Below are 144,179 nucleotides of genomic sequence, written 5' to 3'. Positions count from 1 at the left end.
TGCCAAGGCCGATGCCCAATGTCATAGTAGAGGGCACATACAATCCCAAATGACAAAGTTCAGGAAAATGACCTTGAAAAAAACATTTAAATCATCTGAAGAGAAACGTAAACTTGCCAATATGCCATTTACGACACGGAGTGGCAAGGAATGGCTAAGGTCTTTCCCTATGTTCATGACTAGTGGTTCAGCTTCACATGACGATGGAAGCCCTCCTCCCACTAAAAAAATCAAATGTGTTAAGCTGGCAAAAGCACAGCGAAGAACTGTGCGTTCTAAGAAGATATCACAAATCCCCAAGGAGAGTCCAAGTGTGGTGGTGGTTGCGATGCCTGACCTTCCCAGCACTGGACGGGAAGAGGTAGCTCTTTCCACCATTTGCACGCCCCCTGCAAGTGCTGAAAGGAGCACACACAGTCCACTTGTTGATATGCAAATTGAAGATGTCACTGTTGAAGTACAACAGGATGAGGATACTGGTGTAGCTGGCGCTGAGGAGGAAGTTGGCGAGGAGGATTCTGATGGTGATGTGGTTTGATTAAATCAGGCTCCGGGGGCAGACAGTTGTTGTCCGTAGGATGAAAAAGCCCATCACGGTCATGCCTGGGCAGAAGACCAAACATTCCACCTCTTTGGTCTGGCAATATTTCTATCCAAATCCGGACAACAACTGTCTTGCCATATGTACCATATGTAAAGGTGAAATAAGTAGGGGTAGGGACGTTAACCACCTAGGAACATTCTCCCTTATACGGCACCTGCAGCGCGTTCATAAAAAGTTACTGTCAAGTTCAGAAACTTTGGCTAAGACCGTAAGCAGTCCAGTGACACCTAAATCCCGTTGTCCTGTTGTATCCAAGCGCCTGCAAACCACACCGTCAACTCACTCCTCGTCAATTTCCTCCTTAGTCAGGATCGGAAGTAGTCCTGCAGGCCATGTCACTGGCATGACTGACTCTCCTATCCGGGATTCCTCCGGAGGATCCTGCATTGCTAAGCCTCCTGCTGCCGCTGCTGCTGCTGCTGCTGGGAGTCGTTCATCATCCCAGAGAGGAAGTAGGAACACCACTACTTTTACTAAACAATTGACCCTCCAACAGTCCTTAGCGAGGAGGATGAAGTACGACAGCAGTCATCCTGAAGCAAAACGTATAACTGAGGCCTTGACTGCTATGTTGGTGTTAGACGTGCGTCCGGTATCCGCCATTAGTGCAGTGGGATTTAGACAATTGATGGAGGTAGTGTGTACCCGGTTCCAAATCCCATCTAGATTCCACTTCACTAGGCAGGCGATACCGAGACTGTACAGAAACGTCAGAAAAAGTGTCCTCAGTGTCCTGAAAAATGCCGTTGTACCCAATGTCCACTTAACCACGGACATGTGGACAAGTGGAACAGGGCAGACTAAGGACTATATGACTGTGACAGCCCACTGGGTAGATGTATCACCTTACGCAGCAACAGCAGCAGCGTTACCAGTAGCAGCATCTCAGAAATGCCAGCTCGTTCCAAGGCAGGCTACGATGTGTATCGCCGGTTTCAGTAAGAGGCACACCGCCGACAACCTCTTAGAGGGAAATCATCGCCCAGTGGCTTACCCCACTTAGACTCTCCTGGGGAATTGTGATATCTGACAACACCACCAATATTGTGCGGGCATTACATCTGGGCAAATTCCAGTACGTCCCATGTTTTGCTCACACAATAAACTTGGTGGTGCAGAATTTTCTGAAAAGCGACAGGGGCTTGCAGGAGACGCTTTGGGTGGCCCGAAAAATTTCTGGCCACTTTCGCCATTCAGTGACTGCGTGCCGAAGACTGGAGCACCAGCAAACACTTTTGAACCTGCCCCGCCATCACCTGAAGCAAGAGGTTGTGACGCGGTGGAACTCAACCCTCTATATGCTTCAGAGGATGGAGGAGCAGCAAAAGGCCATTCAAGCCTATACATCTACCTATGACATAGGCAAAGTAGGGGGTATGCACCTGACTCAAGTGCAGTGGAGAATGATTTCCGTGTTGTGCAAGGTTCTCCAGCCCTTCGAACTTGCCACACGTGAAGTCAGTTCAGACACTGCCAGCTTGAGTCAGGTCATTCCCCTCATCAGGCTTTTGCAGAAGCAGCTGGAAAAAGTGAAGGAGGAGCTAAGACGGAGCGATTCCGCTCGGCATGTGGGACTTGTGGATGAAGCCCTTCATTCGCTTTGCCAGGATTCCAGGGTGGTCAATCTGTTGAAATCAGACCACTACATTTTGGCCACCGTGCTCGATCCTAGGTTTAAAGCCTATGTGGTGTCTCTCTTTCCGGCCGACACAAGCCTGCAGAGGTACAAAGACCTGCTGGTGAAAACACTGTCAGCTGAAGCGGAACGTGACACGTCAACAGCTCCTTCCTCATTTTCTCCCGCAACTGGGGCTGCCAGGAAAAAACTTAGGTATCCTAAGCAACCCGCTGGCGGTGATGCAGGGCAGGCAGGACCAAGTTTGGACATCTGGTCCGGACTGAAGGACCTGGCAACAATTTCTGACATGTCTACTGTCACTGCATATGATACTGTCACCATTGACAGAATGGTGGAGGATTACATCGGTGACAGCATCCAAGTAGGCATGTGAGACAGTCCTTACCTGTACTGGCAGGAAAAAGAGGCAATTTGGAGGCCCCTGTACAAACTGGCTCTATTTTACCTGAGTTGCCCCCCCTCCAGTGTGTACTCCGAAAGAGTGTTTAGTGCAGCCGGGAACCTTGTCAGCGAAAGGCGTAGGAGGTTGCTTCCACAAAATGTGGAGAAGATGGTGTTCATAAAAATGAATTATCAACTCTTCCATGGAGACCAGCCTCCAGAACGCACAGAGAGACCTGTGGTGGTGGATTCCAGCGGGGACGAGTTAATACTCTGTGAGGATGAGGATGTACACAACACTGAAGAGGATGAGGAATCGGATGAGGAGGATGAGGACGACATCTTGCCTCCGTAGAGCCAGTTTGTGCAGGGACAGATTAATTGCCAGCTTGTTTTGTGGGGGCCCAAACGAACCAATCATTTCAGCCACAGTCGTGTGGCAGACCCTGGCGCTGAAATGATTGGTTTGTTAAAGTGTGTATGTCCTGTTTATACAACATAAGGGTGGGTGGGAGGGCCCAAGGACAATTCCATCTTGCACCTCTTTTTTATCTTTGCATTTGCATTATGTACAGTTTGGGGCCTAGTTTTTCAAACTGCCATCCTGTCTGCCACTGCAGTGAAACTCCTAGATGGGCCACGTGTTTGTGCCGCCCACTCGTATCGCTTAGCATAGTCATCCAGCTACCTCGGTGCAACCTTTTGGACATAAAAAGACTATTGTGAGGTGTTCAGAATAGACTGGAAATGAGTGGAAATTAAGGTTATTGAGGTTAATAATAGCATAGGAGCAGAAAAACCCACAAATTCTGTGATTTTAGCTGTTTTTATGCTTTTAAAAAAAAAAAAAACAGATCCAAAACACAAAACCCAGAACCCAGAACCCAAAACACGGAAGGGTGGTTTTGGCACAACCAATCCAGATCCAAAACACGAAAAAAGATCCAGATCCAAAACCAAAACACAAAACACGTAAAGTGGCCGGTGCACACCCCTAATCGCAAAGGACAGCTCTTGCGATAAGAGCTGCCCTTTGCGAAGCAGCCAATGCCGGGTGATGGGGTCTCTGTGGGACCCCGCCCCCTCCGAGCCCCAGGAGCTTCCTGCTGGTCACATGTGCAGGAAGCCCCGGGCTCCTCCCTGCACCCGGAAGAAGATTAGGAGGAGGAGGAGCCCGAGGACCCAGGAGGAGCGCGGGTCGGCGACCATGGACAGCAGGTGAGTGGGGGCCAGCGCTGGGCGACGGCGGGGCTGCGAAGTGTCGGGTGCGAGGTCCGGTAAGAAGCCCATAGCCAGAAAAACCTGTCGTTACCCTTCGCGCTGAAAAAAGGGTGGGCGGGGCTTAGTACATATGGAAATGCAGTAAAAACACAGAAAAGTTGGTTTTTACTGCATTTTGCCTTTAGTACATCCCGCCTAGGGATTTCTATTGCTTCACCATATACACAAAATAAAAGGATACCGCCAGCACTTATCCTGTTGGCAGGACAGTTTGCCAGCTTTCCAATGCTTGACAAGCATCAGACAGGTATACTGTATGTATTGTCAATTTTTTTTCAAGCTTTCGGTTATTTCCCCATTAGGAGACCCTAGGGCTGTTACTGAAATGAAAATGGAAAAACTAATAAAAATTTATTGTGACAAAACAATATTCTTTAATACTCACAAAGATGCTGCCTATCAATTCACTAAGTACCAGTGACTCCACTGAGCCAGAAATTGGGATAGTACAGATGCCTACAATGTTGACAATTTTTGTGCCGACCATTTGCATATTGACCGTTTGAACCTGTTGACCTTTTAACCCTGTTGACCTTCTGCACTTCCGACTTTTGTCAGTCAACCTTTTGTACCAGTCGCCCTTTTGACCCGCACAACCTATTGCATGTCGCAAATTTGGTGTCGACCTATTGACTGTCGACCTTTTCTATTGTCGATCTTTTATACCACACCCAGTGCTATCATCTGCTAATGCAGGAAGAGGTGTCTGAGGTGAAAAGACGCCCCCTGACAGTATTGCAGATTCGAGCGCTGTGTCCTAAGTAGGGGTGAGCGGGTTCGGATTTCTGAAATCCGAACCCCCCCGAGCCCCCCCGATCCGAGGCCGATCCGAGTCAGGCTCGACTTTTCCCGCCTGACTCGGATCTGAAATCGAGGCAAAATGTCATCATCCCGCCTTCCGGGTCTCGCGGGTTTTGGATCCTATATAAGGTACCCGTGTCGGCGCCATTTTCTCACTCGGCTGTGGACAGTGAAGAGGGAGGGTGGGAGTTAGAGCTGGCTGGGCTGTGTAGTGTAGTGCAGTGTAGTGTTGTGCTGTGCTGCTGTTGTCCATAGGGGCTGTGTCCACTACTTCAAAGTCCATAGGGGCTGGCTGGACTGTGTTGTGCAGTCAGTTGTCCATAGGGGCTGTGTCCACTCCAAAGTCCTGTGCAGTGTCCCAGTCCTAAAGGGGCACTGTAGTGTTGTCCAGGGGGTGCTCTGTCCGTCAGGGGTGCTCCCCCCAAATGCAAAAAAAAATAAATATTTTTTCTGTGTTTGTGAATTGTTTGCACTGTGGCTGCACGTGCATCAACAAAGGAGCAGCGCCAAGCGTGCGCCTGTGTCCCATAAGTAAAAGGCCGGCTGGCTTGTCCGTTAAAGGGTGCTGTAACCCCCAAAGGGCACTCCACACAAAATAAAAAAAAATATTTTTATGTGTTTGTGAATTGTGTGTGCAGTAGCCGCATGTGCATCAACAAAGTAGTGCCAAGCGTGCGCCTGTGTCCCATAAATAAAGGGCCGACTGGATTGACCGCTAAAGGGTGCTGTAACCCCCAAAGGGCACTCCAAACAAAATAAAAAAATATATTTTTTTGTGTTTGTGAATTGTGTGCGCAGTAGCCGCACGTGCATCCACAAAGTAGTGCCAAGCGTGCGCCTGTGTCCCATAAATAAAGGGCCGACTGGATTGACCGCTAAAGGGTGCTGTAACCCCCAAAGGGCACTCCAAACAAAATAAAAAAATATATTTTTTTGTGTTTGTGAATTGTGTGCGCAGTAGCCGCACGTGCATCAACAAAGTAGTGCGAAGCGTGCGCCTGTGTCATAAGTAAAGGGCCGGCTGGCTTGACCGTTAAAGGGTGCTGTAACCCCCGAAAGTACACTCCAGTCCAAACCAAAATAAAAATTATTTTCTGTGTTTGTGAATTGTGTGCGCAGTAGCCGCACGTGCATCAACAAAGTAGTGCCAAGCGTGCGCCTGTGTCATAAGTAAAGGGCCAGCTGGCTTGACCGTTAAAGGGTGCTGTAACCCCCAAAGTACACTCCAGTCCAAACCAAAAAAAAAATTATTTTCTGTGTTTGTGAATTGTGTGCGCAGTAGCCGCACGTGCATCAACAAAGTAGTGCCAAGCGTGCGCCTGTGTCATAAGTAAAGGGCCGGCTGGCTTGACCCTTAAAGGGTGCTGTAACCCCCAAAGTACACTCCAGTCCAAACCAAAAAAAAAATTATTTTCTGTGTTTGTGAATTGTGTGCGCAGTAGCCGCACGTGCATCAACAAAGTAGTGCCAAGCGTGCGCCTGTGTCATAAGTAAAGGGCCGGCTGGCTTGACCGTTAAAGGGTGCTGTAACCCCCGAAAGTACACTCCAGTCCAAACCAAAAAAAAAATTATTTTCTGTGTTTGTGAATTGTGTGCGCAGTAGCCGCACGTGCATCAACAAAGTAGTGCCAAGCGTGCGCCTGTGTCATAAGTAAAGGGCCGGCTGGCTTGACCGTTAAAGGGTTCTGTAACCCCCGAAAGTACACTCCAAACCAAAAAAATATATATTTTCTGTGTTTGTGACTTGTGTGCACTGTGGCTGCACGTGCATCAACAAAGGAGCAGCGCCAAGCGTGCGCCTGTGTCCCATAAGTAAAGAGCCGGCTGGCTCATTTCTTAAAGGGTGGTGTAACCCACAAAGTGCACTACTCTCCAGCAAAAATAAAAAAATATTTTCTGTGTTTGTGTGCGCTTTAGCCGCACGTATATATCAATATAACATAAATGGAGGACCAAACTTTCTCCGATAAAAATAAAATAGGGAAAGATCAAGAACCACTTCCTCCTAGTGCTGTTGCTGCTGCTGGGAGTTGCTCATCATCCCAGAGAGGAAGTAGGAACATCACTACTTTTACTAAACAATTGACCCTCCAACAGTCCCTAGCGATGAGGATGAAGTACGACAGCAGTCATCCTGAAGCAAAACGTATAACTGAGGCCTTGACTGCTATGTTGGTGTTAGACGTGCGTCCGGTATCCGCCATTAGTGCAGTGGGATTTAGACAATTGATGGAGGTAGTGTGTCCTCGGTTCCAAATCCCGTCTAGATTCCACCTGCATCCTCAAAGCAGCAGCGACAAGCGTGCGTCTGTCTGTTAAAGGGTGGTGACACCCTCAAAGTGTGCTACACAAACAATCAAAATATTCTTCTTCTTTTTTCTGTCTTTGTGAATTGTGTGGGCTGTAGCCGCACTTGCATCCTCAAAGCAGCAGCGACAAGCGTGCGTCTGTCTGTTAAAGGGTGGTGTAACCCTCAAAGTGCGCTCCACAAACAATAAAAATATTCTTTTTTTTTCTGTCTTTGTGAATTGTGTGGGCTGTAGCCGCACTTGCATCCTCAAAGCAGCAGCGACAAGCGTGCATCTGTCTGTTTAAGGATTACATCGGTGACAGCATCCAAGTAGGCATGTCAGACAGTCCGTACCTGTACTGGCAGGAAAAAGAAGCAATTTGGAGGTCCCTGTACAAACTGGCTCTATTTTACCTGAGTTGCCCAACCTCCAGTGTGTACTCCGAAAGAGTGTTTAGTGCAGCCGGGAACCTTGTCAGCGAAAGGCGTAGGAGGTTGCTTCCACAAAATGTGGAGAAGATGATGTTCATAAAATGAATTATCAACTCTTCCAGGGAGACCAGCCTCCAGAACATACAGAGGGACCTGTGGTTCCAGCAGGGACGAATTAATACTCTGTGAGGATGAGGATGTACACACTGAAGAGGGTGAGGAATCGGTGGATGAGGAGGATGAGGATGACATCTTGCCTCCGTAGAGCCAGTTTGTGCAGGGACAGATTAATTGCCAGCTTGTTTTGTGGGGGCCCAAACGAACCAATCATTTCAGCCACAGTTGTGTGGCAGACCCTGGCGCTGAAATGATTGGTTTGTTAAAGTGTGCATGTCCTGTTTATACAACATAAGGGTGGGTGGGAGGGCCCATGGAGAATTCCATCTTGCACCTCTTTTTTTTCTTTGCATTATGTACAGTTTGGGGCCTAGTTTTTCAAACTGCCATCCTGTCTGCCACTGCAGTTTCACGCCTAGATGGGTCACGTGTTTGTGCCGCCCACTCGTGTCGCTTAGCATAGTCATCCAGCTACCTCGGTGCAACCTTTTGGACATAAAAACACTATTGTGAGGTGTGAGGTGTTCAGAATAGACTGGAAATGAGTGGAAATTAAGGTTATTGAGGTTAATAATAGCATAGGAGCAGAAAAACCTACAAATTATGTGATTTTAGCTGTTTTTATGCTTTTTTTCAAAAAAATACAGATCCAAAACACACCGGTCAGATGGAGGTGGATTATGCGAAGCTCTCCGTGATTCTATGAATTACGTTCACTATACAAAAGTATGGTGATGCGATTCATCCACGGAGCGGGGGTGCCGCTGGAGAAGTAATAAACTTCTCCACGGTAACCCGCTCTGTGAATAGCACCAAACAGAGAAAAGCCCGGCAATTGGGATGCCGGCGTTTAGAATACTGGCACCAGAATCCCGATGCCTATCAGAATCCTGGTGCCGGCATCCCGAAGGTAAGTAGCAGGGTTAGGGGGAGGGTTAGGCACTAGGGTTGGGAGAGTTATGTTTAGGGTGCGGTGTGGTTAGGTTTAGGCACAAAGGGGAGGGTTAGGTTTTGGCAGCGGGGAGAGAGGGTTAACTACTGACAGGTGTCGGTATCCTAACCCTGTCGGGCTTTTCACAGCCCCAATAAACAGACCCCAAAGTACTAACCAATCAGCTTCAAGTGGGCGTGTACTGCTACATCTGGGAGGCGTGTCATAATACTGACTTCCATCCAAATGTAAATGAGCCTCAAATCAGTTAGTAAGATCTACTTGTTGATGAATACTTTTCTGAAAATGCAGGTAGCCATAGAGACCATAGAGATCATTGTGCCTTATAACCAATGCTGGTAAATGATACTAATAAACCCATTTGAATGTATATACTGCATCTCTGTTTTTATTTATAAATAACAGCTACATAATGGGGGTACTGTATGGTGCAATCAGGGAGATTGGCAGACTCTTCAGGGAGTCAGGGAGATTGCTACTACTTCAGGGAGTCTCCCTGACAATCAAGGAGAGTTTGCAAGTATGTTCTAAAGTGACAGTCAGTTAGGAGCTGATTGGTTGGTACTTTATCACTCTCCACTTTATCTCTCTCCAAGGCTTTTTACATAGATCAGAATCAGCCTCTCAATGTGCAATGTGGCCATAAAACGACATTAACCCTAACAGTACTTAATAGGCGAGCAGAGTGACCAGTTTTAAATTACATCAAATTTGACCTTTACCTAATTAAACCTATTGTATTTATAAGTTATAGCTCGGCTGTCACTAGCACTGTGTTGAAAGGGGAAGTATTGAATATTATTTCTTTGTTAATTTGGTTACAATAGAGAGCTTGGGGAGTGTTTATTTCCTTCTTGTCCCAGGTGCATGTCTTTATGTCGTTACGGCTCTGCGCTACAGGTAATTACAGTGCACGTGTTAGAGAACAAAGGTAATCTGCCCGAAGGGAAACAACTTTTTTTTTTTCTTTTTAGATGCCAAATTCTGCAATGTCACATGGCCAGAATTTCGAGTTTCTCTGGCGAAAGAATAGTTTTGTGTATTAGACAGCCATGCAGCTGAAAGGTGGGACTGGAGATAGAGACCACAGTATGTCACCTGTCTATTTTCTTCTTGTAATTTCAGCTTATTGTGTACTAAGGGTCAGATTCATCAAGGAACGCAGTTGCCAATATGCACGCCATCGGCTGATTGTTGCGTACTGCGCATGTGTATGCATTGCAGTGCGCGTGTGCCAACTGGCTATTGCGATCAGGAGTGCGGTCACAGAAGCTACGCAGACCAATAGCAGTGTGATTGACAGGAAGTGCCGTTTGTGGGTGGTGACGGGGGCTGGGGGGGGTCGGGGGAACGTAGATGTGCCAGTGCGTTTCAATGGCGTTGCAGGGGCGTGCATATATTATCCACTGCGTGGCCATACGCAGCCATAGCACTGATACCGTGCATGGCTGGTAGCAATTCCTCAGTAAGGTCTGGGCTTGTGCAAGTGTGCGTATGGGTCCGATGTTACTCGATGTTACTGATTGTTTTGCTATTCTGCTAAGTATTACGGATGTGAGACAAGGGAAAGTGGGCGTCCTTAGGTGAGGCTGTGATAGCAATGCTATACTGCGATCACAATGCATTTGCATATCACCGCTGATATTAGCAACTGCGCTGCATGCGCTTTAGCAGAATTGTGATCCGTAGTGAATCAGGCCCTAAGATCTGTATATCACATCTTATTTTCTCATCATTCAGGGCCTGATTCAGCAAGGAACGCATATGCAGAGGCTACGCAGACAGACGACAGAGTGATTGACAGGAAGTGCCGTTTGTGGGTGGTGACGGGGGGTGGCCGTGCGCACACAAGCGTGCCAGTGCATTTCAACGCCGTTGCATGGGCGTGCATAAATTATCCACTGCGCTACCAGACGCCTCCTGCGTCTGATAGCGTGCGCAGAAGTTAGCAATTACTGAGTGAGGTCTGGGCTTCTTTCACTGTGAGTGTGGGTCCGATGTTGCCGATTGTTTTGCTATGTTGCCCAAGTATACGGATGTGAGTAAGGGGAAGTGGGCGTCCTTATATCAGGCTGCGTCCGCAATGTGAATGCAATAATTTAAATAGCACTGCTGGTATTAGTAATGCAGTTGCGTGTGTTTAAGCAGAATAGCGATCCTTGCCCTGATGCCCCAAATAAACAGGATAATTGGGAAAGGGTTGTTATATATATATATATATATATATATATATTAGGGGTGAGCGGGTTCGGATTTCTGAAATCCGAACCCCCCCGAGCCCCCCCGATCCGAGTCCGATCCGAGTCAGGCTCGACTTTTCCCACCTGACTCGGATCTGAAATCGAGGCAAAACGTCATCATCCCGCCTTCCGAGTCTCGCGGGTTTTGGATCCTATATAAGGTACCCGCGTCGGCGCCATTTTCTCACTCGGCTGTGGACAGTGAAGAGGGAGGGTGGGAGTTAGGGCTGTGTAGTGTAGTGCAGTGTAGTGCTGCTGTTGTCCACTACTTCAAAGTCCATAGGGGCTGGCTGTGTTGTGCTGTGCTGCTGTTGTTAATAGGGGCTGTGTCCACTACTTCAAAGTCCATAGGGGCTGGCTGGACTGTGTTGTGCAGTCAGTTCTCCATAAGGGCTGTGTCCACTCCAAAGTCCTGTGCAGTGTCCCAGTCCTAAAGGGGTGCTGTAGTGTTGTCCAGGGGGTCCTCTGTCCATCAGGGGTGCTCCCCCCAAGTGCTAAAAAAATAATATATTTTCTGTGTTTGTGAATTGTGTGCGCAGTAGCCACACGTGCATCAACAAAGTAGTGCCAAGCATGCGCCTGTGTCATAAGTAAAGGGCCGGCTGGCTTGACCGTTAAAGGGTGCTGTAACCCCCGAAAGTACACTCCAGTCCAAACCAAAAAAAAAAATATTTTCTGTGGTTGTGAATTGTGTGCGCAGTAGCCGCACGTGCATCAACAAAGTAGTGCCAAGCGTGCGCCTGTGTCATAAGTAAAGGGCCAGCTGGCTTGACCATTAAAGGGTGCTGTAACCCCCGAAAGTACACTCCAGTCCAAACCAATAAAAAAATGATTTTCTGTGTTTGTGAATTGTGTGCGCAGTAGCCGCACGTGCATCAACAAAGTAGTGCCAAGCGTGCGCCTGTGTCATAAGTAAAGGGCCGGCTGGCTTGACCGTTAAAGGGTGCTGTAACCCCCGAAAGTACACTCCAGTCCAAACCAAAAAAAAATTATTTTCTGTGTTTGTGAATTGTGTGTGCAGTAGCCGCACGTGCATCAACAAAGTAGTACCAAGCGTGCGCCTGTGTCATAAGTAAAGGGCCGGCTGGCTTGACCGTTAAAGGGTGCTGTAACCCCCGAAAGTACACTCCAGTCCAAACCAAAAAAAAAATTATTTTCTGTGTTTGTGAATTGTGTGCGCAGTAGCCGCACGTGCATCAACAAAGTAGTGCCAAGCGTGCGCCTGTGTCATAAGTAAAGGGCCGCCTGGCTTGACCGTTAAAGGGTGCTGTAACCCCCAAAGTACACTCCAGTCCAAACCAAAAAAAAAATTATTTTCTGTGTTTGTGAATTGTGTGCGCAGTAGCCGCACGTGCATCAACAAAGTAGTGCCAAGCGTGCACCTGTGTCATAAGTAAAGGGCTGGCTGGCTTGACCGTTAAAGGGTGCTGTAACCCCCGAAAGTACACTCCAGTCCAAACCAAAAAAAAAATTATTTTCTGTGTTTGTGAATTGTGTGCGCAGTAGCCGCACGTGCATCAACAAAGTAGTGCCAAGCGTGCGCCTGTGTCATAAGTAAAGGGCCGGCTGGCTTGACCGTTAAAGGGTGCTGTAACCCCCGAAAGTACACTCCAGTCCAAACCAAAAAAAAAAATTATTTTCTGTGTTTGTGAATTGTGTGCGCAGTAGCCGCACGTGCATCAACAAAGTAGTGCCAAGTGTGCGCCTGTGTCATAAGTAAAGGGCCGGCTGGCTTGACCGTTAAAGGGTTCTGTAACCCCCGAAAGTACACTCCAAACCAAAAAAATATATATTTTCTGTGTTTGTGACTTGTGTGCACTGTGGCTGCACGTGCATCAACAAAGGAGCAGCGCCAAGCGTGCGCCTGTGTCCCATAAGTAAAGAGCCAGCTGGCTCATTTCTTAAAGGGTGGTGTAACCCACAAAGTGCACTACTCTCCAGCAAAAATAAAAAAATATTTTCTGTGTTTGTGTGCGCTTTAGCCGCACGTATATATCAATATAACATAAATGGAGGACCAAACTTTCTCCGATAAAAATAAAATAGGGAAAGATCAAGAACCACTTCCTCCTAGTGCTGTTGCTGCTGCTGGGAGTTGCTCATCATCCCAGAGAGGAAGTAGGAACATCACTACTTTTACTAAACAATTGACCCTCCAACAGTCCCTAGCGATGAGAATGAAGTACGACAGCAGTCATCCTGAAGCAAAACATATAACTGAGGCCTTGACTGCTATGTTGGTGTTAGACGTGCGTCTGGTATCCGCCATTAGTGCAGTGGGATTTAGACAATTGATGGAGGTAGTGTGTCCTCGGTTCCAAATCCCGTCTAGATTCCACCTGCATCCTCAAAGCAGCAGCGACAAGCGTGCGTCTGTCTGTTAAAGGGTGGTGACACCCTCAAAGTATGCTACACAAACAATCAAAATATTCTTCTTCTTTTTTCTGTCTTTGTGAATTGTGTGGGCTGTAGCCGCACTTGCATCCTCAAAGCAGCAGCGACAAGCGTGCGTCTGTCTGTTAAAGGGTGGTGTAACCCTCAAAGTGCGCTCCACAAACAATAAAAATATTCTTTTTTTTTTTCTGTCTTTGTGAATTGTGTGGGCTGTAGCCGCACTTGCATCCTCAAAGCAGCAGCGACAAGCGTGCGTCTGTCTGTTTAAGGATTACATCGGTGACAGCATCCAAGTAGGCATGTCAGACAGTCCGTACCTGTACTGGCAGGAAAAAGAAGCAATTTGGAGGTCCCTGTACAAACTGGCTCTATTTTACCTGAGTTGCCCCCCCTCCAGTGTGTACTCCGAAAGAGTGTTTAGTGCAGCCGGGAACCTTGTCAGCGAAAGGCGTAGGAGGTTGCTTCCACAAAATGTGGAGAAGATGATGTTCATAAAATGAATTATCAACTCTTCCAGGGAGACCAGCCTCCAGAACGTACAGAGGGACCTGTGGTTCCAGCAGGGACGAATTAATACTCTGTGAGGATGAGGATGTACACACTGAAGAGGGTGAGGAATCGGTGGATGAGGAGGATGAGGATGACATCTTGCCTCCGTAGAGCCAGTTTGTGCAGGGACAGATTAATTGCCAGCTTGTTTTGTGTGGGCCCAAACGTACCAATCATTTCAGCCACAGTTGTGTGGCAGACCCTGGCGCTGAAATGATTGGTTTGTTAAAGTGTGCATGTCCTGTTTATACAATATAAGGGTGGGTGGGAGGGCCCAAGGACAATTCCATCTTGCACCTCTTTTTTTTCTTTGCATTATGTACAGTTTGGGGCCTAGTTTTTCAAACTGCCATCCTGTCTGCCACTGCAGTTTCACGCCTAGATGGGTCACGTGTTTGTGCCGCCCACTCGTGTCGCTTAGCATAGTCATCCAGCTACTTCGGTGCAACCTTTTGGACATAAAAACACTATTGTGAGGTGTGAGGTGTTCAGAATAGACTGGAAATGAGTGGAAATTAAGGTTATTGAGGTTAATAATAGCATAGGAGCAGAAAAACCTACAAATTATGTGATTTTAGCTGTTTTTATGCTTTTTTTCAAAAAAATACAGATCCAAAACACAAAACCCAGAACCCAAAACACGGAAGGGTGGTTTTGGCAAAACCAATCCAGATCCAAAACCCGAAGAAAGATCCAGATCCAAAACCAAAACACAAAAAGTGGCCTGTGCACACCCCTAATATATATATATATATATATATACAAATACCACACACAAAAAAGAACGTGGAATGAGGGCACTCACCAAAAAATAGAAGATCAGCTGATTTTTAATCAGAGCATCAAATTAGTAGTTCATAGGTGCTACAAACTACCGACGTTTCGGTCCAGACAAGGGCCATTCTCAAGGTGCAGCAATCCAAAAATCACCAATACATCCCCGGTCTACTGAAGTCACAGACTAACTAAGCACATCGGATAGTACATAGGCCCTCATTCAGAGCCGTTCGTTAACAGCAGTACGCTCGTTGCGTTCCGATGTTGTGACACCGCGCATGCGTCGGTGTTACACTGCGCATGTGCGTATGGCAGATTGCGAGTTTTTTTTGTCTCGTTCGTCAAATAGCGTACAGGAAGTGACATGTCAAATGTGATTGACAGAACAGGGCGTTTTTGGGTGTTGATGGGGGAGGAGATGGAAAAACGCAGGCGTGGCGAGGCGTTTTTGGGGCGTACATACATTAACAAATGCGAACGTCAAATGTGTTCGTACCGACTCATACGTCACTGGATGATCCTCTTTCCCTTCAAAATGCTCGCACAGCTTAGGGATTGGATTACTCTACCACATTGGCGATGGCCTTCTCCTCCGTCCCGGGACTCCACGATGCAGCATCGATTAATCACGGCTTGTCAGAAAATCAATTAGTGTTGGATTGAAAACCGGCTTGGTATGTGTTTGGAAATCAGTTTTTTGGGTTAGCACAAAACCGAACGCAGGTGGAAATCATAGCTGCTAATGTCAGGATTACACAATCAATTTGCGTACATTTGTGGGGGTTTATTTGGGGCTAATTTTTTGGTTTTTGGACTATTGTAACAATAATGTCATCATGTTTAGGTTTTTTGGGCCATTTTGTTTTTGCCAGGTGAATTTTCATCCTTAGGTAAATTTTTAAACGTTCCTTAAAGAGCCCTTTTTTTTCCCCATGTAAAATGTTGTTGTTGAACGTTGTTGACTTGTGGGCCCGGATTAAATGTAATCCATTTTGACAATAATGTCAGAATACAAAGTCGTACATTTTATGTAAATTTATTGCTATCCAAAAAAAAAAACATGCACATATTTTACACAAACATTTTTTGCAGTGTTCATTCCACAATATTTAATAATTGTGCAAACATAACATTTTTGGTAAACGTAAAGCAAAAAATTAAAAACAATTCACAAGAAAGGAGAGGGAAGTTTTGGCCAGAAAGGAATATGAGGCAAGCACAGAAGGAGTGTGGGAAAAGTAGCCAATGCTGTCAACGTTTTTTCCCCCGTTTGGCTGGGGGAGGGAGGGTGCCAGACCGGGTCCGGGATGTCATCGGGCTGGCCTGTCCAGAAGCAGATGTTGTGGCCTCTGGACTAGGCACAGGGCTAGGCACATTTGGAGGATTGGCTGATGTTGTGCCAGAGGTGGAGGATCCTGATATTCCGGCAGGAAGGGAGGTCGGCTCCACCATGTGCTGGCGAACGAGCTGCTCCAGGGCATTGGCGATGCGGATGTTGGCCCTGGTATTTTCCGCCAGGGCCTGACCAATGGTCACGTTGGCCGCAGCATTTTGCTCCAGGGCCTCAGCCACCCGTACCAGACTGGCGTCCATCCTCTGCAGAATCTCCGTATGGAAATCCGATTTAAAATTGAGTTCTGTGAGGAGGGGCACTGCCTGCGAGGGGGATTGCCCTGGACTGGCTTCTGCAGGGTCCTCAGCCGGATGTACTGGTTCCTCCCCTGCAGAGCCAGCAGAAATTCTGCGGCCAAGGCTCCCCTCTGGAGCAGACTCATCCGCCTGTGTCTCTGTTGGAAAAATGAGAAAAGAGTCACATTAGAATCTACATATTGGCACAATAACATTTCAGAGTTGGTTACATCACAATATTTACCTGGGACAACATGAGGAGCCGCAAAGTCTGGCATGTCCGTATCCATGTTGGACACGCCAAACACCTCCACAGCCTGCACACACCACTGTGCCAGCTCTTCTAAATCATTCAACTCCAATGACACAGGGGTGGGACCCCCACCTGTCCCCCTTGCATGCCTAGCCCTGTCCGCCATTTTTTGTTTCAGGCGATATTTGAAGTCTTGCCATCTGTGGGTGAAAAAGGAACCATTATTCTTTTTTTTATTTTGGTTTTGGTTTTAGGGGGGTCAAGTTTTTACTTACCACCGTTTGACATCCCGGGCTAGACGGACATAATCACCCACCCTATTGACAGCAACGGCTACCTCCTCCCACATTCTCCACTTCTGGCTTGCACTCATATTCCTGTCTGCCTGTGGCAGGATGTCCACACACTTCTGAATCAAAACCTCCATCTCCTTTCTTGTGAATTGTGGCTGCCATTTCTTTTTGCCAGTTTTGCCCGGAATACTGGGCCCGGCAGCCTCTTCCATGTCATCCTCCTCACCTATTTGTTTAAATTTTGAGATTTGTCAACTTCGCAACTTGCACAATATTATGTTTCTAATTAATCATTGATTCAAAATGCCTGAAATACTTACTGCCAGACTGTTGTCCATTGTTTCCCTGGTCTGTAGCCATGTCTGAGCTCTAAACAAGAAATACACCAGAATGTTTGGTTTGGCTCGTGACGTATTTATACATGCGTCCTTATTTTTCGGCCGCATCATTGATTGTGCGTTCCTATGATCCCTCCTTAATTTGTGTGGGAAATTAAACGCTATTTATGGCTTGGGGCGTCTCGAGTCGAGGTGGCGTTTTTGGATTGTTGGAGGTTACATTGGTCGGAGTTGATTGTTGGCGGGTTTTGGAGTTTGCGTTGGTGGAAGTATTTTTTTGTTGATATATTTGCATTTTTTTTTTACGTTCGCATTTTTTCTGTTGGATTTCTTTTTGGCGTTTCTTGTTTTGGTAAGTTTTTGAAAGTCTAACTTTGGTTCAATTTGTGTCTCCTTCTGTTTCTGAATTTTCTAACGTTTTTTTGGCGTCATTTCATCTCTCTTAGGTTTTTTTTGGGCTCTGCCCCAAAGACCTTTTGATCCGGAATCTTATATATTATCTCTTGGTAAGTTCATTTTTTTAATTGTTTTGTAAATGTTCATGTTTGTCTTTACGCAACTTTGTGTGGCCTTACACTTGTAACCTTTGTTTTTCTTACTCTGAAATGTGTATAAAATTTTATTTTTTTGGCGCTGCGTATTTTTTAACTTGTATTTGCGAACTAATTAGCGCATTTTTATCAATTTCTATTGTGACTTGTATTTGCGAACTAATTAGCGCATTTTTAACAGTTTCTATTGTGACTTGTATTTGCGAACTAATTAGCGCATTTTTATCAGTTTATATTGTGACTTGTATTTGCAAACTAATTAGTGCATTTTTATCAGTTTCTATTGTGACTTGTATTTGCAAACTAATTAGCGCATTTTTATCAGTTTCTATTGTGACTTGTATTTGCGAACTAATTAGCGCATTTTTATCAGTTTCTATTGTGACTTGTATTTGCGAACTAATTAGCGCATTTTGAAATGCTTATTCATCCCGTTAAATTGTTTGTGTTTTGCCTTTAGCATTTGTTGCTTACATTTGGCCCCAATTTGACGTAGTGTGCGCAATGTCGTTTTGCTCTTTGGGCAAATGTGTGTTTCTCCCCTTTTATGATGTGTCTTGCACAAAATTTTAAAACATAAATGCCCAGCATAAAATGATGTATTTTTATTTTGTGATTATTTCCAGTTTGCACGTATCATGACTATACCCCGGCATGTAAGCATCAATGGATGGTATCATCAAGGTAAGTTATTTTGTTTTTTTTGGGGGGGGTTAAAAAGCCTTACATTCAAATCTTGCCATTTCAGGTTGATCTGGGTCGGATTGTTCTGGCCATGCTCCCGGAAGCCGACCAACCTCAATCTCGTCCCAGGTGTAGGCATCGTAGGCGTGCAAGGCCCCAGATATTTCGAACATGTGTCACCCTTTTTGGAATGCCCGATGATGAGGTTTTAAGACGCTACCGTCTACCTCCCAAAATCATCATAGACACTCTCTCATTAATAGAGAGTGATCTTGAGCGGCAAATTGACAGTCCTACAGCAATACCACCACTTACTCAATTTATGGTGGTGTTACATTTCTGTGCCTCAGGATTGTTTCAAACAATGGTGGGAATAGTGGCGGGCATCTCACAATCCTCCTTTTCCCGGATCCTGAGGGCAGTGATGGAGGCACTTTTCAAGCACCTCCATCATTTTATTCAAATGCCTTTGGATATGGGTGCCCTTAGTGTGGCCAAGGCCAATTGTTACCAAATAGCTGGCTTCCCACACATCATAGGGGTTGTGGATGGTACTCACATACCACTTCAGCCTCCAGCACGGCTGGAGGCCATATTTCGAAACCAGAAACACTATCACTCCCTGAATGTAATGGTGGTATGTGATGCCTCCCTCCAGATCCTGTCCCTGAATGCAAAATTACCAGGAAGTGCACATGACTCCTTCGTCATCCGGCAATCAGGGATATGGCACAAATTAAACAACCTACAAGCTGGTGATGCGTGGCTTCTGGGTAAGTGTAGACCTTTAGTACATAACAATGTTAAGCTTCATACAGAGTGATCCTGATGTTGTCTATTCTTTTTCACAGGAGACAGTTGCAACCCTTGCACGCCCTGGCTGCTCACTCCTTATTTGGCTCCCACACCAGGGCCACAAAGTGAGTTTAATGCCGCACTTACAGCCACCAGGCAAGTGGTGGAGTGCTGTATCGGCCTTTTAAAAGGCCGATTCAGATGCCTCCACCGCTCTGGTGGCGAGCTCATGTATTTGCCGGATATGGTTTCGAAAATTGTGGTCCTGTGTGGGATATTTCACAACATCGCCATAAGGAGTGGTGTCCCAATGCAGCCAGAGGATGCCTTACCTGAGGATGGCCCCCCCGAGGTTGGTCGGAGGTCAGTATGTGGGGGGGCCATACACGATGATGTGGTGGCCAGATATTTTAGGTAATTATTGTCAAAACAACAGTGTTTATACCCAATGTGGTACGGTTGGTTTGAGAACATCTAATTAATTGTTTTTATTTTCTCCATCTTCTGTTTTTTTACATAATCTTTGGCACTCCAACGATGACTACTTCCTGCTACCCTTACAAAACCTTTATGTGGAAATTTTGGGAATATATTATGGAACCCATATTGCAACGCCATATTTGTGGAATCATGTTGGCATGGTCCTTCGTCAACCAGTTCTTGATTTGTTGTGTGTTTTTTTTCAGGTTTTGGTATGTGTTGTATTTATGATTATCACTGTGTGTTTTGTTTGTGAGTAACCACTTTGATTTTGGAGTTATGTTGTGAATAAATGTCTTGAGAGTGTAATTTTGTACCTTTTTTGGAACGTTACAAGCAAGTATAACCAGGATAACACACGTTACATTTGCCTAAGGGGTAATCCAGTAATGATGCAAGTTGAGCTAAAATGTAATATGTTTTCTGGGTCCAAACCAACACCCAAAGGAATCCTGTACAATCAGTTGGCTTCGTAATATCGGCCTAAGCAGCTTGCACCCCAAATAGGAACCTGTAAAATGTTGTAATATCTAATTTTGACTACACTAAAAAAGGGAAAAGAAATTGTTACTGTTAGGTGTTTCTTGTGCCTGTTTTCCTTAAAAAAACAACACACAATCTTAGTGAAAAAAATTGCAAATCCTTGCTGGAAGAGTCTACTTATGTCAGTGTAAACAATCTCTGATTTTGAAACAACGAATGAGACAGAACGTTAATTGAAAATAATAATTTATTTACATTTATCAAAAAAACAAAAAAAAACTAGTCCCTAAGGAGGACCGACATATGGTCAAGGACCACCAGCAGACCGATTATATTTTCCCGCATACGGGCCACACAGCCGGCTAATTCAGCCCTACGCCTCTGTTCCTCTGTGGGTTAGAAAAGTGTGGGGATTAATACATCAATAATGAAACCACATTAAAAAACAAGCCAAAACAAACAAACCAAAAATGAAAATATTTTGAAACAAAACATAATTACACCATTAAAACCCAGCCCCCCAAAATGGTGTAGCCCAAAAATCCAAGTCCAAAAAACAGATTCCGACAGGTGTGATATGTGTATGGTCAGGGCCGCAACTAGGGGGGGGGGCTGGAGGTGCACGTGCACCGGGTGAGCCGCTGTACCTGATGCCAGTGACCTCCAGCCCGGCGCTGCAGAGAGGCTCCAAGCCGGACGTCCGCTGGTAATATTTATTACCAGCGGGCACCCGGCTCCTTCTCTGCAGCGATGTGGTGTAGCCGGAGCCGGAGGCTGGAGTTCTCTCCCGAACTCCAGCTTCCGGCTCTCCCCATGGGCACTATGGGGGAGACATCATGACATCTCCCCCATAGTTCCAAGGAGCAGCCAGCGGACCGGACGCTGGATGCAGGAGCGGGGTTCAAGGTAAGTATTTTTTTTTTTTAATAAGCTGCACTACAGGGGCATTATTATGGGGGCAGGGGCATTACCACAGGGGCATTACTATGGGGGCATAGGCAATAAGGGGCATTACTAATGGGGCATGAGCACCACAGGGGCATTACTGTGGGGGCATGAGCACTACAGGGGCATTACTGTAAGGGCACTACAGGGATATTACTATGGGGGCATGGGCAATACAGGGGCATTACTCTGAAAGCATGGGCACTACAGGGGCATTACTATGAAAGCATGGGCACTACAGGGGCATTAATATGGGAGCATGGGCACTACAGGGGCATTACTGTATGGTGGGCACTACAGGGGCATTACTATGGGGGTATTAACATATGGGCATTACTATGGGGGCATTACAATATGGGCACTACTGCAGGGGGAATTACATGGGGGGCGCCAAATTACTGTCTTGCCCCTGGTGACAAAAATCCTAGTTTCGGCCCTGGTATGGTGAAATCAACAGTAACAGGTAAAGGCAACCCGAAAAAAACCCAAAAGTCTACCAAAAAACACACAAAAAGGGAACGACACATGATTACATACAAACAGTTTGTGGCGAAAAAAAAACAAAATCAAAAACATACCGTTTGAAAAAACGGCAGCTCCAGATGGCACTCCCTCGTCCTCCTCCCCAACGATCTGGGCGGGGTGATTTTCGGAAACCGGGGAGGGGGTAGTTCGAAGAGGGGTGGTTGGAGGAGAGGGGGAATTGGGATGGAGGGGAAGGAGCCCCGAAATATCCGCCACAGGGTCTTGGCAGGCTGGGGAGGAGTGGGAAATAGGGGAATTTGGGGTTGTGGAGGGTTGGCTGGGGGTTGGGAAGAGTGGGTGTGAGCGCCGTCTTGGATGACGATGACGCCGTAGTCTTCGCTGTGCCCCTAAAAGATGTGAAACAAATTGTGGTTAGTTTCAACCAAAATCCGAGAAAAACACTATTTTATGACACAAAAAAATGAAAAACATGGCCATGTAGATATGAGTCCAATGAATAAATATGACATACATGAAAACATGGCCATGCAGATATGAGTCCAATGAATAAATATGGCATACATGAAAACATGGCCATGCAGATATGAGTACAATGAATAAATATGACATACATGAAAACATGCCCATGCAGATATGAGTCCAATGAATAAATATGACATACATGAAAACATGCACATGCAGATATGAGTACAATGAATAAATATGACATACATGAAAACATGCCCATGCAGATATGAGTACAATGAAGCGCAGGCGGCCCCGTACCTCCGCATATGCGGAACGCTTTTCGCGATTGGTGATGGGTGGAGGCTGGCTGGTGATCCGCCTATCCATCACCTCCGTTAGCACCAGCAGCTCGCGCCTGGTGAATGCCGAGGCTCTCATGATGGCAATGGTGTATTTGTTAAAAATCATTTTTAATAAAGAGCCAAAAATAATTTTGATTGGCTAATGTATTTGGGTAATTAACAGGACCAATTCTATTGGTTAGTGTATGAGTCATGTGTTCGACAGGGCCAGAAATCTCTTGAGAGTTATGATAGGCTTGATGCAGTGACATGCGTAAGCAAATTTAAATACAGAAATGAACCCCGGGAAATATGCTGGGAGAAAAACAAATAGAACAATTCTTTAATTGGGGCTAACATGTATTTTGACAAATAAAAGCGAATGTTTAAGCCGTACGTATTCTGCGGGTAAACACAAACACGGACAAGATTAAAGTTTATTGCATTGTGTTAAAAAAAAACAAAAAAAAAACAATTAAGCTAATTGATATATTGATTGCCATGATACGATTGAGGGAGGTAGGCAGAATAAACGAGCAGTTAATCGAAATCTGACAGTCCCACTTCCGGGTTGTACTTGTGTGTGCGTTCCCTTCAAGCCATTTCGGGGATGTACGCTCGCTATTTGGCACGCTCGTTAGTTAGAGGTGGTGTCTTTCGAGTTTGGGGAGGATGTTTGGCTGCGTTCGAAAATACGAGCGAGTGCTTGAATTTACATTTTTTTTACGTACGCCGAACGTACGAACGGCCACTTGCGTCCGGGTCTGATTGAGGGCCATAGTGCAGTCTCCCAGGGCCCTGTTATATAGCCAACACACTCATACCTGGTAGGCAATCAGTAATAAAGCAAATAAGTAACCAGCCACTTACCAGCATGTTAATTATCAAAACAACAGCCAAGACCATGAAGTACGGAGGGCGTAAGGAACCAATCAGGTTATCCACCGTCCATCCCGCACAGTGTCAACCCTCCGGCGCAACACACTGACGCACCATCGCTGGCGCTCTCAGCGTGACATGCTCTAAACGTCCAGCAGTGATGCGCGCTAAACCATGTGGTTCGCACACGGCTGCGCACACACTCCGGACGCATAACCAAGGCAACAGGGCTTCAAGGTGATAGGCTGGTAAGTGCTAGGGCTGATGAATCATAAATAAACACAAAATATAGCGCATATAAGGTGCGTGTTGTACAAACAGGGACCCTGAGATATACTGCATGGAAGAATAATGTACATTAGTGTATAAACAATATGTAGTGACTAAGGGTGAGCGGGTTCGGATTTCTGAAATCCGAACCCGCCCGAGCCCCCCCGATCCGAGGCAGATCCGAGTCAGGCTCGACTTTTCCCGCCTGACTCGGATCTGAAATCGAGGCAAAACGTCATCATCCCGCCTTCCGAGTCTCGCGGGTTTTGGAACCTATATAAGGTACCCGCGTCGGCGCCATTTTCTCACTCGGCTGTGGACAGTGAAGAGGGAGGGTGGGAGTTAGGGCTGGCTGGGCTGTGTAGTGTAGTGTAGTGTAGTGCAGAGTAGTGTTGTGCTGTGCTGTGCTGCGCTGTGCTGCTGTTGTCCACTACTTCAAAGTCCATAGGGGCTGGCTGTGTTGTGCGGTGCTGCTGTTGTTAATAGGGGCTGTGTCCAGTACTTCAAAGTCCATAGGGGCTGGCTGGACTGTGTTGTGCAGTCAGTTCTCCATAGGGGCTGTGTCCACTCCAAAGTCATGTGCAGTGTCCCAGTCCTAATGGGGTGCTGTAGTGTTGTCCAGGGGGTCCTCTGTCCATCAGGGGTGCTCCCCCCAAGTGCTAAAAAAATAATATATTTTCTGTGTTTGTGAATTGTGTGCGCAGTAGCCACACGTGCATCAACAAAGTAGTGCCAAGCATGCGCCTGTGTCATAAGTAAAGGGCCGGCTGGCTTGACCGTTAAAGGGTGCTGTAACCCCCGAAAGTACACTCCAGTCCAAACCAAAAAAAAAATATTTTCTGTGTTTGTGAATTGTGTGCGCAGTAGCCGCACGTGCATCAACAAAGTAGTGCCAAGCGTGCGCCTGTGTCATAAGTAAAGGGCCGGCTGGCTTGACCGTTAAAGGGTGCTGTAACCCCCAAAGTACACTCCAGTCCAAACCAAAAAAATATATATTTTCTGTGTTTGTGAATTGTGTGCGCAGTACCGCACGTGCATCAACAAAGTAGTGCCAAGCGTGCGCCTGTGTCATAAGTAAAGGGCCGGCTGGCTTGACCGTTAAAGGGTGCTGTAACCCCCAAAGTACACTCCAGTCCAAACCAAAAAAATATATATTTTCTGTGTTTGTGAATTGTGTGCGCAGTAGCCGCACATGCATCAACAAAGTAGTGCCAAGCGTGCGCCTGTGTCATAAGTAAAGGGCCGGCTGGCTTGACCGTTAAAGGGTGCTGTAACCCCCAAAGTACACTCCAGTCCAAACCAAAAAAAAAATTATTTTCTGTGTTTGTGAATTGTGTGCGCAGTAGCCGCACGTGCATCAACAAAGTAGTGCCAAGCGTGCGCCTGTGTCATAAGTAAAGGGCCGGCTGGCTTGACCGTTAAAGGGTGCTGTAACCCCCAAAGTACACTCCAGTCCAAACCAAAAAAAAAATTATTTTCTGTGTTTGTGAATTGTGTGCGCAGTAGCCGCACGTGCATCAACAAAGTAGTGCCAAGCGTGCGCCTGTGTCATAAGTAAAGGGCCGGCTGGCTTGACCGTTAAAGGGTGCTGTAACCCCCGAAAGTACACTCCAGTCCAAACCAAAAAAAAAATTATTTTCTGTGTTTGTGAATTGTGTGCGCAGTAGCTGCACGTGCATCAACAAAGTAGTGCCAAGCGTGCGCCTGTGTCATAAGTAAAGGGCCGGCTGGCTTGACCGTTAAAGGGTGCTGTAACCCCCAAAGTACACTCCAGTCCAAACCAAAAAAAATATATTTTCTGTGTTTGTGAATTGTGTGCGCAGTAGCCGCACGTGCATCAACAAAGGAGCAGCGCCAAGCGTGCGCCTGTGTCCCATAAGTAAAGAGCCGGCTGGCTCATTTCTTAAAGGCTGGTGTAACCCACAAAGTGCACTACTCTCCAGCAAAAATAAAGAAATATTTTCTTTGTTTAGCTGCACGTATATATCAAATCGATATAACATAAATGGAGGACCAAACTTTCTCCGATAAAAATAAAATAGAGAAAGATCAAGAGCCACTTCCTCCTAGTGCTGAAGCTGCTGCCACTAGTCATGACATAGACGATAACATGCCATCAACGTCGTCTGCCAAGGCCGATGCCCAATGTCATAATAGAGGGCACATACAATCCCAAATGACAAAGTTCAGGAAAATGACCTTGAAAAAAACATTTAAATCAGCTGAAGAGAAACGTAAACTTGCCAATATGCCATTTACGACACGGAGTGGCAAGGAACGGCTAAGGTCGATCCCTAGTATGTTCATGACTAGTGGTTCAGCTTCACATGACGATGGAAGCCCTCCTCCCACTAAAAAAATCAAAAGAGTTAAGCTGGCAAAAGCACAGCGAAGAACTGTGCTTTCTAAGAAGCTATCACAAATCCCCAAGGAGAGTCCAAGTGTGGTGGTGGTTGCGATGCCTGACCTTCCCAGCACTGGACGGGAAGAGGTGGCTCTTTCCACCATTTGCACGCCCCCTGCAAGTGCTGAAAGGAGCACCCACAGTCCACTTGCTGATATGCAAATTGAAGATGTCACTGTTGAAGTACAACAGGATGAGGATACTGGTGTAGCTGGCGCTGAGGAAGTTGGCGAGGAGGATTCTGATGGTGATGTGGTTTGTTTAAATCAGGCTCCGGGGGAGACAGTTGTTGTCCGTGGGATGAAAAAGCCCATCACGGTCATGCCTGGGCAGAAGACCAAACATTCCACCTCTTTGGTCTGGCAATATTTCTATCCAAATCCGGACAACAACTGTCTTGCCATATGTACCTTATGTAAAGGTGGAATAAGTAGGGGTAGGGACGTTAACCACCTAGGAACATCCTCCCTTATACGGCACCTGCAGCGCGTTCATAATAAGTTACTGTAAAGTTCAGAAACTTTGGCTAAGACCGTAAGCAGTCCAGGGACACCTAAATCCCGTTGTCCTGTTGTATCCAAGCGCCTGCAAACCACACCGTCAACTCCCTCCTCGTCAATTTCCTCCTTAGTCAGGATCGGAAGTAGTCCTGCAGGCCATGTCACTGGCATGACTGACTCTCCTATCCCGGATCCGGAGGATCCTGCATTGTTATGCCTCCTGCTGCCGCTGCTGCTGTTGCTGCTGCTGGGAGTCGTTCATCATCCCAGAGAGGAAGTAGGAACACCACTACTTTTACTAAACAATTGACCGTCCAACAGTCCTTAGCGAGGAGGATGAAGTACGACAGCAGTCATCCTGAAGCAAAACGTATAACTGAGGCCTTGACTGCTATGTTGGTGTTAGACGTGCGTCCCTTTATCCGCCATTAGTGCAGTGGGATTTAGACAATTGCTGGAGGTAGTGTGTTCCAAATCCCGTCTAGATTCCACTTCACTAGGCAGGCGATACCGAGACTGTACAGAAACGTCAGAAAAAGTGTCCTCAGTGTCCTGAAAAATGCCGTTGTACCCAATGTCCACTTAACCACGGACATGTGGACAAGTGGAACAGGGCAGACTAAGGACTATATGACTGTGACAGCCCACTGGGTAGATGTATCACCTTACGCAGCAACAGCAGCAGCGTCACCAGTCGCAGCATCTCAGAAACGCCAGCTCGTTCCAAGGCAGGCTACGCTGTGTATCACCGGTTTCAGTAAGAGGCACACCGCCGACAACCTCTTAGAGAAACTGAGGGAAATCATCGCCCAGTGGCTTACCCCACTTAGACTCTCCTGGGGATTTGTGATATCTGACAACGCCACCAATATTGTGCGGGCATTACATCTGGGCAAATTCCAGCACGTCCCATGTTTTGCTCACACAATAAACTTGGTGGTGCAGAATTTTCTGAAAAGTGACAGGGGCGTGCAGGAGACGCTTTGGGTGGCCGAAAAATTTCAGGCCACTTTCGCCATTCAGTGACTGCGTGCCGAAGCCTGGAGCGCCAGCAAACACTCTTGAACCTGCCCCGCCATCACCTGAAGCAAGAGGTTGTGACGCGGTGGAACTCAACCCTCTATATGCTTCAGAGGATGGAGGAGCAGCAAAAGGCCATTCAAGCCTATACATTCACCTATGACATAGGCAAAGGAGGGGGTATGCACCTGACTCAAGCGCAGTGGAGAATGATTTCCGTGTTGTGCAAGGTTCTCCAGCCCTTCGAACTTGCCACACGTGAAGTCAGTTCAGACACTGCCAGCTTGAGTCAGGTCATTCCCCTCATCAGGCTTTTGCAGAAGCAGCTGGAGAAAGTGAAGGAGGAGCTAAGACGGAGCGATTCCGCTCGGCATGTGGGACTTGTGGATGAAGCCCTTCATTCGCTTTGCCAGGATTCCAGGGTGGTCAATCTGTTGAAATCAGACCACTACATTTTGGCCACCGTGCTCGATCCTAGGTTTAAAGCCTATGTGGTGTCTCTCTTTCCGGCCGACACAAGCCTGCAGAGGTGCAAAGACCTGCTGGTGAACACACTGTCAGCTGAAGCGGAACGTGACACGTCAACAGCTCCTTCTTCATTTTCTCCCGCAACTGGGGCTGCCAGGAAAAAACTTAGGTATCCTAAGCAACCCGCTGGCGGTGATGCAGGGCAGGCAGGACCAAGTTTGGACATCTGGTCCGGACTGAAGGACCTGGCAACAATTTCTGACATGTCTACTGTCACTGCATATGATACTGTCACCATTGACAGAATGGTGGAGGATTACATCGGTGACAGCATCCAAGTAGGCATGTCAGACAGTCCATACCTGTACTGGCAGGAAAAAGAGGAAATTTGGAGGCCCCTGTACAAACTGGCTCTATTTTACCTGAGTTGCCCCCCCTCCAGTGTGTACTCCGAAAGAGTGTTTAGTGCAGCCGGGAACCTTGTCAGCGAAAGGCGTAGGAGGTTGCTTCCACAGAATGTGGAGAAGATGATGTTCATCAAAATGAATTATCAGCTCTTCCAGGGAGACCAGCCTCCAGAAGGTACAGAGGGACCTGTGGTGGTGGATTCAAGTGGGGACGAGTTAATACTTTGTGAGGATGAGGATGTACACACTGAAGAGGGTGAGGAATCGGTGGATGAGGAAGATGAGGATGACATCTTGCCTCCGTAGAGCCAGTTTGTGCAGGGACAGATTAATTGCCAGCTTGTTTTGTGGGGGCCCAAACGAACCAATCATTTCAGCCACAGTTGTGTGGCAGACCCTGGCGCTGAAATGATTGGTTTGTTAAAGTGTGCATGTCCTGTTTATACAACATAAGGGTGGGTGGGAGGGCCCAAGGACAATTCCATCTTGCACCTCTTTTTTTTCTTTGCATTATGTACAGTTTGGGGCCTAGTTTTTCAAACTGCCATCCTGTCTGCCACTGCAGTATCACGCCTAGATGGGTCACGTGTTTGTGCCGCCCACTCGTGTCGCTTAGCATAGTCATCCAGCTACCTCGGTGCAACCTTTTGGACATAAAATCACTATTGTGAGGTGTGAGGTGTTCAGAATAGACTGGAAATGAGTGGAAATTAAGGTTATTGAGGTTAATAATAGCATAGGAGCAGAAAAACCTACAAATTATGTGATTTTAGCTGTTTTTATGCTTTTTTTCAAAAAAATACAGATCCAAAACACAAAACCCAGAACCCAAAACATGGAAGGGTGGTTTTGGCAAAACCAATCCAGATCCAAAACACGAAGAAAGATCCAGATCCAAAACCAAAACACAAAACACGAAAAGTGGCCGGTGCACACCCCTAGTAGTGACCAAAGTCGCTAGGCAGCCAATCATAAAAATAACGCTACGCAAGAATAGTAGCAGAAATATAAACATATCACAATGGAAAATATAATAAAAAAAGAAGAAAGAAAGAGAAAACTAAACGATAAATGTGTACGATAATGCAGAATAAACAAACCAATATGCAGAATATGGGAAACATCAGAGAAAACAATGTTAAGGTAAAAACACAGACACTTGGTTGATCTCATTTAAACCCCTTGGTGCCACAGTATCGAGCTTACTAATCCAAAAACTTTCCCTTTGGTGAAGCCGTTTAATACGGTCACCACCCCTAACCAATGGTGGAACCCAATCAATGAGGCGACACCGTAACATCGATATCTGGTGATCAAAAAGAAGAAAATGTCGGGCTACAGTTTTATCAGTGCTGCGTGTTTGTAATGTAGCCCTGATAGAAGATCGATGATTGGCCATTCGTTCCCTGAATGGTCTAGTGGTCAGGCCTACATAATAGAGACTACAGGGGCATGTTACAACATAAATAACAAACTCCATTTTGCAATGTAACCTATAGTTGATCCTAAGTTGTTTCCCGGTGTGCGGATGTGGGAAAGTAGGACCCACAAGTAAACTCCTGCAGGTGATACAACTCCCACAGCTCACACACCCAGGTTTTTGTTTCAACAGCCAATCCGTCCCCCGAGATTTCATAGGGGATAGCGTTGGTCTCATAAGTAACTGGTTCAAATTGGCATTCCTCCTATAGGCAAGCATCGGAGGTGGTACATTCTTCATCTTAAGGTCGGGATCTGATGTTAATAACGGCCATCGATGATGTAATGCTTTACGAACGATTTGTGATCTGCTACTAAATCTATCTCCACGAATCCAAGTATAAAGACTTTCCTTAGAATGACCTCCTGTGATGTGTCCTCATGCTCCACTAGGAAGAAAGTTGATAATTTGTCTAAACTAGAGAGGGTCGCACTCAAGAAAGGAGTTTACTTGTGGGTCCTACTTTCCCACATCCGCACACCGGGAAACAACTTAGGATCAACTATAGGTTACATTGCCAAATGGAGTTTGTTATTTATGTTGTAACATGCCCCTGTAGTCTCTATTATGTAGGCCTGACCACTAGACCATTCAGGGAACGAATGGCCAATCATCGATCTTCTATCAGGGCTGCATTACAAACACGCAGCACTGATAAAACTGTAGCCCGACATTTTCTTCTTTTTGATCACCAGATATCGATGTTACGGTGTCGCCTCATTGATTGGGTTCCACCATTGGTTAGGGGTGGTGACCGTATTAAACGGCTTCACCAAAGGGAAAGTTTTTGGATTAGTAAGCTCGATACTGTGGCACCAAGGGGTTTAAATGAGATCAACCAAGTGTCTGTGTTTTTACCTTAACATTGTTTTCTCTGATGTTTCCCATATTCTGCATATTGGTTTGTTTATTCTGCATTATCGTACACATTTATCGTTTAGTTTTCTCTTTCTTTCTTCTTTTTTTATTATATTTTCCATTGTGATATGTTTATATTTCTGCTGCTATTCTTGCGTAGCGTTATTTTTATGATTGGCTGCCTAGTGACTTTGGTCACTATATATTGTTTATACACTAATGTACATTATTCTTCCATGCAGTATATCTCAGGGTTCCTGTTTGTACAACACGCACCTTATATGCGCTATATTTTGTGTTTATTTATGATTCATCAGCCCTAGCACTTTCCAGCCTATCACCTTGAAGCCCTGTTGCCTTGGTTATGCGTCCGGCGTGTGCGCGCAGCCGTGTGCGAACCACGTGGTTTAGCGTGCATCACTGCTGGACGTTTGGAGCGTGTCACGCTGAGCGCGCCAGCGATGGTGCGTCAGTGTGTTTTTGCGCCGGAGGGTTGACACTGTGCGGGATGGACGGTGGATAACCTGATTGGTTCCTTACGCCCTCCGTACTTCATGGTCTTGGCTGTTGTTTTGATAATTAACATGCTGGTAAGTGGCTGGTTACTTATTTGCTTGATTACTGATTGCCTACCAGGTATGAGTGTGTTGGCTATATAACAGGGCCCTGGGAGACTGCACTATGTACTATCCGATGTGCTTAGTTAGTCTGTGACTTCAGTAGACCCAGGATGTAGTGGTGATTTTTGGATTGCTGCACCTTGAGAATGGCCCTTGTCTGGACCGAAACGTCGGTATTTTGTAGCACCTATGAACTACTAATTTGATGCTCTGATTAAAAATAAGCTGATCTTCTATTTTTTGGTGAGTGCCCTCATTCCACGTTCTTTTTTGTGTGTGGTACTTGTATATATTATTGAACTGGCCTTTTGACCTGAGGAGGAGCACCCCCCCATATACTATTTTCACTTGATGAGGATGTGAGTGCAGAGATGAACTGTTCTTATATATATATATATGCCTGATTCAACAGTGCATGCAATGGCGATTACTTATGCTGATCAAGTAATTGTTTGCCATTGCGCATACGTATAAGCTGCATGCCGAAGCGATCGCATTGAGATTACGTACGTACAGAGGAATCCAGTCACAAGTCAGTGACAAGTTGTCAGCGTTTGGGGGTGGTAACTGGGGGATAGTCATGAAAACACAGGTGTGTCTGACCGTTTGAACGCTGTTATATGGGCGTGCATAAATTAGCTGGTCAGACCTGCTGCAAGGGCAAGATGGCCACTCGATGTGCGTCGATGTTACGATATTTACGCAGTTAAGCGACATCATACGCATATGAGAAGGCAGGGGTGGGCGTCCTTATGCTAGGGTAAGCTTTGGAACTATTAGAATATTTTTGCAGCCGCGTTCCGTGTGAAATTGCAGCTGCGATCATATTCGTGTCCATCTCTTAATCAGGCCCTATGTTTGGATGTAATCAGTGCCAGTGGTTGAAGTGGGAATTTTGAAGTGGGGGTATGGAAAATTTAAGGTCGTAATTATGCGCGTGGCAGACAGAAATAGGGGTGTGGTCACTCAGAAGGGGCGTGTCCTTAAGACATAACCTCTTCATCAGTGTAGTATACTACACCAGAGTACCCCTTATACACATTATGCCACACAATAGTAGTGGCCCTTATAACACATTGGACCTCATTCAGAGGCGCTCACAAAATGCGAGCGCTTGCTCTGAATGAGGGTGGCCGCATCTATTTTTCGGCCCGGCCTCCTGGCCGCTCGCTAGGCTGTGGTTGACCACCCACAGCTTTAGCGAGCAGCCAGGTTGATGGTCGCGATGGTCAAGACGCCTCCGGGTACGCCTCCGTTTGGCAAGCCACCCCACCTACAAAACGGTGCGAGCTGTCGATCACCATTGACAGCTGCTCCTTTTGTAGTAAGCCCCGGAGCGAGAGAATTTCTCTCTCGCTCTGGGGCTTGCGCAGGCGCAGTGTGGCCACTGCGCGTGCACAGGGCCTCTACATCGACCCGCTTGCGAGCGCATCAGCGCTTGCGAGTGGGTCTGAATGAGACCCATTTTGTCATGCAGTAATGGTGCCCCTTATACATTATGCCACACAGTAATGCCCCTTACACATTATGCACATTGAATTCCCCCCATAGGACATGAAAACAAAAACACACACACACATTGAGAACGATAGGAAAAACCCCAAACACATAAGACACAAAAATTAAAACACTAAAGCTGCATACACACGCAACGATTTTGTTACCAACGATTTTATGAACTATTTTCTGTCAGATTATCTGTCAGATTTTTTAAAGTGTAATGAATGATTTTTTGAAATGCAAATGATTTTTGTAACTTCCCTTAATGAAAATCGTTCATTCGGTCAGTCAGAATGAACTACAAACGGGAATGCGCATGAACAATAATCGTTCATCGTTATAACTCAGAAACTGAACAATTTTTTCAACGATTGAACGATAACGACGTTGTTATAGTTAAATCGTTCAAAAAATCGTAACGTTTGTATGCACCTTAAGGGGTCTATTTACTAAGCAGTGTTAGGAGACAGAGTGAAAAGTGATAAGAAAGTGATAAGGTGCCAACCAATCAGCTCCCAACTGTCATTTTTCAGACACAGCCTGTGAGATGACAGTTGGGAGTTGATTGGCTGGCACCTTATCACTTTCTTATCACTTTTCACTCTGTCTCCTAACACTGCTTAGTAAATAGACCCCATAGGCTTCACATGGATTGTATTACTCACCAGGTGCTTCTGTAACCAGTCAGCAGATCTACAGAGACATGCTCCATGTAGGCAGGCTGTTTGCTGAAATGGTGGCTGAGGGTGGCAGAGACAGAGAGGGATCCAGGGGCAGTGTAGGGAAGTAACAGAAGGAGTGGAGATAAGAAGGGGAACAGGGAGTGGAGTTCCGACCACCAATAACCAGCAGCAGTCAAGTGAGGAGCAGGGGAGGATAGGCACAGAGGGAGTGTAGATGTGGTCGGGAACAGGGACCGAAGTTCCTTTCAGCGGCAACCGAAACCCCATCGGGAGCCAGAGGCAGCCGGTGTCAAGGTGAGCGGGGTCCGCAGTTCTGACCAACGGTAAACTGCAACCCCACGGGAGCCAGAAGCAGCAGTCAATGGAGGAGGAGGGGAGGCACAGATCCATCAGTAGGCTACTCAGGAGCAGCAGCAGCAGCATTATACAAGGACGAGTGGCACGGCAGGGCTCCAGAGGGTGTGGCTACTGTATGAGTCATACATGCAGCGTTAAAGCCATTCCCCCACTGTACAGTTGTTCACTGTACAGACACAGCAACTTCCGGGTCAGTGTCAGTGCAAATCGAAGTGCCGGTAGGTCATACCGCCGCATACTGGCACACTTTGACCACTGTCAGTGCCAGATAAAGGTCCGCATGGACCTGGAGCTGAAATTTATGAGGGGCCTATTGTGTGCCACTGCAGGGGTGTGATCAGCATGGAGGGGGGTGTGACTAGTGCTGTGAGAGGTGTGAACAGTGTTGTGGGGATTTGATCTGCACAGGAGGTATAGTAATAGTGCAATGCCCCTTGTTAATGTGACCATAATCTGACAAAAAAAGAAAGAATGTCTCTTTGAGATGATGCAAATGTGAAACCCCTTAGACACCACATTGAGAACTAAAGAAAGTTACCAAGTGCCACGAATATATATATATATATATATATATATATATATATATATATATCTCTCTGGCAAAGGTCAGTCACTCTAACTGTAGATGAAAACAGCTGCCCTTGTGCCAGTGTCAAACTGGTATATATGTGGTAGGTGTTGGTGCTTGAGAAGCAGTCCTGCACTCTGGGACTTGATGTACAGAAATGTATTACTACAACGTTTCAAAGCGATTAATGCCCAGTCTTCAGGTATACATAAACAATGAAACTGATAAAGGTCTTACCTTATAACCCCACCGATTGATAATATATAATGACGTTTCGATAGCTTTGTATCTGTGTATAAATTGTTTATTACTCCACTGTATTTAAAAGAATTGCTGATTTTATTAATGAAGGTTTGTGAAAGATGCAGTATGGAGACACAAGTGATCCTGATGTGATTTAATCACTATTGGATTCCCATTAGATGATCCAAGCCTAAAAGCATCTACAGGATAATAAGGAGACTGACCCTCTGACAAAACAGTCACTACCTTTAGCGGAAAAACGCGTAAGGGTCTCCCTTAAATTGCAACAACTTGGTTTCTTGCTCCAGCCACCAAGAAGGAACCGCACTAACAGCCCATCAGTGGCAATTGTGGAGTCCCCTGATAGTAATGACTTAGGCTGAATTATTTATTATGTTGCGATCTTTCTAAAAAGATCAGGATGATCACTTGCTGTACATAACAAGCTGACCTGTGTGGAAGTTACGGACATCACGTTAACAAAGTGAAGTTAAACAGTAATTAAACATCCCGGCATGGATGACAGAGTTTTCTAAACACCGAATAATATAATACCTGGAACTGTTTCTCTTTACCAGAGGAAGGTCTAATATTGACCTTATTATCCAGTACTGTTAACCACCATGTGCGGCTGGAGCCCAAAATGGCTACATATTATACAGTATATACATATAAGAGACGGAATGGGTATGAAATACCGCCGGCCATGCGATTCCCGTCAGCGGCAGCCCGACAAGAGCAGAGTTAGAAGCAGCGGAAGCCCGACAGCGCTGGAAATCCCGATCGTTGATAGGCAAGTATCTACTAACCTAACCCCCCTAACCCTAACCCTCCTTAGGGGTGCCTAACCCTAACTTTCCCCCCCAAGTGCCTAACCCTAATCCCCCCTCTAAGTGCCTAACCCTAACCACCCCCTTCCCCGCTGCCTAAACCTAAGTCCCCCGGGGGAGGTGCCTAACCCTAAGTCCCTCCCGGGAGCCCTAAACCTGACCCTCCCCCCCGCGGCTGTCCACTCGCGGCGCCCGGCATCACTACGATCGGGATGCCGGGCGCCGGTCTCCCGGCGTCGGGGAAATGCGGGCGTCTACATCTAGATGCCCGGCATTTCACCCTTGCCGGGAAATGACAGTCGGGAAGCCGGCTGCCGGTATTTAGGCAGTCGGCTTCCAGATTGCTTCCCATAAGAGACGCCTACTGCAGAGGTGAATCCCTTATTTCCTCTTATGAGCCAATATTGCAATTGTATACCAGTTGGTTTTTATATATGTGTGTCTATAATTTATTTCTCTCTCTTTCTTTATCTGTTTTATACTATGTAACGGAGTATTAAATTGTTACATTTTGGAATTAAGCGCTCTTTGTCTGATAAGTCAATAATTTATCTATTAACACTGGCCCATGGTTGGCATGTGTCGTATGTAAATTAACGGTATATTCAGGCTTCATATAATTCATTAGTATCTATTTGGATGAAAGTGCCTCCACAGCTCACCAACACTTCTAGCCCATCCTGGTCAGTCACTAAAAGAGGAGATCCCACAGAGGGCCTGATTCAGCAAGGAATGCAAAGGAGAGAACGCACGCACTTGGCTGATGTTTTGGCACTGCGCATGCGTACACATCACACTGCGTGTGCATGAACTAGCCAGTGCGATCGGGTTATGGTACGCAGACTACACGCAGTGTGTACGCAGACCCTTACGATACTGATTGACAGGAAGTGCCGTTTGCGGGTGGTGACGGGGGGTGGTCAGGTGAACGCAGGCGTGCCTGTGCGTTGGGATGCCAATATAGGGGCATGCATAATTAAGGCAGTACGGCGGCATATGCAGCCATACCGTAAGCTGTACACATGAAGCGGCCAAAATCCTGCGCCAGGTCAGGTCAACCACTATTGTGCGTATGAGTCCGATGGGGCTCGCTGTTACTGATGTTTACGATATCTTGCGTGCTGATCAGGCTGTAAGTAAAGAGAGATGGGCGGCTTAATATGGGGCTGGGCGTCTGCATCTTGTGCTACGGACTCAGTGCGTATGCATTGATTAGCATATTCTCGCAGGGGCCGGGTGTGTGCGTCTGCTAGCGTGCGTTCCTTGCTGAATCAGGCCCAGAGTCTTTAGCTAGTGGCTGGCAAAACTTCCTCGGTTGTCCTCAGTGATATGAGTGCCCTGATAAGACCAATTGAGCACAACTCTATTGCATACCTCCCATCCATGGCCAGCGCTAGGTTTTGCAGCGCCCAGTGCGTTCCTATGCTGCCACCCCTTCCCTCCCCACTACTCCCAACATTTGAAATTCGGCATTTCGGGGGGTCTACGTGCCAGAGGCATGTGTTGGAAAGCTATAAGTCAGTGATCTCCTCCAACTTCCCCCAGCCGTGGGACCATACTTGCCTACTTTTTTTTTCCTCCCCAGGAGAAGCCCGGGGAGAAGCAGTACCGCTGGGAGGCGGGGCCTGATGTGCCATTAAGCTCCACCCTCTCACTGTAAATTGTCATGATTAGCCCATACTTAAACAGGAGGCGGAGCTAAATGAGGCAATACTTGTCATTAAGCCCCACCCCCTACTCATACCCCAGATCACCGAGGAAATTCTCCTCATTCTGCTCACTACACTAGGAAGTGGGCAGGAATGTGGGAGAAGTGTCTACTCCACCGCGGGTGCAGGGGGGTTACCTGCAAAATGGGGAGCCTCCCGCTACTTCCGGGAGAGTAGGCATGTACAGTATGCATGGGACACTGTGGCCCACAGGTGGGACAGCGGGAAAGTCCTTGAATAGCGGGACTGTCCCGTTAAAAGCTGGACAGTTGGGAGGTATGCTATTAGGGGATGTGATGGAGCATCTAGCGGGCCTGAACAACTCATCTGACAGCATTTAGTACAGCAATCATAAATTCTTATACAAATCTGGGGCACTGGAAATGCCAGGCTGGGGTAACCTTTATTATCAATATGCCCAGCAACCAATATGCCCAGCTGGGGGGTTGCAGACCCATACCCATATTAATAATTTCAAATACAATGCCACTGCTTAAAAACATGTTGCAACTGGAATACACAAATAAAGTCCTGATAAATATCTTTATTGCTTAATTAAAATCTTTAGTAGTTAAATATATCAACAAAAACTGTAATGGCACAATAAATAGAACATCTCATTTTCCATTTACAATTTAAAAGAATTCTGGTAACTATAGTATGTGATATCGTGCAATTTTTTTTTCTTGTAACTACAAGTTTTGGTGGTATTTAAGAATGTCTATTGATATGTTTATGCAAAAAATCAATAAAACACATTATTGAGAAAAAGAAGGTCTATCTATTCTGTTTTCCAATGGTATTGATTGATGTCCAAGTTTTTTTTAGTCCAGTTGAGATTACCAGCCTGCAGTAACATGGACCTGTCACAAGATGGAGCTGTAGTACTACCAGCCCTACATAGAACGCTCTTCAGTATGTATATTCAACAATAATCTTCGTTGGTCTTCAAAATTAAATAAGTAAAAAAAAACAATGTGCATTTTACTACAGTATAATTATACACACGAAAAACCATTACACAGTAACGTTCTTTTATTCCTGTCTCCCTTTTCATATATTTCTTTCTAGTTGAGCTCTTTGTACTTGCAGAGAAATTAATGTTGACAGTAGGGAGGGATTGCGTTTATCATGGGAGTGGATGTAGACTACTATGACATATACTGTATGTAATCCGGCAAGACAATCACAGCCACCCAGAAGGTCTACCAGGTCATTATCCTGCCAAAAATAAGTCCTCTACAGTAGGTCGGAAGTTCTTTATTATTGTCCTGTTTATAAGGCTTGTGTAAAGGACATGCTGATAAGGTTCTCTAGAACTTCTAATGGAGGGTGGATGACATTACATGCATAAGCGATGCTCATATCCAAGCCATCTACAAAGCCCACATTCAAACCATGGAAAACTTCCCTGAGCACCAGATACTGGACATGACCATGGAAGTCACTGAACCTCTCCATATCGATGTCCATGTCCCGGGCATTCTCTTCCTTTATGATCACCCTGGTGCTTGGGCTACGGTAGAAGAGCCTCTCCACGGCCTTGCGGACGTTTATGGCGGACCTGATAAAAGTACGGAACGGGAAAGGCCTAAAGTGCTGACCCAAGGTCAGAACGATGATGGTGTTTTCACCTCCGCCAATTTGATCGATCTGCCGGGCCATATAGGCATCCTCTTTGATGGAGTAGAAGGTCTTGCTGACGAACGGAAAAGTGTGCTTCTTCCACTGGACGTAAATAAACTTCTCCAGGTTAATGGCTAGAAGAGTCTTCTGCCAGGACTGCATCTCATCTTCTGTGTGGTTGAAATAATCCACAACTTATGGAAAAAAAAGAAACAAGTTATATATACCATAGGGCAGCCTCAATTCACACAAGAAAAGAAATTGCAGATGCACTATGCGATCATTACAATAATTTAAAATGTATTTTGGAATTAGATATAATTTCAGAGGTAGTTAGCATATCAATGGCCAATGATACGGGCCTGCCCCCCAGCGTCCAGGTCACTTCGTCGAGCGGGTCCCTAACACTCTGCGGTTCACATCTGGGGCACAGGGCACCCCAAAAGACAGCCCAGCCAAACACCTCCCCAGGGGATCAAACTTTATAACACTTCACCGTCAATTTTTTTTTTTTTAAATACATTTAAATTTAAACTGTAAGGATCACATAATGCATCTGCAATTTCTTTTCTTGTGTATATTACTTTAAAATCTCTGGGGTGTATTTACTAAGCAGTGTTAAGAGACAGAGTGAAAAATGATAAGGTGCCAGCCAATCAGCTCCCAACTGCCATCTCACAGGCTGTGTTTGAAAAATGACAGTTGGGAGCTGATTGGCTGGTACCTTATCACTTTTCACTCTGTCTCCTAACACTGCTTAGTAAATAGACCCCTCAGCACGATAGCACCTTTCATTACTATTAGGGTGAGCAATTTAAACCCCCCCCCCGCCAACCTCCATTTATCTATCGTCCACTGGTTCATTAGCACATTTCGTAAGCTTCTTTGTTGATTTGGCCAATATGAACAGCAATGCAGAAAAACACATGGAAAAGAAAAAAAAAACACTTACTTTTGATATTTTCAGCAAAGTGCCTGATATATTGGCGGACAGTAGAGTCTCCTAAAAGGAAGAGCTTTTTGCCCTTAAGAAAATCTTTCAGCTTGTCATTTTTGGTGAATGGTGTCATCTTACAGTGTATGGGATTCCAGACGTTGTGGTGGAAATAACCACTAGGCATAGGGTGGTAGGATCCCATTCCGCATCTTCCTGTTGGTGAAACTTGTTTATCTGCAAAGATAGAAATCCAAGAACAATTTGCAACTAGATTCCTGCTACCTGCTAATGTTAGGCCAGTGTATGGTGATTACTTATTATAAGAAGATCAACATACAGATAGGACCTAATTCTGAATTGGACGCATGTGCGCGGATTTTACCGGTCTTGCGAATGCGACCACATGCTCATACAGCTACATTCCCTTCCCTGGTGAACAGTGGTACGCCTGAATGTGCAAGGACTGAGGCGCCCACTTTGTGCATCTTTAGACGTTGCAATTATGCTTGGTATGTCCGTAGGCGCAACCATCGGATGCAGCATTGAAATTTGCACCAGCCCCAATGCTGGGAACATATTCTCCTTCACAGTATGGCCTCCAAATGTGAGCAATTATGCAACAGAGTCCGCATCCACATCAGCACCATGCCTGCGACTCTCTCGTAACAAGACCAGAAGACGGACCATCTCTGTGCGTGCGCATTGCCACCTACCAGACAAAATACATTTTCACACCAGTTCTGAGACCATGCATGCCAATAGCCACTGACTCTGTGCGAGCAGACTCTGGATCCATGTGCAGTAGAAAAAAAAATATACAGTATATTGCTCAGCTGCTTGCAACATCTACATTGCGTTCATCCCAGATCAGACCCACAGTTTGTCGCCTACAGTTTCGCCACAGCTGAAGAGCACCGTACTGTGCAGTTATAGCCACAAAGTGGGTCGCATTACTTTTATCACCATGAGGCCGTGGGTCAAATAATATTTCTGAAATTCTGTCATCCAATATTGTCAGTGGGGCTTAAATCTGGGAACCACCAAAACACTTGGAGCTGAATTACTAAAGTAGCGTTTTTCAAAGCCGGTGCCCCTACGGTGGTTTTGGACTCTGGATTTATAGGGGCAATAATATTAAGTAAATGGTGTGTCTTGGGTTTTACATTATTGATGCTCTAAATCCAGTGGCCGAAACTACGGCGCTTTGAAAAGCGCTGCTTAGTTAGTTATTTATCCCTTGGAGTTGTGTCATTTGCTGGGACATACGAGTTGTTACTGGTTTCATGTTGGAACTACAGTATCATCAGATATTTATTCATGGCTGACTTTTTTGATATTATGTCCAAAGATGTTGGATAAACTCTAGAAAATACTGGTATGCTGGTCACAATGTCTACTTTCAGAAGGTCGACATTCAAAATGTCAGCACTAGAATGTCGACGTGGACTTTAGGTCGAAAATCAAAATGCTGACATTCAAAAATGTTGACATGGTGAAAGGTTAACATTTAACATGTCAATGCCAGAATGTCGACACACAGATTTCTTTTTAATTATTTTTAGATTTAGCTTTAGGCTAAAATAAGCTTAAAACTGTATTTACACATGCCAAATGTCGGCATTATAAACATGTTGACATTTTAACTGCATGCTCGACAAAGTCCCTGTCGACATTCAGAACCTGTTGACATTCTGGTGTCGACCTTCTGAATATCGGCTTTTCATACCACACCCAGAAATACTTACTGCCACAGCTGTTAACTTTGATCGGCTTTAAATGCTTGGAAATTTCCAATCCAATATTTGACCTTAAAACACAGAATTAGAAATTTGAAGCATTAACATAATAGTTCACAAATGTAATAAAGAAGTTGAATTCTGGCACAATACACTGTCAGCCCAATCCTACTCCTTGATTCCTGCCCAATCAGGTATAAAGACAATGCATAGAATATTTTAAGGCGAAGATCAAAGGCGATACAGAGTTTACAGACACATAGAGCAATAAAATTTATTTTTTCAAACCAAAACAGTCCAGAGTATCAAGTTGCATACACACAGTACGATCGGTACCACCAACAACTTGAAAGATATCTTTCAATGAAGTCATCGTTGGTCGTTCACTGCATAAAAATTAACAATATATATCGTTGAACGATATCGTTTTCGTTCATAGATATCATACAGTGTGTACGCACCTTCAGGTTTGTAGTGTTGTGAAGGCGGTCAAACAACTCCTTCCTCTCATACAGGGGTCTATTTACTAAGCAGTGTTGGGAGACATAGTAAAAAGTGATAAGAAAGTGATAAGGTGCCAGCCAATCAGCTCCCTACTGTCATTTTTCAAACACAGCCTGTGAGATGACAGTTGGGAGCTGATTGGCTGGCACCTTATCACTTACTTATCACTTTTCACTCTGTCTCCTAACACTGCTTAATACATAGACCCTTCAAAGTTGCTCCAAGATGTGGGAGGGAGATTTGAAAAATAAACAAAAAGGAGGGAACAAATGTGAAGTATTACTTAATTCAGAATACATACATCCCTCGTGTGTTCCAGAAAAGTAAAAGGTGGTGATGGAACTCTTATGGTCAAAGATGTACACAAAAAAAGAAAAAGGGCCTCACCACCATTATTTCTATATGTAAGCGTACTGAACACTCACTTCAGGAGTATGTGGGAAATATACGTAAAGGTTTCTTTTCTTTGTATATACTTCACTGTGTAAAACCCAAAGTGATTATATAGTAGAGCGCACCCAACTCACATGAATTATGGTTCTTTATGCTTGTATCCATCATTTATCTAACACAGATGGTATTCGGCATTTATCTCATACAGGCATTGATTAAAAAACAATATTTTATCCCAAACGAAATAGCATATAGTGTGTAGAAAAACGCCAATAGGCACAATCGGGAAAGTCTCATAACAGATGTTCACAACATGGTCCAAAGTCAATTTAAGATGGAAAACTTGGAGAAAATATGCAATATATCACCCTGCAGGTAAAAAGGACTTCAACCTGCATCAGAATGACTGCATACCGTACCTCCAAGTAAAGTGAAGTCCAGGTCTCTGTGATTGTCCTATGGATGCCCACAAAACTCAGCACCAACGCCGTTTCAATCCTCAATGGTTCTTTATCAAGGCGTGGCAATACTTCACATTTGTCCCCTCTTTTGTTTATCTTTCATACCCCCTCCCACGTCTTGGAGTAACGTTGAATGAGAAGAAGGAGTTGTGTGACGGCCTTCGGAACACTACAAACCTTATACTCTGGACTATTTTGGTTTGAAAAAAAATCTCTGTTTATTTTATTAATCGTTGTGTCTATCGCTTTTGTTCTTCTCCTTAAATTATTGTATGTATTAACATAATAGTTATCTAAGGAATAAAACAACATAGGATGAGACGTCTCCATAGCACTGCCATTCCACCAGGGCTCTCACACTGCATTTCAGAGGGAGCCTAGATGTCCACTGTGCATTCTTTCCAATACTCGATCATCATGCAGCATCTATGAGATAGAACCTGGAGGTGCTCAGGAGTCATACACAGAATGGCAGTTGCTCAAATCAATGTATTGGTCCATCACAGGAAGTGGCTAATCTAAACCATAAACACAACACAGAATTCCCCCAGAACACTATAAACGACCAGCAAATGGCCCTGGGTCCTTAGCCCTCATTGGTCTCACTCTACTGCAACTCTCTCGTTGTCCACTGAAATAAATATTTTCTTCCCCCAAAACTAATGCAATGACCACCTTTCCCTGTTTTCAGACTTCACTTTAATAAGGTTTCATGGGACTCTTGTAAGAGGAACATTTTGTTTTATCACCTGTTTTATGTACAATATAGGTTGTTAATATCAGACCGTACCTGTTTAGAAGAATCTGCTCCACCTCTGTGAGATACGAATGGTCCCTGTTGACTGAATTCATATGGGTCAGGGCCTCGCAAGGGAATCTTTGGGGTTTAATGCAGTAAAATGCCTCTTGATCCCTTTTGTCCACATACCGGCAGACCTCTTTCTCGGTGTCCAGCTGAAAGCCACATTCTCTGTTGACATACTCGGTGGCACTCGTGAAATTCCCAGTGTACTTAATATTTGCAAAGCCCTGATTTCTTGCTCTCCACAAGGCAGAGGCCGCCTCACTCGGGTGCATTAGTAAAATAGATATGTGCACAGTACCCTCCCAAAATAAAGTGAACGTGATCAAGTAGGACCCATCGTTATTATCTTCAATGCTTCCACTTGCACTACTGTTTGTAGTTAGTGAATAAATTCTGGCCCTTAAATAGTCCCCACCATAATATTTCCTTTTACCGGAATAATCATAAGCCTCTACTTTTACATGCAACTGATTGCCGAGACAATACGTTTCCTTCGGGTCAATGATAGTTGCGTTTGTTTTTTCTGCGCTAGTTGCCTCTTCTATGTCATCTATGCTGTGCTCGGGAATGAGTTTTTCCATCCTGTTGAATATTTTCTCAATTGTCTCATCTATTTCCATAGGGCTTGGTGGGTAGATTGTGTCGCAAAATTCTTTTTGTGATGGACAGTTACACAACTGAAGCATGTTTATTTTAGGGATCTGAAACAACAATAAAATGCTTAAATTAGAAGTAGAGACCCAATACACTTTTATGTGTTATAACTAAGCTGAGGTGTTGAAAAAAAAAAATCGGCCCAGTAGTAGTTCCAAAGTAACGTAACTGACGTGTTTCATTGTGGTCTAACCTAAAACTTAATCTGATGAAGTTGTGAGTTATTCCACAACAAAATGAAGTCAGCTACGCTATCCCCGTAGACCCTCTCAATCAACTAATGTTGCTAGTAATGTGAGAAAATCCTGTCATCTTAAGCGTGTCAATGCCACGGACTTACAAAACACTCCTCATTTGCCGTCAATCCGCCTTTTCAGTATTTCAAGTATTCCACTGTCATGGCAACAGCTTTGTTCCTACTAAACAGTGTTGTTCAACCGGTTAACACCAGTACACATGCATATGTAAAGTAAACAACCAACAAATAGAAGCCAAAATTAGAAAAGTGTTATATCGTCAGGACATCGAATACTGTATGTAACAACATACACAATAAAGCCCAACCTTGTACCACCCCCTTTCATTGAAATAAAGTATTTTAGATCTTCTCCTTGTTGAGGTGTAAATGATGGGGACAGGTATGTGGAGGTATAAATGATGGGGACAGGTATGCGGAGGTAGGGGACAGGTATGTGGAGGTATAAATGATGGGGGGACAGGTATGTGGAGGTATAAATGATGGGGGACAGGTATGTTGAGGTATAAATGATGGGGGGACAGGTATGTGGAGGTATAAATGGTGGGGGACAGGTATGTGGCGGTATAAATGAAGGGGGACAGGTATGTGGAGTTATAAATGGTGGGGGACAGGTATGTGGAGGTATAAATGATGGGGGGACAGGTATGTGTAGGTATAAATGATGGGGACAGGTATGTGGAGGTGTAAATGATGGGGGACAGGTATGTGGAGGTGTAAATGATGGGGGACAGGTATGTGGAGGTGTAAATGATGGGGGACAGGTATGTGGAGGTATAAATGATGGGGACAGGTATGTGGAGGTATAAATGATGGGGGACAGGTGTGTGGAGGTGTAAATGATGGGGGACAGGTATGTGGAGGTGTAAATGATGGGGGACAGGTATGTGGAGGTATAAATGATGGGGGGACAGGTATGTGTAGGTATAAATGATGGGGACAGGTAGGTGGAGGTATAAATGATGGGGGACAGGTATGTGGAGGTATAAATGATGGGGACAGGTATGTGGAGGTATATATGATGGGGGACAGGTATGTGGAAGTGTAAATGATGTTTGACAGGTATTGATGGGAGAGGGAGTTCTGAATTTGCAGATAAGAGGTAATAGTATTTATTCCAACTTTGTATAGTACTTTTTCAGTGTTTTTATACCCCAAAATGCTGGAAAGACTTTAATTTGCTGAATACTACGTGCTTGCTATAATTTTTCCACCATTAATAAAAAAAAATAAAAAATGCACAAATCAGCAATTTGACACACTTTAAAAACATCCAGTACTGTTCTCATGTCCACTGACAGCCTTCTATATAGTCCCCCTATCTCAGTTGTCACTTTGTTGGGGTTCACAAAGGTTTCCCTGCACAAAGGTACACCCTGGGAAAGGAAAAGCGATATTGATGGGGCTTGCTCAGGAACCACGTCCACCTTGGGACTCTCAAAGGGAGTTAACAGTCAGAATGTCAACAGTTAGAATGTCGACCTGAGAATGCCTACACAGTAATAATATTATTTACAGCATTTTAAATTGTGTTGAAATTATAAATTTAAACGTGATGGTAAAGCATCATGTTTAAAGTTATAATGCCAACACAGCTGAAATGCTGTAAATAATATTTAAGTAAACAATACTACAATGCGGTCATTCTCTGGTTTACATGACACTGTCAACATTCTGACTTGCCGACAGATCATGCTAAACCTTGTTGAATAGGTACTACAGTAAATTATCCTATTTACCCTCATCAGTGGCACCTACACGGTGTAGCCCTGCACTGCCTCAGTGTGATGAGCCCTGACAACATATGCAGCACTGCTTCTATTTTTACTGTACCATTGTAGATGTGCCATCATCTCACTGTCCAATGCAATAGCATAACAGGGGACAGCAGATACTGATACATATCAGTACACAGGTTCTATTTTTTCCTCTCTCTGTGATTTGCAATTTTTCTACAAACGGGACCTATGCTTCTCTGAATGGTAACAAATGCCTGGTGATTCATCATCTAAGGCTGGAAGGTCCCCGAGAATCCAACTGAGTTGTGGCAGTGGATTTTTAATTAATTAGTGGATCAATTCATTATTGCTCCGATGCTGGGACTGCTGCTCTGAAAAGCAGCTGTCCCCACGATTAGTAATGGTGCGTATCAACTAGGTGATTAAAATGAGCGATTGAAGGATAACGACATAGTTATCATTCAATCGCTCTTTAATTGGTTACAAATCTGGCATTACAATGTTGAAAACGACCAGCGATGCGCGCTCCCGCTGGTCGTTTTCAACATCAATCATCGCCTGAACATGCTGGTCAATTTGCCGATAACAACAGATTGGGCATGTTCGAGGATGAGGGAGGGTGCCTGCACTGAATGACATATCGTTCAGTGTAGGCAAAGGCACTATGCAGGATGAGGAACGACTGTATGATTACAATGTTGTAATAGTACTGCCGTTCCTCTATCAGCAAGTGGATACGCACCATACGCGCACGCAGGGGGGGGGTTCCGAGTACCTAGAAACCCCCCCTGGCCGCCGCTCCATCGCTGCCTGGCTGAATGATTTTTTTTCCGATAGAGAAGGAGCAGCCGGGCCCGGACTTCAGCTTACAACCGGCTGGGGCTTGGCTGCTGGCTGAACGTAGGGGGAGCTGCAGCGGGAGCGCAGCTCCTCCCAGGCAGTTCTGATGGGGCACTGCGAGAAGCTGAGCTGCCGCCGGGTGCTGACGATTCCCGGCGCTCTCTCCTAGAGCCGCAGGTGAAGGGGGTGGGGGTTGCCGGCGGGAGGGGGAACTACAGCGGCAGGCACAGTCACAGCCTGTAGGTGTCCATCGTATCTGCCGGCGGCCGCGGCACTTGTGAAGCCGGCCGCGACCACCGAGCTATCATGTAGTCGGGGCTGAGACAGACAGACTGCAGTGTCACAGTACTGTCTGTCTCCTCACTCCCCGGCCAGCCCCGCCTCCAGGCTCCAGTCTCCAGTCACAGTGCTGCCTTTTCTAATGGTCACCTGCTTCCACCCCCCTGTAGTATACACAGATTAACTGTGGCAGCTGGGTCCGGCGCAAGTGACATCACTGTGACACCGGCTGGCCCAATCTGCCACTCCGCCTGCAGACTACTCATCGGACAGGCCCGCGTCAGGGGGGTACAAACTGGTACCTCCGTCCCGGGCCCTGAGGTTTAGAGGGCTCAAAGCTGGGGTACAGTGCCGACGCCAGCCCTGGTAATCCTCCTGGTGACTCCTCCCCTCCCCCGTGAATGGTCCCTCTCCTGGCTGCTCTTGTCATACTAATGACGCTGCAGCGCCATTACGTACAATGCTGTGCTGGCCCTACTTCCTTCCTGCAGCGGCCACCTAAGAGGAGCAGAAATAGGCAAGGGAAGTGCTGCAGTACCACCAAGTCCGCTCCTCGGACTGCAACAGGCTATTCTGTAAGACAGTTTTGTGGTAAGTGGATATTTAATTTAATTGGTATATATATATATATATATATATATATATAAATAGATGTTCTGAAATGTAGTTAATATCAAGCTGTAAGGGTCCGTGTATTTATAAATCACCAAGAGTGCCGCCGCAACACTGCATATAATATATATATATATGTATGTATACTGTGTATATAGGTGTATACTGTGTGTGTATATATATATATATATATATATATGCGTGTGTATATGTGTCTATATACGTGTGTGTTTATACTGTGTATATAACTATGTGTCTTTACTGTGTGTGTGTTTGTGCATACTGTGAATATATGTGTCTATACTGTGTGTATATATATATATATATATATATATATATATGTTTGTGTATACTGTGAATATATGTGTCTATACTGTGTGTGTGTGTATATATATATATATATATATATATATATGTCTGTGGCTTTTTTTAATTGGCTCTGTATTCAGAAATTGGAAACCCCCCTTTCAAAATCTTGCGTTTGCCACTGCGCACCTTAACACTGCTACAGAAGAAGCAATGTTACTTAACTCTCCGGAGCCGACCAACTACGCAACTTTAACCAGTGCTCCAAAACACAGATATAAAATGTGGTTAAAACAGAAGATACAGGACCTCATTCAGACCCGGTCGCAAGCGACGAGCACTTGCAACCGGGTTGATGTTTTGGTCCTGCGCAAGCGCAGCGGCCGCACTCCGCGTGCGCAAGATCTGGAGCGAGAGAGAAACTCTCTAGCTCCGGAGCTCTCTACAAAAGGGCCGGCTGTCGATGTTGATCAACAGCTCTGCCCGTTTTGTACGCGTGGCGGGGGGCCTTTTACACAAACGGAGGCGTTCCTAACGGAACACTTGCCGTTTTGTGGGCGGCCGCACTGACATCAGCAGTGATGTCAGTGGGGAGTTTCCTGCTCGATCAGAGCAGGAAGCTCCCTGGGGCTTGCGGTTGCCGAGACTCACCCTCCGGGTCTTGTCGCAAGCCGCGATGGTCTTGACCATCGCGACCATTACCCTGGTCGGTCACTAAGCTGTGGGTGGTAACCCACAGCTTAGATAGCGACCAGGAGGCCGCACTAAAAAAAAAAGAAGCGGCCGCCCTCATTCAGAGAGAGCGATCGCTTCTTGAGACAGACTCTGAATGAGGGCCATAGTGCCCTGAAAGGGGTCTGTATAATATGTGTCTGTGTACAGGTCTTACAGTATTTAGGAAAGCACACCTTTATTGTACTTGGTCTAAGCCAACACGCCTCTTCCATTCTTCAACCCACCTCTCTTACTGGAAAGAGCGACAAGTGTAAGAAGCGGCTGAATCGGCAAGCAGATGGAAGTTTATGCATGGTTTTGACAGAAATGCGTATATTATGCCCAAAAAATTTAAATGTAAGGTCAACTCAGCATCAGGCCATAGAAAACTAAACATCTCAAGATTTCTTATGGTCTTAGCGTTGACTTTGAAGGATCACAGCTCTTTGTTAAAAGAAACAACAACCTTTTTATATATCATTCTGCTGGTTTTATCAGCCTCAGGAAACACCGTTGAAGACTGGTGGGTAAGTGCAGGCTGTGGAAAAGATTTAGAAAAATGCTAATAATTTAGGCATTCGATAATTTTTCTAAATAAAGACAAATAAGGTTTAGTTTTTTTTCTTTTTGGCAAATTAATCTACTTTAAAAGTACAGATGAGCAATCCGGTTTTACTCGGTTATGTTCGGATCTCAAAAATGGCATCTTATTGGCTATCCGGGTCTCACGTGTTTTGGATAGCTAATAAGAGAAATTCGATCTTGTAAAAAGACCGAACCGCTCATCTCTACTGTAAACCAGTGGCTGGTCTGTCCCCGGCCAAACACATCATTCAGCACTGGGCGATACTGTAACAGTTGGGGTTCCCAGTTGGCGGCATGTGATTGGATGTCAGCACCAAGTTATCCCATCCCATTTAAGTAAATTATGTCTACAATGCCCCCCCCCCCAGTTAATGACTTGAAATGATGTAATTGGCCAAAGATAAACCAATCCCATGTAACCACTAAAGTGATTCTTTTTTTCAAAAAGTCAAGAATATATTATTAAAAACATTTAAAAAAAATAAAATAACCAATTTTAGTGTACATACAGTAAGACCCCATGGTAACATTACCTCCCATCCTCCCTGTGGCAATATATCCCCTAGTGGCATTACCGTCTAGCCCCCAATGGCAGATTTTAAGGGTCAACAGTTCCTAGGCAAAACTTTACCAGTCACCCCATGCATCAGAGCAGCTGCTGATAATTTCTTATGTAGCACTATCAGCGTGGAGGTGGGGTCGCAGGCAGCAATGTGTGTGCGGAGAGATTGGGGCTACCTGCTGGGTCCCGGAGGCTACAGCTCCAGGACCAGTCAGCACTGGCCATCATGATGGGGCGGAGCGGGCTGTGTTTATTCAGATCCACCTGCCACAGCTACTTAGCGGCAGTGCATAAACACAGGCGGCTCCAACTCTGCCCCAGTCATGACAGCCGAGGGTGGCTGTTCCTGATGCTGAAGCCTTTTGGACAAAGCAGGTAGCCCCAACCTCTCTCTTGAGACCCCCTCTCCCTACTGGTAATGCTACATAAGACACCATTGTGGCATTACCCCCATTTAAATATTGCCCCCCCCCAACCCTGCAGTGACAATACATCTCAGAGGGACAGAGAAGAAAGGAACAGTCTCATGTATATGCCAGAGTCAGGGATTGCCGTCTGGCTGCTGTCACATCCCATGCGACCCCCCCAGAGGGGGGGTGGCAGAAAGAGAGAGAGAGAGAAAATGAGAGAGAGAGAGAGTGAGAGAGAGAAAGAGAAAGAGAGAGAGAGAGAGACAGAGACAGAAAGAGAGAGACAGAGAGAGAGACAGAGAAAGAGAGAGAGAGAGAGAGAGAGAAAGAGAGAGAGAGACAGAGAAAGAGAGAGAGAGAGAGACAGAGACAGAAAGAGAGAGACAGAGAGAGAGACAGATACAGAGAGAGAGAGAGAGACAGAGAGAGAGAGAGAGACAGAGAGAGACAGACAGAGAGACAGAGACATAGAGAGACAGACAGAGAGACAGAGACAGAGAGAGACAGAGAGAGAGAGAGACAGAGACAGGGAGAGACCGAGACAGAGAGAGACAGAGACAGAGAGAGCCAGAGCCAGAGAGCCAGAGACAGAGAGCCAGAGAGAGAAAGAGAAAAAGAGAAAAAAGGGGCAAGAAAAAAAAGAGAGCAAAAAGGAGAGCAAAGAGAAAAAAAAAAAGAGAGAAAAAAAGAGAGAGAGACTCTAAATGAACTGTGTTGGTACCTGCACTTTGTTCTGATGAAACACCAGGAGAAGGATGGAAGCGATGGCTGCCACAGCCAACACAGATTTGAAAGAGATCTTCATTCTGTATGGTGCAGAAATCTCCTGGATCAGGAAAGAAAGAAGATTTTATGTATTTTCTGACTTTGCAATTTGGTTTCAACATGGTGGCTACTGTGTGCCTCAATGATGGTAAAAATGCCTTGTGAATTGGTAGGAGGCATACTGGCTCCACCCACAAAATGGCTGCCTTCATTGTGTGTACTGGCCCACATCAAAACATAATCAGATTTTTTTTTTTCTTTCAAACTGGTAGTGTATTTCATAATCCATAAGTGGCCTTAATCTTTCTTTACCTGTTCATTTTGCTGTGAGTTTACACAGGAATGGGCATCCAACGATGGAGGAAATATAAAAACAAAAATTGATTAATGATGAACTAAAGCTACAAAAAGGGGTTTGTTGATATGTTGTAGACTGGCAAGAACTGCTTCTGCTTTCTATCAATGTCAGGAAAGTTCTACTTGAGTGCTCACTAGGAGATTCAGAGATGCACGCAAGTTTTCTGCGAGTCTGGTCACACTACGTGCATGGACATTGATGCAGATGATATTTGTGATGGTCTGGCCAGGGGCGATTTAAGAGAGGAGGGGGCCCGTGTGCAGCCTCCATGTTGGCTTGGTACCAGAGTCTACTGTGCATGCACAGGTCTCTGGCAAAATGGCACTTGTGCCTTATTCTTGGGGACATCTCTAGTGCACACACGCAAATCACGGGGAAAATGGCCACTGTGCCATTTTTCTTGTCATATTTGCTGCTCTGCAAGACAGGGCCACTAGCAGACACAGGACTACGGAGATTGCAAAGAAGAAAATATAACTATATATGGGTGCAAGGTGTGCGGTGTGGGCCCCCAAGGACCCAGGGGCCGTATGCACCGCACATCCTTCATCCATTATAGATATGCCATTAGGTGTGGTGCCAACTCAAACACAATAAACATATTAAATCTTTACATAATCAACAAAAGTGTGTACAGTATCTCATTGGGAAATGGGTATATATCAAAATCCAGAGCAAGTAGTGGTTCAAAGGTAAAAGAAAACACAAAATAAAACAATAAAAAGCCTATAATAAACACATGTGGTACTGTGTCCGCATGTAACCAGTACGCAATAAATGTTATTTAAGTTAATGTTTATCCAATCTAGTGAATTTATGCCACAAATGGTGGTTAATATCAAACCGAAGAGATATGGTTGTGCAGGTTGAATATCCAGATATTCTGAAATACGGAACATTCCAAAATATGGATTTTTTTTTAGCATGACTCAGATAGTAAAACCTTTGCTTTTTGATGGTTCAAGTACACAAACTTTATTCAAGGCACAAAATTATTAAAAATATTATATAAAATTGCTCCTAGGTGGCGCAATATAGAAAATATAGATGAGTGATTCGGTTTTGCTGAAATCCGAGCTTTGGGGTTCTGAGTCAAATAGAGTCCCGGCTTGGAACACTTTGGGGTTCTGAGTAGAACCAAGTCCCAACTCGGATTTTCTTACAAGTTCAGAACTAGGATCTAAAAATCAGATCTTGCGTATCTGGATTGCATTTAAGTCCCTCCCTTGTGATTTCAGGTGTTGTGAGGTGGTCAAAATTGACTGGAAATTAATGTTATTAATAGCTATATCACCAGCGTGGGGGGCACTGTGACATGTGAACTGGGGTTTCTGTGTATAATTTGAACTGGGGGCACTACAGTGTGTGTTTAACATATCTGCGGTACTGGGAGTATTTACACATTAGACTTGCTTTTAATAAAATCACCAGTATGTATGTAGGGGTCCGTACGCATTACTTGCCCTGGGGACCCCACAAACCCTAAACCGGCTTTGCCGACACATTGCCAACTTCATTGAACCTCCTAGACACAGACACTACACCTGACACTGGGAGACTCCCCCAACACTGACACTCCTCAAGTGGCACATACTGTATACACAAAATAACACACATCCCCTTCAAAGCACACCAACACAGTGTCTAATCTTCTAATACAGACAGGGAATAACAGCTGCACATGTGATTACACTAGACAGACATCTATACTAGGGGTGTGCACCGGCCACTTTTCGTGTTTTGGTTTTGGATCTGGATCTTTCTTCGTGTTTTGGATCTGGATTGGTTTTGCCAAAACCACCCTTCCGTGTTTTGGGTTCTGGGTTTTGTGTTTTGGATCTGTATTTTTTTGAAAAAAAGCATAAAAACAGCTAAAATCACAGAATTTGTAGGTTTTTCTGCTCCTATGCTATTATTAACCTCAATAACCTTAATTTCCACTCATTTCCAGTCTATTCTGAACACCTCACACCTCACAATAGTGTTTTTATGTCCAAAAGGTTGCACCGAGGTAGCTGGATGACTATGCTAAGCGACACGAGTGGGCGGCACAAACACGTGACCCATCTAGGAGTGACACTGCAGTGGCAGACAGGATGGCAGTTAGAAAAACTAGGCCCCAAACTGTACATAATGCAAAGAAAAAAAAGAGGTGCAAGATGGAATTGTCCTTGGGCCCTCCCATTCACCCTTATGTTGTATAAACAGGACATGCACACTTTAACAAATCAATCATTTCAGCGCCAGGGTCTGCCACACAACTGTGGCTGAAATGATTGGTTCGTTTGGGCCCCCACAAAACAAGCTGGCAATTAATGTGTCCCTGCACAAACTGGCTCTACGGAGGCAAGATGTCATCCTCATCCTCCTCATCCACCGATTCCTCACCCTCTTCAGTGTGTACATCCTCATCCTCACAAAGTATTAACTCGTCCCCACTTGAATCCACCACCACAGGTCCCTCTGTACCTTCTGGAAGCCGGTCTCCCTGGAAGAGCTGATAATTCATTTTGATGAACATCATCTTCTCCACATTCTGTGGAAGCAACCTCCTACGCCTTTCGCTGACAAGGTTCCCGGCTGCACTAAACACTCTTTCGGAGTACACACTGGAGGGGGGGCAACTCAGGTAAAATAGAGCCAGTTTGTACAGGGGCCTCCAAATTGCCTCTTTTTCCTGCCAGTACAGGTATGGACTGTCTGACATGCCTACTTGGATGCTGTCACCGATGTAATCCTCCACCATTCTGTCAATGGTGACAGTATCATATGCAGTGACAGTAGACATGTCAGAAATTGTTGCCAGGTCCTTCAGTCCGGACCAGATGTCCAAACTTGGTCCTGCCTGCCCTGCATCACCGCCAGCGGGTTGCTTAGGATACCTAAGTTTTTTCCTGGCAGCCCCAGTTGCGGGAGAAAATGAAGAAGGAGCCGTTGACGTGTCACGTTCCGCTTCAGCTGACAGTGTGTTCACCAGCAGGTCTTTGCACCTCTGCAGGCTTGTGTCGGCCGGAAAGAGAGACACCACATAGGCTTTAAACCTAGGATCGAGCACGGTGGCCAAAATGTAGTGGTCTGATTTCAACAGATTGACCACCCTGGAATCCTGGCAAAGCGAAAGAAGGGCTTCATCCACAAGTCCCACATGCCGAGCGGAATCGCTCCGTCTTAGCTCCTCCTTCACTTTCTCCAGCTGCTTCTGCAAAAGCCTGATGAGGGGAATGACCTGACTCAAGCTGGCAGTGTCTGAACTGACTTCACGTGTGTCAAGTTCGAAGGGCTGGAGAACCTTGCACAACACGGAAATCATTCTCCACTGCGCTTGAGTCAGGTGCATACCCCCTCCTTTGCCTATGTCATAGGTGGATGTATAGGCTTGTATGGCCTTTTGCTGCTCCTCCATCCTCTGAAGCATATAGAGGGTTGAGTTCCACCGCGTCACAACCTCTTGCTTCAGGTGATGGCAGGGCAGGTTCAAGAGTGTTTGCTGGCGCTCCAGTCTTCGGCACGCAGTCGCTGAATGGCGAAAGTGGCCAGAAATTTTTCGGGCCACCCAAAGCGTCTCCTGCACGCCCCTGTCGCTTTTCAGAAAATTCTGCACCACCAAGTTTATTGTGTGAGCAAAACATGGGACGTGCTGGAATTTGCCCAGATGTAATGCCCGCACAATATTGGTGGCGTTGTCAGATATCACAAATCCCCAGGAGAGTCTAAGTGGGGTAAGCCACTGGGCGATGATTTCCCTCAGTTTCTCTAAGAGGTTGTCGGCGGTGTGCCTCTTACTGAAACCGGTGATACACAGCGTAGCCTGCCTTGGAACGAGCTGGCGTTTCTGAGATGCTGCTACTGGTGACGCTGCTGCTGTTGCTGCGTAAGGTGATACATCTACCCAGTGGGCTGTCACAGTCATATAGTCCTTAGTCTGCCCTGTTCCACTTGTCCACATGTCCGTGGTTAAGTGGACATTGTGTACAACGGCATTTTTCAGGACACTGAGGACACTTTTTCTGACGTTTCTGTACAGTCTCGGTACGTTTTGCTTCAGGATGACTGCTGTCGTACTTCATCCTCCTCGCTAAGGACTGTTGGAGGGTCAATTGTTTAGTAAAAGTAGTGGTGTTCCTACTTCCTCTCTGGGATGATGAACGACTCCCAGCAGCAGCAACAGCAGCAGCGGCAGCAGGAGGCGTAGCAATGCAGGATCCTCCGGAGGAATCCCGGATAGGAGAGTCAGTCATGCCAGTGACATGGCCTGCAGGACTACTTCCGATCCTGACTAAGGAGGAAATTGACGAGGAGGGAGTTGACGGTGTGGTTTGCAGGCGCTTGGATACAACAGGACAACGGGATTTAGGTGTCCCTGGACTGCTTACGGTCTTAGCCAAAGTTTCTGAACTTGACAGTAACTTTTTATGAACGCGCTGCAGGTGCCGTATAAGGGAGGATGTTCCTAGGTGGTTGACGTCCCTACCCCTACTTATTTCACCTTTACATAAGGTACATATGGCAAGACAGTTGTTGTCCGGATTTGGATAGAAATATTGCCAGACCAAAGAGGTGGAATGTTTGGTCTTCTGCCCAGGCATGACCGTGATGGGCTTTTTCATCCCACGGACAACAACTGTCTCCCCCGGAGCCTGATTTAAACAAACCACATCATCATCAGAATCCTCCTCGCCAACTTCCTCCTCAGCGCCAGCTACACCAGTATCCTCATCCTGTTGTACTTCAACAGTGACATCTTCAATTTGCATATCAGCAAGTGGACTGTGGGTGCTCCTTTCAGCACTTGCAGGGGGCGTGCAAATGGTGGAAAGAGCCACCTCTTCCCGTCCAGTGCTGGGAAGGTCAGGCATCGCAAACACCACCACACTTGGACTCTCCTTGGGGATTTGTGATATCTTCTTAGAAAGCACAGTTCTTCGCTGTGCTTTTGCCAGCTTAACTCTTTTGATTTTTTTAGTGGGAGGAGGGCTTCCATCGTCATGTGAAGCTGAACCACTAGTCATGAACATACTAGGGATCGACCTTAGCCGTTCCTTGCCACTCCGTGTCGTAAATGGCATATTGGCAAGTTTACGTTTCTCTTCAGCTGATTTAAATGTCTTTTTCAAGGTCATTTTCCTGAACTTTGTAATTTGGGATTGTATGTGCCCTCTACTATGACATTGGGCATCGGCCTTGGCAGACGACGTTGATGGCATGTTATCGTCTATGTCATGACTAGTGGCAACAGCTTCAGCACTAGGAGGAAGTGGTTCTTGATCTTTCTCTATTTTATTTTTATCGGAGAAAGTTTGGTCCTCCATTTATGTTATATCAATTTGATATATACGTGCGGCTAAACACAGAAAATAATTTTTTTTTTGGTTTGGACTGGAGTGTACTTTCGGGGGTTACAGCACCCTTAACGGTCAAGCCAGCCGGCCCTTTACTTATGACACAGGCGCACGCTTGGCACTACTTTGTTGATGCACGTGCGGCTACTGCGCACACAATTCACAAACACAGAAAATAATTTTTTTTTTGGTTTGGACTGGAGTGTACTTTCGGGGGTTACAGCACCCTTACCGGTCAAGCCAGCCGGCCCTTTACTTATGACACAGGCGCATGCTTGGCGCTACTTTGTTGATGCACGTGCGGCTACTGCGCACACAATTCACAAACACAGAAAATAATTTTTTTTTGGTTTGGACTGGAGTGTACTTTCGGGGGTTACAGCACCCTTAACGGTCAAGCCAGCCGGCCCTTTACTTATGACACAGACGCACGCTTGGCACTACTTTGTTGATGCACGTGCGGCTACTGAGCACACAATTCACAAACACAGAAAATAATTTTTTTTTTGGTTTGGACTGGAGTGTACTTTCGGGGGTTACAGCACCCTTAACGGTCAAGCCAGCCGGCCCTTTACTTATGACATAGGCGCACGCTCGGCACTACTTTGTTGATGCACGTGCGGCTACGGCGCACACAATTCACAAACACAGAAAATAATTTTTTTTTTGGTTTGGACGGGAGTGTACTTTCGGGGGTTACAGCACCCTTAACGGTCAAGCCAGCCGGCCCTTTACTTATGACACAGGCGCACGCTTGGCACTACTTTGTTGATGCACGTGCGGCTACTGCGCACACAATTCACAAACACAGAAAATAATTTTTTTTTTGGTTTGGACTGGAGTGTACTTTGGGGGTTACAGCACCCTTTAACGGTCAAGCCAGCCGGCCCTTTACTTATGACACAGGCGCACGCTTGGCACTACTTTGTTGATGCACGTGCGGCTACTGCGCACACAATTCACAAACACAGAAAATAATTTTTTTTTTGGTTTGGACTGGAGTGTACTTTCTGGGGTTACAGCACCCTTAACGGTCAAGCCAGCCGGCCCTTTACTTATGACACAGGCGCACGCTTGGCACTACTTTGTTGATGCACGTGCGGCTACTGCGCACACAATTCGCAAACACAGAAAATATATTATTTTTTTAGCACTTGGGGGGAGCACCCCTGATGGACAGAGCACCCCCTGGACAACACTACAGCACCCCTTTAGGACTGGGACACTGCACAGGACTTTGGAGTGGACACAGCCCCTATGGAGAACTGACTGCACAACACAGTCCAGCCAGCCCCTATGGACTTTGAAGTAGTGGACACAGCCCCTATTAACAACAGCAGCACAGCACAACACAGCCAGCCCCTATGGACTTTGAAGTAGTGGACAACAGCAGCACTACACTACACTACACTACACAGCCCTAACTCCCACCCTCCCTCTTCACTGTCCACAGCCGAGTGAGAAAATGGCGCCGACGCGGGTACCTTATATAGGATCCAAAACCCGCGAGACTCGGAAGGCGGGATGATGATGTTTTGCCTCGATTTCAGATCCGAGTCAGGCGGGAAAAGTCGAGCCTGCCTCGGATCGGACTCGGATCGGGGGGGCTCGGGGGGGTTCGGATTTCAGAAATCCGAACCCGCTCACCCCTAATCTATACACATTTAAGCAAATAGGAACGCTCTGTGATTTTCAACTTTCGCAGTTGATTTTTTTTGTGTGTGTTCAGCCCAGGGATAAAGATCAATGAAGTAACTTTAGCTCAGTTTGCACTCGTCAGTGTTCATGAATGCGTAGGAGGGCTGCCGTCGCACAATTAGTGTGGCAGGAATTTCCAGTTGAACCTGCATCTTTTGGTCGGTGTGGGGTGGTCTGCGGTGTTCAGCGGTTTTGTTTTTTGAATCTTCATATATCAATTGGATTTCTTGGGGGTATATTTACTAAAGGTGGATTTCAATTGATTTTGATTGATTGATTTTTCAATCAACATCAATATTGTGTTTCTGGGGCTAAATCACACATTTACTAATAAAAAAAAAGAAAAAAAATCAAATAAAAAAAAGCGGTCTGAGAGGTCTATTTACTAGTGTTAGGAGACAGAGTGAAAAATGATAAGGTACCAGCCAATCTGCTCCCAACTGTCATTTTTCAAACACAGCATGTGAGATGACAGTTGGGAGCAGATTGGCTGGTACCTTATCACTTTCTTATCACTTTTCACTCTGTCTCCTAACACTGCTTAGTAAATAGACCCCTAAGTATTAGTAAATGTATGGTGCCCACATCGATGTCGAATGATTTTCATATCGATTAAAAACGACTTTTAGTAACTATACACCCTTGTCTGATAAATTGCTGGCTCTATCTGCGGGTTTCTATTATTTAATAACTTCAACCTACCAAACAACCATCTGCAGGAAATACAGTAAATTTGGAAAATATGGCCCGATTCAACAGCTGACTTAAATGCAATTGCAAATGCAATCGCTAACAGACCACAGTTGCTAAAATATGCTGATGCTTTAAAAAACACATCCGAGCATAGGGCCGCCCACTGCTGCCTTCTCATATCGACGACCTGTAACAGTGTAAACATCGGTACCATCGAGGCACGGCAGGCGGCCATGCTTTATATGCGGCAAGTCTCACCAGCCACAGACTCTGCAGCTCTCCTGACACGCAGTGAGCTCTCATGCTGCTAAAGAGAGATTGTAATGCCAAAATTATGCACGCCCATGAGATGGCGTTTAAAAGGTCAGAAACATCTACGCTCTGCATATGCTCTGCCACTCATGCTAGGAACTCCACTAAACTCCTTATTCCATTATGGACCGAAACGTCAGTGTTACTACTCGTTGTTATGGAATAAAAATCTTTTTTACCATCATCTTTAAAGACTGGTGAGTACACCCCTATTTTTCTAATTTTATGTTATAATATATTGTTTTTATTATATAACACACACATACACACACACACACACACACCTATATAATAAGCAAGAAACTGTCTGTCTGTCCTTTATTCACGGCCAGAATTTTGGACCTAGCTCCACCAAATTTCGCATGGTGGTGTAGTTTGACCAGGATTAGGTTTTTGCCTAGCTGTTGCCACACACTGTCACACAATCCCTTTAAATGGGACACTCTTAAATTACACAGGGTCCAGGGCTGGCTCCATTGGAAATTGGAAGTCTGCTAAAAACCTACAAGAGTATCCTTTTAACCTCAGTCTAAGCAAACTTGATGACTCATGCAAGTTCATATTATATCCAGAGCTCAGAAGTTAAAATAACACATACACTTGCCCACACACAGAGCCCATTTATGTTATGCCACACAGAGCACATTCAGGTTATGCTACGAGATTGGTGAGGGGGTGGGGGGGCAGGTACTAATTACCCGGGCTTGTTTGAAGGGCCTGGCAGAGGCATGGGGTCCAACAACCCCCCTCCCTCCTACCTCTCAGCAGCCCAGCACACGCTGGTCTTCTGCCTGAGGGGAGGGGGAGCCATCACGCTAATCACACCCCCCTGGATTTGCACTGGGCTGGGGGGCTCACAGCACACTTCAATATTTTTTCTCCTGAAGGAGGCATGGCCACGCATCCAACGATCAGGCCACGCCCCTTACCCCTGGGAAAGCTTTCAACGCCCCTGTATGCCACATAGCAATACCCATTGTACACATTATGCCATGTAGCAGTATTGCCCCTTATACATTATGCCACACAGTAATGCCCCTTATGCATTATGCCACACAGTAATGCCCCTTACACAATGTACCACACAGAAATGCCCTTTACAGATTAGGCCACATTGTAATTCCCCATATAACACATTATTCCACATAATACTAGTGCCCCTTACATTATGCTCCCCACTGCAACTCACCTCAGTGTCCCCCCAGCAACCTCTCGCCTCCCCTGTATGCCATCAGCAGCCAGCAGGTGTGGATTTGGGGTCGGGCCAATGGCTAATTACATCTGGCACCTTGGCAGGCAGCAACAGACATGGGCGGACAGCGCCATTTGAATCTGGCACAAGCCAATCAAAGCTCAGAGATAGGCGGCCAATCAGGAGCCACCACTTTTGATTGGCTGTAGATCCGCGAGCTCTGATTCGTGACAGGCGGCGCTGTCTCTCCATGATTGCCTGCCAGTGCACCAGCTGTAATCATCTGGCGGGCCGCAACCAAATCAATATTGCTGACACCCGGGCCCCCCTCAATGGCCCTGACTGTACCAGCCCACCTTGTGTGCGTGACTGGGTGCAGGGGGCGCGGAAGGCCATAGAGGCAGCTCAAGCACTATAGCAGCCACACCCCTTGGACTCATGCATGCATGTGTAATGCTGGTTAAGGGTTAAAAGAATTATTGTCTTAATGACAATAGTCTGAGGTAAAATATTATAGATTATATTTATATAATGTATGTACAAGTTGTGAGGTAAAGCTATGTATACAGAGATATGTTCATTTATTTATTGGGGTTGACTTGTGTATACATGAATGTACATTTATATAACATGTGTATAATTTGTATTAATACCCACTTGAGTTAAAAATATGCCCCAGTGTATGAATGGGCAAAGTGATACATGTGGGAGTGAGTTGGTTCCTGTCAGAGGACCTGATTCAGAGCCGGACGCTCTGACAAGAGCGCTCGCTCTGAATCAGGGTGTTTTTTTTTTTGCGACGCGGCCTCTTGGACGCTCGCATAGCTGTGGGTTACCATTGTGCGCATGCGCATTTGGGCAACATCGACCCGCTTGCGAGCGCTCAGCAGAACAGCCATAGTCTCGCACTGCACAAGCTGTGTGCTGAGCTGCTGTGAGGGAGGGGGTGGGGGGGTGCGACGCCGGACTCGGGCCCCTCTAGCAAGCCTGGGCCCGGGTAAACTGTACCCACCAACCGCCCCTTCCTTATATAAACAACGTTGAACCTACATATAAATTAATAGTGTGGCGATTATCTGGAGTAATGGTGAGAGGTGTCAGAGAAAACCAAAGAGCAGGTTAGTTCCTAGATCACTACATTATATGAAACAGTATAATTAAACAGAGCGTTCTATAGGCTTAAGCAGGCAGGCCTTATTACTACACCCTATCCAAGCCACCACATGATAGGGCTTCCCCAAGTAGGCCCTGACTGACATACGATACTCGGGTGGAGGCACTGAGGACAGTATAGGAGCGTACACACTAGATGATATGCTCCCTGAGTGATATCGTCTAGTGTGTCCCCGGCAGGGTGTGCTCAATGTCGTTCATGACATTGAGCACACCCGCTGAACGATATCATTAACGATATCGTTCAGCGTCGGGCTCTCTCCCCCATTCCCCAACATACAGCAACCTGACGACATCGTCAGGTTGGCCTGCATGTTTACTCGATGAACGATAATGACGAATGACCCGCGGGAACGCGCGTCGTCGTTATCGGTCATCGTTTTGATATTAAAAATGGGCGATAAAGTGGACGACTGAACGATAACGATATATTTATCCTTCAGTCGTCTACTTTAAATCGCCCAGTGTGTACGCACCTTATGTGTACCACTTAGTGGAAGGATATAGGTTGGTAGATTAGACTACAAGGGAGAAAGTAACCTGGTGTCCCTGTTAGAGAGTAAATGGGGGTTACACATGTTAGCATACAGTGGAATCCTTTTCAGGATCAATGGAATGGGGTTATAGGCCAGGACAATGCAAACAAATAAAGGCTGCAGGTGTACTTCAGGGTCCAGTCTTCAACCTGGGCAACACCGGGTACCCCAGCTAGTATATACATAAGCGAATATGCACATTCAAATTCAGGACTGTGGCTAGGCCACTTCAAATTCTTAATTGTATTTCTGTTGTGCTGTTCCAGGCAGCCTGATAGCCAGATGCAGGGGCTGTGGGGTCAACCACGGTGCCTCCACCAGGGCACTGCACCCTGAGCGGTGGCAGTGCTCCCACACCCTTGCTCCCACATGAAGACAGCCCCCTGAGTACTTAGACTTGACAACACCACCCACGTGGAAGCCACCATCTAGGCTCTCTAGCATTCCCAATACACCACCATCAATCCTTATTAATGACAAACGTATAGGAGAGGACTCAAAGGCAAACTTGTCGTGGAAGCAGATATCTAGCAAGGACAGAAAATGCAATAAATGGTTGGCTCTGTAAAAAAAAAAAAAAAAGTCTATGAACAAGCTGCAGCCAGCTGGTACTTACCCAACCTCCTAGATCCACAGTATTCTATGGCCTCCTGGATGCCTAGGACAGCACAGAAGATGATCTTGCCCTTTACAGTGCAGTGCTCAGTGGGAAGAGGCATCAACTGACCTGAATGAAGACACATGAACAAAAAGATAAATTAAGAAGGATCTTTGTTAGGGTCATCATAGGAGAATTGAGAACAGTGATTTTGTGCAGTTACCAAATCTGGCTGGATCCTTTCCCTTTTGAAAGTAGGATGAGCAATTCCTTACATACAGTAGGGGTCTATTTATGAAGCAGTGAAGTGTCCTGTTTATCTGTAAAGAGGGCACTTCTCTGCTTAGTGCTATTCATAGAGCAAAGGTACCAATGGAGAAGCTTATTACTTCTCCAGCAGGGCACCTGCTCCTGTATGTATCACACCACCATACATTTGTTTGGTGAGTGTGATTCATTAAAGGAACAGAAAGCTCAGCTTTACGTTCCTCTGCTTGCACCGCATTCACCATCTCAGGATGGCATTAGCAGTGCTGTTAGGGGAGAAGAGCAAGAGAGGAGATTTCTTCCTGCCCTCTCCCTGTTGTCTTCACCACCTTTTCTGCCAGCAGCCAATCAGAGGTGCCCAGGGTATATGCATATCCCGAGTTACCTTCTGTAGTGCTGTCTGCTTGCTGATGGCTGACCAAGTGCCCCCCCTTCCTACACCTGCGCCGCTATTGTAATGTGACCAGTGTAGAGGTATCGTTTCTATATTTTATATATTTATACCTGGGGTGCCAATTATTGAAGATTGAATCATCAGTAATAAATATATGTATACTATATTTATATATATATATATTTATAAATATAGAGTTCAATTAACATACGTTTTATCATATTATATATATATATCTGCAAATACATGCATACGTATGAATTGTGATTCCGAAAAGTGAGTTCAAACATGAAGTTCAAGCTCTGATTAACTGATATTTTATTTACAGGCAAATCGAATATTACAGAATATGTTATACACAGTAGTGACACACACACACACACACACACACACACACACACACACACACACACACACACACACACACACACACACACACACACACACACACACACACACACACACTAGTATATTTATGCTTCCTATGAAATAAAACTTAACAATTTAGACAATTAATAACATACTATAGTTACCCTCCTACTGTAAGCATCCTCCTGCACAAAACCTTATGTTCCTTGTCCTCTGGACTGCACTGTCCTTTCCTGTACTCTCTCCTTACTGACCTGTACTTCCCTAATATTTATACCCCTAACTATCCATTAACTTGCATATTCTCATGGCATATGTGTATACTCTTTGATCTATACACATACAATACTCTCTTCAAAAGGAACCTTCTTCCATTCTATTGACACCACCTTATTACATAACAAGTTTTCAAGGTTTCGTAAACAATAAGGCTTGTTGGTCCCCCCAGGTGTTCCCCCCAGGTGGTGTTTATTCATCAGTTATCCTCCTTTGCTTGTGTTCAATGTGTAAATAATTATGTCATGACTGGGGTCTTAATACCAATATATATATGACCTCTTATCTGCTGTTATCATGGCTCCTCTTCTGACCCATACTGGACAATGGACTTGTCAGTTTATAATTACCAAAGGTACAATACTTCTATCCTGATTATGCATACCAGTGCCTGTTGGTCTAAGCAGTAAAAACCTGCTTCTTACACAATTACCAAACCTTACAATTATAGCATATACAGTATCTAAATACCTGCTACTAAACATTTAACTTATACAGTATATATATTTATATTCAAACCTATTACATCTATTTCTCACAAAAAATAAATAAATAAATAATAATAAAAATAAATAAATAATAATAATAAAAAAAATATATATATACATATACATACATACATACACACACATATATAGTTATATACACACACATATACGTACACACAGTATATCTAAAACAACAATTAATGATATTTTAATTCAGGCAATGTCTCTAATACTACTATTCCTAAAATATGTATAACTTTACAGATGATTACCAGCTGCGGCAACACCAGGCATGTGTATATGGGTCACCTCCATCCGGATTGCCAGCTGCTTTCGCGCCCACTCGCCCCGTTCCTTCCCCATAAGCCTTAAGTGAAGTGACCTGGCTTATGCATAGGCCGGGTCACCTCCATGCTAACTGCCCGCTACCCTCACAGTCCCCTACGTACCTTCCCTTGCCACCGCCGCCGTAATGACCCGCACAGACACCGACGCATGCACAGAAGAGAGGAAACCCCCAAAAGATGCAGAGAAGAAGGGAAGACAAGATCACAGGGCCTGGATATACCGCTTTGCTTTAGTAAACAGGTAAGTGTACATGAATTGCTACTTATAAAAACTATTGGTCGCATTGAAGTGTAAAGCGATCTATAGTAATAAGTAACAATTCTACAACGCTAATCTTCATGAATAGGATATCCATGAATTCTAACTTATAATATATAGGGGGTCTATGTACTAAACCTTGGAGAGAGATAGAGATAAAGTACCAACCAATCAGCTCCTGTCACTTTACAGGCTGTGTTTGAAGAATGACAGTTAGGAGCTAATTGTTTGGTACTTTATCTACACACAAGGCTTAGTAAATAGACCACCTCATTTGTCTAGTAACCAATCTGGTCCTGGCAATTTCTCTTACGCATTCATTCTATAGTCATCGTGACCTAGAGTAATTCACTAGAATGCCACCAGGAAATGTATCAAGCCTTGGAGAAAAAGTTGAGAAGTTGCCCAGAGCCAGGCCCTAAATCTGAGAATTCCCTTCAATGAAGACTATGTAGCACCATATTATTCTCAAAGACAGCCCGTCCTCCGATACAGTTAAACTTTCTGGATAAGAAGGCTGTTGTAGGACTATTATTACTAGAACCGTTCTGCTGAAAAACTAACACACCCGAACTTAGCAGTTCCAAATCAAACTGAGGCATGTCTCATTTCCCCCAGCTAAATCTGGGTCTCAACTCAAAGTCATCATTATCTCTTAAATGCCTGATCTTGTTGATTAGTATTGCATATCAATCCCTCCCTGTCTACATCCCTATTCCTCTCTGAAGCAGCTCCGCCTTTGTGGGTGGGCTGAATGTACTGCATGAATCAGTATGATCTGTGCAGGCTTAGTTATGTGTAACGAAATAGAATTAATGGTTAATAAATAATAAAAAAAATTTTTTTTTAAAAAGTGTGTGGTATGCCCCAAAATAAATAACCAACCCTGGACCTCTCAGCCTGGGCTGGTATTGGGAAAAAAAACAAAACAAAAAACCGTATGGGGTCCCCCATATTCTCCAATAACCATCACCAGGCTGACCCAGCTTGGGGGATAATGCCATAGCACTGACAGTGTGGAGTCCCCCTGCCATAAGAATAACCATCCCCAAACTGGTCAACCCAGGGCTAGAATTCCCCGGAAAGTGGGGACTAGGGAAGTCAATGGGGAAGCCTCCGATTGAAAGCAAGGGATTACTACATTCAACGAAATCAGTGCTTCCCCATTCATAAATGGGAGTGACCAGTTATTTTGGGTTAGGCACTTTATAGAGAGCAATAATTTAAAAGAAGAAGAAAAGAAAGCATCTTCAAGAGTGCACTCTGAACCAAATAATACAAGCAAAAACATTTTAAATAATATTAATAAAATAATAAAAGTATGTTTAATTTCAAAGAATTGGTGAAATATTAAAATATATATGTGAGAAGCAATGCTATTTATAGTTATTTTGTATCTTTGTACAGTGAAATTCAACCAGATGATAGTGTAATATTGTTTGAGAAACAAAACTATCACCTGGTTAAATGTCACTGAACAAAGAACAAAATAACTATAAATAGCACCACTTCTCACAGAATATAAGCAATATATATTTTCTATAGAAGGAGACAAATCGGTTCAGAATACAAATACAGCAGCCGGAAGAGTTTTTATACACATTTTAATACGCTGTTTCTTCGTTTTGCACACTATATATTTTAATATTTCATCAATTCTTTGAAATTAAACATTATTTTAAATATATATCAATAAAAGTATAAGTTTTAATTAGGGGTGTGCACCGGCCACTTTTCGTGTTTTGGTTTTGGATCTGGATCTTTCTTCGTGTTTTGGATCTGGATTGGTTTTGCCAAAACCACCCTTCCGTGTTTTGGGTTCTGGGTTTTGTGTTTTGGATCTGTATTTTTTTTTAAAAAAAGCATAAAAACAGCTAAAATCACAGAATTTGTGTGTTTTTCTGCTCCTATGCTATTATTAACCTCAATAACCTTAATTTCCACTCATTTCCAGTCTATTCTGAACACCTCACAATAGTGTTTTTATATCCAAAATGTTGCACCGAGGTAGCTGGATGACTATGCTAAGAGATACGAGTGGGCGGCACAAACACGTGGTCCATCTAGGAGTGACACTGCAGTGGCAGACAGGATGGCAGTTTGAAAAACTAGGCCCCAAACAGTACATAATTCAAAGAAAAAAAAGAGGTGCAAGATGGAATTGTCCTTGGGACCTCCCACCCACCCTTATGTTGTATAACCAGGACATGCACACTTTAACAAACCAAACATTTCAGCGCCAGGGTCTGCCACACGACTGTGGCTGAAATGATTGGTTCGTTTGGGCCCCCACAAAACAAGCTGGCAATTAATCTGTCCCTGCACAAACTGGCTCTACGGAGGCAAGATGTCATCCTCATCCTCCTCATCCACCGATTCCTCACCCTCTTCAGTGTTGTGTACATCCTTATCCTCACAGAGTATTAATTCGTCCCCGCTGGAATCCATAACCACAGGTCCCTCTGTACGTTCAGGAGGCTGGTCTCCCTGGAAGAGTTGATAATTCATTTTATGAACATCATCTTCTCCACATTTTGTGGAAGCAACCTCCTACGCCTTTCGCTTACAAGGTTCCGGGCTGCACTAAACACTCTTTCGGAGTACACACTGGAGGGGGGGCAACTCAGGTAAAATAGAGCCAGTTTGTACAGGGACCTCCAAATTGCTTCTTTTTCCTGCCAGTACAGGTACGGACTGTCTGACATGCCTACTTGGATGTTGTCACCGATGTAACCCTTTAACAGACAGACGCACGCTTGTCGCTGCTGCTTTAAGAATGCAGGTGCGGCTACAGCCCACACATTTCACAAAGACAGAAAAAAAAAGAAGATTTTTATTGTTTGTGGAGCGCACTTTGAGGGTTACACCACCCTTTAACAGACAGACGCACGCTTGTCGCTGCTGCTTTGAGGATGCAGGTGGAATCTAGACGGGATTTGGAACCGGGGACACATTACCTCCATCAATTGTCTAAATCCCACTGCACTAATGACGGATACCGGACGCACGTCTAACACCAACATAGCAGTCAAGGCCTCAGTTATACGTTTTGCTTCAGGATGACTGCTGTCGTACTTCATCCTCATCGCTAGGGACTGTTGGAGGGTCAATTGTTTAGTAAAAGTAGTGGTGTTCCTACTTCCTCTCTGGGATGATGAACAACTCCCAGCAGCAGCAACAGCACTAGGAGGAAGTGGTTCTTGATCTTTCTCTATTTTATTTTTATCGGAGAAAGTTTGGTCCTCCATTTGTTATATTGATATATACGTGCGGCTAAGGCGCACACAAACACAGAAAATATTTTTTTAATTTTGCTGGAGAGTAGTACACTTTGTGGGTTACACCACCCTTTAAGAAATGAGCCAGCCGGCTCTTTACTTATGGGACACAGGCGCACGCTTGGCGCTGCTCCTTTGTTGATGCACGTGCAGCCACAGTGCACACAATTCACAAACAGAAAATATTTTTTAATTTGGTTTGGAGTGTACTTTGGGGGTTACAGCACCCTTTAACGGTCAAGCCAGCCGGCCCTTTACTTATGACACAGGCGCACGCTTGGCACTACTTTGTTGATGCACGTGCAGCTACTGCGCACACAATTCACAAACACAGAAAAAAAAAAATATTTTTTTAGCACTTGGGGGGAGCACCCCTGACGGACAGAGCACCCCCTGGACAACACTATAGCACCCCTTTAGGACTGGGACACTGCACAGGACTTTGGAGTGGACACAGCCCCTATGGACAACAGCAGCACAGCACAACACAGCCAGCCCCTATGGACTTTGAAGTAGTGGATACAGCCCCTATGGACAACAGCAGCACAGCACAGCACAACACTACTCTGCACTACACTACACTACACAGCCAGCCAGCCCTAACTCCCACCCTCCCTCTTCACTGTCCACAGCCGAGTGAGAAAATGGCGCTGACGCAGGTACCTTATATAGGATCCAAAACCCGCGAGATCCGGAAGGCGGGATGATGACGTTTTGCCTCGATTTCAGATCCGAGTCAGGCGGGAAAAGTCAAGCCTGACTCGGATCGGCCTCGGATTGGGGGGGCTCGGGGGGGTTCGGATTTCAGAAGTCCGAACTCTCTCACCCCTAGTTTTAATATATTATTTGGTTCAGAGTGCACTCGTGAAGATGCTTTCTTTTCTTCTTTGAAATTATTGCTCTATGGCTTATAGCATCAGGGTAGCACCTTTGTGAATACTTGCATTCAAATGAAGAAATATTAAATTTATGATAGCAAGTACTTAGATCAATCCCGCACCAGTATCCAAAGAACCTGTAGTACAAATTATCCGATAACCATTGGTTCGATATCCATCACAATTACTTTTACTGTACAGAGAGCAGTAAAATGGGGATTGGTGACCATTTTTATATTTTACCAAGATGAATGCCCACATGGGATAGGCGGCTATCCCATGGTTTGGTAAGTATGTATTTATTTTTTTAAAATAAAGAATTACAACCTTTGGTGTGTATATGTACTATGGTTTAATATTTTCTTTACAGACAGACTACATGTGCCAGTGGGCCCTTCATGTCCGGGCATGCTGGCACTTGTCGTTTCACAAGTCCCGGCATGTCAGAGCTGGTAGTTCCTCGGGAGGAAGGACCCCATTTTATATTTGGGATCCACACTTTGAGGAATTCCAGCACTGGGCTTACCAGTTTGGGGCTGGATTATGCTTTGGCAGGGGAACCCCACACTGTATGTTTCCCTGCTATGGCATTATCCCCCCCACATGGGTTCATCGTGGTGCTGGTTATTGGAAAACAGAGAGAACACCATGTCATTTCAGCATCCAAACGTGCAGCTTTGAAGTATTGGTGATATTATATATTCTACTAGGCTTTTAATTTTAGAGAATTACAGTAGTTTTTCAAGAACTGCAGTGTTTAGAATGAGATCGGATCTCAGTCAGCAGCAGCAAGAGAAGACAGTGATGCAGGTAGGAGAATCAATAGACACTGAAGATAATTGTAGTGAGGGGAAAGTTACATTGAGTACAGGGTGAGACAGGCTCCTAGTACTCAGATCCATTTCCAAGTGTGCCTCCCCAGCCATTGACATAACCGCACATCATGGAGTTCTTCAGTAATGAAAACATTCTATAGGGTCATATACAGTGTCGGACTGGGGCATAAAGGGCCCACAGGGGAATGCAATGACAGAGGCCCACTGAAGGGGCGTGACCATGACCAGCCTTTTGTAGGTATGGTCATCCCCATTAATAGCAATAATCTATGACACTTTTAATATAATACCAATAATCCGTGCCCACGTTTATTATAGTATTCTGTGCTGTGTTTTATTAAATGAGCAATAATCCGTGCCCCCTTTCTAAAAGTATAAATAATCGGTGACCCTTTTATTATAGTAGTCTAATAAAAGGGGCACCAATTATTGCTTATATATAATATACATAGTTAACACACACACACAACACACACACACACATATGCTGAGTGTGTGTGTGTGTGTGTGTATATATATATATATATATTAGGGATGTGCAGGCTCGGATAGGTTCGAGTTTGCACGTGGAGTTCGGATTTTTCCCTCCAAAAAAACGGAACTCAGAACGAGGCAAAACGTCATCTTACATGGACGAACATCATCATTCCTGGTCTTTTGTCCAGGAATGATGATGTTCGTCCATGTAAGATGACGTTTTGCCTCGTTCTGAGTTCCGTTTTTTTGGAGGGAAAAATCCGAACTCCACGTGCAAACTCGAACCTATCCGAGCCTGCACATCCCTAATATATATATATATATATATATATATATATATATATAGTGTACACATACTGGGCTTCATTAAGAGCTGCTCGTAAGCGGCCGCTCGTTCGTTCCGAGCGATGTTTGCACAACTGCGCATGCGTACGGATTGTAATACGCATGCGCGAACCAGTCAGTGCGGCCGAAAATCATTTGTTCGCTAAATAGCGAATGCCTGCTATTTTGAGTGACAGAATGAGGCGTATGTGGGTGGTAACAGGGGAAGGTGCTTGAAAACGGGGGAGTGGAGATCAGAACGCAGGCGTGCTTAAAGGTCAAAACTGGCGTTTTAAGGGTGTGCATAATTAATACAGCAGCGTCATTGACCACATCACTTGGTTATTTTATAGTCAGAACTGCTCATAAGATAGCGGTAGGAAAAACCAACCACAAGAATAGCGAGCAGTTCATTCGCCTTTCGATGTACTCGATTAATCTATTAAATAGCGGACATGACGTAGGATGCGAGCGGCCAGGGGGCGTATTTTTCCAAATAACGACCGCATGTTTTGTTCACTCGTTCAGACATAGAGGCGTCAACAGACCGCAAAGAGCGAACTGTTCATTTAAATAGCCACCCCCTTTATCAGAACGACCGTCCGCAAATAGCGTCCGGCTCTGAATCAGACCCTCTGTACATAAACAATCATGTACATAGAACACATGTATATATGCATAGCATGCATACACAATTAACTATACATAGAATACATATATAGTATACATATACATTGTATACATAGACATGCAACCATACATAACATACAAACATGCATGCACGCACATACTGTACATATATAATACATACATATACATTGTATACACAGACATGCATACATACTGTACTTATACATAGCATACACATACATACACATAGCATACATATATACATACATAGTATACACATGCATACATATACATAGTATACACCTACATAGTATACATACATATATAGTGTATATTCTATATACATACCTAGTATATTTAATCTATTTTTTAGCAAGAATAAAATCTATACTGTACATGGAATAGGAGGCTGGCAGGGAGAGGGTTACAAGACAAGAGGGTCTGTTACATTCCAGAGATGAGGAGGATTCCAAGGATTGGGATGCAGAGAAAATGGACCTGTGTAGTGGATTGGGGGGGGGGGGGGGGGTTTGGGGTGTTGCACTTATTAACTTTTTTTATTGTCCTATGTTACCTGAAGCCATTCTCATGGAAGGTGACTGGAGAGAGACATTTGCTGCAAGTGCAAGGAGACATGAAGCAATCCATGCTGCACACTACTATATAAAGCAGCCTCCAGCCAGCCTCACACTCTCTGTAATGTCAGAGTGCTGTGCAGGGAGGAGGAAGCCACAGCCACAGGAGTCCGTGCAGAGAGAGGAGAGGCGGGCGTGTCTAGAAGAGACAAACCTACCTCATTGGTGGATGGTCCTGGGGGAGGGGCAGCAGCTTACACCAGACGGGACTCTGCAGGCAAGACTATAAACAAAGTAGTGAACAGCGCGGAATGCCGCTGCAGGTGATGTGAGACAGCCCAGTGCAGTGAAGGGGGGGTCAGCGATCAGCAGCCGGGTCAGTCACCTAAACAGCCTGCTATAAAATAAACCCTGCATGCGACCTGGTCTAGACCACGCCCACTCGCAAAAGAGGGCGTGGCTATTTAACATCGGGGCCCACCGGGGAAATCCCCGAATCCCCGGGGCCCCAGTCCAAGCCTGGTCATATAAATTTATTAAATTGCCATCCTGTCTGCCACTGTTTCATAGAGGTCCTATATTCTTTTAAAATGCCATGCGTTTTCCCACTGCTCTGTTGCTTAGTTTGATAATTAATCATTATCAATACTAATACTAATTTCCATAGGGTTATATAGTTTATTAAACTGCCATCCAGTCTGCCACTGCTGTGCCACATAGATTTGCTCTACTCCTTTAGACTGCCGCTGCTTTGTGGCTTAATTTAGCCAGCCCGCTCGCTGCAGCCTTTGGCCAATATTGGTGAAAACATTGTTGTGAGGTCATCAGAAAATTGACTGGAAATGAAAGTTATTGATGTTAATAATACTGTAGGAACAGAGGGCCTGATTCAGAGCCGCTCGCTCTGAAACAGGGCCGGGTTTTTTTTGTTTTGGAGCGGCCTCTGGGCCGCTCGCATAGCTGTGGGTGACCACCCACAGCTATTGCGAGCGGCCGCGATGATGGTCGCGATGGTCAAGACCATCGCGACCATCGGGCTTGCGACGAGACCCTTGTGGTAGAGTTTTGTGGCCGCAAGCTCCAGAGAGATTTCGGCTCTAACAAGCTCCAGAGAGATTTCAGCCTCCGTTTGGGCAGCCACCCCCCCTGGCCCGCCCACCAAAGGGTGGCGAGCTGTCACTCAACATCGACAGCTCGCCCCCTTTGGTGCGAGACCCGGAGCGACGGATTGCCCGTCACTAGCCGGGTCTCGTGCATGCGCACAACGGAGCACGATGAATCCAGATACAAAAATCAAAAGATTTATAACCAAACAAAATGCAATTATATTATTGAAACTACATATATGGCTGTATGTGTAAACAGCTCTTTTTTTTTTTTTTAGGAGGGCAGGAAATCAAGGATCTTCAAACTGAATATACAGATCTGGGTATACAGGCAGGACACCAGATGAACTTAGATGGTCCCGAAGGAATACCTCCCAACTTTCTGAGCTGCGGAGTTCGACGCATGCATGCATCAAAAGTGCACACATATGGAAAGGGGGCATGGTCATTTCCCTATTTTGTGTCATGCTGGGGGTGAGCTCAGAACTATGTAAGCTGCTGGGCTGTCCCCAGCCTCTAAATGGATGCCACGTGCATGGTACCACTGCTCTGCTATGAGAGAGTGTCCCCCTACCTCCTCCAGCTCGTAGGACTGTACCACTGAAATCGGGACAGTTGGGAGGTATACTTAAGGCACAATCAGTAAACAGAAGTGGGAGTAGTGTAAACAATTGTTATCTATGAATTTTAGAGCAGTAGAGGGAATTACATTGAGATCTGTAACTGCAGGTTATACTGTAAAGGAAAACAACTTTTACTTTGCCGATCATAAAACCAATATAGATAGGTAGACACTTAGGAGACAGAGTGAAAAGTGATAAGCAAGTGATAAGGTTCCAGGCAATCAGCTCCCAACTGTCATTTTTCAAACACAGCCTGTGAGGTGGCAGTTGGGAGCTGACTGGCTGGCACCTTATGACAGACTTATAAGGTGCCAGCCAATCAGCTCCCAACTGCCATCTCCCAGGCTGTGTTTGAAAAATGACAGTTGGGAGTTGATTGGCTGGCACCTTATCACTTTTCACTCTGTCTCCTAACAATGCTTAGTAAATAGACTCCTAAGGCATACTTGTAAAGAAAAACAATGTGATAACCAGTCAGCGCTAGTGTCATGAACTTTAAACAAAAAGATAAAGAATTAAGGGAAGCACTGTTTATCTTTAAATCACAAGTGGTCTGTTTCGTTCCAAACGTATGAATCATGTACGACACAGGATCAAACACAAAACCATATAGTGTAGTAAGGTTAACACAATTTATTTCTTCTAAAATATAAATATTCCAATCATAAAATGTCAATGTGCAAATTTTGCTATAGTGCATAAAATTCAGCTTGATGCTATAACAGGTTATGTAATGGGAAATTACCAGATCTTCCTCATATAAAGGGCCCATAGATGTTGTACATTGGAGGTCTCCGGAAACCTCATGGGGGACACCTTTTGTCTGAGAAGAAAGTTTGGAATCCTTTTTTCAATCCCTCAGTATCGTCACACTGCAGCCAACGTGTCTCGAGAGGTTCACCTCTCTTCCTCAAGGTAGTGGGACTCTATTCTTCTGGCAAGGCTTTTTATACCCTCCCTGTGTATTCCATCCGGGTCAAAAGGTCATTGATTTCATAATATACAAATACCAGATGAAGTTGGTGCAGTGGGAACAGAAGGTAGGCTGTTTAGAGAACCGGGCGGGGAATTTGTGGTTCTTCACCTCATGGACATTGGGATTGAAAAAAGGATTCCAAACTTTCTTCTCAGACAAAAGGTGTCCCCGATGAGGTTTCCGGAGACCTCTAATGTACAACATCTACGGGCACTTTTATATATGAGGAAGATCTGGTAATTTCCCATTACATAACCTGTTATAGCATCAAGCTGAATTTTATGCACTATAGCAAAATTTGCACATTGACGTTTTTCAGGATTGGAATTTTTATATTTTAGGAGAAATAAATTGTGTTACCCTTATTACACTATGGTTTTGTGCTTGATCTGGTGTCTTACATGATTCATACGTTTGGAACGAAAAAGAACACGTGATTTAAAAAATAAAGAATTAAGGGAAGTACTCTTTTTGTTTAAAGTTCATGACACTAGCACCAACTGGCTATCACATTGTTTTTCTTTATATTTCTGAGGGGTTACTGTTGGGTGTAACCTTTTGTTAACTGATCAGTTGCTCTTATAGGGCTCTATTTACTACAATCCGCATATTGAATGCGGATTGTAGTGTGATATTACCGAGTGAATTCGCATTGCGAATTCAGGCAATATCACAGGGATTTACTATAAATCCCTTGCAGGGACAGAGCTTGCGATAAAGCTCTGTCCCTGCGGATCCCATCCGCACTCTAGTCGCGGTATTTTCAGAAAAAATACCGCGACTAAGAGCCCGCGCATGCGCCGACCGACCACCGCTACTACCCCCCCACTGACACTAAGCCCCGCCCCCCGCGATCACGGACCCCCGCAACCTCCCCTCCCCCCACCCACGACCCCCCCCTTCATTACACTTACCTGCATCCTCCTGGCCTCCGGTGATCTTCTCCGGGCTTCCCGATCAGGTGATCTCCCATACTGCACTGGGGCCCGATCACCTGATGACCGGGCTCCAGTGTACTATGGGAGACCAGCTGACCGGAGAGGAGCCATCACCGGAGGCCCGATCAACGGTCCCTGGATTCAGGTAAGGAAAAAAAAAAAAGTTTAATTTTTTTTTCTTTTTTGTACAGCAATCAGCTTGCGGTCTGCTTAGACCACATAGCTGATTACTGGTACCGGCTCCCGCCTCTGCTCTCCCCGTTAGAGCAGAGTGGGAGCCCGGTAACCGGGGGAGACCCTGGATAACGCCACCTCCAGGTGGCGTTATTATCACAGGGCTTCCCCTGGTATTTTTTTACAATTTATTTTTAGTAACTTAGGTCGGATCACATTTCCCATTACAATTATGGGAAATGCGATCTGCTTTACTAAAAATAAGTGATACTGGGGGTTGGAGTAGAATTTTACTAATTCTACTCCAATTGCCCTGTAATAACTACAGGTGAAACTAAAATAATGTGAAAAGGGTGTGAAAACACCCTTTTTCACTTTATTTTAGTAAAAATAATGTCAATAAATAGAGCCCACTGTGTTAAGGTGCCCAAGGTCACACTATATTATACATAATACTAAGGTATACTAGCCCTACTCTCCCAGAACGGTCGGCAGAGGCTCCTCCCTGCCACCCCCATCTGTAGTCACCCACATCGCCACACACTTACTGAGCAAAAGTGGGCAGTCTGGGAAACCGATGACGTGTTTCATGCTGAATTGCGTCATCATAGCACCACCCCTAGATTTACAATGCTTGTGATCTCGGTGCTGCATGGCTGAGGGCAAGGTCACAATCGCTCCGCCATGCTCCGTTCACCTATGCTGCTGTCATGCCCACTGCTATGCTGATCTGGCTGCCCCCTTCAGGAGAAAGTCATCAAGTATGCACTAAGAGCCTTATTCAGAGATGGTTGGTAATGCAGGTGCGATAACAGACGCTCTTGCAATAGTGGTTTGCAGGAATATGCCATTGCTAATCTCAGTCTTTCCTTTGGGCCGGACGGTGCGATGGAGGGTACGAGCGGTAAGAACCGCGAGATGCCCACTTACAGGGTGCTTGGTCTGTGCATTTGTGATGGAGATTGTAAACAAGTCAACATCGTTGAGACGTCGGTCGCACCACGGACATTTACAGTAGCCTAGGGTCTCCTGTAACTACTCTCCTCTAATCCAACTAAACCATGGCTTCTGAGGCATTGTATTTGCATTTGGGAACACGGTAGCTTTCCCCAGACACTTCCATAACACGCCCATGAAACTGCCCCTCTTTTCAATCTATAAGGGGCCTATTCATCAGCACTAAAATAACAGTTTTAAAAGGACATTTTCCTTAATTACCTTTTTTTTAGTATTCTTTAACACACTTAGCACAGGAGAGATCACCGATATCTCCTGGTTAAGTCGGTCTATGTTAATTTCCACACTGATGTAGAAATTAGGCTATTCATCAAATTCCGAAAATTATGTATTTTTGAAATATGATGGTGTTACTATTACTATAAGCCACTCTCATATGGAGTATAGCGGGTTATATACTTACCTGCTTTCAGCATGAGCAGGTCCACCTCAGCCCCCTTCTTTGCTCCCTGGTCCCTCCTCTGGCTCCGGCTGCTGCTATGACTGTTCTCCCGGCAGAACACAGTAAACATGAAAAAAAAAAAAAAATATTGGGATCCGAGGCTGCAGCCTGTGACAGGCGGCCTGGTAGGTGGGAGAGGGGAGTGGAGGGGAGGGACACACACAGAATTACTGCAGCTATAATTAGTGCTGCGCATGCGCCGCTTTTGTGAACGTAACGGCACATGCCCAGCACTGATTACAGCTGCGGTAAGTTAGAGCAGGCAGGGAAAAAAGTATCTATTTTCAGAAAAACAGTCATCGCAAAAATGACAGCTTTTCGGAATAGATACTTATGGAGAGGGGGGAATTATGAATTCCTCCGGTAATTAGGTAGAACTTCATGCGAGTTCTAAACCGAATGACCTCCACTGATTTTTTTAGTAATGATGAATAGGCCCCTAAATCACCACCCAGTCTCCACACTCCCTCCTCTCCTAATCCACTATAAATATCCAAAAGAATTACAAGCGTCTGTGTAACATTTTGAGCAGGGGGCGTAAGAATAGCCCCCGCTGAGGCTTGGGGGTACAGTGGCTTGGGGAGGCGCAGTGGCTTGGAGGCTGCAGATTCCATGGAACCTACTGAAAACAGCCCTCCAAAAATGGCCACTGCCTAGGAGGAAACAGATGCTAGAGGTCCTACTGGACCTCTAGCGTCTGTCAGGACAGCACATAGTGCATAGCATTACCCGGAAGTGCCGTGAATGCTGGGGCCACCGGGAGAAGATGCATCTTCTCCTGTCAAACCCCTTTTGAGCATGGAAACCCAGAATATAAAACCCCTGACAACGAGCATGGAATGAGCATGGAACCCCAACAACAAGCATGGAACCCCTGACAACGAGCAGGTAATTTTAAAATAAATAGAAGCCTTACTGTGGGGCAGAAAATGGTGTTGTTAGGGGCAAAAATGTTTGTGGCATATTTTGTAATGGGCATTACGGTGTGTGGCATAATGTGTAAGGGGCATTACTATAAGGAGGAAAAATTACAAATAATATAAACTGTCTATGGGGGGGGGGTGGGAGTGCATTTTTAACAGTTTGCACTGGGAGCCAAATTGCATAGAAATGGCCCTGTTAGTTTTACCAAAATGCCATGGGGCGGCGGTGGGAACCAGAAACTTTTTTGGCAGGGGGGAGCACAATTTATAGCCATGTTGAGGAACACTATTTTTTGTAATCCTTCAAGGTGATGATTTGAAAAATACACAGCACATACAAATTTACCCTAAAAGCCTATTAACCTCTGTGGAAATAGCCAAAGAGCAACTTTTCACCAAAACTTATGGACCTACAGTACACTGTACAAAACACGCATATATTATATATATATATATATAATTATATATATATAAATATATATACACACACACACATACATACATACATACATACACACAATATCTCTCTCTCTCTCTCAAGCACTGGCTTGGCACTTCTCCTCAGGACCTCGGCAAGAAGATAAATACGAGCAACAAAGAGGCAGCGGCACTCGAGTGTAAATAAATCAAACAGACAGGGTTACAGACCCGTTTATGCATCTTAAAAGCCTATTAATCTCTGTGGCAATAGCCAAAGAGCAACTTTTCACCAAAACTTATGGACCTACAGTATACTGTACAAAACACACACACATACACACACACACACACATGCTGGAGTGCTCGGCGTTGCCCGGGATTTTAAGAAGGTTTGTTTACACATCATCCTCCAACCAACCTCTCCTTAGGCAGGCCTCATGAAAAGTGTGACAAACTTCCCCATCAACAGTCCTAAGGTCTTCGAAAGTAGGACCTGTAACAGTGTAAAGCAAACTTCGGAGAAAGAAGCATTCAAAATTTGTAGGATGTACAGTGTAAACACGGCCAAGAGCTTCTGTTGCTCCGATACCAGGATGACCATCTACAATGACTTCCTGTTTTCTGCGCAGAAAAACTTTGGGACAAGCATTCCATGTGTAATATTTTGTCAGCTCACAGTACAGCAGGGTCCTTGCAAAATCATCATTTGACACAGTTGGAAGAAAGAAGTAAATGTTGTTGCGTAATTTGGTATAGTCAGAGAGCTGAGAATGCTGGCAAAGCCTGCTAAACCTCTCTTTGATAATAAACATTAAGATCATGACAAAACATGACAACACAAAAAACGCTTGCTCCGAGGCCCTACCCATATGCCACGAGGCCCCACAATGAGCGTCCAGCAAAAATTGTGGTTTTAAATGAATTAAAAATTAACAGTAATTAATTTCCTTTTTACATTTTTTTTAGTTGCCTGCGCCGTATTTTAATACGCTCGTATATAAAATGTCATGATCTTCGCTTGTAAACTGTGGATTTGTATAGAAAGACAGAAGGACAAATTTTCGCTTTGATATAGTAGAGAAGATTGAGAGAAAAAAAAAAAAAGATAGATAGATATCTATCATTAATATGCAAACTCCACACTGTTCTATTGCAAATAATAAAAAATAGAAGGAGCAAGAAGAATGGAGAGAGTAAATAATTCACAGACACACACCCTTTGGAACATGCAAGCTAAAGACATCAATTTTAGCAATAAATCTACAGTCAACAGGTCATTGATGCTAGATGGCAGAGATCCATAAATGAAGTATGCCCGGCTGAAATGTTAAGAGCACATTACACCAAACCTTCAAAATCGTCCCAGGTCTCTGTTCAATAAATTAAGTTTTCAATTTAACTTCATGTTTTAAAAATATATTTTGCAAATATATGTTGGCTAAAGTTGATTCTATCCACATTTATTCATTTAGGAGGAAAGGGATACAAGGTCAGAAAGGAAAAAAAGGTGTGTGTGTGGGCCGGGGGGGAAATAACATGTAACAATATGAGAAAGGTCATAGTAAATTGTAATACACAACACAGAAAAACGTCAAAAACATAATAACATAGTATATCAAGGGACTACTGCACATCTGCCTCCCCCCTCCTATAAGCCCTACACTTCCTCGCCATACCCTTCAGAACACATTTGAACACATTTTAGGATGGTGATCCCACAAAGCAGGGCCCTGTATGATTGCATTAACCCTCATCTGTCAGGCTGTATACTGACAGAGTTTGCACTGCAGAGAATACCAAGCTATAGCGTCCCTGCATAAATAGGATAGTTACATCCATTCCTAGGACAGCTTTAGTGGAGCGATAAAGCAAGTAATATTTTACTAAATCAAGCCACAGTACACGTCGCAGTCCTTCCATTACAATGACCCACCTCCAACATCTCTTTATAGCATGGGCGTAACTACCATAGGTGCAAGAGGTACAGCTGCAATGGGGCCCAGAGCTGAGGGGGGGGGGACCATCTTCCTGGTCAAAGTTACATATGTTCTATACATTTTTCACCATTGGGTGATACATAGGGGCCCTTACAAACCTTTGCTATGGGGTTTTCAAATACCTGTTTAAGCCCCTGCTTTGCAGTGTTGTGGCAGAATAGAGATAGCTAGAAACTGCTACAGGACTATCCTCTTAGCCACAAACAGAGCCAGCAGGTTTGTAGTCACCCAATTCCCTCAGTAGGGACATCTAATAAGGATTAGCTTATCCTACCTGACTGCTCACAAGTTTTGAATGCAACTTTCATTATAACTTAATAAAGTATAAAGGAGATCTAACAGTGCAAAAGGATCAGAAAGCAGGCACCAGCTGCAGGAGAGAATAATTGTAGCAATTGCAATACTGATAGTTAATTGCTGCATCAGGAGTTTATCTAGAAAATGACATTTCCTCAGTGAGAAATAAAGGAAAACTTTTAACCTCTGGATACCATACTTTATACTAAGGGATAAACCGAAAGCCTCTTTCTACTGTGTATCACAAGTCATCGGATCAGACATACAACATATGTGCACCACCTCTACAAATCCAACGGGACAGCCGTACTATAGAAAGTACAGATTTAATTCAGAATTTAGTATACAGATCAGGTGTTTTCTTTAACTGTCTTTTAAATTGTTCCTGACCTCTTCAATCTAGTAGTGCTTCAGACTAGGTATACTGGTTATTTTGGTTTCAATAAGAGCCGTATTGTATTTTATAATGTAGCTGAGTGTAGTTAAAATTACTGTACCTGCATTGGGACTGCCAAACCAGTTTTATGTCCTCAGGGTCACATCCTGTACTGTAGATCCAACAGGTGGTAATTGAAGAAATCTATGGATTTTGCCAATTTCCAGTACAGGTTGAGTCTCCCATATCCAAATTTTCCAAAATGGTTCAATGTACACAAACGTTGTCTTAGGCACAAATTATTACAAATATTGTATAAGATTACCTTCAGGCTGTGTGTATAAGGTGTATATGAAACATAAATGAATTTCATTTTTGTACATAAACTTTGCTTGAGCCACAAAATTATTGAAAATATTGTATAAAATGACCTGCAGGCTGTGTGTATAATGTGTATATAACACATAAATGCATTCTGTTTGTATATTGGGGTCCCATTCCCAAGATATTTCATTATGATATGCAAATATTCCAAATTACGGAATATTCCGTTATCCAAAATACCCCTGGTGCCAAGCATTTTGGATATGGGAGACTCAACCTGTACAATAGATCTTAATATTGTCATGTGTATGTTACTTACCTGGAAATGTTTAGGCCATTTGCGCTATTCCAAATTTCTTGGTTCGATTAATAAACAGAAACTTTCTGAACAACAAATCGGCATCGCTTAGTGTAGTGGGATAACTCCTTTCCCTCTAATGAGGAGTGTGACCACCTATTCCTTCTGGTAAGATACCTGAACACTACAACACCACCTGGTGGGATATAATTATATAAATATATATTTTTTTTCGTGTCCTTATATTAAGGCCGAATTGAATAAATGGAATTCTCCCATAGGAAATTTCTGATATGGGGGCACGGTGCTAGAGGGGCTAGATCTCAAAAGCTATTGGACGTACTGAGCTGAAATTTGGCATGGACGAGTAGAACTGAGGTGTGTTTTGTTAGGTAGCTCTTGTTCCAGTGTAGGGCATTTTGTGGTTCAGGTAATTGAGAAAGTTACAGTTTTTTAACAATTGGCCAAAATATACCCTTTTTTTTCAAAGATGGGGAAGGTCAACTTGCTGCGCATGCTCAGTAGGAGGTTCACTTTGGTGAACAAACATGGCTGCCTTTTAGCCCACATACCATTTTTATTAGGTGTACAGTATATCTAATAGATGTATATGGTGTATATAAGTATGTATAGTGTATGTATCGGTGTAGATTACAAGATATATAACAGTACATGGCCCAGCAGCAGAGCGGCTGCACCCCCCCAGTGCTGTCACACTGATTCACCCCTGCACAGGAGGACACACCAGGTAAGTAAGTGGAGACCGGTCCGGATCACGTTTCTGTGTGGATGGTAGCGGAGGGTAGGGGAAATGACTGAAACTACACCTCCAGGGCTTCAGGAACAGTTGGCTGTATTGTTGAGACACAGCAGAAGGGGATAGCAGAAAACGGGCAGTAAGGCGTTGGCAAGAAGAGACGGTTGCACATCTCACAACTTCTATCCTTCACACCGAAACTCCTGCTGCCTCTGTGTGTGATGCAGATGTCCTGGAGTGATGCCACTGTGCTGAGCCTACCGAGTCTGCCCACGGGGAGCGTGTTCCCAGCCGGCTGTATGTGAGTGGCAGCGAGCGCTCCCTCCCTAGTGCACATTTCTGTTGCCATCTAGCAGATATTTCACACAGGTGTACCCCCTTGTGTACCGTGCAGTACACTAGCCAGGGGACCCTCCCGCACTTCCTGGAGACCGTGCAGCCCAGTACAGAGCAGCCTGCAGACCGAGAGAGTAAACATGGCGTTTTATGTAGATTATAGTTTCAGACAGGCTGTGAGATGAAGCCCCCTGCTGACTGAGCCATCAGGTATGAAACACAGGTTGGCTGTGTGTCAGCTGTGGCTGACAGCTCTCCATGGGAGGTAAATGTAAACTATGGTCAGGGCAGATCCGGGAAGGTGGCAGCGTCCGAGTACACACCGGGTCAGAAAGATGAGGAGACCGGTCATGATCATGTTTCCGGGTGAATGGCAGCTGAAGGTAAGGGGAAATGCCCGGATAGAGTGCATGTGTGTATTCCTCAGTTGCATAGACTGCATGTGTGTATTCCAATGAGCACACAATTCTGTGAATTAGCAGCTACATCATTATGTGAGTGACAGCAAACTCACTCTGCAAGAGTGCTGAATCTGCAGTTAACCACAGGGCGTGATGGCATACCATATATGTATTGTGCAAGGAACACGTCCAGCCTTAATGATCAGAATTTCATTGCTTTTTTTAGTTTGAGTGGCAGAAATTCAGTAGGTTTTGTGAAATTTCATATCATGTCTAAATGAAGTCTGAAGCTGCATACACACACACAATGATTTTTTGAACGATTATAGTTAACGATATTGTTTAACAATAATAGTTTGAAAAAATCATTCACTTTCTGAGTCAAACGATGAACGATTATCGTTCATGCGCGTTCACGTTTGTAGTTTAGTCAGACTTGTCAACTCAACGATATTCGTTAAGTTAATATGCAAAAATAGTTTGTAGTTCAAAAAAAATCGTTCATATAGCTGTTTACACACACACACGATTTTATTACCCATGATTTTATGAACGATTTTCTGTCAGATTATCTGTCAGATTTTTTAAAGTGTAATGAACGATTTTTGTGAACTACAAACGATTTTTGCATATTCCCTTAATGAAAATCGTTGAGTTGACAAGTCTGACTGAACTACAAATGTGAACGCGCATGAACGATAATCGTTCATCGTTTGACTCAGAAAGTGAATGATTTTTCCAAACGATTATTGTTAAACGATATCGTTAACTATAAACGTTCTAAAAATCGTTGTGTGCGTATGCAGCTTTAGTGGGACATGTGAAACTGTAAGATTTTTTTTGTCTATGGAGTGTAAAATAATATAAAAAATAAAAATAAAAAATTATATATATATATATATATACACACACATATTTTTTTACATTATTTTTGAATATATATATATATGCAATTTCTTACGCTAGAAGCGCTATCATTGCCGACTGTGATTCTGTGTATACATGTTGTTTGTTTAATTTGTAGTCATGGTGACACATGCGAGGGCGCTGTGGATACGCCATGGGCGTCATGACGTCATCGCAATGAGCCGCCGGGCGGGTGGGCGGTCCCAGCTCCGGAGCTCGGCCTCACTTGTGGTGTTGCTTCTGTATAAAGGTATGTGTATTTTTCCACGTTCTTATCTTGATAAAAGTTCTGTGAATGAACTGAAACGTTGACAGTATTTGCCGTGAGTTGTCTCGTTATTAAGATGCCCTGAGTGCCGCACCTTACCTTGATCTATTGCTTATCTTTGTGGGGGCACAGGCAGCAGCAATTTGGAGTGTGTTATTGGGAGTGCCAGTCCAACCACGTTGGTATATGGGAGTAAACACATTGGCAGTGAGGACTCCAGTCTTGGCACCCAGCACTTTTTCAGAACTGCAGCATCTAAGTATCCATTCCTTCTTCTTAAACTAAAAGGGAGGAATATATTTTTTATAGATTTTTTATTTCGGATCCTAGGCTGTATATTCAGTACTATATTTGGTAAGTGTACTGGAAATTGTACACAATATTGAAAACAGAGACATGGCTGAAGAAACTGAGGACCCTTTATGTTTTGCACAATACCCAATAGCGGATACATTGTCTTTTACAGAATCGGAAGCTGAAAATATTTTATATGCGAAAAGCCTTGGAGATGAAACAGAATCGACCTCAGCTGAGACGATATTTAAAGATCTACGTCTTAAGAAGAAAGAAACGGATTTCTATCTCCATGGGTTGTCGCGAAGTGATTATTATAAACTGAAAAAAATCCCTAGAGGCTTCCGGGTGCGCAATTGTCCAACCATAGGACGCCATGATTCCGATTTCTGTAGACGTTGGATTGCAATTTTAAATAAGTGTTCATTTGACTTATTATTGTTAGTGATTGAGCAATCTACCAAAGAATTACAGAAAGTAAAAGACAAAATAATTGCCTTTGAGTCTATCAACATGCCAACCTTATTAGCTGACTCAGAGAATAACTGGCAGGAGAAACTGAAAATACAAGTGGCACAGTATAAACGTGACCTAATTAAATTTAAAAAAGAAAAACGACAGAAAGTAGAATATGACTATGAGACCCACACGGTGTATAGGTGGACCCACAAGACCCTCGGCGTCCTTTTTTCAGGCACAGACAGCAGCTTACTAGATTTGAGACCGATTCGTCGCTGGACAATCTCAGCTCCAATAGCGAGACAGAAGGATATAAATAAGCCTCCGGCCCTTTAGGGGTACTCACAAGATCAGAAAAAAATCGCCCAAAGAGGAGGTTCACGAGGAGAGGTCACCAAAACGAGAGGCAGAGGTCGAGCAGAGAAGCCTCCAAGGTCCAGAAGGACCTAGGGTTTAATTTGTCCACTTATGAGCTTTCAGATAGTGAGTATAAATTACTTAACAAAGGCTTATCATTTGTGCCTACGGTAGGCTTTGATGAGGTCCAATGGAATATAGAGAAAAGTGCTTTGCAGCGCAAATTAAATTTGAAAGAGTTTTTTAAAGATGATCCTAAAATCATGAAGGAGGAAATCCCTTCTCAATTGAATAAATTGTGCTCACGATCATCATTCGAGCCAGTATCCAATAATCCAAGTATTAAAACGTACATGAGACTCTTAGACCAGAAGGTATCCGAGTCAAATATCCCCAACAAAGCATGTCATCCCAACCTTTCACCATTAGAACGAGAAGCTCTGCAGTCTTTATCGAGTAATTAAAATTTGATTATCCGTCCGGCAGATAAGGGCGGAGCTATCGTTCTTCAGGATTTGGTGGATTATAGGAAAGAGATAGAGAGACAACTATCTGACAAGGACATTTATATTCAAGTACCAAGCGACACAACAGATATGTGTAAAAAGAAGTTAATAAACATTTTACAACAGGCGCTGGATTTACAATTAATCTCAGATAAGATGATGGAAGTGTTGATACCTAACTTTCCCATCATGCCATTATTCTATACAATCCCCAAGATCCACAAGGGGATTAATCCACCTCCAGGCCGTCCAATAGTGTCTGCACGGGGATTGCTATTGCAACCAACTGCAGTTTTTTTGGACTCTTTGCTACAACCGTTAATACAAAATGAGCCATCTTTTTTGTTAGATACCACCATGTTATTAAATAAGCTTAAATTGCTTAATGTTGTCCCTGACAATTGTTGGCTGGTTGATATCGATGTTGTAAGTCTGTACACTTCGATTCCCCACGATTTTGGTTTGGCTTATGTTAAAAAATTTCTGAGTAGAAAATCTGTCATTAAAGAACCGTTGGTGGACTGTATCTTGCGGTTATTGGAGACTTTATTAACAAATAACTTTTTCCTCTTTGATAAAACCTATTATTTACAGTTTAAGGGCTGCATGATGGGGTCAAGCGCAGCCCCGGTGTACGCCAATATCGTAATGTTTGAAAGGGAAAGTTATTTATTTTTTTCCAATATTGATGTTTCCTCAAAGATTATTTCATATTCACGATTTATCGATGACCTACTGTTATTTTGGTGTGGAGAAGCATCTGAGTTAGAATTGATTTTGGAAACCCATAATGTCAGTAGTTCCCCCATCAAATTTACGTATAATATGAGTAAGGTTGAAATTAATTTTCTGGATGTAAAAATATTGATAAGGAATCAAGCTATTTGTACTACCCTTTACTCTAAGCCCACTGACAGGAATTTATTGTTACAGGCGCAAAGTTGCCATCCTAAGAAACTTATTCACGGTTTGCCTTATTCACAAATGATCAGAATTATGCGTATCAACAGTGACCACAATATTGCTATCACACAGATAGATGAGCTGATTGAACGGTTTCGATCTCATGGTTATTCGTTCAAAAATTTACAACTAACTAAAGGTAAGGTGTTAGCCCTCGAATGAGATCAACTCCTTATTAGGAGATAGGGACAATTGTTACCGGAGGCCAAATTCCCGTGGGTAAACAGGTATAATACAGCCTCCCCTACTATTAGTCACGCTGCTAAGGCACATTGGCCAGTGATTGAATCAGATAAATCTCTCCATCTTAGTGGTAATCGCCTTATACCATGTTACTCAAGAGGGCGTAATCTACGTGATTTACTCGTTAAAACCGATATTTCCAGAATGGGTACGAAGTCACAGCCTTTTTTTAATAAAAAGTTAGGATGTATTAAATGCTCTTGCGTGACCTGCCAGTATTTGATTGGGGGTGATGTATTTACACATCCTCACAGTGGTAAAAAAATCTTCATCAGACATCAGCTTAATTGCAATACGTGTTTTGTGGTATAAACAAACAAAAATGGCAGCTGCTCAATCAATCTAGCAGTAGTAATCAGGTGCATGAAAGGGAGGGGTCAGACTAAGTAGAAAAAGGAGGGGGATTTAACCCCCTATTGTACCTCAGCACACTGAATAATACCTGCAACAATATATGAAGACTATATGGTCATAGAAATTCAGAGATATTAGTTGCATGCATTTGCAAATACATGGGAGGCTGCTGGGCCACGTCACGGCTTCCCTGTTACCAGCAGTCCCTAACACTAAGGGGTACACATCCGGGGCGCAGTGCACCCCAAAAAATGTCCAGCCCAGGACCCCCCCAGGGCATCACACGAAAATGGAAAAAGAGTGACAGTGCAGTGTAAAGTATAGCTGTGTGTGAGTAATCATTAAGTGTGGAATGAGAGGTTAAAATATATGTATTATGCAAATGCATGCAACTAATATCTCTGAATTTCTATGACCATATAGTCTTCATATATTGTTGCAGGTATTATTCAGTGTGCTGAGGTACAATAGGGGGTCAAATTGTTGCAATGCGAGGCACGTTGGATTTCTTATTTAGATGTGATCTTTCCCCGTGGGCTTAATGAGAATATTTCATATACCTGCTTTTTATAGGGTACTAGCTGTATATTTAAAAAAGTGTTGAACTTATTTCAAACATTGTTATAGTTAGTGTATTTATCTGTGTTACCGATAACAAAACGTTTTGAGGTTCCTATGTGCAATTTCTTACGCTAGAAGCGCTATCATTGCCGACTGTGATTCCGTGTATACATGTTGTTTGTTTATTTTGTAGTCATGGTGATGGTGACACATGCGAGGGCGCTGTGGATACGCCATGGGCGTCATGACATCGCAATGAGCCGCCGGGCGGGTGGGCGGTCCCAGCTCAGGAGCTCGGCCTCACTTGTGGTGTTGCTTCTGTATAAAGGTATGTGTATTTTTCCACGTTCTTGTCTTGATAAAAGTTCTGTGAATGAACTGAAACGTTGACAGTATTTGCCGTGCGTTGTCTCGTTATTAAGATGCCCTGAGTGCCGCACCTTACCTTGATCTATTGCTTATCTTTGTGGGGGCACCGGCAGCAGCAATTTGGAGTGTGTTATTGGGAGTGCCAGTCCAACCACGTTTGTATATATATTATATATATATATATATATATATATATATACACACACACACATACATACATACATACATATACACACACACACACACACACACACATACATATATATATATATATACACATATACATATCAGGGCTGGCGCTAGGCTTTGCTGCACCCAGCACCGTCCTGTGTTGCTGCCCCTTCCCTCCTCTGCTCCCTCCCCCTGAGTGTTTATCATCAAAATAGCGCCGGGAGGGAGGGCTTTTCCTGCACCCGTCGGATCCCATGGCGCTCTGGGCGATAGACCGACTTGTCCATGCCTGGAGCCGCTACTGATACACATGCACACATACATAGTGTGCATAAACATACCTATACATAGTGAATATATACTAAAGGGGTATATCCAATTAGGTATACTTTAAAAATGTCACACCTGCAGGGATTTTCAATTGGGAGCGGGGTCTTGATTTAAATTTTTTTTTAGTGCATCCAAAGCAGCTCTAATTTTTCCTAAATCCATATTTTAGGGAAAATTTGTTGACACCTGTTCTGGAACCCTTTGGACACTCTCCCCCCCCCCCCCCCCATTCCCCCATAATGACTAATTAAGCACATGGAAGTTTCCAATTCGATTAATTACCCACCTTCTACACCGCTATCCTCCTCCTCTGTCTCTTCGCCAGTGTCGCAGACAGCTTCCATGGACCTGCCAGACACAGGACCACTACTATCCTTGACCCTGCACACACACTACACTACAGTAACCCTGCACCCGCTTCCCGCACACACCACTGCTGCTGCTAACCCTGTATCCTTTCCCTACACTGTACACTACCACCGCTAAACCTGCACCCACTTCCCACCCACACACACCCCCCCTTGTATCTGTTCCCTGTACACACTACTGCTGCTAAACCTGCACCTGCTACCCGCATTCAGAGACGGCCCTAGGCATAGGCAAATGCCTAGGGGGATTCCAAGCCTAGGGCCGCCGGAGGTTTGGGGCACCTGGACGGTTGCTCTGGCGACAGCAACTAAAATGGGCTCTGGTCCAGCGGAGCTAGCGTCAGTACAGCCGGTGCATAGCACCAGGGACCGCCGCTATGAAGGGGGCCTGCAGACAAGTACTAAAAATGAGTCAGAGTGACTCATTAATAGTACACTGGCAGCCGCGCGGGCCATAATGAACAGGGAGAAGAAGGCGGTCTGGTCTCCCCTCATCTCTGGTCATCATCCCTCCCCCGATGCCGCCTCTCTGAGTGCGCCCTCTCCTGCAGTTGCCGCCGGGGATTTGCTTTTTTTTTTTTTTAACCGTCCCCGGCGCGAAAAAAGTAAAAACAGGGAGAAGAGAATCCCTGCTAGCCCTGCACAGCGGCCAAACCAGCCCTGTGACCAGTCTGCGTGTCCTGCCTTGCCTGCTATATTGTATTTGTGTGTCTCTCTCTGTCTCATACTGCAATGTCCTGTAGGTGGGGGGGCAATCTGACAGTGGATAATGTGTTTGAAATGTATTTTCTTCCTATGGGGGAAGTGTATATGATTTTTTTTCCTGTGTGGGGCAATGTGTTTTTTTCCTATGTGGGCAGTGCATTTACATTTACATTTTTCCTATGTGGGGCAATGCATTTTTTTTTCTGTGGGGGCAATATGTATGATTTTTTTTCCTGTGGAGGCAATGTGTTTGTATTGTTTCCTTTGGCGACAATGTGTTTGAATTTTTCCGTTTGGGGCAGTGTGTTTTCTCCTGTGGGGGCAATATATTTGCCAACCACCAAGCACAGGAAGGACTAGGAGCCTGGGAAACAACTGCAGAGGTGGACGCACGGCAGCTGCATCCTCATATTGTGCTTCAGCAATCAGCGTCACGGGTAGCCTGGCAACTCATAAGAGTTTTTAATTTATGCCGGGTACACACTAGACGATATGTTGTCTAATCCGGCGGATCGGATCACATATCGTGCACTTCGGCCAGTGTGTGGGTACTGTCGCTGACGATGCGTGCTCCCTCATGTCATCAGCGAAATCGCCCGTCGGACCTGCATGCAGGTCCAACAGGTGATATCGTAAGCAGGGGTCATGCTGCCGAATGCAGAATGGCCGCCGCTGTAGCTGCCGGCAACGGCAAGTGTGTATGCACTTGCCGATGCCGGCACCCCGCCAGGTCCCGCCGCATGCGACATCAGCGCTGGGTACACATCTGTAAGTGTGTACCCAGCTTAAGTCAGCTCAGCATGAGTGAGGGGTGCGCTGTGCTGGTCGGGTGAGGGGTGACGGGTGCTGCTGCTGGGTGAGGGGTGCTGGATGAGGATTGCTGTGGGCGAATGTGTTGCTGGCTGCTGCTGTGATCTGTGCTGCTGGGAGAGGGTTGCTGGGTCAGAGGCGAAACTAGTGCTAGAGGGCACCAACCAAAATTTTGCCTAGGGCATCAAATGGGTTAGGACCGGCTCTGCCCGCAGACACTACCTACACCACACTACACTACTTCTGCTAACCCTGCACCTGCTCACCACACACACACACACACACACACACTACACGGAAGCCGGTCCCCACACACAGGCACAGCAGTCATCCGCAGGTTGCAGGCTGAGTAAAAAAATAAATAAATTCCCCCCTGCAGGATATTGCCCGCACAGTGTCTTGGTATCTAACCAATGCCAGCGACATGCCTGTGACACGCTTATAAGACGCAAGATATCGTGCATCTTTTTAGCCCCCCCCCCGTTAACTCCCAGTCACCATCCGGGAACGCCCCTTACATTTCTAAAACCGCACATCTGAATGTATTTTATGAATTACATTACGTCTAGTAGGGTGGAAGCGGTTTGAGTAGGAAAATGTCTTATTATAGAGCACACAGGTCTTATGTCCTTTTTGGGATGGTATAAATTGCTAATCTGCATCGAATAGAAAAATGTGCTAGAAGTATATCCATGCTTCAGCACAGGTGACTTAATCAATTCTTCAGTCAATTTGAATTAACCACTTGGACTTAAGCATGGATATCCTTAAAACCTGGACTGTAATGGCAGAGTTTGGGAACCTCTGGTGTAAGGGGATTATAATATCACAAAGTAAATTACTACACATTGGGATATGTGTATACTGTAAATTGAACAGTGCGATATAATAAAATGTTTTTTCCCCCGAACGGGTGGTTTAAAGCCCAAATTTCTTTAGCTTGTTTCTCGGAGGAGTGTTGTAGTCTGTAATTGCAGCTGCTGTATCTGTTTGATATTTACCTCGGGCGCCATTTGGTAAGATACAGTACTCAGCATCTAATACCCCTTTTACACTGGAGCTAAAACCCAGGTTATTGCAGGGTTAACCCGGGTAGCTCCTTGGTGTAAAAGGGGTGAAGATTGGATCGCCGGGTCGAGTGACCCGGCAATCCAACCCAGGTAAATAGCAGGGTTTAACATGGGCGTAGCCCATGAAACCCTGCTGTGAGAACAGCGCACTCCGGGTTTTGATGACCTGCAGTGCGCCGCAAGCCGGCCGATTGGTCCGGCTTCAGTGGCGCTTGGAGACGTCATCTCCAAGCGTCCACTTTCACGCCAGACCCGACTGCGGTGTGAGCGGCGCCGACTCGGGAATATCCCGGCCGCATCCCGGCCGACTTCAGTGGCACTCGGAGATTACGTCATCTCAAGGCGTCCACTGGGTCACTGCAGACCTATCTCCGGTGTTAACGGCGCCGACTCGGGAATTTCCTGGGTCGATGTCGGCTAAATTCCGGGTCTGATCCGGTTTGGAACCCTGTTCCAACCTCTGGGTGAGACCCAGACTTTAGGTATAAAAGCAGTATTAGGTAACACTGCCAGGCTCTGAGAACAGCAGGCTAGTCTCCCAGATCCACCACTGCTGCCCACTGTTCGCAGACTCCACGAGTGAAGTGGGCAGTCCGAATGTCTGGATGACGTGACTTACGCTGATTCTCATCATTGTGGCCCAGTCCCTCGTTTTACCAAGCCAGAGATCACGGTTTTGTATAGGAGAAGGGAGGGGGGAGGGGAATTTTGGGTGGGCACAATGGAATCATAGCACTCCACCCCCATACCACCCGCTTGGCTGCTCCCACCCTTGGACCTTCCCAGAGACCAATGCCAAGAAGTTGGCAAATATGGTATAGCAGCTATTCTAGTCATTGTATACTTGCTTCATTCTAGGAATTGTTTTTCTTGCTCGGTCATAAAAGACATTTTACAGCCTATGTACTTACAGTAAGTTGTATAACTGGTAAATAAATGTACAAACTGTAGATCACACCCAGGTAATTACTACACACCCTGTTTAGTGTGCATTATATATTTTCATTCCTAATTGAGTTTTATAAAATGCTTATGTACAGGGAGCTTTATATTGTGGACAGGTTTATTTAATAAATATATTATTAAATGGTCACATTGCTATTTTTGTGAATATATATTAAAATGCATCATGGAGTGTCCACATTAAAGGAGTATAAGGGAGATGTATCAAACCTTTGAGAGAGATAAAGTGGAGCAGTTGCCCATAGCAACTAGAGGGGAGCGGTTTGTTTTTGCTGAAAACCGAGCCCATCCAAACTTTGGGGTTCCTAGTAGAATGGAGTCCCATTTAACACTGGTGCGTCACACCACTCTGCAGCTGTAGTCAAAAGAAGGAAAGTAACCAGTCTTTCATTTAAATGATGCAGAAAATAGATACTTATGACCACAAAGCGCTCAGTGGGCCAATTAGCAATACAGAATACAGAGAATCAGGATCCTATTCATCATAACTAAAGAAAAACAAAACAACAAAAACTGATGGAGGTATTTAGGTTTAGAACTCACATAGAGTTCTACCTAATTACTGGAGGAATTCATTATTCCTCCTCTCCATCAGCATCTATTCCGAAAAGCTGTCATTTTTGCGATGACAGCATTTCGGGTAATAGATACTTTTCCTATCTGCTCTAACTTACCGCAGCTGGAATCAGTGCTGCGCATCTGCCGTTACGTTCACAAAAGCGGTGCTTGCGCAGCGCTAATTACAGCTGTGGGAATTGTGTGTCCCTCCGCTCCTCTTCCCCACCTACCTGGCCGCCTGTCACAGGCTGCAGCCGCGGACCCCGACCACCCACAGCAGACAGTATGGCCAGGCAGAGGGGGCAGGCTGAAGATTTAAAAAAAAAAAAAAAAAAAGTTTACTGTTCCCGGGAGAACACACAGAGCTGCAGCCGGACGAGGAGGGACCAGGGAGCGACGGAGGGAGCCGAGGAGGACCTGTTCACGCTGACAGCAGGTAAGTATAACCCACTATATGCCATCTGAGAGTAACGTATAGTAACACCATCAAATTCCAAAAATACATAATTTTCGGAATTTGATGAATAGCCCAATTTCCATATCCCCATACTAAAGTATTGGGAGTGTGGAAATTAATTCAGACGGACTTAACCAGGAGATAGCAGTGATAACTCCTGTGTTAAGTATGTTAATGAATACTAAAAAAAACACAAAAAACCCCCCGGTAATTTAGGAAAATGTCCTTAAACCCGTTATTTTAGTGTTGATGAATAGACCCCACAATGTTTCCAAAAGTAGAAGTCTGGCTTTTAATGAGTCCTGTTCATAAAATCTGCACTTGAAACTACACATTCACTGATGCAATCTACTCCCATCCAGAGCAATAAAGTTACTCAGCTGACTTAATTATTGATCACATGAGGGGATTTCAGGATTCCATTAAAAAAACTGCTTTTATTTATATTCAAATATTCCACAAAAATAGAAAAAAAAAACACACTTCTTAGTCTCACAGCACCTTTATCAGCCAGATATACAGTATAGCCAAATGGTGGCATACCGGTGAACAGCAAAGGTAAATCCAGATGATAATGGATAAAAAAAAAATACCTCTGTTCAGCCTCTCAGTGTGCTTAGGTGGAATTTTATCTCACCGGACCCCTGTGTATGTCCTGAGTGCAGCTGGATAACCAGCAATGATGTTTCCGCAGGGTCTACGGAATTCACAATGCAGCGTATGGTCACCAACAGGGCAAAGGTCAGGTACGGCAAGGTATAGAAGATGGTCAGTTAGGGATATTGCAATTCCACCTCAAGCTCAGGTCTTTGTTAATGCATGCAGTAGTGGGGTCATGTGGTCTATTTAGGCCCCAGATACGATATACAGTTTCCCGGTCCTCATAATAAATACATGGTACAGGGTTCTTGGAAGAAAATAATTAAAGGGATACAGCATTGTCGATTTCCCAAGAGATTTAAAACACATACCATTTAAATGTGGGCATATCAATGCAAAAAAACTTCTTTTAATCATCATAATTGGAACATAAAAGAAGGAACTAACATTTCTTTTAGGACTATAAGGCCTATAACATAGAATATAAAATACATCTATTTCATTCTTATAGAGACAAGATCTGTTAAAGCCAATATAAGCAGCAGAATAGCTTATATACAGTAGATTGTATAAACAGATAATAATATAGTGAATGCAACATGTTCATAGGAAATCAGTGATTTCTCTACAGTTTCTCTGTTGTTAAATAGGAGACAGTGTGGAAAAATCCTTTTCTTTATCAAAGAAATTGAGAAAATGGATGTTACTGCTTCATAAACAGACCCTATAATATTTTTACGAGATCACCTGTTCCTTTTTTTAGAACTTTTTTTTAAAAAGAAATATACAGTACGTCAAAAAGACAAATAAATAATTTAGAATTTTGGTGCAAGAGACCTCCGTTCTTACACACTGCGGGGATAAGCAGGAACATAACACCGACTTCCAATAGCAGTTGTCAAAGTGAACGCAGCCTCTGAGCACATTGTAAGGAGACATTTGTGATATCGTGGACTGAGTCATGAGTCACAGATATTTATATATACACTGATGTTGAAATGTCAGCCACACTCCCTATATATTTTAGATAGTTAATTTGAAGCAAATCTTGTCTTTTCTAATATGTCTAGAGAGCGAGTAAAGAAGGAAGTTAAAATGGTACTGTGCATCGCAGTTAAACTAGAGTATAATCACATACTGCAGCTGAATCTGGTTATTCATAACCCACTATTTCTAATTGCCCGGACCTCTCTACCCACCAGGAACCCCCAAATCTGCCCAGAAATAGCAAAAATGTACAGTGGTAATATGGGTTATCTGCACTCTTTCATGCATAATATAACATCAGAGTCAGACTGGCCCGGCGGGGGTACGGGAATATTCCCAGTGGGCCCCACTGCCTCAGAGGCCCGCCCTCTTACACTTGGGGTTGGAGCACAGACGATCTACTGTACTAATTACTAGGGGTGAGCGGGTTCGGATTTCTGAAATCCGAACCCCCCCGAGCCCCCCCGATCCGAGTCCGATCCGAGTCAGGCTCGACTTTTCCCGCCTGACTCGGATCTGAAATCGAGGCAAAACGTCATCATCCCGCCTTCCGAGTCTCGCGGGTTTTGGATCCTATATAAGGTACCCGCGTCGGCGCCATTTTCTCACTCGGCTGTGGACAATGAAGAGGGAGGGTGGAAGTTAGGGCTGTGTAGTGTAGTGTAGTGTAGTGCTGCTGTTGTCCACTACTTCAAAGTCCATAGGGGCTGGCTGTGTTGTGCTGTGCTGCTGTTGTTAATAGGAGCTGTGTCCACTACTTCAAAGTCCATAGGGGCTGGCTGGACTGTGTTGTGCAGTCAGTTCTCCATAGGGGCTGTGTCCACTCCAAAGTCCTGTGCAGTGTCCCAGTCCTAAAGGGGTGCTGTAGTGTTGTCCAGGGGGTGCTCTGTCCATCAGGGGTGCTCCCCCCAAGTGCTAAAAAAACAATATATTTTCTGTGTTTGTGAATTGTGTGCGCAGTAGCCGCACGTGCATCAACAAAGTAGCGTTGACCGTTAAAGGGTGCTGTAACCCCCAAAGTACACTCCAGTCCAAACCAAAAAAATATATATTTTCTGTGTTTGTGAATTGTGTGCACTGTGGCTGCACGTGCATCAACAAAGGAGCAGTGCCAAGCGTGCGCCTGTGTCCCATAAGTAAAGAGCCGGCTGGCTCATTTCTTAAAGGGTGGTGTAACCCACAAAGTGCACTACTCTCCAGCAAAAATAAAAAAATATTTTCTGTGTTTGTGTGCGCTTTAGCCGCACGTATATATCAATATAACATAAATGGAGGACCAAACTTTCTCCGATGAAAATAAAATAGGGAAAGATCAAGAACCACTTCCTCCTAGTGCTGTTGCTGCTGCTGGGAGTTGTTCATCATCCCAGAGAGGAAGTAGGAACATCACTACTTTTACTAAACAATTGACCCTCCAACAGTCCCTAGCGATGAGGATGAAGTACGACAGCAGTCATCCTGAAGCAAAACGTATAACTGAGGCCTTGACTGCTATGTTGGTGTTAGACGTGCGTCCGGTATCCGCCATTAGTGCAGTGGGATTTAGACAATTGATGGAGGTAGTGTGTCCCCGGTTCCAAATCCCGTCTAGATTCCACCTGCATCCTCAAAGCAGCAGCGACAAGCGTGCGTCTGTCTGTTAAAGGGTGGTGACACCCTCAAAGTGTGCTACACAAACAATAAAAATATTCTTCTTTTTTTTTCTGTCGTTGTGAAATGTGTGGGCTGTAGCCGCACCTGCATCCTTAAAGCAGCAGCGACAAGCGTGCGTCTGTCTGTTAAAGGGTGGTGACACCCTCAAAGTGTGCTACACAAACAATAAAAATATTCTTCTTTTTTCTGTCTTTGTGAATTGTGTGGGCTGTAGCCGCACTTGCATCCTCAAAGCAGCAGCGAGAAGCATGCGTCTGTCTGTTAAAGGGTGGTGTAACTCTCAAAGTGCTCCAAAAAATAAAAAACTATTTTTTTTATGTGTTTGTGACTTGTGTGCGATGTAGCCGCACTTGCATCCTCAAAGCAGCAGCGACAAGCGTGCGTCTGTCTGTTAAAGGGTGGTGACACCCTCAAAGTGTGCTACACAAACAATAAAAATATTCTTCTTTTTTCTGTCTTTGTGAATTGTGTGGGCTGTAGCCGCACTTGCATCCTCAAAGCAGCAGCGACAAGCGTGCGTCTGTCTGTGAAAGGGTGGTGACACCCTCAAAGTGTGCTACACAAACAATAAAAATATTCTTCTTTTTTCTGTCTTTGTGAATTGTGTGGGCTGTAGCCGCACTTGCATCCTCAAAGCAGCAGCGACAAGCGTGCGTCTGTCTGTTAAAGGGTGGTGTAACTCTCAAAGTGCTCCAAAAAATAAAAAACTATTTTTTTAATGTGTTTGTGACTTGTGTGCGATGTAGCCGCACTTGCATCCTCAAAGCAGCAGCGACAAGCGTGCGTCTGTCTGTTAAAGGGTGGTGACACCCTCAAAGTGTGCTACACAAACAATAAAAATATTCTTCTTTTTTCTGTCTTTGTGAATTGTGTGGGCTGTAGCCGCACTTGCATCCTCAAAGCAGCAGCGACAAGCGTGCGTCTGTCTGTGAAAGGGTGGTGACACCCTCAAAGTGTGCTACACAAACAATAAAAATATTCTTCTTTTTTCTGTCTTTGTGAATTGTGTGGGCTGTAGCCGCACTTGCATCCTCAAAGCAGCAGCGACAAGCGTGCGTCTGTCTGTTAAAGGGTGGTGTAACTCTCAAAGTGCTCCAAAAAATAAAAAACTATTTTTTTAATGTGTTTGTGACTTGTGTGCGATGTAGCCGCACTTGCATCCTCAAAGCAGCAGCGACAAGCGTGCGTCTGTCTGTTAAAGGGTGGTGACACCCTCAAAGTGTGCTACACAAACAATAAAAATATTCTTCTTTTTTCTGTCTTTGTGAATTGTGTGAGCTGTAGCCACACTTGCATCCTCAAAGCAGCAGCGACAAGTGTGCGTCTGTCTGTTAAAGGGTGGTGACACCCTCAAAGTGTGCTACACAAACAATAAAAATATTCTTCTTTTTTTTTCTGTCTTTGTGAATTGTGTGGGCTGTAGGTGCACTTGCATCCTCAAAGCAGCAGCGACAAGCGTGCGTCTGTCTGTTAAAGGGTGGTGACACCCTCAAAGTGTGCTACACAAACAATAAAAATATTCTTCTTCTTTTTTCTGTCTTTGTGAATTGTGTGGGCTGTAGCCGCACTTGCATCCTCAAAGCAGCAGCGACAAGCGTGCGTCTGTCTGTTAAAGGGTGGTGTAACCCTCAAAGTGCGCTCCACAAACAATAAAAATATTCTTCTTTTTTTTTCTGTCTTTGTGAAATGTGTGGGCTGTAGCCGCACTTGCATCCTCAAAGCAGCAGCGACAAGCGTGCGTCTGTCTGTTAAAGGATTACATCGGTGACAGCATCCAAGTAGGCATGTCAGACTGTCCGTACCTGTACTGGCAGGAAAAAGAAGCAATTTGGAGGTCCCTGTACAAACTGGCTCTATTTTACCTGAGTTGCCCCCCCACCAGTGTGTACTCCGAAAGAGTGTTTAGTGCAGCCAGGAACCTTGTCAGCGAAAGGCGTAGGAGGTTGCTTCCACAAAATGTGGAGAAGATGATGTTCATAAAATGAATTATCAACTCTTCCAGGGAGACCAGCCTCCAGAACGTACAGAGGGACCTGTGGTTGTGGATTCCAGCGGGACGAATTAATACTCTGTGAGGATGAGGATGTACACACTGAAGAGGGTGAGGAATCGGTGGATGAGGACGACATCTTGCCTCCATAGAGCCAGTTTGTGCAGGGACAGATTAATTGCCAGCTTGTTTTGTGGGGGCCCAAACGAACCAATCATTTCAGCCACAGTTGTGTGGCAGACCCTGGCGCTGAAATGATTGGTTTGTTAAAGTGTGCATGTCCTATTTATACAACATAAGGGTGGGTGGGAGGGCCCAAGGACAATTCCATCTTGCACCTCTTTTTTTTCTTTGCATTATGTACAGTTTGGGGCCTAATTTTTCAAACTGCCATCCTGTCTGCCACTGCAGTGTCACTCCTAGATGGGTCACGTGTTTGTGCCACCCACTCGTGTCGCTTAGCATAGTCATCCAGCTACCTCGGTGCAACCTTTTGGACATAAAAGCACTATTGTGAGGTGTGAGGTGTTCAGAATAGACTGGAAATGAGTGGAAATTAAGGTTATTGAGGTTAATAATAGCATAGGAGCAGAAAAACCTACAAATTCTGTGATTTTAGCTGTTTTTATGCTTTTTTAAAAAAAAATACAGATCCAAAACACAAAACCCAGAACCCAAAACACGGAAGGGTGGTTTTGGCAAAACCAATCCAGATCCAAAACACGAAGAAAGATCCAGATCCAAAACCAAAACACGAAAAGTGGCCGGTGCACACCCCTACTAATTACTGAAGTGACTGCACTTTGCTTGTATTGTCCCTTGTGAGTGCTGATTGAGATGTCAGTGAGAGACCCTTCCCAATGCAGCTCAAACCAGCACATAGCCGGCTCTTTCTAATATACAGTAATGTGAAAGTCTGCATGTAGTGGAACATTTTGGCCTGTCAGTCTGTGTGAGGGAGTGTGAGACCCAGGGCTTTGCCATGTCAGCAGCTGAAAGTAAATAACTTTTTTCTGTATATTTAATATAGCAAGAACCAGGGGTGTGTGTGTGTTTAGGTGTGTGCGTGTGCATTCGTGCATGCATGTAGTATGGATCCATCTTTTTACTATGGATTAAGCATTTACCGTGTATTAGTCACTAAAAGGGACTTGGTCATGTGCACCCTGTCCGGCAGTGCATTGTTAAGGTCGGTCACTCTGTCCCAGAATGCTGTTACTTCATTACTGAGGGTCATGGGCGCAGCCAGGTTGGCCCTGATCAGGTGAGCACTAGTATCTAGTCACTACCTGCGCTCACATGACTGCCTCCTCCTATCCCTGATAAGAGTGCCCTATTTAAGCCTGCAACTGCCAGTAGCACATTGTCTGAACAATGTGGTTCTTCACTTCCCAGTGATCTCACTCACTAGTGAGTAAGGGGTACCTCCGATCCGCATGCCTGAAAATGCGCTACTGGATTCCTGCAAGCTGCTGCCTCTGAGTCTGCTCCATCTAGTCTGCGACATTGTGTTGTATCCTGCTGTCAGCCTGCACCTTACCAGCCTGTGCTCAAGCACCGCCCCCAGTCTGGCTCAGCTGCAATTCTCTCCGGTCCCATTCCAGTTCCAGCCTGTGGTCCCACTTTGGCTCAGTGGCTGTTATCTCTGGTCCCAGTCTGGTACAAGGCTCCAGATCCAATACGGTTCTACATCTACTAGCTCTGATCCCAGACCGGTTCAAATAAGGTCCAAGCCTGTGACTAATCCTTGTTTTCAGCCTGCCTAGTAGTTTGAAGTTTTCTGGTTGACATATAGACTTCGTAGTGCTTCCAAGTTCCAAGTGTACTGCATACAGTTATCCTGATTACAAGCAAGTCTTCTGAGTACAACTCTCCTGCTCATTGCAGGTTCAAGTGGCCATTGCCTAATAGAAGCCTATGAGCTTCTTTCAGAGATTTCCCTGAGAGGGATCTAATAGAATCTTTCCCAGGCTCCCCTACGCTGGCCGACGGTTGTGCATGCGCAGGTGGAATCCCGAGGGACTTTTGGTTTATAAATCCGGTAGTCCCCACATCGCAAAGCACAGCTCTTATCGGGAGAGCTGTCCTTTGCTTAACTGTTCATGCATACAGCATTACTAAATGTCTGTATGCATGCGATCACTGGTGGGATGCATCCAAAATGCAATACTTGATGCATCTTGTCCTTAGAGTGTTGGGGCTTGTGCTGAGTCTCTGCTCCAGTGTTCACTCCGGTTGCTAGGGACTGGGTGATGGATTTAGATTAGGTGAGGGTATAGGCATAAGTGATCCAGCTCTAGTAATCAGTTTGCAGCATCTGTCTGCAGATGCCAGACGGGCTACTGATTACCTGTATTACTTGCTGCTCTGTTCCCTGAGTTTTCAAACACTGATTCTGGACCCTTACCCCCATATTCAGGGTAAGGGGCTGAGGGCCTGATTCAGACCCGCTCGCGAGAGCTGAGCGCTCGCAAGCGGGTCAATGGTGCCCTAGTGCGCATGCGCACGACGGTAGGAGCTCCGTCGTGCGCTTGCGCGAGACCTGCATAGCGATGGCCAAGCCGTCGTTATGGGTCTCGCACCAAAGGGGGCGTGCTGTCGATGGTGATTGACAGCACGCCCCCTTTGGTGGGCGTGCCGGGGGCGTTGCTGCCCAGACGGAGGCGTTCCCATGGGAACGTCTACCGTCTGGGGCCGGCCCCACTGACATCACTAGTGATGTCAGTGGGAGTGCTTTTGGCTCTGATAGAGCCAAAAGCACTCCTGGGCTTGCGGCAGCGAGACCCTACCGCAGGGTCTCGTCGCAAGCCCGATGGTCGTGATGGTCTTGACCATCGCGACCATCTTTTTGGCCGCTCGCATAAGCTGTGGGTGGTTACCCACAGCTATGTGAGCGGCCAGGAGACCGCTCCAATTTTAGGTAGGAGGGCCCGGATTCAGAGTGAGCGCTCTGGTCAGAGCGTCCGGCTCACACAATTAGTTCAAGGGACATACTGGGAGCCTCCACTCTGAAGGCACCAGGCATTTACCACATGGGTCTCACTCTCACCCCATGAGTAGACCTCTGATTCAACCACCAATACGACCTGTCAGCCCAGTCCACGGGTCCTGACTCGGATCTCAAAACCCCAAAAGTGACAGTATTCAGTATGGATCCAGCTTTTTCCCTACACCTTATAAAATTGTTTAATGTGATTAAGGGGTCTATTTACTAAGCAGTGTAAGGAGACTGTGAGATGGCAGTTAGGAGCTGATTGGCTGGCACCTTATCACTTTTCACTCTGTCTCCTAACACTATTTAGTAAATAGATCCCTTAGTCAAATTCATTGTACTAGTATTTCGACAAGTATAGGTTTGTGATATCCACACACAGTGAATGACATATATAGGTTATTATTATAACTTTTTGAATATCACTTTTGATCTTATTCAATACTAGTAGTTATGAACCCGGTCAGCTGCTGCCCCAGTCTCACCCGCTCCTTCCCAGCCTGCTATCTGCCCTCTCCCTCCCACTTTCCGCCCTCCTCCAGTCCTGCCCCATTCCAACTTCCACAGAATTTAACAGGACTTGGGGTCGATATAATCTGGAGCTTGGTCTGCTATGTTTGCAGATACTAGGTCTACCCTGTTCCCTTGACGCGTTTCTCTTTCTCAGAAAGTTTCCTCAGAAGGAAACTCAACGTCGACCTCAAGTCCTGTTAAATTCTGTGACCAGAGACTTTCATTATGGCTCTAGACCAGCGGCAGAGTCCGATGCTACTACACGTGCACCGCTGCCTATGCTGAAAGAGCCCTGGGAGATCCGGAGAGCCCTTACAGTACTATCGGCTCTCCGGACAGCAGGAGCTGTCTAGGCCATTGCGTGTGCCTCCAACCAGGACATACACGCATTGTGTTAGTGTGTGGAATAGCGAACTTTACCACACATTAAACTTACCAGATTGCAGCCATCAACCTTATTAGTAGGCAATATATGCTAAACTAGGTGCAGTGGAAACGAGTACCTGCCGTCTCCCAGTGGGACACTTAAAGACATTGGTCTATATAAAGTTCACAGGACTATAACAGACAATATAGGAAGTCTATATGTCAACCAGAAAACTTCAAACTACTATGCAAGCTGAAAACATAGTGGACAATAGCCCCCAATGGCCGCTAAATATTACCTATTTTTTTTTTTCCATATCTGAATCTGGAACTTGGATACATTATATTCACAAGTTTTAAACTGTGACATATTATAATGTATAATATAGTGCCATTGCAAATAGATACTATTGTAACCCCCCCTTTACCCTCTAAAGGGACACCAGGTTACTAACTCCTTTGTTACTCCTAATGTACCCACCCTTAGCATTCCTCTAAGTGGTGTACATCCCCATTGTCAGTGCCTCCACGCAGGTTAATTATTTGAAATGTCAAAAGGGCTCACCTGGGAAAACCCAGTGATAGAATATATAGTGTGGTGTATAGATAATGCGTAATCACAATACAATACTGTATCATTTCACTTCACATTTACCACCAATGTCTTCTCCTTCCACAGATTTCCGCAGTAGTGGATCTCCCACTGTAATCACTCCAGGTCAGTAAACACACAGTAGTTAAAAAACATTAGTTAGTTACTTTTATAAGGAATATAAGTAAAGGATCTTCACTTGTACTTTGCATATAAACTGCTGTTAATATAGAGGATAAACACAACTCCATCTATTACATCAATACAATGCTTTATATACAAAACCCTTAAACTTAAACAATGTTATAACATTAGTTAGGAGACTATATTAAATAGTTCCAATCCAGAGTTTATAGTTCCAGTTCAGTTTCTGAAGAGTAGATATTGGCCCTCAATCAGAGTCGATCGCTAGATACAAGCGGTCGCTATGAATGAGGGCGGCCGCTTGTGGTGTGAAGTGCGGCCTCCTGGTCGCTAGCTAAGCTGTGGGTTATCACCCACAGCTCTAGCGAGCGACCAGGTTGATGGTCGCGATGGTCGTGACTCAGGACCATCGCGACCATCTGGGCTTGTGACGAAAACCTAAGATTGGGTCTCGGCAAGCGCAAGCCACCCCCCCTGCCCGCCTCCCAAAACAGGGCGAGCTGTCAATCACCATCGACAGCTCGCTCCCTTTGGTGCGAGACCCGTAGCGACGGAGCGCCCATCGCTAGCCGGGTCTCGCGCATGTGCACGTCGGTGCCGGCTCCGAGGTGCACATGCCCAATGGGAAAACATCGGCCCGGTTGCGAGCGCTCAGCACTTGCGACCGGGTCTGAATAAGGCCCATGGTCCTGTGGGGTTATTCCATCACAGTCACAATGAACTATTCATGCTCCAAAATAATTATATTTATACAGCAGTCCTGCCCATGCAAAAACCTCCGGGCTGTCCTTTGTAGTGGGAGCTGCTGCTTGCTTCAGCCTCTGCAGTCAGCCTGAATTCAGGCTGATTTGCCTGCCCAGGACCCGCCTCTCAGACCTCCGTCACAGGGGGACTCCTGACAGCCACCTCCTGGCCAACTGTAGCCGGCGCCTGCTCCATGACACCGGCAGTCCCACTGCGACCATTGGCCTGCTGTCTGAACCAGCCGCCTCCTCTCACCAGGGAACGCCCCGATCGGTGCGGGTCCACCTCCCACGACGCCGCCTCTCTGGCATCATCGGCAAGACAGGGTGGGTGCCGCTGTCCCACCTTCTTCCCCAGCTCCGGCTGGGCTCTCTCTCCGGCTCTGCCCCCTGCGCCCGGCAGCATATCGCTGCTCACTGGCTGCCCGGCTCACAGGAGGGCAGGCACTGGAGGGAGGGATCAGGAGACTATCAGCTGCTGCTAACAGCTGTTATATATCCTCCCTCTCACCGGATCCTCTTTTCCTGACAGGAACCAATTCACTCCCACCTATATTACTCCGCCCCTTTTTCCTACAGTACATGTGTATCCCATACACTGGGGAATATTTTTACCTCAAAAGGGTACATATACACAAGTTATATAAATGTACATTCATTTATACACAAGTCACCTCAATAAACAATATAGTTAAATAAATTAACATATATCTGCATACAGTTTTACCTCACAATTATACATGAAATATATCTAGTTTATATTTTACCTCAGAATATTGTCATTAATACAATATTTCTTTTAACCCTTAACCAGGGTTACACTATTACCATAATATGTTACTATTGGAAAATTGTGTTTTTACTGCCTAAGATATATCTTTTATAATTTATTGTAATTGTGATTCATGCATTTCATGATATTAAACTATTGAGATGGAATTGTGAGTGATAAATATGTCATTTAACTAATTATTGGTGGAGTACAGGCGCTCTGTGGGCCTCATTCAGCAGTGCATACCTCCCAACATGACCCTCTCCAGGAGGGACACAATGCTCTGGTCCTGGACTTCCCTGGTAAGTTATGATTGGTGGTGGCACCAGGGGTGGGGCTGCAGTACAGCCCAAAATTCAAATAGGGGAGTCACACCAACTGCCAGTGAGTCCCAGCCAGTGATGTTTGGCAGCGTGTGAAATGACAGTTGGTGTGGCTCCCCTATTTGACTTTTGACCTGTGCTGCAGCCCCACCTCCTACCAGGGAAGTCCAGGACCAGAGCATTGTATCCCTCCTGGAGAGGGTCATGTTGGGAGGTATAGCAGTGCACTGCTGAACGCAGATTCCCGATGTTTGGAAATCTGCGCAGGCACCAGTGATTGACAGTCTGTTGTAGTTTGGGGGTGGGGAGGGGGCGGCGACACCCTCCGTTACCCGAAATGGAGGTGTGTCGCTGCCATTGGCGGAAGGGAAAAGGCCAGGATCTCTGTCTGGTGATGGATATTTCCTGGCTTCTTCCTCTAAACTGCGGCTGAGAACTGCGTGACCCTTTGGGTCACCGCAGCCGGCCGATGGTACGCAGATTAACAGATGCTGCGTTGAACAATGCAGCGTGGTTAAGTAATGCACAGGGGGCGTGATGCCTCCTGCTGCATTACCATATCTGCAAGGATCGCAATTGCAAAGCTGCCTGCATGCATACATAATATATCTATAGCCTGTGTGCATACATCATATATCTATAGCCTGCTTGCATACATCATATATCTATAGCCTGCATACATACATCATATATCTATAGCCTGAGTGCAGCTTTGGAATTACGATCCTTACAGAATCAGGCCCTGTATGTTTAAATGCTCAGAGATTTCAACTGCCAAGGGGGCTCCATAGGGTTTAATCTGGTACTGCCCCCATATTGTAGTTTTGCTTTTTATTCTAAATCATAGTCATGTTTTGGTTTTGGGGTACTGGATTCAAGTTCGTGTTTTGGTTAAAACTAGGGATGTGCAGGCTCGGTTTTACTCGGATTTACTCGGTTCTTATCGCCACTTTACCGCAAATTCGGATTTATTATATTGGCTATCCAAAACACATGATAGGCGATAGCCAATAAAATGCCGTTTAAAGATCCGAGTAAATCCGAGTAAAACCGAACCCGCTCACCCCTAGTTAAAACCACACTCACGTGTTTTGGTTTTGGATCTGTATTTTTAATAAAAAAAATAAATAAAAAAACCAGCTAAAATTATGTCATTTTGACCTGTGAGCATGCAATCCAAAATCCGAGTTCGGTTTTTAAATCTGAGTTCCGAACCACGGGAAAATGCAAACCGGGACTCGGTTCAATGTCGTTACCCCAAAGTGGTTTGCGAACTCGGACTCGGTTCGACTCAGAAGCCCTAAATTTGGTTGTTGTTGGTTCTCTGAGATCCAGACCCGCACATCTCTAGTGTTTTGGGTTCAGTTTTGCTTTTAGTTTTGGATCTGGATTTCTTAAAAATTTTATAAAACTGCAAAAATCATGTAATTGGAACCTGTTTTTGTTCCTATAGTATTATTATTAGCATCAATAACAGTCATTTCCAGTCAATTTTGACCACCTCGCAGCTCACAATATTGTTTTCACCAATATTGGCCATAGGCTGCAGTGAGCTGGCTGGCTAAACTAACACAGAACATCGGCACAAACACATGGCAGTGTAAAAGAATATAGCACATCTATGAAAAAAAATGTTAGTACAGCTCCCTTCAGGTTCACTTCTAACAAACAAACAAACAAACAAACAAACAAACAAACAAACAAACAAGAGGAGCCTGTTTGCCTTGGATTGCAGGTGTCTGACAAGCATACAGAGTGACACAGATGGCTGCAGTCTCTTACACGCTTCCCACTAACTATATCTATCTACAACTCTCTCTAATGGCCAGTAGTATGTAGTTTTCCCGTATGAACTACAGCCCACACCCTCTCCAAACACTCTCCCCTGTGAAATGGCACCTGAAATTACAAGGTTGCCATCCAAAACACTGAGACCCGTTTTTGACATGTGAGATCTGAATTTCGCAAGGATATCCGATGAGGAACCTGGTTCTACTCGGTAACCCAAAATGATCCGATCGGGAACTGGTTCTACTTGGAACACCGACGTGATACAAGCCGGGACTCTTTTCAATTAGGAATACCAAAGTTCGGGTGTGTTCGATTTTCAGCAAAACCGAATAGCTCATGTCTACTTCAAACCCAGTCTCACTCTCTATAATATTCTATATATAAGTGCCCATCAGTAGCGCACGCAGGAGGGGGTTTCTGAGTACCCAAAAACCCCCTGACAGAGGGTAGAGCATGCACGACCATGTTATTAAGCTCTGCCCCCTCGCAGCAAAATTTAATTTGTGGGTCAATGGGGAGGAGGTGGAGCCAATATATTCAAGTGTGTGTACTGCATATATATATATATATATATATATATATATATATATATATATACTAGAAACCCCCCTCTTAAGAATTCTGTGATTGCCCCAACTGATTATTGTGTAAATGATAAGCTATGCTTTCTTATGTGTCAAGCAAGATAAGTATATAGTTTAGAGCTGCATAGCTACCTGGGATAGTATTCTGCGAGTATGGGGGCTATGCTTAGGCAGGGGGTGCTATTCTAGGGAATATTATTAGTCTTTATTTATATTGGGATAACAATAGGGCATAAAATAAACTATATAATTGAATACATTGTTTTTGGTTTCAAAATATACATAATATACGTACAGTATGGTGCACTCTTTAATGGTATTCTCACAATGCAAAGGTAAAATGTATTTTAGATCCCTAATATTATATACAGCAATAACCAGAGTAATGGGGAACAAGGGACAACATCCTGTAATAACAGAAGACTAAAATCTCATTCTACATAAAATAATTAAAGCGCAGTCTGACCATAAACCCGACGCATTTCATTTCTTGTGAATATTCGTTTTAAACCATTAATTTGAATTATTGTGAAGCTTTAAGTTTATGTACAGGGTGCATAAAGCTTATAGTGTTGTATGCAAATCATAATACAAATAGATAGACTAAGGCAAAGTACAGGACATTCAACCAGCACAAATGCAAGATAACAGCAGAGCATAAACCTGTACATAGGAGATAAATGTAAAACCAACAAGGGTGGTACAGAGACCATGCAAGAGGCACAGGTGAGTCAGGTGGGAGCCGACAAGAGGAGAGAGGGTATTGTATGCAAGAGCTTACAATCTAAATAAAATACTCCCCTAATGTCCCAATGTAATAAACTGGTTACTAACCTTTAGTAACAAATGTAAATCAGCAAAATAAATAAAATAATCTAAATAATCTTCTTAAGTTCTCAATGTAATAAGATGATTCTAAAGAAACTTCTTAGCGATTCTTTGATAAATGTAGCATAAACTTTATAAAATAATAAATAATAGAGTAACTTACCGTTTTGTTAGTTTGGATTTTTCTTCCAGCTCATAATACTGCTATTATTTTCTTTTAAATATAAATTAAAAATCCTCTGTAGCTTGCTCTCCCCAGTGCTACAAGTTGCTGTTGCTGTCTGTGGCTCTTGACAATTGTGTCTAACAATTCATGTCTGGTTCAACCTGTTCTGGCAGCACAACCATAAATGACTGTTTTACAGGGATATTAGATGGGCAGCCTGATAATTGTTTTTCATTTGCTTTTCAATGGGTGAATATTAGGATGGTTTACATACTGTATGGATGTATTCATCCTTTTTTGGGGTGCTAAAAAAATAAAATAAAATAATAAAAGTAATAATAATGACAGTGTTTTGGTCATGAGGAAGATCAAATGATTAATAGGTTTCTAAATTAATTAATGGCAACATACAAGGGATGGGAGTGAGAACCTGGAGTCCCAAGAACGTCAATTAACAAAATGATTACATGCAAACGGCTCAGTCACATATGCACTTTTCCCAGGAGTAAGTAGGCAAAATTCCAAAGGGAACAGGAAATAGGAGACGGCAGCTTGCCAAAGTCAATGGGCTAGGGTTAAGTCTAGCAATCATTTACATGCCATGTACTGCATCATGCTTTTTAGGACACCTACTGTATGCAAGTTCTATTAGTAAAAGTGATAGAGGGATTGCATTAGATCTACACTGCATCTATTATTATTATTATTATAATTTTGAATAATAATTTATTATCATTATTATTAATAATAATAATAATAATTATTATTATTATAATAATAATAATATTTTATTTTCTTTATTTTTTTTTTAGCAAATCTTCAGTAAAGAAAATAAATCAGAGAGTGCCAAACAGGGGCGTATCTAGAATGGGTGCAGGGTGTGCGGGGCACACGGGTCCCTGGGTCCAGGGGGGGCCCCATACGGCACACCCTGTACCCATAGCATACTTACCTCTCCGGAGTCCCACATCGGAGTGGGGGTCCGGCTCTCTAAAAATGACGTGAAAATGGCTGCCGCAGTCTTTTTCCCTTTCATTTGTGCATGCGCAGTACAGGAAAAATGGCCGCCGCAGCCATTCTCCCGGTGACCTGCGCATACTCTATAGCCTATGTGCGCACTCTAGTGCCCAGAGTCTATAACTCCGGCGGTGGCCACACACAGCTCAGTGTGCTGCCGGCCGCCGGACAGATAGGAAGGGGCCCGTGTCGGAGACTGCACACAGGCCCCCTCCTCTCTAGAAACGCCCCTGGTGACAAATGCCATAGTTATACAAATCTCCGGAGACACCAGCTGAGTGCTGATACAAAAAATAAAAATACAATCTATTAAAAAGATCATCGGGCAGGTAGTGTCAGCGTAAATTATTTACTTCCTGCGACTTAGTTTGGGTTACCTTGAATCTGTCCAGTTTTCTTGATTTCTGATCTGCTGTTCTTGGGTTCAGGGTCGTAACTAGGGGTGTGTGACCTGCGTCGTTGCACTCTCGCTGCCCCATGGCACCTGCATGGGGCTCTCAGGGTGGCTGGAATGGAACCCTGTGGGTAGGCACCCTGCAGCAGACTTGCCTACTTTTGAAAAAGCATTTCAGGGAGAGTGTGAAAGCAGCACCTATGAGCGCGGCGGTAAGGTGGACGTGTACTGCTACATCTGGGGGGCGTACTATAAAATTGACTTAAATCCAAATGTAAACGAGCCCTAAAGAAAGCAGTGAGTGGAATCTACTGTACTTGTTGATGAAAGCACACTGATATTTTCCAGGGCATGCTCATGTGTCGTGTTTTACAAGGGGTTCCATATATGTGGCCATAGAAACAGTATATGAAAATGCATGTAGCCAAAAGGACCATTGTGCATATAACCAATGCAGAGAAATTGCACTGATGATACCATTTGAATGTATATATTTCTAATTTATTTTTTTCCCCATGTATGTAACAGCTTCATAATGTGGGTGCAAAAAAGGTGCGTGGCCTAGCGGTCACAAGGCCACGCCCCATTTCTGTGCACACGCCTTTGGTATGACTTTTGCAGGAGCATGACCTTGTGTCACACCCCCGTTTTTAGTCATGCTGGGGTCGAGCCCAGCACATTGAAAATACACATTTTACATAATCTTCCCAATATACATTTTCACTGTTGAAGTGAAAGAAAAAGCCAGAGCAACGTAGAACACATTGACATAGACACGTTTACATAAAATACACAGAAACAAGCCAGATCCACATAAAATACATATTGAAATCCAGAACCACATAAAATACAATGAGAATTCCAGTGCCCATTATGCTGTGCCCCCTGTAGTTGTGCCCCATATGCAGTGCCCTCCTGTAGTTGTGCCCACTAAGCAATGCCCTCAGAAGTTGTGGCCCTTATGCAATGCCCCCTGTAGCTGTGTCCATTATGCAATGCCCTCTGTAGTTGTACCCCTTAAGCCATGCCCCCTGTAGTTGTGCCCATTAAGCAATGCCCCCAATAGTTGTGGCCAATATGCAATGCCCCCTGTACCTGTGCCCATTATGCAATGCCCCTTGTAGCTGTGCCCATTATGCAATGCCCTCTGTAGTTGTGCGCCTTAAGCCATGCCCCCTGCAGTTGTGCCCATTAAGCAATGCCCCCAATAGTTGTGGCCAATATGCAATGCCCCCTGTAGCTGTGCCCATTATGTAATGCCCTCAGTAGTTGTGCCCCTTCTGCAATGCCCAGTGTAGCTGTGCCCATTAAGCAATTCCCCCAGTAGTTGTGGCCCTTATGCAATGCCCCTGTAGCTGTGCCCATTATGCAATGCCCTCTTTAGTTGTGCTCCTACTGCAATGCCCCCTATAGCTGTGCCCATTAAGCAATGCCCCCATTAGTTTTGGCTCTTATGCAATGCCCCCTGTAGCTGTGCCTATTATGCAATGCCCCCCAGTAGTTGTGTCCCTTCTGTAATGCCCCCTGTAGCTGTGCCCATTAATCAATGCCTCCAGCAGTTGTGCCCCTCCTGCAATGCTCCCCGTAGTCATGCCCCCAGCACTAGCTCCCCCTCCCCGCCCACACCCCTATAAAGAAACTTACCTTCGTGCTGGCACCGCTCCATGCCGTCAGGGCTCCCGAGTCCCGCCGTCGCTGCTGCTGCTTCCGCCGCCAGCTGGATCCAACTGGATCCAGCAGACACGTGGACTCCTCACATCGCAGGTGATGTCATGACATCACCAACGAACACCATTACTGGGAATGCTGACCTCTGAAGCGATCAGAGGCTTCTTTAGTCTCTGATGGCTTTAGAGAAAAGCGTTCTCAGTACTAATGGGGGTCTGCCGAGCCACGAGCCAGGAGCCGCATTAGAAGCTCAAAAGAGCCTCATGCGGCTCGAGATCCGTGGGTTGGACACCCCTGCACTAGACGGTAAAAGTGAACGATATGGACGATAACGTTCAACGATACATCTTTCATATCGCCCAGTGTGTATGCACCAAACGACCAACGATGCGCGCTCCCATGGGTCGTTAATGATGTTTGCTGTCATGCAAACATGCAGACAAAATTGCGTGAGAAAGTGTATGTTCAAGGAAGTGGAAGGATGACGTCACCGAATGATATTGTTAATGATATCGTTTAGTGTGTACACCCTATATCGTTTGTTCTGCACTCCGGCAAGTTCAAGGGAAATCTTTCATCAATATCGCTCTCAACACACATCATCTAATGCAGTGGTTCTCAAACTCGGTCCTCAGGACCCCACACAAGTCATGTTTTCCAGGTCACCCAGCAGGTGCACAGGTATAGTCATTACTCACTGACACATTTTAGAAGATCCACAGGTGGTTATCATTAATTCACTTTTGATTCTATGAAGAGACCTGGAAAACATGCACTGTGTGGGGTCCTGAGGACCAAGGGCCTGATTCAGACCCGCTCGCAAGCGGGTCGATGTCGCTTGCGCGAACTCCGGAGCGAGCGAGAAATCACTCGCTCCGGGGCTGGCAACAAAACGGGGCGGCTGTCGATGTTGATTGACAGCTTGCCCAGTTTTGTAGGCGGGGAGGGGGGGTGGCTGGCCAAACGGAGGCGTTCCCGAAGGAACGCCTGTCGTTTGAGGGCGGCCCTACTGACATCACTCGTGATATCAGTAGTGAGCTTCCTGCTCTATTAGAGCAGGAAGCTCACTGGGGCTTGCGGGAATGAGACCCTACCACAAGGGTCTCGTCGCAAGCACGATGGTCGCGACTATCACCTGGCCGCTTGCAAAAGCTGTGGGTGGTCACCCACAGCTTACCGAGCGTCCAGGAGGCCGGCTCCAAAAAAAAGAAAAAACGCCCTGATTCAGAGCGAGTGCTCTGAAAGAGCGTCCGGCTCTGAATCAGGGCCCAAGTTAGAGAACTTGTGGTCTAGTGTGTATGAGCCTTAATGTACACAGCTTTATCGCAGCCACCTCTGTAACAAATCCCAATTCCTGCTGTGAAACATCAGAATGTTAGGGTTTTATTTGACCTAACTTTCTTTACTTAAGTTTTGTAGATATTTGTAACAGATGAAAAATAATTATGGCTAGGATTACCACCTTTTTATTTTCACATTCCGGAGACAGGGGGTGTGTTTAGGGGCATGACCAAAACCGCAGCAGGCTTACAAACTTTATATTTTCAGATTTTGGCCTGTTTTTTTACCACTCTAATAAGGCAGAAAAATGTATTCATGGCAGCACATTCATGGATGTACTGGTAGGATGCAGCCAGTTTGCAAGAGTGGGGGGAGGGGGGCGGGACGGTGCAGCGGGCATGACAGCGCGATCGCATCCCTGTGCCTTTGCGTTACATAAAGTGGGGGCGTGGCTAATATGACACGATTCAGCGCGAATAGTGTCATCGCCCGCTCACTTTACTCGGTAAGCGGGCGGTGCCGGGCGGATGCAGTGAATGCTCTTCCGGGCATCCAGCAGTGCCACCCGAGATTTGGCAGCCTCCCAGCTATTCTGGGAGAGTGGGCAAGTATGATATATCCACCACTTATCCATAAGTCAATCACATATTCTGACTACTTTTCCAGTTTACTCCACAGCTATCAGCGAGATTGGGATCATCCCTGTACAGTAACCAACAGTCTCGCAACTGCTAAATCCGTGACAGAGCCTATGAGACGTGGGTTATGAAAGTTCAGATAAACTGGCCACTTTCTTATCGAACTAGTTAAGGCTGACGAAGAAGGGTGGTACCTTTTGCATCACTAAAACCCTACGTACAACTATACAACTATGCTTTGCAGATAATTAATCTTCACTTATCACCATACAAAGTACACTCAATGATTCAATTTTTATCTAAAGGGGTAAACATATACAGTCAGGTCCATAAATATTGGAACATTGACAGAATTTTCATATTTTGTCCTCTATTCACCACCACAATGGCTTTGAAATGAAACAAACAGGATGTGATTTAACTGCAGACTTTCTGATTTAATTTGAGGGTAATTACATCCAAATCAGGTGAACGGTGTAGGAATTACAACGGTTTCTATATGTGCCTCACACTTTTTAAGGGGCCAAAAGTAATGGGACAAACTAAACAATCCTAAATCTAACTTTCACTTTTTAATACTTTGTTGCAAATCCTTTGCAGGCAATTACAGCCTGAAGTCTGGAATGCATAGACATCACCAGATGCTGGGTTTCATCCCTGGTGAGGCTCTGCCAGGCCTTTTCTGCAAATGTCTTCAGTTCCTGCTTGTTCTTGGGGCATTTTCCCTTCAGTTTTGTCTTCATCAAGTGAAATGCATGCTCAATCGGATTCAGGTCAGGGGATTGAATTGGCCATTGCATAACATTCCACTTTTTAGCCTTAAAAAACTCTTTGGTTGCTTTTGCAGTATGCTTCGGGTCATTGTCCATCTGCATTGTGAAGCGCTGTCCAATGAGTTCTGAAGCATTTGACTGAATATGAGCATATAATATTGCCCGAAACACTTCAGAATTCATTCTGCTGCTTTTGTCAGCAGTCACATCATCAATAAATACAAGGGAACCAGTTCCATTGGCAGCCATACATGCCCACGCCATGACACTACCACCACCATGCTTCACTGATGAGGTGGTATGTTTTGGATCATGAGCAGTTCCTTTCCTTCTCTTCTCTTCCCATCACTCTGGTACAAGTTGATCTTTGTCTCATCTGTCAATAGGATGTTGTTCCAGAACTGTAATGGCTTTTTTAGATGTTGTTTGGCAAACTCTAATCTGGTCTTCCTGTTTTTGTGGCTCACCAATTGTTTGCATCTTGTGGTGAACCCTCTATATTCACTCTTGTGAAGTCTTCTTTTGATTGTTGACTTTGCCACATATACATCTACCTCCTGGAGAGTGTTCTTGATTTGACCAACTGTTGTGAAGGGGTTTTTCTTCACCAGGGAAATAATTCTTTTGTCATCCACCACAGTTGTTTTCCGTGGCCTTCCGGGTCTTTTGGTGTTGCTGAGCTCTCCGGTGCATTCTTTTTTTTTAAGAATGTTCCAAACACCTAATGTTTTTGCAATCTCTCTGATGGGTTTGTTTTCATTTTTCAGCCTAATGATGGCTTGCTTCACTGATAGTGACAGCTCTATGGATCTTATATTGAGAGTTGACATCAACTGATTCCAAATGCAAATGTCACACCTAGAATCAACTCCAGACCTTTTACCTGCTTAATTGATAATGAAATAACGAGGGAATAGCCCACACCTGTCCATGAAATAGTTTTGAGTTGATAGTCCCATTACTTTTGGCCCCTTAAAAAGTGGGAGGCACATATTGAAACTGTTGTAATTCCTACACCGTTCACATGATTTGGATGTACTTACCCTCAAATTAAATCTGAAAGTCTGCAGTTAAAGCACATCTTGTTTGTTTCATTTCAAAACCATTGTGGTGGTGAATAGAGGCCAAAATCTGAAAATTCTGCCAATGTCCCAATATTTATGGACCTGACTGTATATAGTTATGCAATAAATACCTGGGCAACCTATTACGGGACTTATCCTAGTTCCTTCTTCCCTAGCAATGTCTGAATGCATATTAAATAGCACAAAACAGGCAATATAGTACACACTAATGGACATGCATGTAGTAAAGCCCCATACAATCAGGATATTTATTTTACACTGCCAGAATGATTATGATTAATGTAACATACAGGGGTACAGAGCAAAAACCAGTATGTGGTACTGACACAACTCCACATGCCCAGCATATGATAAAGCCCAACTATCTGCCTGTAATGGAGATCACATGTCAAGCAATATATATAGCCCCAATGACCAGCATTACAATACAACCCCAAATTACCCAGCAACTGTTTCCACACACACTGGACCTCATTCAGAGTCGGTCGAAGCGGCCGCACGGTCGTATAGAAAAAGGGGCCGGATATGCAAATGATGCACACGCATGTTGCGTCCCTAAGGTCGGATCGTTAGCTGGCCGACCAAGGGGTGGATGCGGTCGGATCGCTAAAAATACGCCCACTTCTCGTACGCATAACACGTCATCTCTGGCTACATAAGGATTAATCGCGAGCATCGTATGCCATCGGAACTGGTCGTAGAGCTAAAGGTTGACCTGACCCTCTCTTAAGCTCTACGATCATGTCAGTGTAAAACCTCCCCTGTCACGTGTGCCATGACACTACTTTGTTAATTATGCACTCTCTTAAAACGCCATTCGCATAATGAGGCACGCCTGCGTTTGGATCTCCACACCCCCGTTTTCAAGCACCTTCCCATGTTACCACCCACAAACGCCGCAATCTGTCACTCAAACTACCAACCTGGCGGTGTTCAAGGAGAGAGAAATTTCTGATCGTAGCCTCTAGTTTGCGCACGTGCATTGCGAACTGTACGCATGCGCAGATCAGCGAACATCGCCTGCGTACGACCATGCGGCCGCTTCGACAGACTCTGAATGAAGTCCACTGTCCAGTATGCAACACAAGTCATTAGCTGTTGATCACACCAGAGTCCACTCTCAGGGGTCTATTTACTAAGCAGTGTTAGGAGACAGAGTGAAAAGTGATAAGAAAGTGATTAGGTGCCAGCCAATCAGCTCCCAACTGTCATTTTTCAAGCACAGCCTGTGAGATGACAGTTGGGAGCTGATTGGCTGGTAACTTATCACTTTCTTATCACTTTTCACTCTGTCTCCTAACACTGCTTAGTAAATAGACCCCTCAATCTCCACTGAGTACTTTTCCTGGTGATGACAGCTGCACTGAGACTGAGAGTCATTCTCTCAGCCAGGATTGGTCAGGGCTCAATCAGAAAGGTGGAGCCACACTGTGACGCCCGCAGATTGGAGGCAGTGTACAGATGAGCAGTGGTTAGAGTTTTGTTGCCATCCATGCTAATGGACAGGGTACATGTCCGGGATCACCACCTGTATGGACTCTGTACAGTCTGTCGGATTTCCGGACTGCCTGGAGTAAGCCCGGATGGGTGGTAACCCTAATTATGGAGCAGGAAATAGGGCACAGACTGGAGCCTAATTATAATAATATGCTGTAGCCCTATGCAAATTAAGTATTTGACTTACCACAGCACCCCCCTACTCCCTTCTCTATGTAGCTGGCCCTCCCCATCCTTCTGTGGCTGGTGCTGTATTCCCAGTGATGTTCAGGAGATAACAAAGGCCCCCTTGGACCCAGCGGCCTGATTCAGAGGTGAAAGGATGTGCTGTAGTGACTGTGTATTTAGGCTAAAGCCACATCCAATGGGGCTTCTTACTGAGACAGCCACTGGCTGCAGCTCTAATCCACTGTGGTTTGCAAATAGTTGCACCATCGGGCAGACATTAAACATTAGAACAAACCTATAGTTGCTGAGAATGTCCAAAGGTACAAGGTCATTGGTACCATTGTCCCTGAAGCTACCACGCTGCCAACACGCCCGCTGATAGCCACCACCCCAGTCACCACTCAGGAATGCCTATGGAAACTGCATGAGTTTCCATGCAATTTCGATCTGCATTTCCCGGGAGTAACCATAGCCCAATGTTTTAACTCCTTCCACCTCTGAGACAAGCCCAATATGTCAGCATATGGGGACTATTTATTAAAGTAAATTCCACCAAAACCAAGACTTAGGAATTTTAACAAATGCCAGAAATAACTTCTGCATTAGGCAAACTGACACAGGATACCGCAATCACCATCACTCGCCATTAAATTGGCTCCGTTTTTTTTTTTTGAAGAGGAGGTATAATTCTCTCCACTAGATGGCAACACTCTACAGAAAACCACCAAGGTTAATTCTGCAGGGATTTGCTTTAATGGGAACTTGATTTAGTACTGAATTTCCACGAAACAATATAGAGAAGTGGTTTAAAGAAGATACTGGGCCTCATTCAGAGGCGGTCGGAGGATGCAAGCGGTCGCTCAGAAACTGGGCGGCCACTTGCATCCTGACCGCCCGCCTCTGTTGCGGTCGTTAGGCTGTGGGTTAACACCCACAGCTCTAACGACCGCTCGGGTGATGGTCGCAATGGTCAGAGACCATCGCGACCATCGGGGCTTACGACGAGACCCTAGGGTAGGGTCTCACTTGTCGTAAGCCCCGGAGAGCTTCTGGCTCTGTCAGAGCCGGAAGCTCTCCACTGACATCACTAGTGATGTCAGTGGGGCCTCCCCCAAACGGCAGGCGTTCCCATGGCAACGCCTCCGTTTGGGCTGCCACCCCCCTGGCCCGCCTTCCAAATGGGGCGAGCTGTCAATCAACATCGACAGCTCGCCCCCTTTGGAAAGAGACGCGCTACGACCGGCGCTGTCGGTCGTAGCGGGTCTAGCGCATGCGCACGAAGGAGCCGGCTCCCTCGTGCGCATGTGCACTGGCAAAACATCGAGGCGGCCGTGCGGTCGTAGACCATACGGCCGCCTCTGAATAAGGTCCTCTGTCTCTCCACAGCGTGAGAACTTTTCTAATTTTTTATTGTTTTTTATTTGTTTATTATTGTGTATGCTGTTTTAATTTATCTGATGTTGCTAAATATTTTATTGGTTCCAAAGTGTCATCTTATGTGCTTTATAAGTTCATTATTTTGCTGAAACACTAGTGCAAGATAATTGGTTGTCATCAGGCTGAATCCCCAAAATGTTCTAAATTCCAAAATGTTCTAAATTTACACTAGTGCAGAAGTCACCTCTTGCAACTTCATATGTTTGCACAACTTTCTTATAGGTGAAGAGGTTAACACCTTATAGCACAGTGTCTTAACCAATATTCATGTAAATACTGTGGTGAAGGATTGAATACAGCAGTTAATTCATGTTATTTGTATAAATAAATAAATAAATAAATATTACTATTTTAAATCCCTATGGTGGTTGTTTCACTATTTGCCATCTCACAAAAAACATTAGTGAGACTATACAGTTCTTAGCTATTAGCTATTGCCCTCATTCGGAGCCCACAAATTTCCTGGGTTCGTACATTTGGGCATGGGTGCCGAGTGGGGAAAGCAATTACTAATTACCCTCCCCCCCTAGATTTTCCCATGGCTGAGGGGCACAAGGCGTCCCCTGGTGCAGCAAAAACAATTTTTCTATTTATGTTTTTTGTACGGAGGTGTCTACATCTCCTTACATTGGGCCATGCCACATACACATCTCCTTACATTGGGCCATGCCACATACACATCTCCTTACATTGGGCCATGCCACATACGTACCTACTCTCCCGGTTGTTGTGGGAGGCTCACTGATTTTTCGGTTGACCCCCGCACCACCAGAAGAGTATCCGGATCGCTATTTAGCCCAACCCCCTCATCGCGGTCCCGCGATTCGTGGCAGTTTGCTGTGATGGGGACAGGGCCTGATGACATAAGAACCCGGCCCCACCCTTTGAAGTATCCAGTTGTGACTCCTCTCCCGGGAAGGAGATATTAAAAGTTGGTAAGTAGGCCATGCCCCCGAAAGTACCAGGGTCCAGCACAGCTCTCTACGGCCCTGCATTTGGGCAAATGCTAAACATTCTCTAGGGGTAGTCTCCCCAGCTCTCGAGAATAACCAAAACTATCCCTGGAATACGGCTAGTGTAACTTGATGCTTCATTTGACAGATGAGAAGAGAAGTCCCATAAAGACAAGTCAAAGTGACTTCATGAGGGAGATTTACTAAGCTCTGTAAAGTGATAAATTGGAGAGTGATAAACTGCCAGCCACTCAGCTCCTAACTTTCATGTTACAGTCTGTGTTTGAAAAATTACAGTTAAGAGCTCATTGGTTTGTACTTTATCACTCTACAAGCTGCCAATATATGAGTGGAGATCTCCCTTTAACCACTTAACTGCCGATTTTTTTTCTAAAAACCGCTCCAAAATTGTCGTTTTTTTTTTTTAGTGAATTAGGTGAGGAACATCCATTTTAACTTATTTAAAATGGTTTCATAAAAAAAAATTTTTTATTTTTTTTTTAAAGATTTTTTTTAAAAAAAATAATAATCGGTTTTTCAAATATCGGAACCACCATCGGAACATCGGAAACATCGCGACCATCGCGACGTTCAATTTGAGACCAGACACCAGGTACGTAAGGGAAGTGAGGGGGGAAGTTTACTTACTTTTCCCCAGCGGCTGCTCAGTTCTGCAGGCACTGGGTGGGGGACCAGCAGTGATCGGCAGCACAGCAGACAGAGGGGGAGAGGGTGCTCACAAGCAGAGGGACCGGAAGGTCCCTCTGAGAGCAGCCCTCATGTTTATCTGTCTGGATGAAATTTTACATCCAGTACAGGTAAAGAACTGCCCGGTGTGGACAGAAGCCTACGTCCATGCCAGGCAAGTGGTTAAGACACAGATGTACCTAAATGGTCTGTGGCTATTTGCTATAAAGATAAGTGTGGCTTGTTATTTATAGTAATGCTAACACCCCTCATTCTTTACACTCCATGGGCCTGATTCAGACCCGCTCGGGAGCGCTATGCGCTCGCAAGCGGGTCGATGGTGGCCCAGTGCGCATTCGCACGACGGAGCCGGCTCCGTCGTGCGCATGTGCGAGACCCGGATAGCGACGGGCAATCCGTCGCTCCGGGTCTCGTACCAAAGGGAGCGTGCTGTCGATGTTGAGTGACAGCACGCCCCCTTTGGTGGGCGGGCCGGGGACGTGGCTGCCCAGACGGAGGCGTTCCCATGGGAATGCCTACCGTCTGGGGCCGGCCCCACTGACATCACAAGTGATGTCAGTGGGAGTGCTGTCGGCTCTGTTAGAGCCGAAAGCACTCTGGGGCTTGCGACAATGAGACTCTACCACAAGGGTCTCGTTGCAAGCCCGATGGTCGCGATGGTCTTGACCATCGCGACCATCTTCCTAGCTGCTCGCTATAGCTGTGGGTGGTCACCCACAGCTATGCGAGCGGCCAGGAGGCCGCTCTGAAAATCAAGAAGGACGGCCCTGATTCAGAGCGAGCGCTCTGTCAGAGAGTCCGGCTCTGAATCAGGGCCCATATAAAGACTATGGCCCTCATTCAGAGCCACTCGCTAGCGGCAGTACGCTCGTTCCGAGCGATGTTCGCACATCTGCGCATGCGTACGGTTTTTAGTACGCATGCGCGAACCAGTCAGTGCGGCCGAAAATCGTTGGTACGCAATATAGCGAGGGCCTGCTATTTTGAGTGACAGAATGAGGCGTATGTGGGTGGTAACAGGGGAAGGTGCTTGAAAACGGGGAGTGGAGATCCGAACGCAGGCGTGCTTAAAGGTCAAAACGGGCGTTTTAAGGGAGTGCATATTTAATACAGCAGCGTCATTGACCACGTCACTTGTTTTTTTTTAACTCAGAACTGCTCGCAAAATAGCGGTTGAAAACACCAACCACAAGAATAGCGAGCAGTTCATACGCTGTACGATGTACTCGATTAATCTAATAAATAGCGGACATGACGTATGGTGCGTGCGGCCAGGGGGCGTTTTTATCAAAAAAACGAGCGTATGTTTTGCTCGCTCGTTCAGACTTAGAGGTGGGAACAGACTGCAATTTGCGAACGGATCATTTGAATAGCCACCCCTTGTTTTTGAACGAACGACCACAAATAGCAAATGGCTCTGAATCAGGCCCTATCTTTCATAGGGCGTTAAGCCCATTGACATTTGACATTGATTGACAAGTTTTTAAATATACCTTAAGGCTGTTGTGTTGGACTTTGTTAGAAAATTGGTGATACATTTTGAGAAGGGTGCCGATCCCCATGTTTGGTTTTGGTTTTGGATCTGGATTCATCTTCGTGTTTTGGTTTTGGTTCTGTGTTATAAAAAAATATAGAAAAATTCAAAATCAGCTAAAATGACGTAATTTTGACCTGTTAGCATGCAATCCGAAAACCCGAGTACGTTTTTTAAATCCAGGTTCCAAACCACAGGAAGTTCCGAACCGGGAATCCGTTGGACTCGGTACCCCAAGTGATTCCGAACTCAGTTCGACTTGGCTGGCAGAGGAGCCCAGGGAGAGGGGACACCAGTCTGCTGGCAGGGGAGTGCAGGGAGAGGGGACACCAGTCTGCTGGCAGGGGAGTGCAGGGAGAGGGGACACCAGTCTGCTGGCAGGGGAGTGCAGGGAGAGGGGACACCAGTCTGCTGGCAGGGGAGTGCAGGGAGAGGGGACACCAGTCTGCTGACAGGGGAGCGCAGGGAGAGGGGACACCAGGCTGCCCCCTTTGATCAGAGACAATGAGCGAAGGAAAGACCTTCGCTCGTCGCGTCTGGCGCATGCGCACGACGGAGCTCCCGCCGTCGTGCGCATGCGCAGTGCACAACATCGACCCACTTGCGAGCGGACAGCCGCTTGCGAGTGGGTCTGAATCAGGCCCCTAGTGTGCTAGTAGAGTCTTTGTTCCAGGTTCCCTTGGTTTTCTCGTTTTCCAGTGTTTCCTTGATCAACAGTGAGACCAACATCCCTGCCTGTGTGCAAATTACTAGTGTCTTCCGGAGCAGCAGTGCGACTAACATCTTTGCCTGAGTGCTTCACTTCCAGCGACAGTGCTATTACATCTCTGCCTGTGTGCGTTATATGTACCAATCCTTGGTGCAAAAGTACGTCAGCACACCACTCCCTGTGTATTCCTCGAGTGCCACCCCGTGGTGCAAAAGTGCATCCACACACCACTCCCTGTGTATTCCTTGAGCGCCACCCCATGGTGAAAAAGTGCGTCCGGACACCATTACCTGTGTATTCCTCGAGTGCCACTCCTTGGTGCAAAAGTGCATCCGCATGCCACTCCCTGTTTATTCCTCGAGTGCCACCCCGTATTGCAAAAGTGCGTCCTCACGCCACTACCTGTGTACTCCTCGAGTGCCACCCCGTGGTGCAAAAGTGCGTTAGCACGCTACTCTCAGTGCATTTCTCAAGTGCCACTTCCAAAGTACCTCTCAAGTGCAATCCAGTTGTACTCCTCAAGTACCATCTTCTGGTGAAACTCCTTGTGTCAGTGCCTTTGTTAGGCAGGTTCCCTGGGCCGTTGATATCTTGAGTCTCTATTCCCACAGATCTTGGATACCTGGTCAAAGGACCGCGATCTGCCTGCAGGGTGCAGCTAAACCCATATCCTGCTTGGAGGGGTCACTGACTCCGCACCATTGACCAGGTCTCGCCAACCTCCAAGATCTTTGGATGAGGAGTTCTGATATACAGGCCTCTCACCCCAAATTTTTCCAAACCCAAGATCACAACCCCTCAGTAGGGGATTCCACAATGGCAAACCTGACAGAGGAGACACCAGGCTGCTGGCAGGGGAGCACAGGGAGAGGAGACACCAGGCTGCTGACAAGGGAGCGCAGGGAGAGGGGACACCAGGCTGCAAGCAGGGGAGTGCATGGACAGGGGACACCAGCTGTTGGCAAGGTAGCCAAGGGAGAGCAGACACCAGGCTGCTGGAAGGGAATTCAGGGAGAGGGGACAACAGGCTGCTGGCAGGGTAGCACAGGGAGAGGGGACACCGGGCTGCTGGCAGGGGAGCGCAGGGAGAGGAGACACTAGGCTGCTGGCAGGGGAGCGCAGGGAGAGGAGACACTAGGCTGCTGGCAGGGGAGCGCAGGGAGAGGAGACACTAGGCTGCTGGCAGGGGAGCGCAAGGAGAGGGAACACCAGGCTGCTGGCAGGGGAGCGCAGGGAGAGGGAACACCAGGCTGCTGGCAGGGGAGCGCAGGGAGAGGGGACACCAGGCTGCTGGCAGGGGAGCGCAGGCAGAGCGGACACCAGGCTGCTGGCAGGGGAGCGCAGGGAGAGGGGGCACCAGGCTGCTGGCAGGGGAGCACAGGGAGAGGGGGCACCAGGCTGCTGGCAGGGGAGCGCAGAGAGAGGGGGCACCAGGCTGCTGGCTGGGGAGCGCAGGGAGAGGAGACACCAGGCTGCTGGCAGGGGAGCGCAGGGAGAGGGGACACCTGGCTGCTGGCAGGGGAGCGCAGGGAGAGGAGACACCAGGCTGCTGGCAGGGGAGCGCAGGGAGAGGGGACACCAGGCTGCTGGCAGGGGAGCGCAGGGAGAGGGGACACCAGGCTGCTGGCAAGGGAGCGCAGGGAGAGGAGACACCAGGCTGCTGGCAGGGGAGCGCAGGGAGAGGGGCCACCAGGCTGCTGGCAGGGGAGCGCAGGGAGAGGGGCCACCAGGCTGCTGGCAGGGGAGCGCAGGGAAAGGGGACACCAGGCTGCTGGCAGGGGAGCGCAGGGAGAGGGGCCACCAGGCTGCTGGCAGGGGAGCGCAGGGAGAGGGGACACCAGGCTGCTGGCAGAGGAGCGCAGGGAGAGGGGACACCAGGCTGCTGGCAGGGGAGCGCAGGGAGAGGAGACACCAGGCTGCTGGCAGAGGAGCGCAGGGAGAGGGGACACCAGGCTGCTGGCAGGGGAGCGCAGGGAGAGGGGCCACCAGGCTGCTGGCAGGGGAACGCAGGGAGAGGGGACACCAGACTGCTGGCAGGGGAGCGCAGGGAGAGGGGACACCAGGCTGCTGGCAGGGGAGCGCAGGGAGAGGGGACACCAGGCTGCTGGCAGAGGAGCGCAGGGAGAGGGGACACCAGGCTGCTGGCAGGGGAGCGCAGGGAGAGGAGACACCAGGCTGCTGGCAGGGGAGCGCAGGGAGAGGGGACACCAGGCTGCTGGCAGGGGAGCGCAGGGAGAGGAGACACCAGGCTGCTGGCAGGGGAGCGCAGGGAGAGGGGACACCAGGGAGAGGATAGAGGCAGAGGCTGTGGGTAGGGAGAGGGGAAACACGGGGCAGAGGCTGCGGGCTGGGAGCAGAGACAGCATAGATAAAGGGGAAAAGTTTCACAAACTGTCTCAGCAGAAAGAGCAGCTTTTCGGAAGTGATACTTTAGTTAATGAGGCATGATGAACTTGCAGCGAGTTCAAAACATAATTATCTCTAATGACCACAATGTTTTTTTTTCTCCAGTGGCCTAACAAATCAGTTGTGTGAACTAGACATAATTGTATTTACTTTGCAGTTTTAGGTCATCATAAGGTGAAAAATGCCTCTATGTTTTCTATTTGTGGTAACAATGGTACTTCATGCTAGTCACAATAATAAAGTTAATGTGTACAACACTGACCTTTCCAGTTGCTAATGTGCTGCTGCACTTCCCATTGATAAGCCACACCTGATGACGCAGTGTGACACAGTACGCACTGACACCAGTCTTTGCTAAGGTACAGTAAGCTCTAATTCTGGTAACATCTCCAGATATGACATGGCAAGTAACCTTTGATACAATGACCAAAATAGACAGACACACACACACACACACACACACACACACACACACACACACACACACACACGTCCATCTCAAATACTTAAAAAACTAAATGAAAAATTGTCTGTTAGTAAATGTGTGATTTATCCCCAGAAACACAACACCAATGTTGATCGATTTTGATCAACCTTTAGTAAATATACCCCTGCATCCCTTGACTTTTTATATTTTAATTGTCATTGTCCCACAATCTGTATCCTTTGCTTTAGTGAAAATACCTAAGCATAAGACACGAGATGGACTTGGGCTCCAACTTGCATCTCTTTCCTTTATGGATATGGGCATGTGCTCTGCACACAAAGACACGGAGATATCTTCACCAAAAGACACGGAGTAGATTGACACTTGGCTTTTTACTGGACCACGCCGCCAAATAGGGTTTTACTTTTCACTGCGACTGCAGGTGTTTTGATTCTTGAGGTACATTGCAGTTAAGACTGCCTCTGCCCAGGATCTCTTATACAGTACAAAACCCACGGAAATAGATAGATTCCCTTCAGTATTTGTACCCTGATGTCATTAGTTACTGTCCAGCGTTATTTCCTACTATCCATGCAGACATAGAGGGGGAACATAAACCTGTGGTGAGCAAAGCGAGCATGCGAGGGGACAATTTTCTTCTTTTGGTGGCCTTTATAGGCATGGAACCGCACATCCGTCCTCACTTCATGTCACTTCCAGGTACAAATACTGAAGGGGATCTATACCTTTCCGAAAACCCACATCACTTATCATAGTCTGTGTTCTTTCAACGATTATTCTGTTTACCCTCTGTTCTCATATTCTACACTGTTGTCAGACCTCAGCACTTTTATTTTTAGGGCTGTCTGAGCCTCAAGCAGATTCTTGTATTATGCTATTTTACTGGTTACTTCACTCTTGGTTTTCAGAAATTATACATGCGTCATCCTTGTGACATCATCATCTATGAGCATTATAAAGTAGTGGTTAGTGCACTATTTCTGTCAGATTCTCCATGCTCTGTCCTCACTGTCTTCCCCATTTGTGTCACCCATGTATGTCCCTCCCCTTTAGAATGTAAGCTCTCACGAGCAGGGCCCTCTCCCTCATGTGCTTCTCCTTCACTTACTCATACTATCATCTACTCCTAACTCCCCACAAGGGCACCTAACCCTTGGTTGCTACCGCCCTGCTGCTTATCTGAGTGGTATGATCACTAATGCAGCAATGTGTATAAACCATGTCCTTGTCCTGCATTGTTTTTTACTGTAAAGCTGGGTACACACTGGCCAATATATCTTGCCCCTGTTGGCCAGTGTGTACAGATGATATGTCTGTGAACAATGTCGTTCACAGACATATCGCATTGGCTGTGCTGCACAGCCAATGAACAGATATGTCTGCAGACATCGGCAAGTGTATACGGGCGATCAGCCCATCGCCCGTACACAGGGGTGCAGAGAGGCGGGGGAGCTGCGAGCGGGCACTACTTACCCGACTCCGGCACAGCTTCCCATCCACAGCAGCCCAGCACACGCTGCTGTGTGCTGGGCTGCACTGAGAGACTGCCCGAGGCTGCTAAAGCAGCAGCCCGAGCAGTCTCCTATGCCAAAGGGCTGATCGCCCCCCCCATTGGCTGTGCGCCGGGCTGAGGGGCACACAGCGCCCCCCTCCCCAGTCCATGATTAGGCCACATTCCCCTGCCCGCCGGGACCCACTGCGGCACAGATGATGGTCGTTCAATGTGTATGAATGACCATCATCTGCAGATATATCTTTCAGGTGTGTACTCACCTTTAGTCGCTGTTTTCTTGTTTGCTCATTTGTTTATGTACTTTGTAAGGCGCTGTGGACCCTTGTGGTGCCATATAAATAAAAGATAATAATAATAATTCAGAGTTTGTATAATACCCGAAACTGGGGCCACAGGGCAGGACTGACTAGAAGTAAAGTGAATAAAATTAGGAAGTTGACTGATGCTTCTCAATGTTCTCATTCAGTATTACCTACAGTTTATGATATAGGAGAACAGAGAAAATCTAGGTCTACATAATATGCTACCTGGCAGTGGTAGCTATACCTTTAACAGCCTAGTACAGAGATTCCCAACCTCGGTCCTCAAGGCACAATAACAGTCCTGGTTTTAGTGATATCCGTGGTTGAGCACAGATGGATAAATCAAAATAACTGAGATAGTAATTAAATCACCTGTGCTCAATTATAGCTATTCTTAAAACCTGGACTGTTAGTGTGCCTTGAGGACTGTGGTTGGAAACCCCTGTCCTAGTACATGTGAGTGCAAATGAGTACTGGATGGGTACATACATATACAATTGTCGGACTGTTCTCTCGATGTCGTGTGAACAGCCGTTGGATTGTATAGGTGTACGCTGTCCTGATGCCTGAGTGTTAGCCAACAAATGGCTTAAAATGCTCAGCTAAGGTCGGCCTCGGCCGCTCGCATCTCATGTACAGTTTAAATTTCAGCCGATTCGATGAGACACTATCGTATCATAAGTGCAGTGTGTACGCACGTTTGATCGATACTCTGGCCGTTCTTGCAAGTATACAACTCCAGCAGCGCCGCCTCTGTGGGCGTTGCCTTGATCCTGTAAGTAGTCTTGTCTTAATCACTACATAAATCAGCCATGTTATTGTAAATAATCGCCCTTCTTTCGTTAAAGACCACTGTATTTGTCATAAACTAAACAAATGTATTATACTGTTAACACTAAACCAAGCATGTCTACACCTCATGTTCCCCTTTTCTCTCAATATTTACTATGAAATATAGTATAATACCTGTAACATTATAGAGAATAATCACTCTGCACCTGCTTCCACCCTGTATACAGCTCTAGCAGCATGGTATGCATTTACATGTGACAAAACCCTGTCCACCTTTCCTCTCAATATGTACCTTGAAAAATACCATAAAATATGGAATACTATTTAAAGTTTAAAAATATGGTGAATAATAACTTTGTTGCTATCCTTATGGCATACTAATATGTATTTACTATATAAAATACACACTTTTTTGGACAAAAGTGATTTAATAAATCAAATGTCTGCGTCCACATACATAAAGAAATGCAATATGCTCGCATAAATACAGAAAAAATTATAAAACCCCTCAACACCACAATTCCCCCCCAAAATATACAATAATGCTTTATAACACGCCCCTATATGTTAACATCAAACACAGGTCGGGATGCAGCAAAGGGAGAAATGCGGTTTGACCTAATTTCTCATATGCACCAAGCATCGGAATATGATGCATTCCAGGGCTTGGATGCGGTGGGTACAGTGGCGGTTCTAGGTGCAGGCAAGCAGGGCTATTGCCCGGGGCACTGCAGCCTAAGGTGTCCCCGCTGGCACCGTCTAATTAGACTGCACCCACCCGTGTTTGCCTGGCGCCTTGAGCCCACCGTGGCGGTTTGCCACTACTTCCCTTCCCTTCCATAGTGCAGCACACCCCCATGGCATTCTGGGAGTCCCAAAATTCCAGGCACGGCCGGCGGATGCAACAATGTCCCAGAATGAGCAGGGGAGAGGCAGGCAACCAACCAGGACACACAGAGCAGCAGCACAGCGGTGAGTGTCACCTGAGGGCGCCACCGGCCACTGATAAATGTGCTTGATCGGGCAGTGAGGTGACAGTTACCTAAATCCCGGCTGAACAGAGGTGACGGAGGTGGCTGGTAGTGTGTAGTGTCCAGGAATCCCTGTTCAGTGCGTCACTAGCAGGCCCTTTTTCTGCTAAAGCACGCCCTGCATATTGTGTTCCCCGCAGTTTTAACTCCGTGAGTGACTGGTGGAAAGGAGTCACTCAGGCTGAGCTAGAGAAGCTAGTTTACCAGATGGTGAGTACATCTTCAAGTTCTTCATATATATGATATGATGCACCATTTGGAAAATAGAAAAAGTACCTAGGCGCTTAGTGAGTGTATAACACAGTCTGATATATCACAGCTGATTGGGTTAGTCAATCCCAATGTTAAATGAACATAAAAAGAGAAAAAGCAGCTGGAAAGTCAGGTTGTGTATACAATGTAACAGGTTCGGTAGTTTTAAACAGTATTTATTGACAGATATATAAAAATATCTATATATTCCAGGACTTTATTCCTCTAATATTCCATCCGGCTGGCAAGTATATATCTATATACAGGACTTTATTCCTCTAATATTCCATCCGGCTGGCAAGTATATATCTATATACATTGAACTTGTTTATATTATTTAATATAAGCAATTGAAGACTCTGTGTGAGTTACAGGACTATGGCCCTCATTCAGAGCCGTACGCTCTGAGCAGAGCGCACGCTCTGAATGAGGGCCGGGCTCCATTTTCATGGAGCGTCCTCCTGGACGCTCGTATAGCTGTGGGTCACCACCCACAGGCTATACGAGCGTGCTTTTTGATGGCCGCGATGGTCGAGACCATCGCGACCATCGAAATTGCGAGCCGGAACCGCAAGCTCCGGAGTGATTTTGGCTCTATCAGAGCCAAAATCACTCCCACTGACATCACTAGTGATGTCAGTGGGCCGGCTTCTGACGGGAGGCGTTCCCGTGGGAACGCCCCCGTCAGGGAGGCACGCCCCCGGCACGCCCACCAAAGGGGGCGTGCTGTCAATCAACATTGACAGCACGCCCCCTTTGATCGGACACAACGAGCGAAGGACTTTCCTTCGCTCGTCACGTCTGGCGCATGCGCACGACGGAGCTCCCTCCGTCGTGCGCATGCTCAGTGCATAACATCGACCCACTTGCGAGCGGACAGCCGCTCTCGAGTGGGTCTGAATCAGGCCCTATATGTTCAAACCCTGCAACAATTCTGTTTTAATGTTTATTTTACAATTTATGCAATATTAGAATGTTCTGATATTTTTATATATCTGTCAATAAATACTGTTTAAAACTACCAAACCTGTTACATTGTATACACAACCTGACTTTCCAGCTGCTTTTTCTCTTTTGATGCACCATTTGGAAGGGTTGATTAACCGAGGACAATTATTTAGTCTATTTCATCAACAATTATTATACAGGCGTTGGAATAGTCTGTAATACAGCAAAATCCACCACTAAGATTCATCACTGATTACATTTAGGGCCTGATTCAGACCCGCTCACGAGCACTGAGAGCTCGCAAGCAGGTCGATGTTGCCCAAGTGCACATGTGCACGACGGAGCCGGCTCCGTCGTGCGCATGCGTGAGACCCGTATAACGACGGCCAAGCCGTCGTTATGGGTCTCGCACCAAAGAGGGCATGCTGTCGATGTTGATTGGTGGGCGTGGCTGCCCTTTGCCCTTTGGTGAGCGTGGCTGACCAGACGGAGGCGTTCCTATGGGAACGCCTACCATCTGGGGCCGGCCCCACTGACATCACTAGTGATGTCAGTGGGAGTGCTTTTGACTCTGATAGAGCTAAAAGCACTCCAGGGCTTGCTGCAGCGAGACCCTACCGCAAGGGTCTCGTCGCAAGCCCGATGGTCGCGATGGTCTTGACCATCGCGGCCATCATTTTGGCCGCTCGCTATAGCTGTGGGTGGTCACCCACAGCTATGCAAGCGGCCAGGAGGCTGCTCCAAAAAGGAGGAGGGACGGCCCTGATTCAGGGCCTTATTTCGGAGGATTCCTTATTTGCTGTTTGTCATGTATACTGGTATTAGCCTATTTTAGTTTCATTTTGCTGCTATTACCTACCTGTGTGCACCCCCCTTCCTGTGTGTCTAGGATTCACTAGTATATGTGTGCACTCCACCCACCTACCTGTGTTTGTGTCACCCTCCCCCTTGTTGCTCTTTAATCAGTAACTGGGTGCACACCCTCTCTACGTGTCTCCCCTTACTCCTCTTATCAGTCTGTCCCCTATGCCCATCATGACCCACTTTCCCATTTGCTCCGCAACCTTCTGCCATGTATGCCCTTTGCATCCCTTACCTCCATCCTCCTCATCAATAGAGCCAACGAATCTTATCGCCATCGATAAAACTGATGGCAGTAAGATTCACCATGCAATCTGTGGATCCTTTTGATCCATCTTTGGCCTTTTACATCGATATGTCCTGCCCTATGAAACTTCACTTTTGTAAGTGAAGTAGGGGAAGGGGCACATGCTCAGGGCACCATGGCTCCACGATACGCTTGTGAGTGCTGCCTGTCAGTGTTAGAGCGCTGACGAGCCGAATTGCTTTCACTTGTTTACAAGTTAACTATGAACTAATCAATCAACCCTGTGGTGCCTGCCCCCAGGCCTCCTCTTTGCTCCTCCTCTTCCTCTTGATTTGAGAGACTGAGAAGAGACAGTCACAAGTGTCAGTAAGTAATGGTGCTGTGGTCTATACCCCATCTTTCTCTATATCTTGTCTGTGTCCCACCCTACACTACAACCTGCCTGGGGGTTCCCAAAAACATTGCACACAGTTGTTGTTTTTTTTACATAGTTGTTATGGGAGGGGGCATTTCTCTATTTGACAGTGGAGGGTGAAGGGGGGGTAGGCAGAAGATTTGCCTAGAGTGCACCGATACCTTGCATTGGCCCTGGCGAGACCACCAACACCTGCACCAGAGTCATTCAAACTAGGGCAGCATGACTGGGCACCGGGTCATTCACACTATAGCAGCATGCCAGGGCACAGGTCATTCACACTAGGGCAGCATGCCAATGCACACGGGTCATTTACACTAGGGGCAGCATACGAAGGCTCTCAGGTTATCCCACTAGGTGAGCACCCTGGTCATTCACACTAGGGGCAGCATGGCATAATACTGCATGGCATAATGTGTTATAAGGGGCACTACTACAGTGTGGCATAATGTGTATAAGGAGTGCTACTGTGTGGCATAACATGAATGGGCTCTGTGGTGCATGACATACAAACTCTGATGCGGCACCATATTCACAAACTGTACTGCTGTTCCCAATCCCTCCCAGTCTTACAGAATGCTGGTGGTGCTGGGCATGACGTCGTCGTGCATGGCATTCAGAGAGCAGATGGAGCAGCCATGCATCCACCTTGTGCTACTGTAGGTGTGTTTCCTAAAGTGTCACAAAGCCACACTCCCTATTCGGGAACACGGCGCATGCAAAGAAACACCCTCTTTTGTTTTTGCATGATTTGTTTTTTTTTTTTGGGGGGGGGGGGCACCTAAGGGAACTCTCACCCTGAGCTCCACAAGGTCTAGAACCGGTCCTGGGTGGGTAGCACCATTTTTAGATGGCGTTACCCTGTAGAAGCCTTTGGGCTTCTATTGGAACCAATTGGATCCCTCCTAGCACCCCCCACGGCATGGGGAGGAGGGATCCGATTGGAAAGCTCTTATCAAGAGAGCTGTCCTTTCTTACCAAGAGAGCTGTCCTTCCTTACTGAGAGAGCTGTCCTTCCTTACCAAGAGAGCTGTCCTTTCTTAACGAGAGAGCTGTCCTTCCTTACTGAGAGAGCTGTCCTTTCTTACCAAGAGAGCTGTCCTTCCTTACTGAGAGAGCTGTCCTTCCTTACTGAGAGAGCTGTCCTTTCTTACCGAGAGAGCTGTCCTTCCTTACCAAGAGAGCTGTCCTTTCTTAACGAGAGAGCTGTCCTTCCTTACTGAGAGAGCTGTCCTTTCTTACCGAGAGAGCTGTCCTTCCTTACTGAGAGAGCTGTACTTCCTTACTGAGAGAGCTGTCCTTTCTTACCGAGAGAGCTGTCCTTCCTTACTGAGAGAGCTGTCCTTCCTCACCGAGAGAACTGTCCTTTCTTACCGAGAGAGTTGTCCTTCCTTACTGAGAGAGCTGTCCTTCCTTACTGAGAGAGCTGTCCTTCCTTACCGAGAGAACTGTCCTTTACCGAGAGAACTGTCCTTTCTTACCGAGAGAGTTGTCCTTCCTTACTGAGAGAGCTGTACTTCCTTACCGAGAGAGCTGTCCTTTACCGATAGAACTGTCCTTTCTTACCGAGAGAGCTGTCCTTTCTTACCGAGAGATCTGACCTTCCTTACCGAGAAAGCTGTCCTTTCTTACCAAGAGAGCTGTCCTTCCATACAGAGAGAGCCGTCCTTTCTTACTGAGAGCCCCGTCCTTCCTTACCGAGAGAGCTGTCCTTCCTTACCGAGAGAGCTGTCCTTTCTTACTGAGAGAGCTATCCTTTCTTACCGAGAGAGCTGTCCTTTCTTGCCGAGAGAGCTATCCTTTCTTACCGAGAGAGCTGTCTTTCCTTAACGAGAGAGCTGTCCTTTCTTACCGAGAGAGCTGTCCTTTGAGGTGTTCTCCATGCATACCTGTGTTACTAATGCCGACATGCATGCAAAGGGTGGTGGGATGCATCCCGCCCACAGTGTCCTCCCTGTCGCCATATAGCATAGGGCAGCCACTAGTCTCTGCTCAGCAAAAATAGGCCATCTAAAATAGGTGTCCTCTTTCTCTATGTGTGGGGTGACCAGTGACAGAAGCTGCTTGAAGGTAGGGTCATCCATACGCAGAAAATTCCAAAAGTTGTACGGGTTATTCTCAGAATCTCCTGTACTAATGGCATATGAGAAAGGGTGTGTCCCCACAGAAGTCAATCCTTGGTCCAGTAACTTCTATTCTTGCTGCTCTTTTATTTTTGATAACGTGTAGTGTAGTCACCATAGCAGCAACAATACATGCGCAATCCTTTCTTCTCCTCATCAGCACTAGAGTCACAAATGACGATGTGATGACTCCTTTTCTCTTATTGTATGTTTGTTTATGGTCTGTAATCACGCCCCTTCTCCTGCCACGGCAGATGTGTTTACATCTGTGTTTAAATCACGGCAGATGTGTTTACATCTGCTGTGACTGTAGCCTGAATCCGGAGAGTGTGTACACTGGTACAATCATTTTCTTTCCATAGTTTGGATGGAGGGGGATCGAACGTTGCAAGTAAAATTGAATCGGTGTGTACACACGTGATCAGCGCTGTGGTCGGGACGTTCGATCTGGAGTTGGGTCGATTGAACCATCACATTGAAAGCTGATTGTATTGATGTGTACCTAGCTTAAGATTGTATTGATGTGTACCTATTACACGGACGTTGTCTACACGGACACTATTAATATGTGTGTCTGCATATGACAGCTGAAGGAACGAACAGTCAGTAGCAGCTCTTGAACACAGGTGGTATAGCTGAGAGAAACTGCATCCAGGAAGCTAGGTATAGCAGACTCTAATGATGAATGAATCCTTACTGCTGGTGGCAGACAGCACACTGGTGTAAGGTAGCCAGGCTTGCTGACTTTCTGGCTGCCCCTTCCAGGAGGGAGCAGCCAGATCGGTAGTAAAGGGGGGCGTGGCCATCAAGTGGAGGCGGGGCTGGCCAGGTGATGCGCGTTTGTGGGCGGAGCCACACGATCATGTCATTTTGGCCCCGCCCCCGCTACACAATGCCGATATTACAGGCATTGTGAAGCAGGGGGTGGAGCCAAAATGATGCGATTCAACGTGAATCGCATCATGGCCCCCCCGGCTGCGGGAGTTTCTAAGGTAGATGCAGGGGGGTTAAGAGGGGTGGGCGGCAGCCGGGAGGATTGCCTGCCTTCCTGGGAGGTTGGGAACGGCACCCGATTTTCGGGAGGCTCCCGACCAAATCGGGAGGGTAGGCAAGTATGAAGGTAGCTCTGATTACAACAGGCGAGCAGATGGTAACTCTTAGTTGCAGAATGGTGAGCACAGCTGGAATACCGAATTCACTGGAAGACAGGGAGAGGGGACACCAGGCTGCTGGCAGGGGAGCGCAGGGAGAGGGGCCACCAGGCTGCTGGCAGGGGAGCGCAGGGAAAGGGGACACCAGGCTGCTGGCAGGGGAGCGCAGGGAGAGGGGCCACCAGGCTGCTGGCAGGGGAGCGCAGGGAGAGGGGACACCAGGCTGCTGGCAGAGGAGCGCAGGGAGAGGGGACACCAGGCTGCTGGCAGGGGAGCGCAGGGAGAGGAGACACCTGGCTGCTGGCAGAGGAGCGCAGGGAGAGGGGACACCAGGCTGCTGGCAGGGGAGCGCAGGGAGAGGGGCCACCAGGCTGCTGGCAGGGGAACGCAGGGAGAGGGGACACCAGACTGCTGGCAGGGGAGCGCAGGGAGAGGGGACACCAGGCTGCTGGCAGGGGAGCGCAGGGAGAGGGGACACCAGGCTGCTGGCAGAGGAGCGCAGGGAGAGGGGACACCAGGCTGCTGGCAGGGGAGCGCAGGGAGAGGAGACACCAGGCTGCTGGCAGGGGAGCGCAGGGAGAGGGGACACCAGGCTGCTGGCAGGGGAGCGCAGGGAGAGGAGACACCAGGCTGCTGGCAGGGGAGCGCAGGGAGAGGGGACACCAGGCTGCTGGAAGAGGAGCGCAGGGAGAGGGGACACCAGGCTGCTGGCAGGGGAGCGCAGGGAGAGGGGACACCAGGCTGCTGGCAGAGGAGTGCAGGGAGAGGGGACACCAGGCTGCTGGCAGGGGAGCGCAGGGAGAGGAGACACCAGGGAGAGGATAGAGGCAGAGGCTGTGGGTAGGGAGAGGGGAAACACGGGGCAGAGGCTGCGGGCTGGGAGCAGAGACAGCATAGATAAAGGGGAAAAGTTTCACAAACTGTCTCAGCAGAAAGAGCAGCTTTTCGGAAGTGATACTTTAGTTAATGAGGCATGATGAACTTGCAGCGAGTTCAAAACATAATTATCTCTAATGACCACAATGTTTTTTTTTCTCCAGTGGCCTAACAAATCAGTTGTGTGAACTAGACATAATTGTATTTACTTTGCAGTTTTAGGTCATCATAAGGTGAAAAATGCCTCTATGTTTTCTATTTGTGGTAACAATGGTACTTCATGCTAGTCACAATAATAAAGTTAATGTGTACAACACTGACCTTTCCAGTTGCTAATGTGCTGCTGCACTTCCCATTGATAAGCCACACCTGATGACGCAGTGTGACACAGTACGCACTGACACCAGTCATTGCTAAGGTACAGTAAGCTCTAATTCTGGTAACATCTCCAGATATGACATGGCAAGTAACCTTTGATACAATGACCAAAATAGACAGACACACACACACAGACACACACACACACACACACACACACACACACACACACACACACACACACACACACACACACACACACACGTCCATCTCAAATACTTAAAAAACTAAATGAAAAATTGTCTGTTAGTAAATGTGTGATTTATCCCCAGAAACACAACACCAATGTTGATCGATTTTGATCAACCTTTAGTAAATATACCCCTGCATCCCTTGACTTTTTATATTTTAATTGTCATTGTCCCACAATCTGTATCCTTTGCTTTAGTGAAAATACCTAAGCATAAGACACGAGATGGACTTGGGCTCCAACTTGCATCTCTTTCCTTTATGGATATGGGCATGTGCTCTGCACACAAAGACACGGAGATATCTTCACCAAAAGACACGGAGTAGATTGACACTTGGCTTTTTACTGGACCACGCCGCCAAATAGGGTTTTACTTTTCACTGCGACTGCAGGTGTTTTGATTCTTGAGGTACATTGCAGTTAAGACTGCCTCTGCCCAGGATCTCTTATACAGTACAAAACCCACGGAAATAGATAGATTCCCTTCAGTATTTGTACCCTGATGTCATTAGTTACTGTCCAGCGTTATTTCCTACTATCCATGCAGACATAGAGGGGGAACATAAACCTGTGGTGAGCAAAGCGAGCATGCGAGGGGACAATTTTCTTCTTTTGGTGGCCTTTATAGGCATGGAACCGCACATCCGTCCTCACTTCATGTCACTTCCAGGTACAAATACTGAAGGGGATCTATACCTTTCCGAAAACCCACATCACTTATCATAGTCTGTGTTCTTTCAACGATTATTCTGTTTACCCTCTGTTCTCATATTCTACACTGTTGTCAGACCTCAGCACTTTTATTTTTAGGGCTGTCTGAGCCTCCAGCAGATTCTTGTATTATGCTATTTTACTGGTTACTTCACTCTTGGTTTTCAGAAATTATACATGCGTCATCCTTGTGACATCATCATCTATGAGCATTATAAAGTAGTGGTTAGTGCACTATTTCTGTCAGATTCTCCATGCTCTGTCCTCACTGTCTTCCCCATTTGTGTCACCCATGTATGTCCCTCCCCTTTAGAATGTAAGCTCTCACGAGCAGGGCCCTCTCCCTCATGTGCTTCTCCTTCACTTACTCATACTATCATCTACTCCTAACTCCCCACAAGGGCACCTAACCCTTGGTTGCTACCGCCCTGCTGCTTATCTGAGTGGTATGATCACTAATGCAGCAATGTGTATAAACCATGTCCTTGTCCTGCATTGTTTTTTACTGTAAAGCTGGGTACACACTGGCCAATATATCTTGCCCCTGTTGGCCAGTGTGTACAGATGATATGTCTGTGAACAATGTCGTTCACAGACATATCGCATTTGCTGTGCTGCACAGCCAATGAACAGATATGTCTGCAGACATCGGCAAGTGTATACGGGCGATCAGCCCATCGCCCGTACACAGGGGTGCAGAGAGGCGGGGGAGCTGCGAGCGGGCACTACTTACCCGACTCCGGCACAGCTTCTCATCCACAGCAGCCCAGCACACGCTGCTGTGTGCTGGGCTGCACTGAGAGACTGCCCGAGGCTGCTAAAGCAGCAGCCCGAGCAGTCTCCTATGCCAAAGGGCTGATCGCGCCCCCCATTGGCTGTGCGCCGGGCTGAGGGGCACACAGCGCCCCCCTCCCCAGTCCATGATTAGGCCACATTCCCCTGCCCGCCGGGACCCACTGCGGCACAGATGATGGTCGTTCAATGTGTATGAATGACCATCATCTGCAGATATATCTTTCAGGTGTGTACTCACCTTTAGTCGCTGTTTTCTTGTTTGCTCATTTGTTTATGTACTTTGTAAGGCGCTGTGGACCCTTGTGGTGCCATATAAATAAAAGATAATAATAATAATTCAGAGTTTGTATAATACCCGAAACTGGGGCCACAGGGCAGGACTGACTAGAAGTAAAGTGAATAAAATTAGGAAGTTGACTGATGCTTCTCAATGTTCTCATTCAGTATTACCTACAGTTTATGATATAGGAGAACAGAGAAAATCTAGGTCTACATAATATGCTACCTGGCAGTGGTAGCTATACCTTTAACAGCCTAGTACAGAGATTCCCAACCTCGGTCCTCAAGGCACAATAACAGTCCTGGTTTTAGTGATATCCGTGGTTGAGCACAGATGGATAAATCAAAATAACTGAGATAGTAATTAAATCACCTGTGCTCAATTATAGCTATTCTTAAAACCTGGACTGTTAGTGTGCCTTGAGGACTGTGGTTGGAAACCCCTGTCCTAGTACATGTGAGTGCAAATGAGTACTGGATGGGTACATACATATACAATTGTCGGACTGTTCTCTCTTGATGTCGTGTGAACAGCCGTTGGATTGTATAGGTGTACGCTGTCCTGATGCCTGAGTGTTAGCCAACAAATGGCTTAAAATGCTCAGCTAAGGTCGGCCTCGGCCGCTCGCATCTCATGTACAGTTTAAATTTCAGCCGATTCGATGAGACACTATCGTATCATAAGTGCAGTGTGTACGCACGTTTGATCGATACTCTGGCCGTTCTTGCAAGTATACAACTCCAGCAGCGCCGCCTCTGTGGGCGTTGCCTTGATCCTGTAAGTAGTCTTGTCTTAATCACTACATAAATCAGCCATGTTATTGTAAATAATCGCCCTTCTTTCGTTAAAGACCACTGTATTTGTCATAAACTAAACAAATGTATTATACTGTTAACACTAAACCAAGCATGTCTACACCTCATGTTCCCCTTTTCTCTCAATATTTACTATGAAATATAGTATAATACCTGTAACATTATAGAGAATAATCACTCTGCACCTGCTTCCACCCTGTATACAGCTCTAGCAGCATGGTATGCATTTACATGTGACAAAACCCTGTCCACCTTTCCTCTCAATATGTACCTTGAAAAATACCATAAAATATGGAATACTATTTAAAGTTTAAAAATATGGTGAATAATAACTTTGTTGCTATCCTTATGGCATACTAATATGTATTTACTATATAAAATACACACTTTTTTGGACAAAAGTGATTTAATAAATCAAATGTCTGCGTCCACATACATAAAGAAATGCAATATGCTCGCATAAATACAGAAAAAATTATAAAACCCCTCAACACCACAATTCCCCCCCAAAATATACAATAATGCTTTATAACACGCCCCTATATGTTAACATCAAACACAGGTCGGGATGCAGCAAAGGGAGAAATGCGGTTTGACCTAATTTCTCATATGCACCAAGCATCGGAATATGATGCATTCCAGGGCTTGGATGCGGTGGGTACAGTGGCGGTTCTAGGTGCAGGCAAGCAGGGCTATTGCCCGGGGCACTGCAGCCTAAGGTGTCCCCGCTGGCACCGTCTAATTAGACTGCACCCACCCGTGTTTGCCTGGCGCCTTGAGCCCACCGTGGCGGTTTGCCACTACTTCCCTTCCCTTCCATAGTGCAGCACACCCCCATGGCATTCTGGGAGTCCCAAAATTCCAGGCACGGCCGGCGGATGCAACAATGTCCCAGAATGAGCAGGGGAGAGGCAGGCAACCAACCAGGACACACAGAGCAGCAGCACAGCGGTGAGTGTCACCTGAGGGCGCCACCGGCCACTGATAAATGTGCTTGATCGGGCAGTGAGGTGACAGTTACCTAAATCCCGGCTGAACAGAGGTGACGGAGGTGGCTGGTAGTGTGTAGTGTCCAGGAATCCCTGTTCAGTGCGTCACTAGCAGGCCCTTTTTCTGCTAAAGCACGCCCTGCATATTGTGTTCCCCGCAGTTTTAACTCCGTGAGTGACTGGTGGAAAGGAGTCACTCAGGCTGAGCTAGAGAAGCTAGTTTACCAGATGGTGAGTACATCTTCAAGTTCTTCATATATATGATATGATGCACCATTTGGAAAATAGAAAAAGTACCTAGGCGCTTAGTGAGTGTATAACACAGTCTGATATATCACAGCTGATTGGGTTAGTCAATCCCAATGTTAAATGAACATAAAAAGAGAAAAAGCAGCTGGAAAGTCAGGTTGTGTATACAATGTAACAGGTTCGGTAGTTTTAAACAGTATTTATTGACAGATATATAAAAATATCTATATATTCCAGGACTTTATTCCTCTAATATTCCATCCGGCTGGCAAGTATATATCTATATACAGGACTTTATTCCTCTAATATTCCATCCGGCTGGCAAGTATATATCTATATACATTGAACTTGTTTATATTATTTAATATAAGCAATTGAAGACTCTGTGTGAGTTACAGGACTATGGCCCTCATTCAGAGCCGTACGCTCTGAGCAGAGCGCACGCTCTGAATGAGGGCCGGGCTCCATTTTCATGGAGCGTCCTCCTGGACGCTCGTATAGCTGTGGGTCACCACCCACAGGCTATACGAGCGTGCTTTTTGATGGCCGCGATGGTCGAGACCATCGAAATTGCGAGCCGGAGCCTGCGGTTGAGGTTTTCAACCGCAAGCTCCGGAGTGATTTTGGCTCTATCAGAGCCAAAATCACTCCCACTGACATCACTAGTGATGTCAGTGGGCCGGCTTCTGACGGGAGGCGTTCCCGTGGGAACGCCCCCGTCAGGGAGGCACGCCCCCGGCACGCCCACCAAAGGGGGCGTGCTGTCAATCAACATTGACAGCACGCCCCCTTTGATCGGACACAACGAGCGAAGGACTTTCCTTCGCTCATCGCGTCTGGCGCATGCGCACGACGGAGCTCCCTCCGTCGTGCGCATGCTCAGTGCATAACATCGACCCACTTGCGAGCGGACAGCCGCTCTCGAGTGGGTCTGAATCAGGCCCTATATGTTCAAACCCTGCAACAATTCTGTTTTAATGTTTATTTTACAATTTATGCAATATTAGAATGTTCTGATATTTTTATATATCTGTCAATAAATACTGTTTAAAACTACCAAACCTGTTACATTGTATACACAACCTGACTTTCCAGCTGCTTTTTCTCTTTTGATGCACCATTTGGAAGGGTTGATTAACCGAGGACAATTATTTAGTCTATTTCATCAACAATTATTATACAGGCGTTGGAATAGTCTGTAATACAGCAAAATCCACCACTAAGATTCATCACTGATTACATTTAGGGCCTGATTCAGACCCGCTCACGAGCACTGAGAGCTCGCAAGCAGGTCGATGTTGCCCAAGTGCACATGTGCACGACGGAGCCGGCTCCGTCGTGCGCATGCGTGAGACCCGAATAACGACGGCCAAGCCGTCGTTATGGGTCTCGCACCAAAGAGGGCATGCTGTCGATGTTGATTGGTGGGCGTGGCTGCCCTTTGCCCTTTGGTGAGCGTGGCTGACCAGACGGAGGCGTTCCTATGGGAACGCCTACCATCTGGGGCCGGCCCCACTGACATCACTAGTGATGTCAGTGGGAGTGCTTTTGACTCTGATAGAGCTAAAAGCACTCCAGGGCTTGCTGCAGCGAGACCCTACCGCAAGGGTCTCGTCGCAAGCCCGATGGTCGCGATGGTCTTGACCATCGCGGCCATCATTTTGGCCGCTCGCTATAGCTGTGGGTGGTCACCCACAGCTATGCAAGCGGCCAGGAGGCTGCTCCAAAAAGGAGGAGGGACGGCCCTGATTCAGGGCCTTATTTCGGAGGATTCCTTATTTGCTGTTTGTCATGTATACTGGTATTAGCCTATTTTAGTTTCATTTTGCTGCTATTACCTACCTGTGTGCACCCCCCTTCCTGTGTGTCTAGGATTCACTAGTATATGTGTGCACTCCACCCACCTACCTGTGTTTGTGTCACCCTCCCCCTTGTTGCTCTTTAATCAGTAACTGGGTGCACCCCCTCTCTACGTGTCTCCCCTTACTCCTCTTATCAGTCTGTCCCCTATGCCCATCATGACCCACTTTCCCATTTGCTCCGCAACCTTCTGCCATGTATGCCCTTTGCATCCCTTACCTCCATCCTCCTCATCAATAGAGCCAACGAATCTTATCGCCATCGATAAAACTGATAGCAGTAAGATTCACCATGCAATCTGTGGATAATTTTGATCCATCTTTGGCCTTTTACATCGATATGTCCTGCCCTATGAAACTTCACTTTTGTAAGTGAAGTAGGGGAAGGGGCACATGCTCAGGGCACCATGGCTCCACGATACGCTTGTGAGTGCTGCCTGTCAGTGTTAGAGCGCTGACGAGCCGAATTGCTTTCACTTGTTTACAAGTTAACTATGAACTAATCAATCAACCCTGTGGTGCCTGCCCCCAGGCCTCCTCTTTGCTCCTCCTCTTCCTCTTGATTTGAGAGACTGAGAAGAGACAGTCACAAGTGTCAGTAAGTAATGGTGCTGTGGTCTATACCCCATCTTTCTCTATATCTTGTCTGTGTCCCACCCTACACTACAACCTGCCTGGGGGTTCCCAAAAACATTGCACACAGTTGTTTTTTTTTTTACATAGTTGTTATGGGAGGGGGCATTTCTCTATTTGACAGTGGAGGGTGAAGGGGGGGTAGGCAGAAGATTTGCCTAGAGTGCACCGATACCTTGCATTGGCCCTGGCGAGACCACCAACACCTGCACCAGAGTCATTCAAACTAGGGCAGCATGACTGGGCACCGGGTCATTCACACTATAGCAGCATGCCAGGGCACAGGTCATTCACACTAGGGCAGCATGCCAATGCACACGGGTCATTTACACTAGGGGCAGCATACGAAGGCTCTCAGGTTATCCCACTAGGTGAGCACCCTGGTCATTCACACTAGGGGCAGCATGGCATAATACTGCATGGCATAATGTGT

General features: G+C 45.7%; 1 protein-coding gene across 8 annotated transcripts; it reads right to left on the bottom strand.

The window, feature by feature from the left end:
• Nucleotides 1–37,502: 37,502 nt before the first annotated feature.
• Nucleotides 37,503–109,738, bottom strand: LOC148505531 (NXPE family member 2-like). Of its 8 annotated transcripts, XM_088448159.1 has the most exons (9): nucleotides 95,214–95,337; nucleotides 93,772–93,916; nucleotides 63,080–63,190; nucleotides 51,119–51,223; nucleotides 49,307–49,378; nucleotides 43,426–44,141; nucleotides 41,287–41,348; nucleotides 39,557–39,775; nucleotides 37,503–38,798 (listed from the first exon to the last, which is right to left on the bottom strand). In XM_088448159.1, the coding sequence occupies exons 4-9, from the start codon at nucleotides 51,200–51,202 to the stop codon at nucleotides 38,254–38,256; spliced, it is 1,698 nt and encodes a 565-aa protein (XP_088304285.1). In that variant the 5' UTR covers nucleotides 51,203–51,223; nucleotides 63,080–63,190; nucleotides 93,772–93,916; nucleotides 95,214–95,337; the 3' UTR covers nucleotides 37,503–38,253. The 8 variants fall into 8 exon arrangements, with proteins under 8 accessions (XP_088304285.1, XP_088304283.1, XP_088304288.1 ...); XM_088448157.1 differs by lacking the exons at nucleotides 93,772–93,916; nucleotides 95,214–95,337 and adding an exon at nucleotides 109,618–109,738; XM_088448162.1 differs by lacking the exon at nucleotides 93,772–93,916.
• Between the last annotated feature and the right edge of the window lie 34,441 nt (nucleotides 109,739–144,179).

The sequence above is a fragment of the Taudactylus pleione genome, unplaced genomic scaffold, assembly GCF_031769625.1.
Source record: "Taudactylus pleione unplaced genomic scaffold, aTauple2 ptg000451l, whole genome shotgun sequence".
Lineage (NCBI taxonomy): Eukaryota > Metazoa > Chordata > Amphibia > Anura > Myobatrachidae > Taudactylus > Taudactylus pleione.
Note: the sequence above shows the minus strand (reverse complement) of the source record. Positions and strands in the feature narration are given on the sequence as shown.

What these genes read in the sequence shown, in the direction of transcription:
- LOC148505531 (XM_088448157.1), bottom strand. Translation starts at nt 51,202, where the DNA reads ATGAAGATCTCTTTCAAATCTGTGTTGGCTGTGGCAGCCATCGCTTCC. An exon ending in TTCATCAGAACAAAGTGCAG is followed by an intron (nt 49,379 to 51,118) that starts GTACCAACACAG and finishes TCTTTTCCACAG; the next exon opens with CCTGCACTTACCCACCAGTC. An exon ending in CTTTGCTGAAAATATCAAAA is followed by an intron (nt 38,799 to 39,556) that starts GTAAGTGTTTTT and finishes TTTTTCCATAAG; the next exon opens with TTGTGGATTATTTCAACCAC.